Below are 144,179 nucleotides of genomic sequence, written 5' to 3'. Positions count from 1 at the left end.
AACAAAAATAAATAAACCCCATTACCTAGTTGGTAAAGGAATACAACCAAATAAATAATTCAATGCTACAGTATTCAGCTATGGGAATAAAGGTAGCGGTCAATGCACCTGGACAAATTCAATTAGTGAGGGACTAGAAACAAAAAAAGAGGTGATAATACTGGTGATACCTTTCTTTTCAGGTCTATATTAGAACACCAAACATTCAAAATTTCGAGTGTTCTAATATCGAACCCTATGAATCGAAAATTTAAAACATCGAACATACAGAACAGCAAATTTTTTCCTAGGGAAAAAATTTGCTGTTCCAAAACACATACACACAACACAAGCACACCAAACAAACAGCAATCCACACACATACACCTAAACTCTTACACCTAACCCTACACTAAACTATACATGCACCACTAACTATCCACTTACCTTAACCCAAACCCTAACCCTAAGGTCCGACACTATCACACAGTCACCTCACCCGCACACTAACCCTAACTCACCTACCCCACACTAACCCTCACGTCCACACAATCGCACACTTACCTGACGCGCGCCTTAACCCTAACTCACCTAACCTGCCCTAACCCTCACATCCACACAATCGCACACTTACCTGAACCTGACCAGTAACTTTCCACCACAGCACTGAAAATACCGAAGCAACAGAAACGGACAACCAAATTCTTTCCCTAGGAAAAAATTTGGTTTTCTGTTTCTTCGATATTTTCAGCATTTGCTGAAAATGGGCTGATATTAGAACACTCTAAATTTTGAACGTTCGGTGTTCTAATATAGACCCTTCTTTCCTCCTTGTGTTGTCAGCCTACCAATCCATTATTTGAACATGTGCCATCATTTCATGGATCAGGAAACAGCAGCTCTTCTTCTTCTCCTTTTGGCTTTTCCTGGTTGGGGGTTGCCACAGCGGAACAATGGTGTGCAGAATGATTGGCAGTGGAGTTTTATGGTGTGGAGTTATTAGCCTGGTGCCCAACCTTCCAGAGAAGGCACACAAACACTCACACCTAGGGCCAATTTAGAGTGTCCAATCCACCTACAGCATGCTTTTGAGATGTGGGAGGAAAATGGATCACCCAGAGGAAACCCACTTGACTGCAGGGAAGACATGCAGAATCCACACATTAGGCACCCCAGACAAGAATTGAACTGGCGAACCTCTTGCTGTGAGATGGCAACACTAACTGCTGCACCAGAGTGGCAGCTAATGAAGGGAAAGTTGTTGAATTGGCAAAAGAATTGCAGATGCCTGCAATACCCAAAATGAGCATTGCTGCAGCTGTATACATAGAGGCTGATACCACCATGTAATTTCTTCAGTAACACTGATTATGTTAGATTCACACAACTAACAGCTGATGTACATTTAAATGCAGTCTACTGACATCACTGCATCATTTATTTATGCAAGCATTGATATATTTATTTATGCAGTTTTTGCTTGGCAAGTGGATTGACTCACATATGTAATTAATTATTCACCAACAGTCTGGAATAGAGTATATACCAGGTACAAGAGACCATTTAACATAATAAGCAAAACAGGATCCAATATGAAAATGCCAGGAACTGCATTGGTAACATGCAAGCATAGTTTCAAGCAGCAAGAGTTGTAACTACCACATAGAGGTAATTTGAGCAAACACTAGGTGGATGCATTTTACCGGGTGGCCTTTCCGTCAGTTTAATTTTTTGGTAAAATGGGCCCAGTGAAACGGCCTTTGATAATGCTTTTATTTAATTAACTCTGCAGATACTAGTTTTTTACTCAAGTATGTTTTTGAGGTCATTATCAGAATAATGTATATAAGTATCAAGTATAGCAAAAGAACATAAAAAGCTGTGTATCCTATAGTTTTCATCCTTCTTTCAAAACAAAATTCTGATTGCATTGTCCTCAAATAGAAAATATGGCTTCAGTGCAGAATGCAGTGTGTCAGAAGTCTTCTCAATTATGTTATTTTGTTTTGAAAAATGTACATGTTAAGCTGTTTTCTTTCCTATGAAATAGATGCATGGGTATAGTGAAAAGTGATTATAAAGGACTAATCTTACCAATTAATTTTTACCAGAATATTAGCTGAAAATAATATACATCACCATCAGTTGCAATATTATAATAATAAGTAATCACCTGACATGTAAAGGAAAAAAGCGCTCAACCCATTGTTGCATTAAGTATCCCAGATATCAATATTAATGTGGTCTGGCCTATTAATATGCAATAATGCTGTAGGTACTGAAGGCTGGATTGCATAGTAAGTCTGCTTTAGTTGTTTATATGACGATAAGTAATAAACATTTAAAAAAATGTCATGTGCAGTGTTTGCAATTATAAACAAAAATAAAAATTCCCTTTTAACAGCTGCAATGTACAGGTACTGAAGACTGCACTGCAAGCTGACACACAGAAGCATGTCTGATACGCTAATTCATTCTTTTTTTAGAATAGTTATATCAAGAAAGTTGTTAGTTAGGTCCCTGTTATATGAAAGGGTTGGAGGTTGGTATAATGGTTAAGGTGTTTAACCTGCAGACACAAGGTACAGGGTTTGATTTTTCACCTTTGAAAGGGAAATTGGCTAGGCTTAAAATGCCACTCCAGGCCTGCTAGCCTTGTTCTTACCTATGAACCTATGTTGCAGAAATATACACACAGTGGATGGGGTGATGACTTTGTCAGTAATCGTGCTGTTATTCATGTCCAGCTTTTCAAACTCATCCTTACTATCTGTTCAGCCCTCGGTTTCTATTTCTGCTTTTTAATGTACACTTAGATGGCAGAGATGATTAAACATCACAAGTTAACCCTTTCATGGCTTAGCAGTTAAAGGCACTATAAACAGGAAGTCACCTTTTGATTAAAGTTATAGACTATGGTTTATTATTTTAATTAAAAGCAGTGGCTTCAAACAGGATATGAATATCAGATTATTATATTTTGGTGTCTCATGGGTATATTTTGTACTGGAAAAAGAAAGGTTGCTCAGAGCTGCCATTCAATTAGAACATTAGTAACTATAGTTATATTACAGTTATGCAGTTACTGCTGTTGAATGATACTGATTATTCAAAGTAATCGGAAATATTTTTATGTGAACTAAAACTGTACATAGTAATACAGGAACTACAGCTATGTATAACTGATTTATTGATAAGTGGGTTGACACAGAGATGCTACAAGGTCTACACCTTGTTATGGTGGTAGGAATGTAAATAAGATGGATTGGAGAAAGTTGCTGCTTATTTAGTCAGTGTCTTTATGGTACTCTGTATTCCCTCAGCCTTCACCTTCTTTTGGCATCAGTTTTACAAACTACAACAAGTAAAAGACGGTGATGTTTCTCAGAGGTTAGAAATGTTAAGTGAAGCTTATTCCAAAATTTAGCAGGACTGATAAATACTTTGCTTTCATTAATAAGCCTGTGATGTGACAGAAAGTAAAGTCTAAAGTATAAAGTGAGTGGGGTAATTATTTAAAGGAGTAGATCAGTGCAGCACTTTGATTTTATGACCTCTAGTAACAGACTGTGCCAATAAGCAGCTAAGGCTGGTTATCAGAGTGGACGGAATACTTGGTAGTGTAATTACATTTTAGAATTTAAGTCTATTGACTCATTATTGATCACTGCTTGCAGTATCAGAGCACTACCATATTGGAAATAGTGTAGTACTGTGATCTGTAATTTAACTTTCTCTTATATGTTGCAACCTTGAAGTGAGTTATTTAAATGTTGGGGAATGAATTAAAGATCCCAACAAAGACTCTGTATTAGACTATCCCCCACAAAAAAGAGCATAGTTCTTATTTTGAATGTGTTTTAATTTCTTTTGTCAACCTTGTGGGCCAACAGGGAATCAAAGAATACTGATAAATCTTGGAAGACTCAGAGGTAATGAAGCAGATAAGATTATGGGAGTAAGGGGATATTAATAGAAGCATTTGACCACCAGCCCAGATTCCTATTTTATAATTTCTAAATGTTTCAAACCTTCTCAGCTGAGTAGAAGGCATATGTATGATTGGGATAAGCCAGGATTTAGAAGCAGTAATAAATGCTAAGGTCAAGGAATTGAATCCAGATCTCAGAAAGGGGAATTATGTTATAAATACCTTTTGTTTTGATTTGATTTTATTCTAAACTATGGAAGTGTTTTTATATTTCTCTGAGGATGAACATGAAGAAGGATGTCTGGAATTTACTTGAACATCCTCATGCCTCATAGTAAAATAGGTCACAAGTAAACAGATAAACCTTGGGGATCCTAAAAGTGGAATATTTGTTGGCAGTAAAGGTTCTTAAGTGTCATTCTTTGTTCACAGGAGAGGGACTCTACAAGGCAATATAGAATGCAGAGAAATATGAGTGAGAGATGGTCATGACCATGTATGTGGAGCTAAGTGACAGAGTACAGAGAATGTTTGGTAGGATTGAGATGAGCTAAGTTAGGGTAAGATAACAGAGACAGAACTATAAGGAGAAGTGTGGAGACAGTTCTAGAAAGCAGTAATCACTTCAGGAACAACATAACTAACAACAAGTGTAAAATAATAGGTGTTTCTTTACAAAACGCAGACACACACACACACACACACACACACACACACACACACACACACACACACACACACACACACAAACACACTACAGCTGACAAAGTACCCACTCAGCTGAAACTATAAGATCACTCACCTCTTCTCTCCAAAAGCCCTCTTATCTGTTGCCAAAATGTTTTAAAACCTAAACTAGAATATGGTCTCCCTTTTCTTGTCCTGCAGTCAGTAAAGATTATCCATGGAGAACAAATGATCAAAAACAAAATTTGTGGATTCATCCTACTTGCAGACCCCTTACTTTGTTATATATATACACACATATAAAACACTAATTAGCTCTCAGTAACTAACATGGCTTTCTTACTTGTAGGCACATGGGTTTTCAAGGTTGTAAAACAAGGCTACTGCACTCACTAAAAAGGAAGCTTTCTATTTTCCTATTCAAGAAAATTACATTAGAAGTATACAAGACAGCTTTTCCCTTCTCTCTTTTCCTAGCTTGTCCTCAATTCAAATTGAGTGAGACCCCCTGAGCAGCCTGTCCTGTGGCAACCCTCTAATCCCCTCACCCCCACAGTAGTCCCCTCCCCAGCTATTCCAGTGTTCCATTAGTTGAGTATTTCTCCCCAGTTACCATAAATACTGTTCAGTGTGCATACTGCTTTCTTATTTACCTCTACAATGATTACAGATATTGAAATAAAATAGCACAAACTCTGAAGCCAATTGCTAAACAAATAATACAGTCTCACAATGAACATAAACTTAGCATGAGCAATAAACTTCTCTGCCCTTGAAACACACATCCATTGAAATGGCATTAAAACCCACCTTCAAAGAAAATGCATCTGGCCAGTGGAAGATTAAGTTTGCCTTTGGGCTGTTTTCAAACCATAAGCTTCTTGCACACATTTTTTGGGCCATGCATACAGGTATGTGTTCTTTGATTCACCTTCCTGATTGTATTAAATTATATTTCTTGTATAATACAGCATCACTTATTGGAATGTGTTTTACGTGTGTAGTTTTGAACATTCTTTCAGTAAGCAATGAAACAAAAAGTATGAACCAATTATGACAAAACTACCAATTTCAGAAAATTTCAACCATAAAAGGCCATTCAGACATCTGTCATTACACTCCCTCAATATCAGTCAGTGAGCACAATTTCTGCAGAAGTAAAAGCCATCAGAATAATTCCACCTTAAAGAGAACTGTTACTAATGAATAAGTTGCTACTGGCAAACAACTTTACATTTCAGTGTTTCATCTACAAATTCAGTGTCTGCTGCCCTTGAAGAATTTAATCACCTATGTTACATAAAAAATGGTAAGCTGGTAATATTGCAATACGGAATGGCTGACAAACTGAAACATTCATAGTTACTAGGCATCTCATACAAAGGAGGGCACACTCAGGAGTGCAGAACCCTTATCCCCCCTTACAATGCACCAAATAATCAGCAATCAAAAGGGCACTGCAATAGCAGCACTTCTTCTGCATGGTGTGGGAGTAGAATCAACATCCTTCTGTGCCAAAAGCAATTATGCTGCTAACACTGCTTTCAAATTCTACAGTGTGAACAGTGACTGCCATTTGCTAAACAAAACAGTTAGTTGCACATTGAAAACAGACTTAGTAAGAGTAACAGTAAACTTCTCTTCCCTTGAAACTCACAATTTCATGAAAATGCACTGAAACTCATAATCCCTTGAAAATGCACTGAAACTCATAATTCCCTGAAAATGTACTGGAACTCAAACTCACAATTTCGTCAGCAGTCTTGTAGTTGGTGTACAGGATTCAGGATCTTGTCTCCTGTAACTAAGTTACAGGGACAAGCCTGATCAAGTTAATTTGCTAACCTGCCTTCCCCCCAACTGGGGCATTACATACCATATCTCCATACCTCTCAACCTCTTAGCACATGAAATCTGTACAAAGCCTAAAATAATGGGGGGGACAAAGGCACAAAAATAGGGACAGATTTTAAATATTGCTCTTATAGACTTAGAAAGTTGCTAGAATAACAGGATTTGTGTTAGCATGCATTTTCTGGAGTCTAAAACCACAAATTGTATGAGGAATAGGCCAAAAGTATGAGGCAGAAATCTGGACAATTAAGGCCTATTCCTCATAAAATTTGTGGTTTTATGGCAATTTATGGAGGATAGAAGTCACTAAATAATGACATATATGAGTTTGACTTCATATCTTTCAGAAAATGCATGTTAACACAAATCCTGTTATTCTAGCAACTAAGTTAAAAAAGTGCAATATTTAAAATCTGTCCCTATTCTTGGGCCATTGTATGCCTATTATTTTAGGCTTTGACCACATTTCTTGCACTAAGAGGTTGAAAGATTTGCATAACTCTCAACTTGCCAGATTTCTGCCTCATATTGCTAGCCTATTCCTAATAAAATTTGTGGTTTCCTGGCAATTCACAGAGGATTGAGGTCACTAAATAATGACATATACATATATATATATATATGAGTTCCAGACTCCAGAAAATGCATGCTTTGTACAGTGAATTTCTTTCTATACAGATAAGGCTGAAGTTTCTGCAGTGAGGGCACTATGGCTAGACATTCCTTTTCTACGGTTGCATAGCATTCCTCCCTGGGTTGAAGCCTATGACTGAGATAAACCACTGAGATAAACTTAAATTACCTTTACACAAAACTGTCACAGTTGAAAGGTTTAAAAATATTTAATAATAAATAATAAAAACACAAGACAAATCTTTTCAATTCAACACAGTGCTAGTTAATAGTTCAGAAATCAGGAAAATGCTTAAAATAATACTGTAGAATAGTCTGACATAAATATAGAAAACAGACTTAATGTGACTAAATTCCTATCTAACTCTAAGAGCAATCACAGTTCTAAATAAACTTACATACAGAGCAAAGGCAGAGTACTAGTGAGTGATGCTCTTCAGACAAAATCCAAAATGCTCTCTCTTTCTGTCTCAGATCCCCTTAAATTCATAATGCATCACTGCTGACTCACTTTAGATTACATCATTCTTGACACTTCTCTGGTTTTCAGACTACCAGAATCTCTAAATTTACATTTCTTAGTTTTCTTAGCAAGCTTGCACCTGGCCAGGAAGCCATAACAATAAAATATATTAGATGTGAAAAATCTAGCAAGTAAATCTGGTCTCAAAACAATAGAAGGAGTTCCTCAGTCCAGATATTATGGCTCCAAGACTTGAGATCAAACAGTCATACAATGCCTGACTTATCAGCTTTCTTCCAGCAGAGTGCACTGTGGTTACATTTTTGAAGTTCAACATTTAATACAGTTTTCTTACATTTTGAGAGGACAAGCCTGTGGATTATATTCATATTTACAATGACATAGAATTATCTACAAAATTCTATCTAACTAGGCTGGCAGACTTCAAATATCTTCACACACACACACACACACACACACACACACACACACACACACACACACACACACACACACACACACACTTACATTCTCTCTTACCGGAACGGCTATTTTTAAATTCTGCACACAAGTGTGGAGTGACTTTACATCAGTGGTGGTGTGCATGCATACGAAGCATATATGACACAGATGCCCTCCGCAGACCGTCTCAAAAAACTCCAGCTTTACTCCGTTGTATATCGCCTACTCAGAGGTGATCTCTGCCTAACATACAAAGCTATGTCAAACCCAGAGCTGTTGGACATGCTCCACTTAAAGAAATCCCAATCCCTCCAAGCTACACGCTCTAGGGACCTAAACCTTGTCACTACAATAAACAGAACATGCCGGAGGGATAGATTCCTGTCCCAGAGACTTCCCATACTCTGGAATAAATTACCTATCTATATCAAACAAAGCTCCTCATTAGCACTGTTCAAGAAAAATCTTGATGATTGGATGGGAAATAAGAAATTCATCCCGGGGATTACGTCTGTGGCTCTGCTCGACAGTGGCACAGGAAAATAATTTTCTTGGGTGGCAAAAGCCAGGGTACCTTTTTGGCTAGGCTTGTATAGGCCCCAGGGCCGATAGCCTAGTACCTACCTATGAACCTATGAACCTATACATAGTCCTCTTTAAAGGAGAAGACATTATAAGAGCACCATCTCACTGTTCCATTTTGGCACCTGTTCTTCTGGCATTCAGCATAACTGCCAGATGCCCAGTCTGTCCCTGCAAACTGGGATTAGCAATTGCAACTAGCTGCCTCTGAAGAAATCTGGTTAAGTACAGTCCTCACCCCATGGTTGTAAGCATCCACCTGCACAACAAATTATTTGCTGTAATCTGGACTGGCTAACACAGGGAGTCCTCCTAAAGCTTCTTTAAGCTTCTGGAATGCCTGCTCACATGCTGGGATCCACACTACCTTATCTGGCCTGTTTTCCCTTGTCAGGTCAGTGAGGGGAGCAGCTATGGTACTATAACTGGAGACAAACTTTCTGTCGTACCCTGCTGTCCCTAAGAATGCCCTCACCTGCTTTTTGGTAACAGGTGGAGGCCATGCCTGAATGGCTTGCACTTTGGCAGTTCTGGACTGACCTTACCACTCCCCACTCTATGTCCCAGGTAGGAGACCTCTGCTTTACTCACCTGACATTTGCTCAGCTTAATGGTCAACCCTGTCCTCTGTAGTCTGCCCAGCACCTCCCTGACATGTTGAAGGTGCTCTTCCAGGAATGGCTGTAGATGGCAATATCATCTAGGTAAGCAAGGGCAAGCCCTTCTGCTCCTGCTAGGATATGATCTACCAGCCTCTGGAATGTCACTGGGGCATTTTTCATCACAAAGGGCATCTTTGTGAAGTCATACAAGCCAAAAGGAGTCACAAAGGCTGACCTCTCTGTAATGCTGGGAATCAAGGGCACCTGGCAGTAACCCTTCGTAAGATCAGTGGTGGTAAGATACTTAGCCCCACCCAGCTGCTCTAGGGCCTAATCTGTCCTAAGCATGGGGTAAGCATTTGACTCTGTGTGACTATTTAATTTCCTATAGTCCACACAGAATCTGGTGCTGCCATCCTTCTTTGGCACCATTACCACTGGGGAGGCCCAGGGATTGTTGGACACTTGAATTACCCCTAGTTCCAACATTTCCTGTATCTCCTCCCTCAGAGTATGTTTGACTCTCTCAGGCACCCTATAAGGGACCTGCCTAATAGGCCATTGGGATCCTGAATCCACCTGGTGCTGCATCAGGTGGGTGTACCCTGGTTTCCCGGTGAACATGTCCCCAAACTCCTGTAACGCTGCTCGGATTTCTCAAACCTGGGTAAGAGATAGCTGCTGGGACACTGCTACCCCTTCTACTGAGGTATCAGTCTGAGACTCACTGAGGAGATCAGTCACCAGATCTCCCTCAGACTCTTCCTGCAATCCACAGCAAATACTCAGCACAAGGGCCTCCCTATCACAGTAAGGTTTCATCATGTTAACATGGTACAATTTGTGCTCCTGCCTCCTGCCTAGCAGTTCTACCATGTAGTTAACATCACTTACCTTTCTTACCACCTAGAGTCCCTCCCAAGATGCTTGCAGCTTGTTGTGTCTGACAGGAATGAGAACCATTACCTGCTGCCCTACAGCATACTCTCTAGCTCAAGCATTCCTGTCATACCAGACCTTTTTATGCTGTTGAGCTTCTGCCAGGTTCTCCTGGCCCAAGCCCATGAGTTCCCTGAGCCTTGTTATGCGGTTTAGGACATATGCCACAACAGACTCCTTGTGAGATTCACACTCACCTTCCCACTCATCTCAAATTAAATCTACAGGTCCCCTCACCCTATGCCCATACAGCAACTCCAAGGGTGAAAAATCTGTGGATTCCTGGGGAAACTCTCTGTAAGCAAATAACAGATGGGGCAAATATTTGTCCCATTCCCTCTTAAGCTAGTCTGCAAATGCCAGTAGCATGGACTTGATTGTAAGGTTTGATCTCTCAACAAGATCATTAGTCTGGGAATGGTAGGTGGTGGTCTTCAGGTGCTTCACCCCATAGTACTTCCACAGATAAGTCAGCAGATGTGACATGAAATTGACACCTGTGTCAGTCAATATTTCTTTTGTGAAATCTACTCTGCTGAAAATCTCTAACAAAGCTTTTGTCGCCTTTTCTGCCCCAATGAAGGACAAAGCCACTGCCTTAGGGTATCTTGTAGCATAATCTCCTACCACTAGGATATACTTTTTCCCTGTGGACCTTGAAGTACTCAGAGGCCCCACAATATCCACAGCTACCCTCTGAAATGGCTCCTCAATCCCAGGCAAAGGCATCAAAGGAGCTCTCACCTTGTCTCCTGCCTTGTCTACCTTTTGGCACTGCTCAAAGGTTCTGCAGTACCCTGTTACATCTCTGGAAATTCCATGCCAATAGAAGTTCTGCATACTACTTCTCTTTGTACGTTTTATGCCCATATGACCTACAAAGAGAATATCATGGGCTATGGCTAGAAGTGCCAGATGGTAGGCTCTAGGCACTACCAACTGCTGTATCCTCTCACCTTCTAGGCCTCCCTCAGGGGTCCATGCTCTATACAGTAACCCTTTGTCTCAGTATACAGATTTCCCCTTCCCTGGAGAATCAGGTGCCTTACTAGCTACCTGCCTTAGGCTTTGTAATGTAGGGTCTGAGACCTGAGCCTGTCTCAACTCTCTCTTTGTAACCCTTTCCAGCTCTCTTCCACAAGAAGTCTGGCATCCTCTGACAGTGGTGCCTCACTGTCAGCCTGGGTACTACTACTCACCTCTACCTTTGCAGTCACTCTGTCCAAGGGGACATCGGTACCTACAAGCAGCTGCGGCTCACCTTCAATCTCACTGCTACAGGGTAGCTCCCTTCCTGAAGTAACCACCTCACCAGTCCTCGTTGCAAGTATGCAGTCTGTCTGGTTCTCCTCCAGGCTACCAGACCCACTTGCTTGTCTCCTAGCCTGACCGCGTGTAACTGCATTAACACATAGTACTGCATCATCAAAATCCTTCCCTATCAGGACATCTGCAGGATGATAGTTTGGTACCCCTGTTGTCTCAAGACAACCTACTATTTGCATTTTGTCCTTCCCACTTACTGGCTCCCTCACCTTTTTTCCCCACCTTGCCTCCATGGACATCTATATGACACATGGCCCCACTGGTTGCATTTAAAACATTTAACCCTAGGTCCTGGCTGTGTACCTGGACCAGTGGCTTCCCCTGCTACTGGCAGATTCTGTTGGGACAGTCTGGGTTGCCGACCATGGGTTCCTTTAGACCCAAGAGCAGTACTGGGGTCCCTTTCCTGTGCAGGGATGTCCTGCTTACTAAGTATAGGTCTCCCTTCTTCCCCAATTCATCTGAAGTAGCACATTGTCTATCAGCTAACCAGATCCTCATGTCCTCAGGCAAATCGCTAAGGGCTTGTTCCCTCACCAAAATGTCTGCCAGCCCCTCAAAAGTGCTGACCTGACATCCACTCACCCACCTATGAAAATAAGTGCTCAGTTCAGCAACATATTCACATACACTTTCATCTGCCTTGTGCCTATGCTCACAAAACTTTTTCATATAAGTTTCAGGTGTTAGCTTAAAAAATTCTAACAGAAAGTTCTTAACAGCAGTATAATTAAAACAGTCAATGTCATATAATTTTGAAACTACATTTACAGCTTTACCATGGAGTAAGGGGGTCAGGAACCGTACCCAGAGCCTTTGGTCAACATCATACAATTTACATACCCTTTCAAACATATGAATGAAATTATCAAAATTATCCCCCTCTGTAAACTGTGGAAGTAATTTACTGACCTTCTGTGCTTCTAGGGTCTGGTTACTCCCTTACCCATTACCTCCATGACTCTGGCAAAGAGTCAGCATCTCCTTTTTGTGCTGCCTCTGCCTGTCCTTTTCCTCAGCTTCCAGGCATAGCAGTTTCTCAATCTCCTCAGCCTGTAGACATCTCAGCCTCTCTGTTGCTTCTGTTTCCAAATGCCTGACCTCCAACTCAAGTATCTTTAGCTCCAGATGGATTTTTAAGTCCTCTGCAGAAAGGTTGAGCCGTCTATTCTCTGAGTGTTGTACACCTCCACGGCCAGTCTGATCATCCTCCTGATTGCTGCTTTCTGATGCAGCTGTGACCAAAACTGCAGCCATGTCTGCCTTAGTCAGGTTTCCATGCACCAGTAGCTTAGCCTGGTACATTTCAGCCAACTGGCTCCTTGTCAGCTTGCCATATTCCTCTACTGACATGCTTGATTGCTCTTCCTGACTAACTGGGAGGGTGGCCTAATGGTTAAGGTGTTTGCCTTACAAACACAAAGTGCAGGATTTGAATCTCACAAGGGATAGTTGGCTAGGCTTAAAATGGCTCAGAAGGGCAGTTAGCTTAGTACTAATCTATGAACCTATGAACAAAAGAAATAAAACAATTGTCATCTGAATATTCACTTTGTGGCTGATTTAATATATAAAAACACCTTCAGTGATCACTCTACACAAGCTACAGGAATTCACCATCAATACCACCACAAGACAATTAGTATTTGCCAAACAATTAATATGTGGTGTGGATATCCCACCACTGGCCAACCAATTAATATGTGATGTCTGTGCCCTGGCCCAGTAATCAAGGAGCCTCAATCCACACCACTAACACCAGTGATGGGTGTGCACATTGGGAGGGATAACAAACACACACACACCGTAAAGTACAATTTCCCTTATGAGCACACAGAGATCACATTTAGTCTGGGGCTGGTTTCTCCCTTTCTCTCCAGATCCTCAATAAGACTCCCCACTGGTACAGCTGTAGGGTCCAAATCTCAGCCTAGTGGTCAAGCTAAATCCTCCAGCACCCTCTCTGTCCAACCAGTGCTCCGTGTCCCTGCCCAAATAGTTGACACACACACACACACACACACACACACACACACACACACACACACACACACACACACACACACACACACACACACACTCTAAGATATGAGTTATATACAAACACACATACCCTCCTGGGGAAGGCTAGCTCAGGTTCTCCAGCTATGCCCCTTCCTGCCAGTCTATAAGGTAGTACTAGCTGCCACCAACCACTAACATCAGCTACCAATAAGGTCCTTACCAAAGGCTGTCTAATTAAACTGTGCAATATTATTATCCAAATAGTAAGTGGACGAACAGCAAGGCTTATATAGAGTGCCTTTGTACAGTATCACTAAATACATGCAATGTACTCTACAGCTTAAATTATCTCTACATGAAACAGCCACAGTTGAAAGGTTTAAACATATTTAATAATAAGTAATAAAAACACAAGACAAATCTTCTCAATTCAACACAGTGCTAGTCAAGAATTCAGCAATCACAGGAAAATGCTTAAAATAATACTGTAGAATAGTATGACATAAATATAGAAAACAGACTAAATGTGACTAAATTCCTATCTAACTCTAAGAGCAATCACAGTTCTAAATAAACTTACATATAGAGAAAAGGCAAAGTACTGTTGAGTGATGTGCTTCAGACAAAATCCAATATGCTCTCTCTTTCTCTCTGAGATCCCTTAAATTCATAATGCATCACAGCTGACTCACTTTAGATTACATCATTCTTGACACTTCTCTGGTTTCCAGGTTACCAGCGACTCTAAATTTACATTTCTTAGCTTTCTTAGTAAGCTTGTACCTGGCCAGGAAGCCATAACAATAAAATACATTATATATGTAAAATCTAGCAATTAACTCTGGTCTCAAAATAGTAGAAGGAATTCCTCAGTCTAGACATTATGTCTCCGAGACTTGAGATCAGTCATACAATGCTTGACTTATCAGCTTTCTTCCAGCAGAGTGCACTGTGGTTACATTTTTGAAGTTCAGCATTTAATACAGTTTTCTTACATTTTAAGAGGAAAAGCCTGTGGAATATATTCATATTTACAATGACATAGAATTATCTACAAAATTCTATCTAGCTAGGCTGGCAGCCTTCACATACACACACACACATACACACACACTTACATTCTCTCTTACTGGAATGGCTATTTTTAAATTCTGCACGCAAGTGGGGAATGACTTTACATCTGCGGTGGAGTGCATGCATATGAAGCATATATAGTCCTCTTTAAAGGAGAAGATGTTCTAAGAGCACTGTCTCACTGTTCCATTTTGGCACCTGCTCTTCGGGCATTCACCAGAACTGCCAGATGCACAGTCTACCCCTGGAAACTGGGACCAGCAATTGCAACTAGCAGCCTACTGAAGTACAAAAATGAAAAATCTAGTGAGAATTTCAAATAAAGCCCTTAAGGACCACCACCTTACTGAATTCTCTTATAATTGTCATCTGGATAATGGTTAATGCCTATCAGTTGTTTTCCTGCACTGCACTCCTCCACTCATCAATTTTGAAAAATTCAAAATATTTCTTATTTCCATTGACAAGTGTTGTATAGTACTGAATTTATTTTCCACATTTTACATTATACAATGGTTGTATAGGTTCATAGTTAAACTAGGCTAACTGCTCTGAAGGGGCATTTTAAGCCTAGCCAATAACCCGAGGTCAGAATCAAACCCTGTATATTGCGCCTATTAGGTGAAGACCTTATTATGTCAAACCCACCTCTGTTTACTCAAATTATTTATTTAAATATTTGACATTTGTTAACCGGGTATGTTCAACTGACCTAGGTAGAAAAGCTCCACACAGACAAAAAATAAATAAATAAAATAACAATTACAGGGCAAAAAAAGTGTTACATTCTATAGAGTAGGGTTTCAGACACTAGTGTGAGCTTAAGTACAGATGTAAATATGGCTAACAATAATGTATAACAACGAGGAGCAAAAATCCGTTCAATATTTAAGTTCTAAGATTATAGACAACCTACAATACATGAGTTCTTACATCCATAGGCAGTAAAGTAGTAGAAACAAAGCTTGAAGACTTAGATGAGTAGGCAGTGAAGTAAGAGATGTGGGAGGTCAGTTGAGAGTGGTAGGCAATAGTATAATACAGCCAGGAAGAAAAAATACAACAGAAGTAGATAGGGAGTTGAGAAGGAACATCTCCAAGTAAAATACTAATAAGCATGAAGTTGGAGGGAGGGGGGAGTAAGGGGGGAGTGGAAAGTTTAAGAGAAAAACAGGAAGGACCTGAGTCAGAGTGTTAGGTGGAATTTTGGCACAAGCAGATCCAAGAGTTTAGTAGTGTTTCTTTTAAGGCCTTTTTGAAGTTATGAGTCTTTGTTATAGATCTGATAGACAGAGGGAGTTTGTTCCAGGCTAGAGAAATGTAGCTGTATAGTTGTTGGTCGAGAGTTTTTTTTTTTGGTTTATAGATATCCAGGAGGTACTGGTCAGAGCTCCTGAGAGTGTGAGAGGGGCTGTATAATGAAATGAAGGATGATATGGCTGGACAGGAGAAAGGTTTATAAAGGATGGAGTGGATGGCGAGAAGTTGAGAAGATAGGAGTTGGTGCGGGAGTTCAAGCCAGGGAAGAGATTTGAAAGAGAGGCAGTGGTGAGACATGTAAGATTAGCTTGTAGTGATTCTAGTGATTTCACTTTAAGTGAGTTCAAGCTTAGACTTTAGAGTGGATATAGTAGATTGTATGTTGGTTAGGATAGGTGAGGCATAGAATAGACTGAGTAAAATGTAGATGTGGGCAAGGGAAAGTCTACAGCCCTGGGTGAGGAATTGGTTTGTTATGGTAGAGCAGACAGTTTCTGGTGAGTCTTTTTTATGCAGTTTAGGATGTGAATATCAAAGTTAAGTTGATCATGAATGATAGCTCCTATCAGCTTGGTATGAGGTTCTACATTAATAACAGTGTTGTCAAGTAAAGTTATGGTTAAAGTGGATTTATGCTGTGAAACAGATTTTGAGAAGAACAGGAGAAGTTTATTTTTTTGGGGGTGTTAAGAATTATTTGGTTGTCAGTTAACCAGGTTTCGACAGATGTGAAAGAGTTCTTTGTTAAAGTTTGAAGGTGAAGGACATTGTCAGAGATGGAGATAATGGTTGAATCATCAGCATATTGGATGAGAGAGGAGTGAGAGCAGGAAGTGTGCAATTTATTACTGAATATATTAAATAGCAGTGGTCCTACAATGGAGCCCTGGAGTGCACCTGTAAAGACAGGGAGGAAAGAGGAGGAGGAGGCAGTGTGATGTCTGTTAGTGAAGTAACTTGTGAACCATTGCACTGAAGAATAGGAGAGACTGAGATCAGAAAGTTGGGTAAGAAGTTTCTGGTGAGAAACGGTATCAAAGGCTTTTGCAAGGTCAAGAAATAGACAGGAAACACGTTTTTTTGTTGTCTCTGGATTGAGAGATAGTCTGTGAGAAGGAGCTTAGAGCAGTAATTGTGCCGTGGTTAGAGCAGAAGATTTGCTGGGTAGGAGTCAGGAGATTTTTCTGAAGAAGATAATCGAGGAACTGCTTATGTATAAATTTTTCAAGAAGTTTGGAAAGGGGGGATAGAATGGCTATAGGTCTGTAGTTAGAGAGGTCAATGGAGTATCCTCTTTTGTGAATATGTATAGAAAATAATTTTACTAGCTAGAGGGGACTTTAGATTCCTGAATAGATAAGTTGATCTACTGTAAACACTGTTACTGTAACTTATTTGCTTAAATACATTCTATTCAAACTTATGCTTTAAGAGCCTGGGTGGTGACTGAAAAGGGTCAATAGACTAATTCACCTGTCCAGTCAACAAATAGCAAATATAAAAATAGATAAACAAAAACAATTGAATGAAAAGGTGATGCAACAGAATCAATCAACCAATCAATAAATTTGTCAGTGTCCATAGTGCCACTGATTGCATTTGAGGTATAAGGCAAATTACACCACTTTCTGAAGCGAAAAGAAAGGAAAAAAGGGGAAAAACAAGCTTGTTCTTATAAATCTTTTTCTTTTAATATAGTAACTGTTATCTCCCAATCCTTTTATATCCTTGACTGTGATAATCACATTGAAACAAGGACTTCATTTAGTTATTTGGGATCTGGTTAGACTAATCACTAAACTTCCATGAGCACATATAAAAATTAAGAGGCAAGATCAGAAGTCTACTCTTCTAGGCCAACAACGTATCTGAGTGCCTCTCACAACAAACAAGGCCTGCTTTAGGGAAAGGCATCCTCCTTACTCAACCTGCATATGGTCTCTCCTTGTTTGTATATGCCTCTATGAAAGACACTGCCAGTTTCCAGACATCTCCAGTAAAATATGTTGATTCATACCTACCTAACTCACCATGCAATGAATGCCACTGCCTTACTCTTTCAAAGGTTAAGTAGCTCCCTGTACAGGCTAAGTCCAAGCTCCTTATTTTTTCCTTACTCTTTAAAATACTCAAACTTGACATCTCCTCCCTTCTTTCTTCCAAACTTTAGACTGCCACTCAAACCTATAACCTAAAAACCAAGCCAGGTGGTCCTTCAAGGGCGGCCTGTGCTATTGGACTGCCGGACTGCAGCCCCCCCCCAGCTGTAAAATAAAAAAAAATAAAAGATAATTAAAGAAAATAAAAGATAAAACAAAAAATTAAAATTTGCGGACTTTCGCACATGTGCACTAGTCCGGACTGCTGCTGAGACAGTCTGACGCATGTGCAGACTGTTTCAGCAACAGTCTGGACTGGGAAACATGGAAGAGCAGAGATCTCAGAAGTCTATGCAGTTGTAACTGCATAGACTGTCACTGGAAACAGATCGGACCCGGACTGCAACATCGGCAGGCTGGAGTCTCGTCAGGGGAAGAACATCTCGCGTGGTGGATGTGCTCCAACGGACGTAATGTGTGGGGAAGGGTTTGTAGTGCACTAACAGCTATCGGATTGCGGACAGCTATGGATTTATTTAATGGCACAAAGGGATGGGATCCACATCGCTCTAGGTAAGAGTGTGTGTGTGTATGGGTGTGTGTGTCTGTGTGAAAATGCCCCAGTTGCTATATACTGGTGGCTAGAACAAACTCATGGTGGTGTGGTAGGGAATATCTCAGGCTTGAACCCTGTACCTTGTATGCAGGTATTAAGGACCTGAATTCCCTACCCACCACCATTTGTAAAAAAAAAAAAAATGCAGATCTTTGCCTCATATTTCATCTGATCTGTTCCTCATAATATCTGTGGTTTCTAAATCTTGCAATGCTTGATATTTGATGGTGCAGTGGTAGCATTGTTGCCTCACAGCTGCAGGTTCTCAAGTTTGATTCTTGGCTGGGGTGCCTTCTGTGTGGGGTCTGCATCTTCTCCCTGTGTTTGTGTGGGTTTGCTTTTGTGTCCTCCCATGTTACAAAGACATGTATGCATTATTTCTTCCTGGGCCTCTGCTGAAAATAGTTTTTTTGTTCCAAGTCAGACTGTCCTGATTAACAAATGTTAAATAAAATTGACAGGCATTTGAATTTCAGACTTCAGGTTTCTGAATGTTTAATTCCTTACATATCTGATGGTGCAGTGGTAGCACTGTTGCCTCGCAGCTGTAGGTTTTCTGGTTTGATTCTTAGCTGGGGTGCCTTCTGTGTGGAGTCTGCATCTCATCCCTGTGTTTTGCTCTGGTGTCCTGCCATTTTACAAAGATATGTGTCTGCAGTATTTCTCTCTGGGCCTCTGCTGAAAATTGTTTTTGTTCCGTCAGAAGTACAATTGACAAGCATTTGAATTTTAGACTTCATATTCTTCAGAAAATGCATAGTAACACAACCTTTCATTCTAGCAATTTTCTAAGTTTATAAGATGAATATTTGAAATGTGTCCTTATTTTTGGGACTGTATTACCCCATTATTGGCTTTGTCTAGGTTTTATGTGCTAAGGTTGACAGCTATGGCAAGAACTGAATTCACTGAATATGTGTGAGGGCTGTATTCCCTCATTACTGGGTTTGTCCAGGTGTTTTGTGCTAAGAGATTGACAGCTATGGTGAGAACTGAATTCATTAAATGATAGCCATTTAAGTTTCAGTCTTCTGCTCTTTCACAAAGCAGCTGATTTGGCATAGTGGTATGTTGCTCTGACTGTTTTGCACAGGGACCTTAGCAGTAAAATGTATGGTGGTAACACAGCATTTTTCTTTCACAAAGCAGGTGATTTGGCATAGTGGTATGTTGCTCTGACTGTTTTGCACAGGGACATTGGTAGTAAAATGTATGGTGGTAACGCAGCATTTTTCTTTCACAAAGCAGCTGATTTGTCATAGTGGTATGTTGCTCTGACTCTTTTGCACAGGGACCTTGGCAGTAAAATGTATGGTGGTAACACAGCATTTTATTCTAGCAACTTTCCAAGATTATACAAGCAATGTTTAATGTGTCCCTGGTTTTTGGGCTTTTGACCCCCCCCTCCAAATAAATTTGGCTTTTTCCAGATTTCTTATTCTGCGAAGTTGAGATGCAGTTGAGTATTGAGTAGATTTTACAAGGAGCTGAGAGCTTCAGGGGAAGAGAAGTTTAGTGCTGCTTATGCTAAGTCAGCTTGCATTGTTAATAGCACAACAGGTTGTATACTTGCTTTTGATGCAGAAGGTTGTTGGTTCTACTCCCACAAGGGGTGAATGCTGCCATACTGAAAAAGTTTAGATACTAACTATGAGCCTGTTATCAGTTTGCCATCCATTTCCTATTGCAATATTACTAGCTTATCATTTTTAATGTAATATAGGCAATTTATTCCTCACGGGCATCAGACACTTTATTTTTCGATGAAACCATGAAATATAAAGGTGTTTGCTAGCAGCAATCTTTTCATTAGTTACAGATTTATTTAATGTGGAATTATTTAGATGACTTTTTAACTTCTTCAGAGATTATGCATATTTACTGATAGTGGTGGACTGTAGAATTGTGCATATTTACTGATAATGGTGGACTGTAGAATTGTGCATATTTACTGATAATGGTGGACTGTAGAAGTTTAAGTAGACTTTTATGATGGAAATGTTCTGAACTGGGCAGTTTTGTCATTATGGGTGCATGCATTTTGTTTCATTGTTTACTGGAAAGATGTTCTGAATTGGGCAGTTTTGTCATTATTGGTGCATGCGTTTTGTTTCATAGTTTACTGGAAAAATGTTCAAAACAATAGGAAGGTGTATCAAAGAGCACATGTATGTTTCATATGCAAGGGGTCTATGATTTGAAAACATCCCAGAATTAATCTTTATCTGCCACTGGTAAAATGTATTTTCTTTGAATGTGGGTTTCAATGCTGTTTCAATGAATGTGAGTTTCAAGGACAGAGAAGTTTTAATGCTAAGTTTGTTTAGCAGATGTCTTAGTGTTTGTGCTGTAAAATGAAAAATAAAACTTTCAAATGAAGTCCAAATCATCATAGAAGTAAATCAGTATGCACATTAGTGTTTATGGTAAATGGATTGAAATAGCCAAGTAATGGATCATTGGAATGGCTGCTGGGGGAGGCTCCATTCGACCATGATTTTGTGAGGGGGAAGGGCGGCAAACTTAAAGACAGCCCCAGCTGAGCTATACCTCCCAACTGTCCAGATTTTCAAAGAATGAATAGATTTTTACTTCTTATTTTTGGTTTGTTCCTCATAAAATTTGTGGTTTTCTGGCAAATCATTTAGGAATTAAGTCACTAAATAATGACACACTGAGTTTCAGACTTCATAACCTTCAGAAAAATGCATGCTAAAGTAAGACCTGTTGTTCTATCAACTGTCTCAGTTTATACAAGAGCAATTTTTAGTACTGTTTTTATGTTCCCCCAATATATTTGGCCTTGTCCAGATTTATTGCATTAACAAGTTGAGAGGTACATGCAAATAAATTGCTTTCTAGAATTAGGCATAGCCAAACCTCTCAACTGTCCCTGATTTTGGCTCAAAATGTTGCTCTTCCCCCTAATAATCCCTCCGCAAAATAGCAATTTTGGAAGAAAACATGGAGGGTTTGCAATTAAGAAATAACTGTAATAATCAGAGTTATAGATTACTTTTATTTCAGAAATGTATGTAGATTCTTTTATTTTGTCAGCTGCTCAAGTTAGCAGTACTAATATTAAAGTGTCCCTTCTTTGACAGGTTCTCAGCTGTATTGTGTGGCTATTTTATATTTTTACATCACATTTTTGGTCCATTTTTCATAAAATTGTGTTTTTTTTTGGCAAATTAGTGACAAATCATTAAAGACTGAAGTTAGAAAATAATGACAGACATTTGAGTTTCAGATTACATACCATTCAGAAAATTCATACTAATGCAAGACCTATTCTATTATCTTTCTAAGTTTATAAGAGCAATATTTAAAAAATGTCCTTATTTTTGGGTCTTTGTCCCACTTCTTTGTATGGCTTTGTCCAGATTTCTTGCTCTGAGGTTGAGAGGTATGACAAATGTGTCAGGGCCATCACAGTCAGCCAGAGACGTTTCAAATTGTGACATACTTGTTGCACACCACTCCCCCATGTAGTGACTGGATGTGTCGAAGCAAGGCAAGGAGTAGTTATGCAGTGTAAATGTGCAGAGTATCCCCCCCCATCCAAGGTAGACACAAGTACTAGAGTGGCTTTTCATCTGTCCTTGATTTTTGCAGAATGGTTTCTGTCATATTTTTTGTACTGTTGATTTATGCTTATTACTCAAAGTACATGTTGCTCTGTGTTTAAGTAGCAATACTTTAATGACCATCAGGTAAGCTTGGCTGAGATCGTAAGATGCAAGTAAGCTTTAATAAGCATGCTGTTAAAGAATTGCCAACATTGAAAGCCTTTCTGTTGTTGCCATAGAGAATACTTAACTAGATAATGTATAAGCCTTGGGTATTGAAATGCATATGACAGTATTTGTAATAAAGGACAGGATTACATTATTTTAAGAAGCTCATTACACTTGGAGACTTCCAGTCATCTCTGCAGGCTTTACCCATAAACTAAACAGAATGCCAGTCGTGTGGTCCATAACCTGTACAGTAATCCTTTTAAGCAATGTATCTTGAGCTTATTTCTTGTTTGCTTTTCATTGTTTACTTTGATCATGTTTTCCCCATGAAGCAAGTAGATAGTTGTCAGGCAGCAGGTCTTTTTTTGGATAAGAAACATTTTTACAAGTGGGGGCATCCGAGATTTCTACTTTCAGCATGTTACTTGGTACTTTAATAAAGCTGAATATAAATTATAATTAGAACTGCAGTGCAAGAAGTGGTTTGAGTTGAGTGCTGCTTGTTTTTCTTATACTTGATTTTGACTGGCATTCCATAAATGTATTTAAAAAGTAATTTATTTTTTCATGCCTCACAACCTTTTTGTTTCCATCTAGATATTAAGTAAGCTGTCATTCAGCCAATGCATTGAAGTATTTTTATTCTTCTACACTTCATTTTGTCTTGATTGGACTCTCATAATGATGGTTTGGCACCCAGGGCAGTGTATTTAGTTAATTTTTGTGGTTTTGAGCATAGCTCCTCCCCTTTCTAGTTGGCCACACCCTTCCCATTGACCCCACCCATTCAGCTGTCTCCTGCAGCCCCCCTTTGATTTGAAGTCACCAGCCACCACTGTGGTCCTTCCCTACAAACTCTTCTCCCAGACTGCACCCTACTAGCCATTCGTTCTTTGCACTGGCCCGAAAACTAAAAACTAAGGCAGTCACTTCCTCCTGTTTTAACTGATTATACAAACTACTCCCTCTTCAGATTCAAAAAATCCTTTCTAAAACAGCTTGAATGCAATTCTCCATCTTAAGGACAAGTCACCTAAACTGATATCTCCAACTGCATAGTACCTTTACTTCCACTATATCTGATCCACTTGATTAACTCACTCATCCTAAACTGTTATGTGGTGTACCACATCACTACTGCTCTAGACCCATTACACACCATTTGGTCCCTCTCTTTCATTTTACTGGTCTCTATTAGCATTTGTAACCTAACTACTACTAAGCTTGTCTCCACCACTTCTATTCTTCCTACTTTAGCTGTATTCTACCTTTTCTATTCCGCTTATGTAACTGTATATGCATTTGATTTGTTAGATCTTCTATGTATATATTGTTTGCCAGAGTTTCTTTGTGTACTCATTAAATGTCAATCAGTGTTAATTTCGTACTATACATTGTTTTGTTACATTATGAAATAACCCAGGCTGAACCTGTGATCGGTCATTATTTGATCAGTGTTCTACCCTCGTAAACAAATTTAAATAAATAAATAAATATGCAGATTCCATAAATTCCTTTGATACATGTAAAAGTTTCTCCCTCAACCCTGTTCTAACTCTACTCATCAAGACCTCACTTGCTATGTTCTAACTCTACTCATCAAGACCTAACTTGCTATGTTCTAACTCTACTCATCAAGACCTCACTTGCTATGCTAGCTGTGTTGCAATAAAAGAACAAACCCCTAACTACGATAGAGGTGATTTGAGTTCAGTTAGTAGCTGGGGTACCTGCTGGAGTTGGCAGGGGAAAGACCAAGCCTCCCTGCATTTCCATGGGGGGGGGTGAATCATGGGACAACAAGCAGATAGGGCAAGATCACTTGTTTTATATATATATATATATATATATATATATATATATATATATATATATATATATACACACACACACACACACACACATATATATATATATATATATATATATATATATATATATATATATATATATAGGTCCCCTACACATGGTCAAAATGCCACAAAGTCGAAACCCATATGGCCGAGACCATATGTTCGACTTTTGGAATCCCGACCATGTGTAAAGGACATCTCTGTGCAGTGCAGAATGGAAATATTTCCATTTCCACACTGCAGTGCGATCTCAGAGTTGGTATATTAAAGTTATGGGGATATGGGGGTGTGCAGGGGGCATAGCCCCCCTGCTAACAATAAGAAAGTGTGTTAATGTTGTGTATTATTTTTTTTTTACATGTTCAAAATTGCGGAAATCGAACATATGGTCTCAGCCATATGGGTTTCGGCTTTCTGCAATTTTGATCATGTATAGTAGACCCATATATGTATATATATATATATATATATATATATATATATATATATATATATATATACATACATATATATGCCTTCAGTCATATATTTATGCGTGTATCTGTATTTTAGGTATGTACGTTTCCATATATATGTCTATATGCAACACATGATTGATTCTATAGAGCTTTCACATGGTGGTGGTATGCTTGTATTGCATGATAACTTTGGAAGAGGAACAGTGACTTGTACAGCTCAGATGGTGTACTGGTATGGGATTCTGACTGTGGTGCACACGGTCCTGGGTTAAAGACTTGGGAGTGACAGTTTTATTTCCATTAATGTTAAATAACCAGACTGCATGATATGGTAGACAAAATGCCAGAATGTTCAATGGCTTGGTGGCTGAGTGCTTTGACTATGGTGTGGGGGGGTCCTGGGTTTGAGACTTAGGACTGATGTTTTTTCCATTGATTTAAATAACCAGATTGCATGATATGTTAGGTAAACACCATACTGCTTTGCATTTCACATGGCTTAGTGATTAAGTGCTTGGAGTATGGTGTATGGGGTCCTGGGTTTGAGACTTAGGACTGACATTTTTTCCCATTAATTTAAATGACCAGACTTCATGATATGGTAGATAAAACATCATGCTATTCTGTATCTCACATGGCTTAGTGGTTAGATTCTTTGACTATGATGTATGGGGCCCTTGAATTGGGGCTGACATTTTTTTCCATTAATTTAAATGACCAGACTGCATGATATGGAAGATAAAACATCATGCTATTTTATGTCTCACATCGCTTAGTGGTTAGGTGCTTTGACTATGGCATATGGGGTCCTAGAGTTGGGGCTGACATTTTTTTCCATTAATTTAAATGACCAGAGTGCATGATATGTTTCATAGTTTCATAGTTTCATAGTATAGTACTAGGCTATCTGCCCTGGGGCATTTGTAAGCCTAGCCATAGGGATGTGGCTTTTGCCACTCCATGAAATGGCACAAAAATGTACAGAATAAATCTAGAATACTGTGCCTTTGTTTAGTAGTGACACAATGAAGGTCCCCTTATATAATGGAATTAGTTTACTGTGCCCCTGTCTAGCAGTGACACAGATGTGACCCCTGGGGTAAACTTACGATCTCCCATCCACTCATCAAGATTTCTCTTGAAGAGAGTCAGTGAGGGGCTCTGCCTAATACGAACTGGGATCCTGTTCCAAAGCATGGGAAGCCTCTGGGTTATGAATCTATCCCTCCAGCATGTCCTATTCATACTTGTGCCGAGGTTTAAGTCTTTAGCTCTCGTGGTCCTGATGGCTTTGGATTTCTTGAGGTGGAGCATGTCCATCAGATCCTGATTGGACATGGCCTTGTACGTCAGGCAGAGATCACCTCTGAGCAGGCGGTATGCTACTGAATAGAGCTGAAGTTTCTTTAGTCTGGCAGAATAAGACATATGTTGGAGGCCCTTGATCCTTTTGGTGAGGTACTTTTGTGGTCTCTCCAGCTGTTGCAAGTGCCGGGTGAGGTACATACCAAATGGGGCATTGTACTCAATCATGGGTCTGATGAGGGAGGAATATAGGGGTACAATGACATCCTTGGATCTGGATGTGAAACCCTTCATGATGAGGTGTGCAAGGTAGAATGTTTTTCTAACCACTTTGGCAACGTGGGTGTCAAATGAGAGGTCACTGTCTACTTGGGTCCCTAGGTCTCTGATTACTTTTTCCGTACTCAGTGGGTTGCTGTCTATGTGATAATTTGTGGGTACTTTGTTTTTCCAAAGGGATGACTATACATTTTTTGGCATTTAGTTTAAGGCCGTGACTACGGCACCAGTTGTCCGTTTCAGTGAGGACTTTTTGTAGGATGTGTGTATCTGCTGGTGTATCGACTATGGCGCCTAGTTTGCAGTCATCTGTGAACTTTGTCAGCCACAGCCCTCCCATGTTTGCTTTAGCATCTGAGAAATAAATGCCGAACAAGAGGGGTCCCAGGACAGATCCCTGTGGGACACCACTTGTGACTGGCTTTGAGTCTGACATTGCTCCAGCGATTTTAACTTTATGGGTTCTGTCCTTTAGCCAGTTTGCAACCCATCTAGTGACATAAGGGTTTACTTTTAAGCTGTTTAGCTTATCTATGATGCCTGAGTGGGGTATTGTGTCGAAGGCCTTAACCAAGTCCAGGTATGCTGTATGGACTGCTTTGCCCTCATCAATGGCTCTAGTGACTGTTTTGAAAAAGTCAATCAGGTTTAAAAGGCAGGATCTGCCCTTTACAAAGCAGAACTGGGTGGGGTCAAGTGTCTGTAGGTCCCCTATGTCTCTGTTTATGAGTTCCATAATGATTCTTTCCATAGCTTTGCAGACCAGGCTAGTTAAGCTTATGGAGCGGTAGTTTCCAGGGTCTGTAGAGGCACCCCCCTTGTGGAGTGGGACCACTGTTGCTGTACGCCAGTGTTCAGGTACATATCCCGAAGTAAGACTAAGGTTAAATAGCATTTTTACGTGTGGGTTTAGCTCCTCTTGGAGTTCACGTAACACGCACCCCGGGATACCGTCAGGTCCCATTGATGCTGTGTTTTTTGCTTTGTTTAGGGAGGTTCTCACTTGGGCATCTGAGATGACAGGGAGATTACATTCAGCTGGGATAAGTATGTCTTCTTTTCGGGGTGAAGGAGGCGAGAAATTTGTACTGAACCTGTCAGCCAGAATGTTAGCAATATCTGTGGGTTCAGTGTATTTTTTGTTGTTGTGAACCAACTCTGAGCATATCTGAGGGTTTCTGCCCAGGTTTCTAACATAGCTGAAGAAGGCTTTCTGGTTATCTTTAGTGTCCTTAGCGATTTTTCTCTCAAAGTTTGCCTTGGATGTTTTTATGAGAGAACGTAGTTTTCTGCTAATGTTGATCAGAGATGTCTTCCCTTCATGGGATTTCGCTCTGGCGTGCAGTAGCTTCTTTCTTTTGTTATACAATTTGTTAATGGCTGAGGTCCACCAGACAGGACGCTTGCCTTTGGTGGAGAGGGACTTGGATTTGTTTGGGATTGCATGATCCATGCATTCTTGGAGATGTCCATAGAAAGCATTTGTGAAGGATTCGGCATTGTGGGATGTGGTATCCACTGGCACAGTGGGCTTAAAGGATACCATCTCAGTCTTAAGAAGAGTGAAGTCTGCTTTTGAGAAGTTTTCACTGTGGTCTTTTGTGCTGGGGGTGGAGGTGGGATATGTATATCCAGGGTGATTAGTTTGTGGTCAGATCTCACTAGTGAGGGGCATTTTGTCCCCATGTTTGTGATGATCAGGTCTAGTATATTATCTCCCCTAGTGGGAGAGGTGACTAGTTGTTCCAGTGCATTTGAATTTATGAATTCCAGGAACCTTTGGGCTAGGGTATTAGGGCTAGAATAATGTACCCAATCTATGTTTGGGTAGTTGAAGTCTCCCAGTATGATGGTATTTTGTGATACATTCATATTTTCCAATGTCTTCAGGAAGGCTGAGTGGGGTTCTTGAGATTAGGAGGGTGGTCTGTAACATGCTACCAGTTGTATAGCAGTTTTGCCTATGGTTAGTTGCACCTGTATGGTCTCTGATGCTTCATGTGTTGCTACTAACCTGGAGGTGTGGGTGTCCTTTATGAATATGGACACTCCCCTCCTTGTGGTTCGGCCTGGGTTTTGGGGCCAAAAAGCATGATACGAGGTATAGCCTGGTAGCGCTGGGGTGCTCTCAGGAGCCTTGAACCAGGTTTCAGTTACTGCAGAGACGTCGATGTTCTCCATGCTGAGGAGTGCATCAAGTGCCTGCATCTTGAGATTTAGACTTCTGGCGTTGAGCAGCATTACCCTTAGTTTTTTTCCATTTTGTTTTCTAAGGAGGTGGGTTTGTCTTTTGAGCCTTGCCTAAAAAAGGCACTATGGGGGTGGCAAGAGCCTTAGCCAATATCCGGAAGCCCAGTGGTGACAGGTGTAAGCCATCCCTTGTGAAGCAGCGTGGCTTGTCCAACATATCATCCCAGGCAGACAGACATTGGATCCCCTTAGAATGACACCAGTACTTGAGCCAATTGTTAAAGCTGATCATCTTGTCTTTGTATTGTGGTATTATTCTTGGTGAGGGCAAGATGCTGCTCAGGGTCAGGGTCATACCAGCCTGGGCTACATAATCGGAGAGCTCCTCTATGTCTCTTTTCATGTAGTCCAGGGAGGTACGTCTCAGGTCATTCACACCAGCATGGATAATGATGGAGTCATATTTGTACTTGCTTTGGAGTGACCTAAGTGCGTGTGTTATGTGGCGGATCCTAGCTCCCGATAGACAGCTCACAGTCACCATCTCCTTGTTCAGCCTGGTCAGTGGGACATCAGTGTGTCTGACTATGGAGTCACCTATTACTAGTGTATCAGGCAAGGTGTTTGGCCTTAAGGGCTGCGATTGGTCGACACACTGATTTATTGAAGTATGTGTTGCATGTGTTTTGTTTTGAGGTGGTGGATTTTTGGATGTCTGCTTTGGGAGCCTCTGTTGTTTTGGTAAGTTTTTTATTAGACCCTCCGAGTATGTCTTTGTGTTTTTATGTGTTTGGTTTGCAGTTGTGGTAGGTCTATGTGGGACTGGGATTGTTGTGTGTGTGGTTGCCATCTCCTCCTGTCTGGTCATGCCAGCCCTGAGTTGAGAGAGTTCAGCCTCCAGTTTGGCTATATAGTTGCATCTCTCACATGTATTTGTGTCTGTTGGGAGGAGGAGAGGGTTGTCTGTGTACATGAGACAATTGTAGCATTGTCTCAAGATGCCCAGATTGACCAGCTGAACTGGAGACGACGCCAGTAATCTACCACTCGACATGCTAGAACAGTATAAAGGAGTGGTGTACCTTTAAGGGAAGTGGGTATTCACAGGGGTGGTAAGTAGATGTAGTGCTTTACTTAGTACGAGAGTGCTTACTTAGTAGAGAAGTATTGAGAACAAGTGCTAGGCTTATAATACAGTGAGTAGTCTGGTTATACTAAGAGTAGAGCTTCCTTAAGGGAAAATTTGAAGAACAGACTTGGCGGAGCCAGAAAAAGTTTAACCTTGTTTAACCAGCGCTGCGCTATACGCATGACTGCGCAAAGCCGTGCAAGCGCGGATTTTAAACAGTGAACTACAAAAGAGCTAGAAATGGTCCCAAACAACCAATTACTACAGCTTCTTGTGCTGAGGTCACTTCCCCCAAGGACAGGTAGGCTGCTCAAGGCTCCCCACTCCCACTGGTGAGCAAAGAAACTTCCTTCTATCCAAGTAAGGTAATGGACAACACAGGAACTACACCACAGCCCAGAATACAGCAATGCCTGTAAATTGGTCTAAACTAGTCGAGGAAGGCGGGAAAACAAGGATTATTTTTTTGTTTTTTTTGTATTTTTGGTAGAAACACACAGAAAATGCAGAAACAGTGATAAATTAGTTACACAGGCTAGCACACTTTAGTGGGCAACCTCCACAGTTAAATTAAACAAACAAACAAGCAAACTTTTGATCAAATTCGACTAAAATGTAACTTTAAGTGCAGATTTTAAAATAATGCAGCAATCAGTTAAAAACAGTTCAGGCTAGTTCAAGGTAAGCTACAGAAGCTATTTCAAGTGAAAAAAAAGCAAAGATACTTAAATCCAGAAGGTAGTCGCTTTTCTGAGTTCTCTGCTGCTATGACCACTCTGTAAACCCACGTGGAGCTTGTCTGAGCAGTATAGCCAGAAAAAAACGCCCAGAGGCGGATTTTAAACAGTGAACTACAAAAGAGCTAGAAATGGTCCCAAACAACCAATTACTACAGCTTCTTGTGCTGAGGTCACTTCCCCCAAGGACAGGTAGGCTGCTCAAGGCTCCCCACTCCCACTGGTGAGCAAATAAACCTCCTTCTGTCCAAGTAAGGTAATGGACAACACAGGAACTACACCACAGCCCAGAATACAGCAATGCCTGTAAACTGGTCTAAACTATTCGAGGAAGGCGGGAAAACAAGGATTATTTTTTTGTTTTTTTGGTAGAAACACACAGAAAATGCAGAAACAGTGATAAATTAGTTACACAGGCTAGCACACTTTAGTGGGCAGCCTCCACAGTTAAATTAAACAAACAAACAAGCAAACTTTCGATCAAATTAGACTAAAATGTAACTTTAAGTGCAGATTTTAAAATAATGTAGCAATCAGTTAAAAAACAGTTCAGGCTAGTTCAAGGTAAGCTACAGAAGCTATTTCAAGTGAAAAAAAAGCAAAGATACTTAAATCCAGAAGGTAGTCACTTTTCTGAGTTCCCTGCTGCTATGACCACTCTGTAAACCCACGTGGAGCTTGTCTGAGCAGTATAGCCAGAAAAAAACGCCCAGAGGCGGATTTTAAACAGTGAACTACAAAAGAGCTAGAAATGGTCCCAAACAACCAATTACTACAGCTTCTTGTGCTGAGGTCACTTCCCCCAAGGACAGGTAGGCTGCTCAAGGCTCCCCACTCCTACTGGTGAGCAAAGAAACTTCCTTCTGTCCAAGTAAGGTAATGGACAACACAGGAACTACACCACAGCCCAGAATACAGCAATGCCTGTAAACTGGTCTAAACTATTCGAGGAAGGCGGGAAAACAAGGATTATTTTTTTTTTTGGTAGAAACACACAGAAAATGCAGAAACAGTGATAAATTAGTTACACAGGCTAGCACACTTTAGTGGGCAGCCTCCACAGTTAAATTAAACAAACAAACAAGCAAACTTTCGATCAAATTAGACTAAAATGTAACTTTAAGTGCAGATTTTAAAATAATGCAGCAATCAGTTAAAAAACAGTTCAGGCTAGTTCAAGGTAAGCTACAGAAGCTATTTCAAGTGAAAAAAAGCAAAGATACTTAAATCCAGAAGGTAGTCGCTTTTCTGAGTTCCCTGCTGCTAGGACCACTCTGTAAACCCACGTGGAGCTTGTCTGAGCAGTATAGCCAGAAAAAAATGCCCAGAGGCGGATTTTAAACAGTGAACTACAAAAGAGCTAGCTGTTAGGTAAAATATCATGCTATTCAACTTCTCAAATGGCTTAGTGGTTATGTTCTTTGACTATGGTTTCTAGGATCCTGGGTGCAAGGGCTGTTTATTTATTTTGCTACACTTTAAACTTTATTGCAGAGGGGGCTAAAATATATGTGTTTTAATTATTTTATTAGGGGTATGGACATTGATTTCTGCTCCTTTATCTGTGGGGGGCTGTGTGTATGTTGTGACATGACCGGGGCTTTGCATTAGCTTATACTTGCACACGATCTGTGTGAGCAGTTAATGATGGGGGAACAAATAAGGACAAACTTTAAATATTGCTGTTGGGTATGGGGAATGCGTGTTATGTGCTTACTTTATTTACATTTTGTGTTTTTTCTGTCCACGGACACTAGCAGTAGTATCTGAAGACACGCACTCTTTGCTGATGTACATTTCCATGCAGGAGGCGTGTGTATTGTGAGAGCCTTACTCTCAGACACACACCCCTGTGCTCATACACATACCCATGTATGTAGTAGGGCACAGCAGCGTGCCTTCATACATATGCATGGCACGCTGCCGAGCTGAACATACACGGTCGTTTCCATGCAGGAATAGCTATTCCTGCACGGAAAGGTTACTGAATCCGGGAGATTATTTTTCACACGTTGTTGAAATTTTCTGTTACACACCTGGTTATTCATTTTAATGGTTATTTTGCACATGCTTATGGATAGCTTGTTTATTCACTGGATTTCTATGAATATCTTGGAGTCTGTAATGTTCTGTGAACAGCATGTCTTTTAGTACGGGGTTTTGTGTAAATTTTTGAACAGACTGTTATATTCCTTCCAGAAATGTTTGTGTAATATGCTGAATTTTTGTCCTAGCAACATCTGAAAACACTGCACAATAAGGGAGAATCTCATTTGAAGAAGAAGAACCAAGAGTCACAGTGTTTTTTTTTTTTTTGATTGTACAGGAGAATCTTTTACAGCATTTTGAAAAATAAAAATCTCTTAAGATCTATGTCAAGCTCGGAGCTTGACCTGCTGGTTCGATTAGCTTAAAGCTATTTGGACACAAATATAAATTGGAATATGCTGATTTGCTAAAGTGCTATCAAATGTAAGTTTGGCATTTATTATTACATTCACTTCACCAGCCACCTCATTCTTATCTTTGAAGGCAGTCAGATGGCCAAACATAGGGAGATGCAATGATGTATGCATTTGATATATGATGTGCACTTTTCAAGGAATATCTTTACATGTAGCCCTCCCACATACATTACTGTGCCCCTGATGTACAGCACCTTATATTTCTTTGCTATCAGAAGCTATGTGATACATGACACTGTCCCACTGCCAAAGCGATGAAGGTTTTTAATTGTTGCTGGTTGTAAGCACTGTGCTGGCCTGAATTCATTCTTGCAAACTATTTACTTAATGCCTAGCATGTTATCCTTTTTGTAAATCTTCATAATCCCAAGTCTTTTCATTGCATTCAGAACACACAGTCTCAGGTAAGATGGATTATTTAGGCAGGTAGGTGTCAACTTTAGAGAGTGGATGTAGTTTACAGTTGCAGATTTGAATCTTAAGTTCTCTACCATGTGTTCAAGGATATAAAGGACTGTGTATGTAAACATACTTCTCAACTGTACAGATTTTCGCAGAATGTCCAGATTTTTGCCTCATATTTTTGATCTGTTTCTCATAAAATGGTGGTTTTCTAGTAAATCATTGAGGATTCATATCAGAATATAATGTCCAGATTTCTTGCTCTAAGAAGTTGAGAGGTATGGTAACATTGCAATATGTGTATAATGATTCTCTGAACTTCTGCAAAACAAAAGTTTATAGAACCTGATCTGAGCAAAGTATATCCCTGTTATTTGAGAACTACATCATTCATAGTTGCACTTTTGTTTTTGCAGGTGATGAGGACTTGACCTGCAATCATGCCCTGTCCATCAAGTGGATGCACAGGCTGGAGGAGCAGCAAAGGGAGAAAGGTATGTTGCTCATGATGTCTGTTTTTTGAATAAAATGTATCTGATCCTTGTTACAGGCCTGTATTTTTTGCATTACCATGTATATTGTGTATAATGCTTGAATACCCATCATGCATCAGTAAAGTAAGTGCAATAATCACACTATACTTATGCTTAGAAGTCTGATTGAAATGCAAATATGTTTAAATGTCATTTAGTAGCAAGCTAAGTTTTCTGAAGATAGATTTTGAAATGTAGGCCACAACCTAATTGATAGCCTAGTTTGTATAACTGCTGCACAGACTTTGACATTGATGTTCTGCATAAAAATATGTAGTGCTTGTAGTTTATAATGCATGTGTTGGTACACTTGTATATGTGTATGTAGTTCTTAGATGCGTACCTATTGTATGTAGCCTGCCTATTCACATACTGAATGGGTGTCTGTTTTATCAGTGTTTATGCTGTTGCTGGCAGACTGTGTGGCATGCCTTTTAATTCAAAATTTGTATTGTATTTCCTTAAAACACCTTGCATATTTTTATTACAACATACCTGTATCCTTTGTTAAGGGATACTTGTGCACATAGGAATTTCTTTGTACCATTTCAGAATCAGCAATATCTTCAGAATGTTGGCATTTTGCAAGGTAGTGATTGCTAATGAATGCAGGCCGGTCATGCATACAGTTGTAGATAGACAATACTTTTTGTATAACATATATTAGATTTTCATATGTCAAAGGCTGTGACTGCTCATGTTTGAACATCACTACTATTTGGTAGTGTTGTGTTCCTTATACTGATGTGGGATCAGCCAATGACCATGCTGCCTGGCTCAGGTGTTTGTCATATGGCTTTAATATTTTTCACTTTATTGTCATGTCACTTTGTCTTCATTTTAGCAATGTTAATTGGTGGCTGTTCATATAACTCAATACATGCACAAACTACAATTTACAGTCACACACAGACATAACTGCTCAGGGAATGCATGCAAGGGAAGAACACTGGAAAAGCTGATATCCTGTCAGACACTCAGCTGAACAGTTTACTGAGACAGACGTCATTATTTAACTGTGAAGGTCCCAATACCATATTATGCTGTCATTTACAAGATTTTTTTTTGTCAAATTTCAGTTATGGGAATTTTGCAGAAGGCAGTGTCAGGGCATGCTTCCATTCAGAAATCAGAATATATTACATGTGCTTGCTTTGTGCATGCTTGCCATGCTTAATGCTGGCCAATAAACAACTTTTCAGGTTATGTCATGATTTCCACTGGTAAGCTGTGTTGTTCATGCCATTATTACATGACCTTAATTAAGCTGCTCACATTGTGTGATGGATACAGTGTCCCTGACATGTTCTATTATTGGACATGTCTATAAGTATAGATAATGTGACATAGGGAAGGTGTTGTGTGCATAAGGAGCCATTCACAAGCATCAAATCTGTTGATTATAATTGTGCTACTTGCCAGTGTTTGCATGCTTTCATCTTGAGCTGTGTTTTAAATAAGACCTTCAGTGAATGCTAATACACCTTCAGTCTCATATTTTTCTATGCAGAACTCACACGTGGACAGGATGTTAATTAATGCATCTTAGACTTCAGAATTACACATCATTTTCATTTTAATGTCTTTTCAGGCTTGCTAGTAGTTGCTGAAGCACCTACCAAGAGGAGAAAACACTGAGAGAAGAAAAGGAGCCACTTTTGTGATTTTAAGTATTTTCTTCTGATTTTTTGTTATGTTTTACTGATTTGCTGCCTACTTTTTGGCATATTCCGGCTTGCTAAAGTTTATATCTGTAACAGTAACAGTACTTGGAACACATCTAGAGCCTGTTTACTGCATTTCCTGTGTTGCACTTAATTTAAAATCGTTTTTTCTCTAAAAACTGCATTTTACCTGATTTTGGCCTAGCACTCAAGTGAGGGGTCATTTATTGCACTGTTGTGATTATTTTGCTGCTTGTGTATCTCTGATACCTTTAAACTACAACAAAATGAAAAACAAAAAAAATCTTGCTTTTTTCCCACTTTCTGAAAGTTAAGAAAGTTCAGTTACAGATTTGCTGTTCTGAACTGTTTGGAGGTTTCTAGAAGGCCAGTGCTTGCTTGGGCTAAATGGAAGTCTCTGTGTTCACCAGTCGAAGTGGTAAACACTGAACAGCCTGCCTGTCCCTGGAGGAGTGGTTACTACCTAGAATCTGTAGTTTTATTGGCCATTTTGGGTCAATTCTAAACTCCTTGATCTCTCTCTCTCTTAAAACCAGGCTGCCTCATGGTTTTGGCATCTTTTCAGGCTTGCTAGTTGTTGCTGAAGCAGCTACCAAGAGGAGAAAACGCTGAGAGAAGAAAGGGAGCCACTTTTGTGATTTTAAGTATTTTCTTCTGATTTTTTGTTAAGTTTTACTGCTTTGCCACTTACTTTTTGGCATTTTCTGGCTTGCTAAAGTTTATATCTGTAATAGTAACAGTACTTGGAACACATCTAGAGCCTGTTTACTGCATTTCCTGTATTGCACTTAATTTAAAATAATTTTTTTTCTCTAAAAACTGCATTTTACCTGATTTTGGACTAGCACTCAAGTGTGGGGTCATTTCTTGCACTGTTGTGATTATTTTGCTGCTTGTGTATCTCTGCTACCTTTAAACTACAACAAAAAGAAAAAAAAATCTTGCTTTTTTCCCACTTTCTGAAAGTTAAGAAAGTTCAGTTACAGATTTGCTGTTCTGAACTGTTTGGAAGTTTCTAGAAGGCCAGTGCTTGCTTGGGCTAAAGGGAAGTCTCTGTGTTCACCAGTGGGAGTGGTAAACACTGAACAGCCTGCCTGTCCCTGGAGGAGTGGTTACAACCTAGAAGCTGTAGTTTTATTGGCCATTTTGGGTCAATTCTAAACTCCTTGATCTCTCTCTTAAAACCAGGCTGCCTCATGGTTTTGGCATCTTTTCAGGCTTGCTAGTTGTTGCTGAAGCAGCTACCAAGAGGAGAAAACGCTGAGAGAAGAATAGGAGCCACTTTTGTGATTTTAAGTATTTTCTTCTGATTTTTTGTTAAGTTTTACTGCTTTGCCGCCTACTTTTTGGCATTTTCCGGCTTGCTAAAGTTTATATCTGTAACAGTAACAGTACTTGGAACACATCTAGAGCCTGTTTACTGCATTTCCTGTGTTGCACTTAATTTAAAATCATTTTTTCTCTAAAAACTGCATTTTACCTGATTTTGGCCTAGCACTCAAGTGTGGGGTCATTTATTGCACTGTTGTGATTATTTTGCTGCTTGTGTATCTCTGCTACCTTTAAACTACAACAAAAAGAAAACAAAAAACAAAAAAAATCTTGCTTTTTTCCCACTTTCTGAAAGTTAAGAAAGTTCAATTACAGATTTGCTGTTCTGAACTGTTTGGAAGTTTCTAGAAGGCCAGTGCTTGCTTGGGCTAAAGGGAAGTCTCTGTGTTTACCAGTGGGAGTGGTAAACACTGAACAGCCTGCCTGTCCCCGGAGGAGTGGTTACTACCTAGAATCTGTAGTTTTAATGGCCATTTTGGGTCAATTCTAAACTCCTTGATCTCTCTCTCTTAAAACCAGGCTGCCTCGTGGTTTTGGCATCTTTTCAGGCTCGCTAGTTGTTGCTGAAGCACCTACCAAGAGGAAAAAATTCTGAGAGAAGAAAAGGAGCCACTTTTGTGATTTTAAGTATTTTCTTCTGATTTTTTGTTAAGTTTTACTGATGTGCCGCCTACTTTATGGCATTTTCTGGCTTGCTAAAGTTTATATCTGTAACAGTAACAGTACTTGGAACACATCTAGAGCCTGTTTACTGCATTTCCTGTGTTGCACTTAATTTAAAATCGTTTTTCCTCTAAAAACTGCATTTTACCTGATTTTGGCCTAGCACTCAAGTGTGGGGTCATTTATTGCACTGTTGTGATTATTTTGCTGCTTGTGTATCTCTGCTACCTTTAAACTACAACAAAAAGAAAAACAAAAAAATCTTGCTTTTTTCCCACTTTCTGAAAGTTAAGAAAGTTCAGTTACAGATTTGCTGTTCTGAACTGTTTGGAAGTTTCTAGAAGGCCAGTGTTTGCTTGGGCAAAAGGGAAGTCTCTGTGTTCACCAGTGGGAGTGGTAAACACTGAACAGCCTGCCTGGCCCTGGAGGAGTGGTTACAACCTAGAAGCTGTAGTTTTATTGGCCATTTTGGGTCAATTCTAAACTCCTTGATCTATCTCTCTTAAAACCAGGCTGCCTCGTGGTTTTGGCATCTTTTCAGGCTTGCTAGTTGTTGCTGAAGCAGCTACCAAGAGGAGAAAACGCTGAGAGAAGAAAAGGAGCCACTTTTGTGATTTTAAGTATTTTCTTCTGATTTTAGTTTTACTGCTTTGCCGCTTACTTTTTGGCATTTTCCGGCTTGCTAAAGTTTATATCTGTAACAGTAACAGTACTTGGAACACATCTAGAGCCTGTTTACTGCATTTCCTGTGTTGCACTTAATTTAAACTCATTTTTTTTTCTCTAAAAACTGCATTTTACCTGATTTTGGCCTAGCACTCAAGTGTGGGGTCATTTATTGCACTGTTGTGATTATTTTGCTGCTTGTGTATCTCTGCTACCTTTAAACTACAACAAAAAGAAAAAAAACACAAAAAAATCTTGCTTTTTTCCCACTTTCTGAAAGTTAAGAAAGTTCAGTTACATATTTGCTGTTCAGAACTGTTTGGAAGTTTCTAGAAGGCCAGTGCTTGATTGGGCTAAAAGGAAGTCTCTGTGTTCACCAGTGGGAGTGGTAACAGTGAACAGCCTGTCTGTCCCTGGAGGAGTGGTTACTACCTAGAAGCTGTAGTTTTATTGGCCATTTTGGGTCAATTCTAAACTCCTTGATCTCTCTCTCTCTTAAAACCAGGCTGCCTCGTGGTTTTGGCTTCTTTTCAGGCTTGCTAGTTTTTGCTGAAGCACCTACCAAGAGGAGAAAATGCTGAGAGAAGAAAAGGAGCCACTTTTGTGATTTTAAGTATTTTCTTCTGATTTTTTCTTATGATTTAGTGCTTTGCCGCCTACTTTTTGGCATTTTCCGGCTTGCTAAAATTTATATCTGTAACAGTAACAGTACTTGGAACACATCTAGAGCCTGTTTACTGCATTTCCTGTGTTGCACTTAATTTAAAATCGTTTTTCCTCTAAAAACTGCATTTTACCTGATTTTGGCCTAGCACTCAAGTGTGGGGTCATTTATTGCACTGTTGTGATTATTTTGCTGCTTGTGTATCTCTGCTACCTTTAAACTACAACAAAAAGAAAAACAAAAAAATCTTGCTTTTTTCCCACTTTCTGAAAGTTAAGAAAGTTCAGTTACAGATTTGCTGTTCTGAACTGTTTGGAAGTTTCTAGAAGGCCAGTGTTTGCTTGGGCAAAAGGGAAGTCTCTGTGTTCACCAGTGGGAGTGGTAAACACTGAACAGCCTGCCTGTCCCTGGAGGAGTGGTTACAACCTAGAAGCTGTAGTTTTATTGGCCATTTTGGGTCAATTCTAAACTCCTTGATCTATCTCTCTTAAAACCAGGCTGCCTTGTGGTTTTGGCATCTTTTCAGGCTTGCTAGTTGTTGCTGAAGCAGCTACCAAGAGGAGAAAACGCTGAGAGAAGAAAAGGAGCCACTTTTGTGATTTTAAGTATTTTCTTCTGATTTTTTAAGTTTTACTGCTTTGCCGCTTACTTTTTGGCATTTTCCGGCTTGCTAAAGTTTATATCTGTAACAGTAACAGTACTTGGAACACATCTAGAGCCTGTTTACTGCATTTCCTGTGTTGCACTTAATTTAAACTCATTTTTTTTCTTTAAAAACTGCATTTTACCTGATTTTGGCCTAGCACTCAAGTGTGGGGTCATTTATTGCACTGTTGTGATTATTTTGCTGCTTGTGTATCTCTGCTACCTTTAAACTACAACAAAAAGAAAAAAAACACAAAAAAATCTTGCTTTTTTCCCACTTTCTGAAAGTTAAGAAAGTTCAGTTACATATTTGCTGTTCAGAACTGTTTGGAAGTTTCTAGAAGGCCAGTGCTTGCTTGGGCTAAAAGGAAGTCTCTGTGTTCACCAGTGGGAGTGGTAACAGTGAACAGCCTGTCTGTCCCTGGAGGAGTGGTTACTACCTAGAAGCTGTAGTTTTATTGGCCATTTTGGGTCAATTCTAAACTCCTTGATCTCTCTCTCTTAAAACCAGGCTGCCTTGTGGTTTTGGCTTCTTTTCAGGCTTGCTAGTTGTTGCTGAAGCACCTACCAAGAGGAGAAAACGCTGAGAGAAGAAAAGGAGCCACTTTTGTGATTTTACGTATTTTCTTCTGATTTTTTGTTAAGTTTTACTGCTTTGCCGCCTACTTTTTGGCATTTTCTGGCTTGGTAAAGTTTATATCTGTAACAGTAACAGTACTTGGAACACATCTAGAGCCTGTTTACTGCATTTCCTGTGTTGCATTTAATTTAAAATCGTTTTTTCTCTAAAAACTGCATTTACCTGATTTTGGCCTAGCACTCAAGTGTGGGGACATTTATTGCACTGTTGTGATTATTTTGCTTCTTGTGTATCTCTGCTACCTTTAAACTACAACAAAAAGAAAAAAAAAAAAAAATCTTGCTTTTTTCCCACTTTCTGAAAGTTAAGAAAGTTCAGTCACAGATTTTCTGTTCTGAACTGTTTGGAAGTTTCTAGAAGGCCAGTGCTTGCTTGGGCTAAAGGGAAGTCTCTGTGTTCACCAGTGGGAGTGGTAAACACTGAACAGCCTGCCTGTCCCTGGAGGAGTGGTTACTACCTAGAAGCTGTAGTTTTATTGGCCATTTTGGGTCAATTCTAAACTCCTTGATCTCTCTCTCTTAAAACCAGGCTGCCACGTGGTTTTGGCATCTTTTTAGGCTTGCTAGTTGTTGCTGAAGCACCTACGAATCGGAGAAAATGCTGATTGAAGAAAAGGAGCCACTTTTGTGATTTTAAGTATTTTCTTCTGATTTTTTTGTTATGATTTAGTGCTTTGCCGCCTACTTTTTGGCATTTTCCGGCTTGCTAAAGTTTATATCTGTAACAGTAACAGTACTTGGAACACATCTAGAGCCTGTTTACTGCATTTCCTGTGTTGCACTTAATTTAAAATCGTTTTTTTCTCTAAAAACTGCATTTTACCTGATTTTGGCCTAGCACTCAAGTGTGGGGTAATTTATTGCACTGTTGTGATTATTTTGCTGCTTGTGTATCTGTGCTACCTTTAAACTACAACAAAAAGGAAAAAAAAAACAAAAAAATCTTGCTTTTTTCCCACTTTCTGAAAGTTAAGAAAGTTCAGTTACAGATTTGCTGTTCTGAACTGTTTGGAAGTTTCTGGAAGGCCAGTGCTTGCTTGGGCTAAAGGGAAGTCTCTGTGTTTACCAGTGGGAGTGGTAAACACTGAATAGCCTGCCTGTCCCTGGAGGAGTGGTTACTACCTAGAATCTGTGGTTTTATTGGCCATTTTGGGTCAATTCTAAACTCCTTGATCTCTCTCTCTCTCTTAAAACCAGGCTGCCTCATGATTTTGGCATCTTTTCAGGCTTGCTAGTTGTTGCTGAAGCACCTACCAATAGGAAAAAATGCTGAGAGAAGAAAAGGAGCCACTTTTGTGATTTTAAGTATTTTCTTCTGATTTTTTGTTTAGTTTTACTGCTTTGCCACCTACTTTTTGGCATTTTCCGGCTTGCTAAAGTTTATATCTGTAACAGTAACAGTACTTGGAACACATCTAGAGCCTGTTTACTGCATTTCCTGTGTTGCACTTAATTTAAAATCGTTTTTTCTCTAAAAACTGCATTTTACCTGATTTTGGCCTAGCACTCAAGTGTGGGGTCATTTATTGCACTGTTGTGATTATTGTGCTGCTTGTGTATCTCTGCTACCTTTAAACTACAACAAAAAGGAAAAAAAAAAACAAAAAATCTTGCTTTTTTCCCACTTTCTGAAAGTTAAGAAAGTTCAGTTACAGATTTGCTGTTCTGAACTGTTTGGAAGTTTCTAGAAGGCCAGTGCTTGCTTGGGCTAAAGGGAAGTCTCTGTGTTCACCAGTGGGAGTGGTAAACACTGAACAGCCTGCCTGTCCCTGGAGGAGTGGTTACTACCTAGAAGCTGTAGTTTTATTGGCTATTTTGGGTCAATTCTAAACTCCTCTATCTCTCTCTCTCTTAAAACTCTACAACTCTCTTTTTGTGCAGTTTTGCGCACTGAGCAGCGTCGGGCAGTGGCGCCTAAACAGCTTTAAACTATTCCAGGCTGCACAAAGTCTGCTCTTCACTTTTTCCCTTAGAACTGTTCAAACTCTCAAAGTAATCACTCTATTCTCTTTCTAAAGCCCTGCAGTTGCTCAGTTCTTATAAGGAAACACTAACTAAAGCACTACACCCTCCTTGACTTCTCATAAGTATTAGACTCCCGATTGGTCCTTCCTGATCAAGTGAAAAATCAGTTCCCTTCCCTAATCTGATCAGTAAAAGAAACCAGTTCCCTATACTAATCTGGTATGTCCAAGGGTCAGTTTCAAGGTTACTCTCCAGTCTAGGTGGTGAATCTGGGAATTTTTAGGCAATGTTACAATTGCCTTATGTACACAGACAACCCTCTCCTCCTTCCATCAAACTCTAATACATGTGAGAGATGCAGTTACACAGCCAAACTGGAGGCAGAGCTCTCTCAACCCAAGACTGGCACAGTCAGTCAGGAGGAAAAGGTAACCACCCACTCCACAAATCCAGTCTCACACAGACCTATTGCATCTGCATACCCAACACATAAACACACAAAAACATATTCGGAGGCTCTAAATAAAAATCGTCCTAAACAGCAAAGACCTCCTAAGCAGATATCCAAGCAACATCCACCCCTCAACAATACTCACAAATCACATATCTCACAAAATCAGTGTGCCTCACAGTCACAGCCCATAAGGCCAAACAACACACCAAATACACTTGTTATAGGGGACTCTATTGTCCGGCACACTGACGTCCCACTCACCAGACTAAACTAGGAGAAGGTCACTGTAAGCTGCCTGTCAAGTGCCAGGATCTGCCACATAATGCAAGCACTCAGGTCACTCCAAAGCAAGTACAAGTATGACTCCGTCATTGTCCATGCTGGTGTGAATGACCTGAGATGTACCTCCCTGGACTACATGACAAAAGAGACATAGAGGAGCTCTCTGACCATGTAGCCCAGGCTGGTATGTCCCTGACCTTGAGTAGCATCTTGCCCTCACCAAGAATTATGCCACAGTATAAAGACAAAATGATCAGTTTCAACAATTGGCTAAAGTATTGGTGTCATTCAAAGGGGATCCAGTGTCTGTCAGCCTGGGATGACATGTTCGACAAGCCACTTTGCTTCGCTAGGGGCGGCTTGCACCTGTCACCCTTAGGCTTTCATATACTGGCCAAGGCTTTTGCCAACCCCATAGTGCCTTTTTTAGGCAAGGCTCAAAGGACAAACCCACCACCATAGACAACCCAAAGATAAAAAAACTAAAGGTAATGCTACTCAATGCCAGAAGTCTAAACCTCGAGATGCACGCACTCGAGACTCTCCTCAGTATGGAGAAAATCGATGTCTGTGCAGTAACAGAAACCTGGTTGAAGGCTCCTGAGAGCACCCCAACACTACCAGGTTATAACTCATACCATGCGTTTCAGCCCCAAAACTTGGACTGAAGCACAAAAGGAGGGGGAGTATCTATATTCATCAAAGATACCTACACCTCCAGGTTAGTGGCACTGCACGAAGCATCGGAAACCATCCATGTGCAACTAACAGTGGGCAAAACTGCCTTTCAGTTTGTAGCCTGCTACAGAACACCCTCCCTATTACAGGAACCCCACTTGGCATTCCTGAGAACACTGGAGAATATGAAGGTCTCTCCAAACACTATGTTACTGGGTGACTTCAACTACCCAAACATTGACTGGGAAAACTACTCATGCCCAAACACCCTCACCCAATGGTTCCTTGAATTTATAAACTCTAATGCAATGGAACAACTGGTCACCACTCCCACAAGAGGGAACAACATATTGGACCTGGTCATCACCAACATGGGTACTCTATGTTCCACACCAGAGGTAAACCCCTCATTGGTAAGATCAGACTATAAAGAAATTTCCCTAGACATCCATATCCTGTCCCCACCCCCAGCCAAGGAAATCACTGTAAAGAATTTCTCCAAAGCCAACTTTGCACTTCTCAAGACTGAGGTGGAATCCTTCAAAGCCCCTGGGCCAGAGGATAATACAGCCCAATCCGCAGAATCCTTTACAAATGCATTCTATGAGCACCTGCAGGAATGCATGGATTGTGCTAGCCAAAATAAAACCAAGACTCACTCCTCCAAAAACAGGAGACCAGTCTGGTGGACCCCGGCCATAAATAAGCTATACAACAGGGGGAGGAAGCTACTACATGACAGAGCAAAATCCCAAAAAGGGAAGGCATCTCTGATCAGTATTAGCAAGAAACTTCGATCCCTCATAAAATCATCAAAGGGCAGTTTCGAAAGAAAAATTGCCCTAGACACTAAAGATAATCACAAGGCCTTCTTTAGTTATGTCAGAAACATGGGTGGAAACTCCCAGATATGCTCTGAATTGTTGCATAACGGTACAAAATATACCGAACCTACAGACATAGCCAACATCCTGGCAGACATATTCAGCGCAGACTTCTCCCCCCCTTCCCCCCCAAAGGAGCAAATGCCTATCCCAACTGAATGTAACCTCCCTGACATCACAGATGCACAGGTGAAAGCTGCCCTCTCCAAAGCAAAAAACACAGCATCTATGGGACTGGACGGTGTCCCAGGCTGTGTCTTACACGAGCTCCAAGAAGAACTGAACCCTCACATTAAGTCACTGTTCAAACTTAGCCTTACTACAGGATATGTACCCAAAGAATGGCGTACAGCTACAGTGATCCCACTCCACAAAGGTGGTACCACAACGGACCCTGGAAACTATCGCCCCATAAGCCTGACTAGTCTGGTCTGTAAAGCTATGGAGCGTATTATCATGGAACTCATAAACAAAGACATTGGGAGACTCCAGACACTGGACCTTACCCAATTCGGCTTTGTTAAGGGCAGATCTTGCCTCTTAAACCTAGTTGATTTCTTTGAAACAGTTACCAAAGTCATAGATGAGGGCAAGGTAGTCCACACAGCCTACCTGGACCTCGCAAAATCCTTTGACACAATACCCCACTCGGGCATCATAAATAAGCTTACCAGCTTAAATATCATCCCCTATATCACAAGAAGGGTTGCAAACTGGCTCAGAGATAGAACCCACATGGTCAGAATTGCAGGTGCCATGTCCGAATCCAAACCAGTTACAAGTGGCATCCCACAGGGCTCAGTTCTGGGACCTCTCTTGTTTGGTATATACTTCTCTGAGGTTCAGGCTAACACTGTTTTGGCTGACAAAGTTCGCAGATGACTGCAAACTGGGGACCATAATCGAATCTCCAGCTGACACAGGCATCCTCCAAAAGGGTCTCACAGAGACGGATGCTTGGTGCCAGAACCACGGCCTCAAGCTAAATGCTAAAAAGTGCATAGTCATTCCCTTTGGGAAAAACAAGGTGCGCACAAATTACCACATAGGTGGTAATCCATTAAGTATGGAAGAAGTAATTAGAGATTTGGGGACCAACGTAGATAGTAATCTCTCCTTTGATAATCACGTTGCCAAAGTGGTTAGAAAGACCTTCTATATAGCCCACCTTATCATGAAAGGGTTCACATCTAGATCATGTGAGGTCATTGTGCCCCTCTACTCATCACTCATCAGGCCCATAATTGAATACAATGCCCCTTTTGGGATGTACCTTACCCGACACCTGCAGCAACTGGAGAGACCCCAAAAGTACCTCACCAAGAGGATCATGGGCTACAAACAGATGTCCTATGCAGCTCGACTAAAGAAACTCCAGCTCTACTCAGTTGCTTACCGCCTACTCAGAGGCGATCTATGCCTGACGTACAAAGCCATGTCAAACCCAGAATTAATGGACATGCTCCACCTCAAAAAATCCAAGTCCCTTAGAGCTACACGCTCCAGGGACCTAAACCTCAGCGCAAAAATAAATAGAACATGCTGGAGGGACAGATTAATTTCCCAGAGGCTCCCCTCACTCTGGAATAGAATCCCAATTCATGTTAGACATAGCCCCTCGCTGACCCTCTTCAAGTGAAATTTGGACACGTGGATGGGAAATCGCAAATTCACCCCTGGGATCTCTCCTGTGTCCCTGCTAGACAGAGGCACAGTAAACTAATCTTAAAAGGATACCTTCTGTGACCTACTTTACAGAGGCACAGTAGGTTAATCTAATAGGGAGGCGGAAGCCAAAGACACTCTGGCTAGGCTTATAAATGCCCTAGGGCAGATAGCCTAGTATCTACCAATGAACCTATGAACTTATGATGTTCATTAGAATGACAGTCTGGTTTATGTAACCAGACAAACATTTGCTTTTCATTGTTATGTTTTTGATTACTCACATACATCACATATGATGATACAGTGGACTGTGGTCATAACGTATGTTAACATTTAATGAGGACTGCTTTTCTGCTTGGTCATTGTGTCACAGAGGGTATGTTATACAGACAGGTAGTGTCCAGTATGCATATGTAATTTTGGTCCTGTGTTGCGATTCATCTTGAAAGAGCATGGTGGCCATGGATGATTGACAATCAGACATTTGTGCCGTGTGCAGTCCAGACCACTGCTAGAGTCATCTGATAATGACAACCATAATGAGATGAGAATGATGATGAAGAAGATGGACCTGTACATGCCATCATTCGTGCTGCACCCCGGATGAGATGATGACAGGAACAGACAGATGATTACTGGGACCAGATCCGGGAGGTGGTGACTGATGTGTTTCAAACACAGATGAGGGACATGATGATGGAGAATTTTTTCCAGGATATTGCACGGTTTATGTGTGACTCAATTAGGGAGATAGCCTGAGAGGTCATTCGTGATGTTCATCCCCATTAAATATTGTCTGTGTGCTTCAATGCTGTAATACTACCATCATGTTGTTTGCCATATAATTGATTGGACTGTATATGTACTCTTTTGCATGCATACCATTTAGCTGCTGTGCTTATGTATTACACATGCAAACATAAAATACAAATATTGCAGCGTGATATTTAATTATGTTTCATCATGTGCATGACACACGTTTACACACTACACATTCCTTCCACATTCAGCTGTCTATGCATTGCAGCAGTTAACATGCAGCTACTACTGCAACAATTACCCTGTAAACATGTGCTTTAGTGACAGAAACTTGCAGACAAAATATGTTTTCCAGAGTCCAGCACTGCCACAGTGGTATGGTTAAGGTTTAAGGTTTGTGTATTGCCATATCATGTATGTGCAAAAGAAATACATGTCATTGTCCATGTGTTTTGGATGACAGTTCTCGTGTTTTCCCGCAGGCATTATGCCATGTTGTGTGCCATGTGTTGGCAATGCTGATGTCATGTTGGGTCATATAAATGTATGTCATACATATTTGCAGCCCCCCTTTCTGACTGTATAGAATGCCACTCCAACATTCATGTATGTACATTGGTAATAAGATTTTGTTCAGTAATAATACAGTATCTGTGTTTGGTCTATATTACATTGCCACATCCACTAGTTATTCAAAGAAGTTCACACCTTCCAGCAGTACTTTTACAGATGTATGTGAATGTCTCTGCACACAGTCTGATCCATAGTGAAACACCCTTATACCTTTGATATGTGAACATTCACTGACTTATTGTTGATGTGCTGTAATGATGTTCACAGGACTGTCCTCTGCTCAGTAATGAACAGGGTCCATGACATATACAACTGTGTTTGTTTATTCCTCATTGGCATGACAACATATTTGTATGTGATAGAAATTCTTAGTTTGCTACCTAGGCCTGTTGATGTTAAATGATTGCACATTACTGTGTATGTGTGATTTATACATGCCCTTTTTGTTGATGTTGGTGATGCAGTCTGCCCATGTGGTATCCATTTGCTTAACTGTATTTTGGTTTGGCTTCAACAGCACCCTATGAGGTGTACCCATGCATTTGTGATGTGAAACCTTACCTTGTTGTCCTGCTTTATTATTGACTTCCTTGATGTGAGCCAAGGCTGTCCTCTTCCCTTTCACCTTCATAGTTAATATGTTGCAGATATGTTTGCATTTGTTGCAGTTATTGTCCATTGTCATGTATTATGCTGTTGATATTGTCAGCATGTGTCAACTCTATGGCTACTAAACAGATGCAGGACATCTGCACACAACTCACTGCCTACTGCTTGCGATGCATCCTTGTTCTCCTTATACTTGTGGGTTAATCATTGTACATTGTGAAATTCATGTGCATAACCTTATATTTTTTCAAAGCTGTAGTGTTAGATTTGTATAAATATTCTTACATGCCATTGGTGTGTGTAAGTGTATTGACATTGCTTTCATGTATATTACATTTGCGTTGCCTTTGACATGGCATATGTGTGTCACATGTATGCATTTCATTACACAGGAATTTGGGTTCTGCACACTTATTTGTGTATTTAGCAGCCATTTTGCTGATTTGCTGCAGTACTGCTGTTTGGCACTGTGCTTGGTCATTTGCCTTTCACGTGCATAGTTGGAGGTTCAGTTCTGTCCTCTGCTAGAATTATTTAGCATTCCTAGATCTGCATTTGCTCATCAGTGATGTTGCTTGCTTTAGGCTTTACTACCGACAGACTACTTGGATATGTGTTTATTTATCCAATGTATACTGTGATCCTTATTTATTACCCTACAACACACATTTACCATTAGTTATACACATCCTGGCATGCCTGCTACAGAGTTTGCAACATGTTGTAATGTGATAGTGCATAGGTAGGTATGTTTTTTCTGCATTTCACCATGGCAGGTATGTATCCCCACCCTGTTTGACAACTTTGCATTGCCTGTGTTATGTATTGTGCTGTCTGTGTAACTTACATGCCCTTACTGTATTTTTTCCAACCTTTGTCTGTCATGTGTTGTGAAATTTGTTCTATGGGTATACCTGATGTGATCGTCTTCTCCTACTCTTTCCCTATGTTGACCTTTCCTTCTATTCTTAAAAAAAATAAAAATGAGGCCTATTTCCACCACCACAAAAAAAAGGCATTGCCCATGCTCATCTGACTTTGCCTCAGATGGAAACTGTGTGGCGAAGCAGACACTAAGACTCTATATGAGAGAGTGAGAGAGCATTTATATTGTATGAAAAAGAAAGAAATTAAGAATGCCCTTTTTAAACATACTTTAGAATGTAATAAATACAAAAAGTTTCTTTTTTCCATTTTAGAACAAGGATTGACAGATTTTAGGGGGAAACTTTAAGAATTACTTGGAACAAAGAGAGCCATTATGGCAACTAAAGTTGAATGCTGATAGGGCTCCTGGGCTTAATGATATGATAAACATAAAATGTTTTTATGGAACAGAAGGTTATATTTAAATAAATATTAGTTAAATAAGTTTTATATTATATATTTTTTACTGTTTAAAATGAATGTAATTTTATGTGTGCTCTTAACTGTTTAATTGTTTAATTGATGAGGGAAGTTTGTTGGTTAGGTGTCCCTATAAAAATGTGTGTTTCATTAATGAACAGTATTCTGAAGAAGTCTTAGGACAAAAGTGTTTAATAAAAGGTTTAATATGCAAATTTTGGTGTCTGCTTTGTCACATTGTTTCCAGTCCTTTTGCGGTTTTGTTTTTGGTTTGGTATTGGTCGGATTTTGTGTGTTTATACTGGCTAAAGTGTCTGCTACCGCCATAGTGGCTTTTTCAGGCAGAGTCCAGTTAATGGGCCTCACAACTTAACAAAAAAAAAAAAAATGAATTAAGCACAAGATCACATCAAGGTGAATATGATCAATGCCAGGGATCTCAATAACAAAATGTGAAACCATGAGGCCTTTGTGTATTTGTACTGCATCCCTGTGTGTGTAATCAAAAAAACATGGTTTAAAATGTTCAGAGGGCACACCCTCCATACCCGGGTTTTGTGCTTTATGTGCCTTTAGACCCAATGGTAACTGTGGTGGAGTCTCCATATTTGTGAGAAAACACATCCCTGCTAGGCAGATTCCTACATACCCACAAACAGAACTGAATGAGATACAAATCACACTAAATATGACAAATTATCAGCTTATAGCCTGTTATAGAACACCATCTACCTCCCCTGAAGATCACATCAAGTTCGTAAATATACTTGAAGAACTTCTCTCAAGTAAACATTCCATTATTCTGGGAGACTTTAGCTACCCCTCAGTACACTTTGAATGTAGGATATGCCTAACAGTTCCTAGATTTCATAAACAAAACTGACCTAGACCAGATAGTCAAAGAATCCACTAGAAGTCAAAATATCAAAGAATCCAGTAGAAGTCAAAATATCATAGACCTGGTTCTGACAAATATAGCATCTGTAAATATCATTCCCCTGATATCTCCCTCCATTTTTAAGTCAATCATAAACTAGTAACATTATTTATTTATTATTGCTTTTGATTATCTGAAAAATCCAACTAGACACAGGCTCCATTTTCAGTGGAGGCCTGTGGAGAAATGCTCCATTATAAACGTTTATGAAACATACCTTTACCTTTAAAATACCAAAACCAATTGATGCCAATGTAGTGGAATCTGGGTATTTCAAATGTACATATCTTGTCTCTATGATTAAGTATCCAGCATACAGTATACAATATAATTCAAGAAATTGATATGGGAAGTAGCTGCACATACCTTTTATATTCACAAAGATAAATGTATAAATTTGGCAGTCCTACCAGAGATAAAAATATAATTGGAAGTTTAAGAGCAAACTAAGTTGATGGTCTGCTAACATACATAAAATATACAACAAAAGAAAAAATAAACTCTTTAAAGATACAACAGAACAAATGACCCTTGAATCACAATTAATATTAAGGAATTGTCAAAAAATCTAAAAAAATACCATTAGGGAAACGTAAGCTGCCCAAGCACTTATGCTAGTATCAGAAGTTAAGGATAATTGCAGATCCTTATTTAGCTATGTCAAGAAACTTAAAAATAACATCTGGCATTGTTTAGAATGTATTCAAAATGACACTACCTACTCAGATTCAGCCCACATTTCCAATATACTAGCAAACAAATTCAGTACAAACTTCACCCTAGAGACAACTATCCAAAGCTCACTTATCCCTGAAGATGTTAGACTGCTCCCCCACTATCACTAAAGAACATATGCTGAACGTGCTTTCCAAAACTAAACATACATCCTCCATGGCACCTGATATACCAGAATGCTTAATAAATAATATTTAATAGGCATTGTCGAGCCACTCTTTAAATAATTTATTGTCAGCCTAGTCACTGACTTTGTCCCTGAGGTCTGGCACACAGCATTTGTGAAGCCAATTCATAAGGGTGGTCTCACCACTGACCTCGAATATTATAGGCCCGTCAGTTTGAAATGTCTCATCTACAAAGCTATGGGACATATCAAAACAAACTTGGTTAACTATGGTATTAAACATTTTATCAGACTATACTCCCAACACTTTGGATTTGTAAAGAGTAGATACTTGAAGCTGGTTAACATCTTTAAAGAGGTGAGTCTGTTTTTTGCCAAAGGACATACACAGTATATCTCAACCTGGCCAAAGCATTTGTTATCATTCCTCATGCTAGTATAATAAACAAGCTAAATGCACTTCAAACAGGTCTTATGTACTAAGACAGATTGTAAATTGACTAAAAGATTGAACCCGCACAGTGAAGGTAGCAAGGTCTTTCTAGAGAGTATGAAGATGACCACTGGTGCTTCACATGGCTCAGCACTGGGACCTCTTTTGTTTGGCATCTACTTTTCAGATCTCCCGATCATGATTAACAAAGTTTGCAGATGATTATAAACCTAGGATCATTCTCAAGAACCCCTCTATTGCCCAGTCCTTCCAGCATGAGTTTACACTTATTAATATCCAGTGTACAAATAATAGGTGCCTATCAAGTGCATAAAAATGCAATATTGTCAAATTCAGTAGATAACCCCATCCCTAGGCTTACAGCATAGACAACATTCCTCTTCAAAATAAGAATGTAGTTAGAGACCTTGGAATGTGAATTGATAATCCCTCTCCTTTGATAATCATTGTTGTTCAAGTGGTCAGGAAGTCCTTCTACTTGCACGGTTGATCATAACATGAATATTATCCAGACAGAAAGAAGTAATTGCCTCCTTATATTCTGCATTGATTATGGTACTTACAGAATGCAATGCATCCTTTGGGATGTAACTCACTAGACATCTCAAACTAATGGAAAGACCCCAGAGGTTCCTAACTAAAACAAAATCACTGGCTTATGAACCTTAAGTTACCAGAAACAACTGTAAGCAGTGTTCCTATACTTAGTGTCCTCTAGATTCCTGAGGGATGATATGTACCTTGCCTTCCTTGACATTAGGAATCTAGTAGTCCAGGATCTCTTGTATCTCCATAAATCAAACAATACCACTAAAATTAGGGCCAGAGATCTAAACCTACAATCAGCAAGTAAATAAACCTGGTGGTGAGATAGATTCATTATGCAATGCTTTCCCCACCTCTGGAATAGACTTTCATTGGAAACTAAGCAGTGCAATACATTACATTCTTTTAAATGGCAACTAGATGAACTGGATGGGTATTCAGAAAGTCACTCTATGCTTATCTGGCCTAGCCCACATTGAAGAAGGAGGTTAGGTTTCAGAGTGAACTTATTGCATACTTTTTTTTCAGCAGCAAAATGACAAACATTTCCTTCCAGGCCTTATGTAAGGTTACCTACAAATACAGTGAAATAAACTAGCCCCCAGAACTGACCCCTGTGGCAACCCATTCTTTCATCTGTGCAAACTCCTTTTATTATAGCACTTGGTTTCCTATTGTTCGGCCAGAGCAACAAATTAGGTAAATGGAGATTCAGGGATTCAAATACAGAATCACGCACAATGGAGTTTGTTAGTCTTAAAACCATGTAGTAACCTGCCAGGTCTTACTGAAGCTATTCATCTAGTATCTACTTCAAGTCTGTTTAATTTGCTCACTCACCTTTTAAAGTGGTATTGCATCAAAAGCTTTACTAAAGTTTAAGTAATTCTCATTTGCACACCCTATCTTATTTAATGTCCTTGTTACCCAATCAGACATACCCGTTAGATTTGTCTAGCACTGGCTTTCTGTTGAAGCCATGCTGCTTTGGGTCCTGCAATGCCCAGGCTTTCAAATATTCTAAAATTATTTTGTTTGGCAGTAATTCAATAATTTTAGATGTAACTGAATTGAAAATTGTCTTCTTCCATTCTTGTGAAACAGAATTACAACATCCCTCTTCCTGTTATCTTCAATAGTAATCTCCTCTCCTGGTTTATTTACTAGCTATTTCATGGTGCTATCAGTTCTAACATCAGTACTCTAAGAATTCTAAGGTAAGTCCTACCAGGCCTTATTGACGTGTACTTTTTTGGAACTTTTTGTGTCCCTATCCTCTGTGAAATCATCAAGTCCCTTTCTTGGATACTACTAACCAGTAGCAGTATCCCTTTCTTGGATACTGCTACTGGTTAGTTTTGATAATTGTCACTTCTCTTACTTTAAGGATGTTGCACTAAAGTATTTATTTATTAGTCTTGTTTGTCTTTTGCCATATTTTCCTGCCCGGCCGCCAAGCATCCTTTTAAGTCCATCATCACTTTCTTTGCTTTTCTTTGCATCCTTAGATATTGATAAAAGGTTTTATATCCATTCTTGAGTGAACTGGCTATCTTTACCTTTACTCTGGCCTTTTCTTTTCAGAGCAGCTTGTCTTTTCCCTTCTGATTTGATTAATATACTTTCCTGAATTCCTTTTGTGTTCCTTTATTCTTACTAAACATTACAATTTCCCCCATTAGTGAAGCCAGTTCAGCTACTGTTTGTGGTATTTTTCTAGTGCTGGCCTTTGGCTAGTAAGTTAATCTATGGATGCTGCATGCAGCAAGCATTTGTATGGGTCCACTAGCCGAAGAAATGTGGGCTTTAATGCTAATCTAATGTGAGGGTTGGTATTAAGGTTTATGAAGACAAATTTGATGGTTTGTCAAGATTTAAATTGCAACTAAAAAGTGGTGCTAATGTTTCAGCTCTGAACAGCAGTGTACTGGATCACCATCCAGCTTGGTTAGAAGAAAATACCATTAAAATACTATTAGCAAGTGGTCACATAACACTCACATAGTCGCAATGATAACAGAGGTCTGGATCTATGTCATGCTTCTAATTTGTCCTATCAGCCAGAACCAGATCTGAATTGTGGTATTAGTCAAAACTAGATGGCTGACATAAAAATATGAAAGTTGGTTCTTACGTTTGTTCTAAGGTAGAGTCACCTTTGAACTAATTAGATTAATTACGGGGTCCAAGGGCATGCACGCTGCATGGAGAGGGTTTTGCCCTCACATGTTAACTGACTGTTTTGTCCATCTTTTCTTGACCAATAATATATTTCTGCTGTGTAGTTTTCAGCTACACATCCAAGACCTGGATGCAAAATTTACGCAGAAGCCACAGCCTTCAACCAGTCATATGCAAAAAAATAGCAGTGTGATGAAGATAATCCAAAAAAATGATGTTCTTGTGGCCATCCAACTCTTTAAGCACATAAAAACTTGAGAGAGTTCTTCGTTCAGTTTTTATTACTCTGTTTTTCTTAACTAGCGATTAAAAGCTTGCTGAGTATTTCAGTGTTCTGAATACCTATGTTGTTAAGATAACTTGGAAGTGGAAGGTACAAAAGACTTGTGCTTTTGTAACATTAAGATGGGTCTGTTATTTCAAGCTTACTCTTGCAATTAACATAAAGTTAACTCAGTTAGGATGCATTATGTTAACCATTCCAGGCTGCAGATTGCTTAAAATGAACCTAAGATAGAGACTGAAGTTAGAAACACCCTGCCTACCCCTTCCCCCCAAAAAAACAAACAAGTATTGAGTATAGTTTGCAGCCATATATACTTTCAAAAAATTTAGAAAAAAATGAACCAACTTGAAAAACAGAGGAACAACTTTAAAATTATATCCATATTAACTAAACATGGTATTTCTCATGTGTGACGTTGCATCATCCAAAATTCCACACCAGCAAACCTTCTTAAAAACACAGAGATGTTATAGTTATTGTAGCAGCCCATTAAGAGTACAGCATGCTAATCTACTGACGATGTTTCTGTAAAGGTAAAAATTTCTCAGCAACAGTTCAGAGGATAGAAATTAAAATCATGCAGAGTCCATATCAGAAAGCATACCATGGCACAGTGGTTAAAGTACAACTTATCATGCCTCTTTTCAGGTAAACATGCAAGCATGTTACTGTAAATGGGCTTAAACCTGCAACTGTATTTCACACAGGCACACTCCCAGTACAGGCAACTTACCTTCCTGTACCCATTTACTTAATATAATCACTTGCCCTATTCCATGGCCTTGGAGGGGTCTACCTGAAAATGCAGAGTCCACAACGCTGACAATGAGAACACCGACACCAGAAGATCGACAATGGAGATGATCGAAAGTTGAGAATCCTGACGCTGAGAACACCGACATGTTAAGGTAAGTGTGCAATAGGGATGGACGTTAGGGTCAGGGTGTGGGTAAGGTAAGTGTGTGATAGTGATAGACGTTAGGGTAGGGTGCGGGTCAGGTAAGTGTGCGATAGTGATGGACTTTAGGTTTAGGGGCGGGTTAAGTGAGTTAGGGTTAGGGTGCGGGTAAGGTAAGTGTGCGATAGTGACAGACTTAAGGGTTAGGGGCAGATTAAGTGAGTTAGGGTTAGGGTGCGGGTAAGGTAAGTGTGTGATAGTGACGGACCTTAGGCTTAGGGTTTGGGTTAAGGTTTATGCATAGATAGTTGTGTATGTAAGGTTTAGTGTAGGTTTGTAAGGTTTTTGGTGTACTTGTGTTGTGTGTGTGTTTTTTGGGAAAGGTATTTGTTTTGTTGATTGTCAGGATTGTGGTTTGTCGGGCATGTGAAGTTTCGTGTTTTTGAACTTTCGGTTTCTTTCGGTTTTGTCGTGTCGGTTATTTCGTTGTCGGTGTTTTGGCGTGTCGGTGTTATCAGGTAGACCCGCCTTGGGATAGGTTATAATAATTGAAGACTGAATTCTATTCATTGAAAGGAGTTCAGTGAATGGTGAATCACTAGACAGCAACTCAGTGAAGTAAATGAATATCCATACAGTTAGAGCAACTTTCCATACACAATAAAGGAAATAAATACCTTGCACAGATAGTGTTGCAAATAGCACTTAGTACACAATCAAAAAAATAAATACCTGCACAATTAGTGTAACATTCAGTAATGCAGAAGGCCAAGAGTAATAATATACAGTTCGAGGCCTCTCTAGCAACAACGGTGTCTGAGAGTGTCTATCAGATAATGATGTACTACTACAATAAGTGAGAATTTTGACGATAGTGGATGGAACAGGTCAAGGGTGATGTGTGCATTATATTACAACATTAGTGTGTTCATTATGGAATAGCATATCTTGCACTATACTTAACTTTGGTTTAATTTCTCCAAGTCTTTTGGGTTTCTAATACCATGACAGGAATGGGCCCCATTCCTAAGGCAAAGTATGATTAAAGTTTATGAAATTAGTATTGTTTCAATCTTTGATGATAGCCAATAGCACTTTGCAGCAACTGCGATGTGCCAGAACTCAGTCATTCTGCAATTCATCCGGAGTTACACATATCAATAGCCTATCTAAATACGATTGTAAATTGATTTTTATGAGTCCCATTGCTCATAATACTATTGGAACTGGTTGGGTATCCTTCCCCCGCAATGACCTCGTTTCTGCTTGTAGAACCTGATATTTAATGACTTTGTGTCTCTCTGTACATTAGACACTGTAATCACTGTGTGTAGCAATTTAAATGATCAATGCTACTATACCAGAGTGAATATAATAATGAGGAAGTAGCCTGCATTCTGCAAAAGTGATATTGACTCCCCAAACTACATAATGTAGATGCAGAAATGTAAACAGTTTTCTGTGCCTGTACACATTATTTTTTTCTCAAAGCATTGATGTTTTGCTGTGTGTGGGGACTGTTTTTTTTTTCCAGTGGATTCCAAATTCTAACAACCATCCACTTGCAGGGGAAGGCAAAAAAATATCAGTAGTTATCAAAATGGTGTTTATCAGTTCCCGTCTACGCACGCTGTTTGCACTGTAATATACTCTGGGGGGTGAGTGTGAGCCAAAAATCTGCTGAACTGGGATAGCTAAGGTAGGAATAAGGAGCTATGATAGTTCTAAAGGTCAGAGTCAGATCTGCATGAGAAAGTATTTGGTTAAACATTTCAAGGTGGCAAAAGAGGCACCTAAACTAGGGATACACAGGATGCTTCCACAAAAGGCTTCTACTTCAGAATGTTGAACCTATTTTTTCATATGACTTGCATCCCAGACATAGTACATCACATAACTAGCATGGGACAGTCAGGTAAACTGAGGGTACAAAAATGCAGTAAGCTGAAAAAAAAATTCTGGCTACTTCTTATACAAATAACTATTATTTGTCAGCAGGGCTTTGCAGGTAACGCATTTTTAAATAAATAGTGTTTTTTAATTCTTTTATTTAGTTATTTGAATTTTTTAACTTGGGTAAAACACTGATTAACAGTAACCAATTTCAGTCTCAGCCTCGAAACAAACAGGACACAGAAATTATGCAAAACCATCACAGTACATCACTAGAAGGTAATTTAAGACTTAGCTGCAACTACTTGTCAAATAATAGTTGAAAGTTATCTTTCTATATTTTCCAGGGAAAATATGATAATATCATTCTAACATCCATATCACAAATGAAGTCCACAACAAATATACCTTCTATGTGCTAGGTTGGAAAGCACTGATGTCACCACTAGAAAGTCTTGTGTGACTCAAAATGGGACTGTGGACAGGGACAATTCCTACTACGCTAACAATCTTCTGGTTAAAAACTAAATTCAGATATGTATATACTATGAGCTGCCATCCTAGAAAAACAGCACATAATGGTAGACTAAAAATCATATCAAGTAAGAATGATTTAAAGGTGACTCTGGCTCTTTGAATGACAACCTGGTTAGAATAGACTGAACAGGTTCCAGCATCTGACTGTCACTACACTGAACAATTAAAGCAAATCTGTTGCCCCTGGATGGCATCATCCAGGGAACAGAGTCTTCAAACTTAATATCTTGCACTGCCAATGTATTGAACTGAGAACAGATTTTGAGATTTCATAGCAGTCTATGTTAATGAATCTCATTGCCTCTCTAAGAATAGCACCCAAACTCAATAACTCAGCTGGTCCACTGAGTCTGGATGAAGTTCTCTGACACAGCAGCTCTATCTGCATGTCAGACCCAGTATTGCAGTCAGGGAACCTGCCTGTATCAGATATGACATATAAGTAGAATTGTGCAACTATGAGGCCATTCAATGCAAGGATTCTGTCTGTATGGCAGACTGCTAAATGCAGACATGATAGCACTGCTGTCATGCCTGTGTTTGCCCTAGCCAGGATGAACATAAGGGGCCATTTGACCTCCAGAGAAATTCTTCTAGTCTTAACAAAAGAATTGTGTAGGTCATAGGTTCATAGGTAGGTACTTGGCTATTGGTCCTAGGGCCTATATAAGCCTAGCCAAAAAGGTACCCTGGCTTTCACCACCCAAAAAAATTATTTTCCTGTGCCCCTGTCAAGCAGAGCCACAGAAGTGATCCCGGGGTGAATTTCCTATTTCCCATCAAATCATCAAAATTTTTCTTGAAGAGTGCTAATGAAGAGCTTTGTTTGATATAGATAGGTAGTTTGTTCCAGAGTATGGGAAGTCTCCAGCATGAATCCCTCCAGCATGTTCTGTTTATTGTGATGACAAGGTTTAGGTCCCTAGAGCATGTAGCTCGGAGGGACTGGGATTTGAGCATGTCCAACAACTCTGGGTTTGACATAGCTTTGTATGTTAGGCAGAGATTGCCTCCGAGTAGGCGATATGCGAAGGAGTAAAGCTGGAGTTTTTTGAGACTGTCTGCGTAGGGCATCTATTTGAGGTTGGTAATCCTCTTTGTGAGGTATTTCTGTGGCCTTTCCAGTTGTTGTAGATGTCTTGTGAGGTACATACCAAAAGGGGCGTTGTACTCTATAATGCGTCTAATGAGTGACGAGTAGAGGGGAACAATAACCTCTTTTTTCCTGGATGAGAAACCTTTTGTGAAGAAGTGTGCCACGTAGAAGGATTTCCTGACTACTGTGGAGATGTGATTATCAAAGGAGAGACTACTGTCCACCTGTGTCCCAAGGTCTCTTATCATACTTTCAGTGTTAAGTAGACTACCGCCTATGTGGTTGTTCATGGGTACAGAGTTTTTACCAAAGGGCATGACAATGCACTTTTTGGCATTGAGTTTGAGGCCATGGCTTTGACTCCAGGCATCTGTCTCAGTGAGGCTCTTTTGTAGGATGTCTACATCATTAGGAGTTTCAATTATGGCTCCTAGTTTGCAGTCATCTGAGAACTTCGTTAGCCAAAGATGTTCTGTGTTAGCCTGTACTTCAGAGAAATAGATACCAAACAGGAGAGGACCCAGGACTGAACCCTGTGGTACTCCACTTGTCACGGGTCTGAAGTCGGATTTGGAGTCTGCTACTTTTACAGTGTGGGTTCTGTCAGTGAGCCAGTTGGCAACCCATCTTGTGACATAGGGATTTATACCTAGTTTAGTGAGTTTATCTATAATTCCTGAGTGGGGGATGGTGTCAAAGCCTTGGTGAGATCTAGATAGGCTGTGTGAGCCACCTTACCCTTGTCTACAGCTTTGGTGACTGCTATAAAGAAGTGTATCAGGTTTAGGAGACATGATCTGCCTTTTACAAACCTGAACTGGGCAGGGTCCAGAGTTTGGAGATTACTCATGTCTTTGTTTATAAGTTCCATGATGATACATTCCATGGCCTTGCAGTCAGGCTAATGGGGCGGTAGTTCCTGGGGTCCGTGGTGGCTCCCCCTTTGTGGAGTGGGATAACCGTTGTTGCATGCCACTCAGTGGACACAAAGCCTGCGGTGAGGCTATGATTGAATATGGTACTTAGGTGTGGTGCCAGTTCATTCTGTAGTTCGTGTAGAATGCAGCCTGGGATGTTGGCAGGTCCCATGGCTGCTGTGCTCTTGGCTTTGGAGAGTGTGTTTTTTTACCTGTGCAGCTATAATTACAGGAACTTTGCATTCTTCTGGTATAGAGATGGGCCCTTTAGAGGGTGTGTGTGTGGGGGGTAAAGATAGCACTGAACCTATCTGCAAGGATGTTGGCAATATCAGTTGGTTCTGTATATCCATAGAAGATTTTAGGGGATGGCTTGCCCTACATACAACAGTACATGCACACAGCTCAAGGCTGACTTCCAAAGCCATCAGTACAGTTTCAACTGTATGTGGAACTAGGTACTTGAAGGCACTTTGATTTTGCCCAAGTATTGCCTGCAGTTTCTAATTTGACGTACATGTGGAGTTTTCACCTCACCAAATAACCCCTTCAATTCCAAAGACTTCAACAATAATTCAGCTTTGAACACTGGCGAGCTTAGCCAATTTACAATTATTAATTATTTTTGTGGGGTGAACTAGATTCTCCTTTTAGAATCAGATGTAGCTCTCTGCTAGTTCCTATTTGCATATGCTGAATGCGGACTAGCAGAGCCTTATCATTTTGGCTCAGCTGTGGAATAACGCACTTCCTCTACATCCAAGTCCTTCTGGAATCTGGCCCTGTATCATGCACATCATTTGAAAGGACATTGACTATGGCATTTTATAGTTCACCACATTGGAAATAAATAACATCTTTAAACAAGAGAGAGGCAGATGAGGGTAAACAGTATATACTGCAACTCTTACTGGGAAGTTTATGAAAAACTGCATGCTAATTATATATAACTTAGGGTTGTGACCAATTAGCAAGCTTTCTGGATGGACTATAGGTGCTTAAACCAACTGCTAGATTCTGTACCTAACTCATTCAATCCAGGAGCTCTGGAAGTTTGTACTCTTACTTCCAAAGTTTGCATCCTGGGCTTTTTGACAAAGTCAAGTTATTTCCTTACATTTCATTCCAATGTTCATGTCTCTGGAGCCATAAGAGTTAATAATAAGTGTAAATGGTAAACTGATCAGCATATGTAGAGGTATACACATTTGTACATTGGAACAGGAAATAATTAATAGTATAGATAGAATATTTAAAAGAACAACCCTGACTAATACCAGGTAAATAACCTGACTGAATGTATGTATGGTTTTATCTATGTATGTACGTCATACCTCTCAACCTCTTAGTACAAGAAATTTGGAAAAAAAAAAAAAAATATGGGGGGGGGGGGGGGCAAAGGCCCAAAAATAGCGACAAATTTTAAATATTGCTCTTATAAATTTAAAAGTTGATAGAATAACAGAATTTGTGTTAGCATGCATTTTCTGAAGGTTATGAAGTCTGAAACTCAATTGTGTATCATTATTTAGTGACTAATTCTCAAGTGATTTGCCAGAAAACCACAAATTTTATGAGGAACATACCAAAAATATGAGGCAAAGATCTCGACATTTGAAAGGTATGATGTATGTCTGTAGTTAGGTATGTATTTATTTGCTTTTGAGTACTAGTATAGCCTGATAATAAAAAATGTCCCCTTGCTTCAGAGTCCTAGGAAAATAAACTTTATACAACAAAAACATAAAAAAAATTAAAGCTTGCATGGAAATGTTATCAAATGTAAACATTTGATGAGGAAAAAAGAACAAAGGAAGTTAATCTGTCTCAATTAATATGCATAGACTTACTAGTCAACATCAGTATTTGAAATATTTGTAGCCAGTATACCTCTAAAAATGTTAAAACCTTAACAAAGCCAAGTTGCCAGAAAACTGGACAGACAGATTACTGTAGAGTAACTTACACAGTTGTTAACACATTCAGGCCTAGAACAGGACTGACTACTTGTATAAACTCAAAATATTTTAGTTCTTTTTTCCTCATAAGAGTCATAGGTAACACACACAGTTTTTCTCACAACAAGAAAAATACAATGCAAAGAACATCTGAAAGTAAACACAGGATTTGCTTTTATCTCAGAGTTTCCTGACTACCCATTTTTTTCAACATTGCTACTTGTATTTTTGTTCAACAGTCATCCGAGATACTCCTAACATAAGTAAATAGTCTTATTGCTGTGATTGCAGTTGTTTAGTTCATCAAATTTGCATAAAGCCACATTCCTATACTGGAAAGCAGGCTTCTTCTTACCTGCTGTACTATGTATATGTTGAATTTATATTTCTTTTCCTTATTTTCTGACAAATAATGCATTTTATATTTGTATTTTGTTTGTGTAGTTAGTTATGTTTTTATGTAGTTAAAATTTTGCTGATGTTATGCTATACGTTTATGACAATTACAATACAGACTGCAATTTGTTGATAGCATACTTCATCTTTATTCCTTGTATGATTTATCTTAACCTGTAATATGTTTTTTCTGTAATTTATGCTGTAATTTCAGTGTTGTTCCTATGATCTTAGGTCATGATTGAAAAGGGTCAACTGACCAACCCACCTACCCAACCACTAGACAAAAATAAATAAATAAAAATAAACAGACACAACTCTCATGCGGCTGGATCAAGAACGGATGACAATGACTTGCCTTTCAGAAGTCTGGATCTGTGACATATCAAGATCCCTAAATACTCTTAAGCCAAACAAATATGGTTATGGTATGGTAATAATCCATGTGGATATGAAAAAGCTGCCATGTAGACCCTAATGAATAAACAGACAGACATGATAGAGCTCTCCATGCACATCACAAATGCAGGTTGGACCCTGCTTTTGACTGGAATCCTTCCTTCTCCTCAAATGATGTCACAAATCAGTCATCGTCTGTGTCAGGCCTGGTAGTACCAGCTCACCACCAAATGAGACCATCTTTAGGGACTTCTCCAAGGAAACCTACCTCAGCTTGTAGCAGACCTGTGCAAAATTCCCAACAACTCCTTGGAAATGGACCCAACTGAGAGGGTTGCCACATTCAACTCTGAATTTTACCAACACCTAAACAATTGCATAGATATCAGTACCCATTCACCCTAAGTAATGGTAAATTCAGGAATAAGTCTCTCTTTTGTAAAACAAAATAAGGAAATAATGAATAGTTGCAAGACATTCCCATCTCCTTACCTCAAGACTACATTAAAACATGCCAGCAAGGAACTTAAAAAATTATTAATGTAGAGCAGAGTATGGACTTACATTTGCTACAGATTCCAAAAGAAATTGCAAAACTTTTTTTAGTTATTTCAGAAAATGAAGGAATAATGTCTAATAATGCTTTGAGCTCACCCATAATATTATCACCTATTCTGAATCCAAAGGACATAGCAAATATATTAGCAGGCAAATTAAGTGCCAGTTTTACCCCTACTGCCCACATTGTTGTCCCTACTGTCCCTGAGAATTTAGTTTCCCCTGAAATCACTCTGGAACAAGTGTTAGAATCTCTGTCAAAGGCTAAAAAGTAATGTTTCTATGAGCCCACATAACATACCAGGCCGTATTCTCATCACTGCCAAGAATGCACTGCCTGAACCTCATCTTAAACTGTTCAACCTCATCCTATCTACAGGGTTTGTTTCTGATGCTTAGAGAACAGACACTGTAGCCACCTTATACAAGGGTGGTCCTTTTGCAGACCTGGACATTTATGGACCCATCAGCCTCACTAGTCTTATATACAAAGCTATGTATCATCTCATAACAGGCCTCACTTATGCAGACATGGCAACCTAACTGACCTAGATCCCAATCAGTTTTGTTTTTGGGAAGGCAGGTCCTGTCTGTTGAATCTAGTAAGCTTCTTTGAAAAGGCTACAGGAACTGTGAAGAGTGGTCATTCTGTGCACAATGCTTATTTTGACCTGGCCAAGTGTATTGACACTATCCCTCTTGCCATTATTATTGAAAAATTACACAAGCTTAACGTAAATCTCTGTGTTGTTCACCGCATTGCAAATTAGCTATCCAATACATACCAAGTTGTGAAAGTTGCCGATTCCCTTTCTGAATGTAAAATTGTAACTAGTGAAGTGCCACAGGGATCGGTTCTAGGACCTCTACTGTTTGGCATTTATTTTGCAGATGTTCAAGCCAATGTACCAGAAGTGTGGTTTACCAAGTTTGCTGATGACTGCAAAAGGGACACTGTTATCTGATCATCTGTTAATGTAAAACAGCTTCACTAAGGGCTGAAATATGCACATACATTGTGTTTCAAAAATGGTCATAAAGCAAATTAAAAAAATGCAGCACAGTAGCATTTGTCAAAAAGGTGCACTCACCTCATGTGTTATAAATGGTACTCCTCTTCAGACAGGTGGAGTCATAAGAGACCTAGGTACTTATGTGAATAACTGTGTCTCTCCTTCAATCATCATGTTTCCACCATAGTGAAGATATTTTTCTCTCTGGCCCAGGTGATTTCCTATGGAATATCATCAAGATCCAAAGATATTATGCTACCACTGTACTCTACCCTTATCAGACCCATCATTGAATTTAATGCTCAATCGGAAAGTCCGCAAAGCTTTCTAACCAAGAAAATTAAAGGTCTTAACTCTTTCAACTACCCCTATAGATTAACATGACTCTCCTTATACTCAGTACCCTACAGATTGCTGCAAGGTGATCCATGTCTTGCTTTTCAAGCCATGAAAGAGCCAGTCACAGATGACCTGCTATTTCTTTGTAAAACCAGTGGCTCTACAAACACCCATATTAAAGACATAAATCTACACCAGCTAATAAACAAGCTTAGCCAGCTGAATATACTCCTAGCCTACAGAGTAAGTTACCACTGCAGGTCAAACAAAGTACTATTTTGACTACCTTTAAAGGCTGGTCTTGATTGCTAGGCACACATTTATGTAAGGGTTATCATGTATAGCCCTGCTCATTCTGAGAGATGAGCACTAAGTGCTTGAAAAAGGTCTGCAGAAACAGGTATATGGCTAGGCATCTTATGATCCCAGTGATCAGTTGCCTAGTATTTCCTGTGTTCCAATGTTCCTAAGTACAGGGAGATATGAATGGCTTCAAATATTGGCTGCATAGTTAGTGTCATTCTGGAGGGATTCAGTATGTGTCAGCATGAGAGGAGATACTAGACAGTCACCCTTGTGTTGCCACGGATGGCTTGCACCTCTTATTCTTGGGCTTCTGCATACTATCTAATACATTTGCTGCCCCCACAGTGCCATTTTAGGCAGAGTCCATCTAATGGATCTCCCCACCTAACAAAAACAAATCAATGACCAGACCATGTCAAGGCCAGGAGTCTTAATAACAAATTGCCTGATCTTGAGGCCCTGCTGCATTTGGAGCACATAAATATGTGTGTTATTACAGAAATGTGCTTTAAAATACAAAACACAGTCCTTCCCATTCCAAGGTTTTGCACCTATCACTCCTTTTGGCCGAGTAGTAACTGTGGTAGAGTATCTGTATTTGTTAGGGACCACATCACCTCTAGGCAGATCTCAGACTCTGAACTGACTGAACTCCAAATCACACTAAACAGGACTTAACTAACAGATCCTAGCATGTTATAGGAGTGCCACTATGCTCCCTGAAAACTGTGTTAATACACAGGATAAACTCCAATCAACAGAAATTCAATTACCTCAGAAGACTACCTATCCAGTCATAAAATGGGATACATATATCTCACCTGTAGGTTACACCATAAAATTTTTTGATTTCATAAGCAAAATTTCCTTGGATCAAATTATGAAGGAATCCTGTAGTGGATATAGTAATTGTGACCTGGTTCTTTGCAGCTTGGTATTGATATCAACCCTGCCCCTGGTATTCCCTTCTCCAGTTAAATCCAGTCACAAACGGGTAACATTTTCCTTCATAAATGCCTAAAGATGCAAACAGAGGCTTGACATGCACAAACCTTCTACAATTCTATGATGATGTCTCATAATTCAGGTTGAAGTGTATTACCCAAGATCCTGACATAGTAAGAAGTTACACAAACAAGCTGTATGTATACCTTGATAAATGCATTGGTCTAGCAGTCCCTACCAAATCCAAACAAAATGAGAAGTTTAAATGTAAACTGATCTGTTGGGCCATTCAAGAAAAAAAATCTTCTTAAACTGTATAAAAAAATACATCTCAAATCAATATCAACATAAGAGAGCTATTTAAGAAACTAAAAAATACCTTCAGGAATATGAAGGCATCCCATGAACTTAGGCTAGCATCAGAAGCTAAAGTCAATTACAAATCATTACATTAAGAAACTAAAAGAACAGCACCCAATGTTCCTCAGAACTTATCTAAAATTATACTACCTACACAGATCTAGTAAAAATCGCCAGCATACTAGTAAACACATTCAGTACAAATTTCCCCCCTGAAACAACTATACAATGACATATCTCACAGAATGACAAATTCCACATAATAACCATAGAATTCTTGCTAAAGGACAGTACATCATCCATGGGGTCTGATAATATACCTACTTGCCTGATAAACAATACAAACATGTTCTAGTGGACCCACTCAGGTATTCAGCCTGAGCTTTGCCATTGGTTTTATCCCTAAAGGATGGCACTCAGCTGCTGTTATGCCACTTCCCAAAGGTGGATCCACTAATGACCCTGGAAACTGTAAGTGAGACTTGTGTCCTTTGTAAAGATATGGAGCAAATCATAAGTGACCTAATTAATAATTATATCAAAAATCTTATACGTTTTGTTCCCAAGCAGTTCATCTTTATTCTTCTTATACCACAGGCTAACTTAATAAACAAGGTGAATGAGCTCCAAACTGAGCCCTACATAGTGAGGTGGATAGCAAACTGGCTGACGGATAGAGCCCATGTAGTGTGGGTGGCAAGTGAATCTTCAGTTAATACGAAGGTGGCCAGTGGTGTTTCTCAGGGTTCTGTGCTGGGACACCTACTATTTGGCATCTACTTTACAGATCTCAAAATTACAAATGGGGATCCCTGGCTAACCAAGTCTGTGGGTGACTGCAAACATGGTGTCATCCTCTTGTCCCCCTCTGATATACAGGTGCTCCAAATGGAAGTCACACCTGTTAGCAGTTGGTATTCAAAATGGGTTAAAACTAAATGATAAAATTTACAATATTGTTATGTTTGGTAAATAATTCTTTCATTCAGTGTATAATATAGAAACCATCCCTTTTCAAAAGGAAAGCTTGTTGAGAGACCTTGGAACATGGATATATAATTGCCTTCTCTTTGATCATAATGCTGCAACAGTGGTTAAGAAGTGTTTTTACTGGGCACAGTTGACTGTACAGGGGATTTCATCTAGACCCAAGAAATTTTTACTCCATATTGATTAGACCTGTGAACAAATGCAATGCCCCTTTTGGGATCTATCTTACTAAGTTTATCAGTCAGCTGGAAGGACACCAGGAGTTCCTAACTAAAAGAATCAAAAGCTTAAAAAGTAAGAGATGCCAGAACTCCTTAATGGGTGATCTACAGTTTTCTTTTTGCTCAATTAGGGATCTGTTAGGCAGAGATATATTATATCTCTACAATAAAACAGGCCTACTAACTCTATAAACAGGGATATAAACCTGCATCATAAAATAAAAACATGGAGAGGCGATTTGTCAAGCAATACTTACCCCTTCTGTGAATCAAATTTCTTATCCAAATTAAGCATTATAATACACTATCACCCTTTAATCTGTATCCACAACCCCCTTGTATGACTGGCCAGTTGCTCTTTGAAAAGGGAGGTAAGGTCTAAAGTGGGTACTGTCAACATTTCAGTGGCCATAGGGATCAACTGCTTTATATTTTCTATGATTCTATGATTCTTTGAAATAAATCTGTGGCCCAAGATCTGAGAGGGCATGGTCAGATGATAAAAAACAATTTCAAATTCTCTGAAGTACTAGTGCTCCATCAGACTGACACCTCAGGGAGTGTGATATTATGAGGGAAACTGACTGGTTAGATCAGATTTCAGAACTTTGTAAATAATAGTTGGAAGAAGAAAAACAGAGTGTTCCTTTATGGGCAGCTAGTTAGCTCTAGACAGAGAATGATGTAGTGATGTTCATATCTGGAAAAAGCAAAATAAATTTTCAGGTCCTACTGGAGAGTGGAAAGAAGGGCATGCAGGGTTTTATTGGAAGAATTAGTTGAGAGAGGAGGCCATGTGATTAAGGAGGTTATTTATTTATTTATTCCCATTTGTTTAAAAGGAAAGTCTGACCAGGTCATAAATAACCTCTTTCAGCAGAGGTCTGGGAAGAAAAAGTCCATTATTCTTAAAGTGATTTGTCACACTTAGAAAATGGAAATAATCTGCCTTAGTTATATGAATAATCTCCTTACCATATATCATATCAAATATTACAATATTTGATGCAAATAGTGTGCAGTTTTTGCAATTAATTGAAACATTTGTTGCAGGTGACAACTCCTGACATGACATCATGAAAAACTGTACCCACAAATGCACTCACTCGAGGCACTCCTTAAAATGGAGAACATAGACATCTGTGCTGTGACAGAGACCTGGTTCAAGGCTCCAGAGAGCACCCCTGCATTACCAGGCTATAATTCATACCACACCTTTTGGCCACCTAACCTGGACCGAAACACTAAAGGCGGAGGTGTGTCCACATTCATTAAGGATAGCCACACCTCCAGGCTAGTTGCTCAGCATAATGCATCTGAGATTATCCAAGTGCAACTAACTCTGGACAAGACCGCAATCCAAATTGTAGCTTGCTACAGATCCCCAACCATGCCCCAGGATTCCCACTTGTCATTTCTTGATACACTGGAAAATATTAGGGTACAACCCAACAGCCTAATAATGGGCAATTTCAACTACCCCACCAGTAACTGGGAAAACTACTCATGTACCAACTCCTTTGCTCAACGTTTTCTGGAATTCATAAATTCCAATGCCTTGGATCAAATTATCCACACCCCCACCAGTGGCAGCAATATCCTAGACCTGGTCATTACCAATATGGGCGACCGGTGTTCCACACCAGAGGTTAATTCTCTTCGGTCAGATCCGACCACAAGCTAATCACACTAAACATCCACATCCCACCACCCACCCCCATTAGGGAAACCACCATAAAAGATTTCCCCAAAGCCAACTTCACACTTCTTAAGACAAAAGTGGCAAACTTCACGACACCCATGCAGACGGACAATAGAGGTGCGACTGTTGAATCTTACATGAATGCACTTTATAAGCACTTACATTAGTGCATGGATCGTGCTATCCCTAATAGTACCAAGATTCTATCCTCCAAAAAAAGGAAGCCAATCTGGTGGTCCCCTGCAATAAACAAACTCTAGAACAGAAGAAAGAAACTGTGGCAAAAAAGAGTAAAATCCCATGATTGGAGGAACTCTCTGGTCAGCCTCAGTAAGAAGCTAAGATCCCTCAAAAAATCATCCAAAGCTAGTTACAAAAACAAAATCACCACTGATTCTAAAGACAACCACAAAGCATTGTAAAGCTATGTCAAGAATCTCAATGGCAACACTCAGATCTGCTCTGAGTTACAGCACAATGGCACTAAATATACAGAACCAACTGATATTGCCAACATCCTGGCAGATAGGTTCAGTGCTAACTTTACCCCCCTCTCACCCCCTAAAGGGCCCATCTCTATACCGGAAGAATGCGAAGTTCCTGTAATCACGGCTGCACAGGTAATAACTACACTCTCCAAAGCCAAGAACACAGCATCCATGGGACCTGACAACATCCCAGGCTGTGTTCTACATGAACTACAGAACAAACTGGCACCCCATCTAAGTATCATGTTCAATCATAGCCCCACCGCAGGCTTTGTACCCACTGAATGGCGCACAGTGATGGTCATCCCACTCCACAAAGGGGGAGCCACCACAGACCCCAGGAACTACCGCCTCATTAGCCTGATGAGCCTGGTCTGCAAGACCATGGAATGTATCATCATGGAACTTAAAAACAAAGACATTGGTAATCTCCAAACTCTGGACCCCACCCAGTTCGGGTTTGTAAAAGGCAGATCATGTCTTCTAAACCTGATAGACTTCTTTGAAGCAGTCACCAAAGCCATAGATGAGGGTAAGGTGTTTCACATAGCCTATCTAGATCTCACCAAGGCTTTGACACCATCCCTCACTCAGGAATTATAGATAAACTCACTAAACTAGGTATAAATCCCTATGTCACAAGATGGGTTGCCAACTGGCTCACTGACAGAACCCACACTGTGAAAGTAGCAGACTCCAAATCCGACTTCAGATGAGTGACAAGTGGAGTACCACAGGGTTCAGTCCTGGGTCCTCTCCTGTTTGGTATCTACTTCTCTGAAGTACAGGCTAACACAGAAGGTCTTTGGCTAATGAAGTTCGCTGATGACTGCAAACTAGGAGCCATAATCAAAACTCCTAATGATGTGGACATCCTACAAAAGAGCCTCACTGAGACAGATGTCTGGTGTCAAAGCCATGGCCTCAAGCTCAGTGCCAAAAAGTGCATTGTCATCCCCTTTGGTAAAAACTCTGTACCCATGAACTACCACATAGATGGTCATCTACTTAACACCGAAAGTATGATAAGAGACCTTGAGACACATGTGGACAGAAGTCTCTCCTTTGATAATCACATCGCCACAGTAGTCAGGAAATCCTTCTATGTGGCACACCTCATCACAAAAGGTTTCTCATCCAGGAAAAAAGAGGTCATTGCTCCCCTCTAATCATCACTCATTAGACCCATTATAGAGTACACCGACCCTTTTGGTATGTACCTCACAAGACATCTACAACAACTGGAAAGGCCGAGGAAATACCTCACAAAGAGGATTACTAGCCTCAAACAGATACCCTAAGCAGACCTTCTCAAAACTTCCAGCTTTACTCCATTGCATATCGCCTACTCAGAGGTGATCTCTGCCTAACATACAAAGCTATGTCAAATCCAGAGCTGCTGGACACGCTCCACTTAAAGAAATCCCAATCCCTCCGAGCTACACGATCTAGGGACCTAAACCTTGTCACCGCAATAAACAGAACATGCTGGAGGGATAGATTCCTGTCCCAGACACTTCCCATAGTCTGGAACAAGCTATCTATCTATATCAAAAAAAGCTCCTCATTAGCACTCTTCAAGAAAAATCTTGATGATCGGATAGGAAATAGGAAATTTACCATGGAGGCCACTTCTGTGGCTCTGCTCGGCAGGGGTACAGGAAAATAATTTTCTTGGGTGGCAAAAGCCAGGGTACCTTTTTGGCTAGGCTTATATAGGTCTTAGAGCCAATAGCCTAGTACCTACCTATGAACCTATGCACCTATGAACAATGCCTCACTACCTACATTAGTGTATAAGCTACTATGTTTCCATGCTGTAGTAGTCAAAAGAAGCTGTGAACCAACCACCAGGAACAATCGGCTGTAAATTCTTGACACTCAGAAAGCTGGAACAAAAGTATTCACCAAATGAGACATCCAAAGTTAGTCCATGTACTTCACTAGAACGTATTACTCCTTCCTTAACAAAAAGACGCTACTCTGTCATAAAACGAGCAATCTTTTATTGTGAACAAACAAGAATAAGCGCTTTCACGCGGTTAAAACCACGCTTCATCAGATTCCATTAATACAATGCATTGGTTTAAACTTTTATATCATCAAAGGCGGGAAAAAGCACTAATTAGTGTGCCAATTAACAGATAAATCACATCAATAAACATGTCGCTAAGCAACAGTTGTAAGCATTACATCTTTAAAATCATCAGCGTAAAAAACTTAAGTATACGTGAATATACATTTCATCATAGACTCACATATATAAGTCAAATGCAGAGTTTAAAAATATCACAGATTATTATTCCAAACATATATTTATAAACCATGATATTCATCCAAATAGGAAAACGGGAGACATGAACTTTATATTGAAGCAGAAAGCTGTCCTCATAGATATTTTAAATAAGTCAACACCTTATAGTCGGCCAATCTAAGCAATTGCATACAAACCATTCACTCTATTATACCTATTATAGTTTCGCCCTCCAACATAGCCCAACTACTCAAAAAGCGAAGTCGTCTGGCCGATTCTAGCTAGTCAATCACGATCCCGATCACCCTCATATGAAGGTACTACAAAGCAATCCATCATATGCATTCCAAGCTAAGAAGTATAGCCACACTAAGTCATCAAATTCAGCATAACCAAATGTGAATGATACACTTACCAAAGCGATCACTTTCACTCTACAACACCAATACATGCCACAACATTTTTTTCTCCCAAAAAAAAAAAAAAAAAAAAACGGAACTATATGTCAGGCTAAAAAAGCGCCATCAATGCCTAAACGTACAAACCCTAAACAAAGTAGTTCAAGAAATATTGTGACGGCAAACAGCCGGAACTATCCTCATAAGGAAGGGCGTCTATACAAACTATACGTAGGCACGTAGATGTATAATAAAAACTGTAAACCATATTATTTATAAAACTCCCAGTTAGTTTACTATTAGACTTCATTATATTTAACAAAACATGCCTGACATGAACACGAACCAGAGGTAGAAAATAAAAATCAGGTCCGAAAGCTGAACTCTGATCTGTTTAAGATCAAGCCAAGCAGTCAACTTCAGCGATGCCAATCACTGGTCAATATATAGCAGAGACAGCAATAATACTAATATATTAAATCAAGTAAAAATCACATATCAATAGTATTAGATGCAATACTTCCAGGTAAACATTATGTATGAACAAGACCCTCAAGTGTGAATATATGTTAGATATATATAATATATAGTATATGCAATAAATGAAAAAAATATAGAATAGAATAAAATGAAATAAAATATAAAATAAAATAGACACTAATATATAGTCCAGAAATACTAATATAGTCAAATCTTATTTATGAAACTGGGCTGACATGAAAGCCCATCCTTTCAGATTTACCTAAATTTCATTTCATAACTAACACATAACCTTATAAACAAACATTATTGATGCATATAAAGGAATTTCTATATACCTATATAGGTATAACACAAGTATAAACAATATATATGCAAAAATAAATAAAATACATAAAATATTATGACCTAACATGTGAAACTACAAATAAGAAATAAAAATATATATGTATATACAAAAATATAAATATATTCACTCAATAAACATCCTGAGTACGCTATCATTATACTAAGGTCACTCTAGAAATTATTAAGTGCCTATTAATCAGTGTTCATTGAAAAATCGATCAAAAGACGATCAAAAAACTGATACATGTCTATTCATTAGATTTCCATTTAGAGGTTCTTAAACCCACATATTATCAGTCATATGGATCGAAGACACTGAATATTGCTTATAGCTAAACCCGACTGAAATACTAGACTCAATTATATACCCTAGTTTATAAATTTCAGGGTAAACAAACCTGGAATAGGTCTTATATAAAAAAGGCAATAATGTGTTTAACATATTTCAATCGCATCTGAGTGAACAAAATAGCTGTGAATCTCACTAAGGAGCTATTTGGAAAATTATACTAACATGAGAATATGAATCAAGACGGCAAAAAATATATAAATGTATATAATACAGCCCAGAACATATGGGTAAAACCTAATCTATGCTTAAACTGAAAACTAGTATGCATATATATATATATATAATATTTACTACAAGGAACTAAGAATTAATATTGAAAACCATTAACGTGATAGTAATACTGGTTTCAAAGATATGAAACTATTGATACCTGGTGCTAGATGGGCTCCTAATTTCAGAATCCAGTGTAATTCAGTAGTAGCCAAGTTATTTTCTTTATTACCTTCTCTATAACTTTCATTCACTATCTGTAGGACCCTGAATGTAAATGAGTGCGATGGATACTCAATAACGTGCTTTGCTAATGCATTCGTCTCCACCTTCTTTTTGATGTCATATAGATGATTATAGATACGTTCATGTAGTTTCCTTTTAGTTAAACCTACATAGAACGATGCACATTTAATACAAGTGGCAAGATATATGACATTTCTAGAATTGCAATTAGCAAAGAAATGTGGTGTGAAGGTATATTCCATTGTTGGATGCTTAAAGGCCTGTTCTTTTGTAATATATTTACATCTGTTGCATCCATAGCAAGGAAACGTACCTTGCTTATGTGAGGTGGCCAAAGTTCCTCTCTGCCCATCCATTGTAACGTGTGTATCTGCACAAAGGATCCGTTTAAGATTCTTACTATTCTTGTAAAGGAACACTGGATTCTCCCCTATGAGCCTATTGGTTGTAGGATCTATGATCAATATGTGCCAATTATCTCGAATAACCTGCTGTATTCTGTTAATATCACTAGTATAGGTGATGACATATTTGATGAAGTTCTTATGTGTAGGATTTAATTTTCTAAAATTCCTGGTCACTTGAACTGCTGATGGAGAATGCTGGGGTTCCTTATGTAATATGTCTCCCAGAATTTCATGCTTGATATGTCTTACCATTGCAGGATCATAGCCTCTGTTTATAAATAAATTTTCTAATAACAAGGCCTCTCTCACAGTATCAACATCCCTGCTGCATAGTCTCATAACTCTTAAGAACTGGCTTTTAATTATTCCATAGAACACGTGTCTAGGGTGCATGCTGTCAAAGGTGAGTAATGAGTTGCGCCACAATGGTTTCCTATATAGAGATGAAATAATACTCCCTTCAGTGGTGAAACTGAGCGTCACATCTAGAAAGTTGATCATATCGCCTACTCAGAGGTGATCTCTGCCTAACATACAAAGCTATGTCAAATCCAGAGCTGCTGGACACGCTCCACTTAAAGAAATCCCAATCCCTCCGAGCTACACGATCTAGGGACCTAAACCTTGTCACCGCAATAAACAGAACATGCTGGAGGGATAGATTCCTGTCCCAGACACTTCCCATAGTCTGGAACAAGCTATCTATCTATATCAAAAAAAGCTCCTCATTAGCACTCTTCAAGAAAAATCTTGATGATCGGATAGGAAATAGGAAATTTACCATGGAGGCCACTTCTGTGGCTCTGCTCGGCAGGGGTACAGGAAAATAATTTTCTTGGGTGGCAAAAGCCAGGGTACCTTTTTGGCTAGGCTTATATAGGTCTTAGAGCCAATAGCCTAGTACCTACCTATGAACCTATGCACCTATGAACAATGCCTCACTACCCACATTAGTGTATAAGCTACTATGTTTCCATGCTGTGTGCAGCAACAAGATAATCTTACATCCTAGTAAGAAAATTTGTCAGCTAATTCTCACAGGTGGAACACTTATCCCTGAAAATTAACAGATTTGCTGCTCTATCAGTGAAACCATGATGCAAATAAGTGTCTGTCCCCTAAAGAAGCATGGTAGTTTGTGGTTACCTAGAATGCTTTGCTTTTGCATATGTATTATGACTAATGCTTGACTTAACCTCATTTTGTGCAAAGGTCGTAAGGCAAAAAATGAGTCAGCGGAGAATGTAAAACATCAAAAACATGTCATCATCTTTATTTTGTTTTCATACCACTTGCAGCTTTAACACCAGGAGTATGTCCAGAAATTAAATTAACTTTAAGACACTGATGTATGAGAAGTATAACAACACACTTTAAACAACTAAGTTAAATTACATACATTTACTTAGAATGCATTTTACAAAAGAAGTAGAAAAAAGTAATAGACTATTCAGTTTGTAAAAATCATAGCAATAAAAAAGAGATAAACAGAATAAATTAAACTGTTTCTGTTAGAAGTAGTTGGATCTATGTAAAAGAAAATGTGGACCAAACTGGTTTAAAATATGCTCTTGGTGGATCAAATAAAAGATTAGTTAGAGAAACAGTTTACTGGAAATTGTGTTTTTATGCTTATAAAGATAAGATCCTAAAAGTATTTGTGTTTAGTCAAGCAGGGTAAAGAAACATTTTAAGAAACAAAGAAGTGTTGCGGTTAGTGAGAGTATCATCCTGGTGCTTAAGTGAAAAGATATCAGCTTGATGAGAGTAGTTAGAGAAGATAATGACAGGTAACCTGAAGATGGAAGAGCCGTAACCTGGGTCTAGTGAATGATAACAGGTGCAGCTAAATGATATGAGTAATGAACAGATAAGAGATAAAAGTGGGATGAAGATATTGAATGGTAACAAATAAGAGATGTGACATAGATAAGGAAGAAGTAGAACAGAGTTATGTAGGATGTTAGAGATACTATACAAAGTAGTAGTAGTAAAGAGGTATGTTTATGGAAGAAGGATATAGATAACCAGGATAAGGGAAGAGGGTTGCGTATGAATGTAGTGTAACAGAACCAAGAGAAATATCTTAGCTGGGATGATTAGCTGGAACAGTATTTTGTTAGAGTAGTCTTAGTTTAATTAAAGGGGTAGGTGCAGAAAGGTGTATTTGGATATTACTTCAACCAGGAAAGGTAATACAAGAGCAGAGCCAGGAGTTAAGCAGATAGTCTTTCAGTTTGACTTGAAATGTTTAGGGGAGGGTATAAGATGTTTAGCAGTGGGATTGAATTCCACAATTTTGAAACATAAGTAAAATAAATATCAGATAGCCCCAAAAGAGTTAAGTGATTTTGTGATAAGGTTTTTTTTTTGTCTGTAGAATGAAGTCTTTCAGGAGAGTACCATTGTAGGAGAAGGTTAAGTGAGGGGCATTTATTGGGAAAGAATGAGGTGAATGCATTGCAAAAAGATGGAGATTAAGAGCTCCATGGCATTGCTGTCATTGTGGAGAGGTAATATATAAGATTGTTTCCATACTGAGGTGATTGTGGGTTCAGATATCGAGTGATTGATTAGTACAGGGATAAGATATGAGAGACGCTTAACTTAGTTATGCAGCATTAAACACTCATAAGACCATTGAAAAGTCCCAATATATTTATATTATCAATAAATAATAAATTTGTGAATACAGTATATTATATAAAATCCACATAAAATAAGTGATGGATATGTTATAATAAAACAAATCTAGACGACAGAAATTTATTTAAAAATATATAAAGATTACTGGTCTATTAAAGAAATCAGAACTTTGCTGCATGTATTTTTAAAACAGATATAATAAAAATGGTATATAACTATTTAAGTTTTCATAGTATTATGAATTGGTTGAATTGTAACAATCTCTTTCTTTTCTACTCCTTGAATAATGTTTTTTTAGACCTGTGATCTCTTTAAACAACAGCAGATCTGCGGTAATGGTGCTGCGGTAGCATTGTCGCCTCACAGCAAGACGTCCCGTTCGATTCTCAGCTAGAGCGTCTTCTGTGTCGAGGCATGCGTGAATGGGTGTGCCTTCATTGAAGGTTGTGCGTCAGGGCTGGTAACGTGGCACGTAAAAATCCAATACCAAAAACATTAGCGTTCCACTGTGGCGACCCATGACCGGGATAAGCCGGAAGACACAACAAGATCTCTTTAAACAACTATGGCCTTTAAAAAATGGTGGTCTTTATTTATTCATTAATTTACTAGTGCCAATTTGATAGCCAATTAATTTTGGTAATTCTATATAAAAGGATGTATTTTTTTAATTTACTTCTGATTAAGTCTATATAATGAGAGTGGATAAAAGCACTTAACATGCTCTTTGTATTGGTATTGCTGTTTCTGGGTGCTGTTTTCTCCATCCCTTACCACTTTTCTTTTTTTTTTAAATAAACAATTGCTGCTAAAATTCTCTAAAACAAAAACAACACCTCAGTTCTATCTTCAAGGCTCTAAAAATCCTCAATGATCTTAACAACGCTATTGAAAATATCACTTCATTCAAATACCTACGGATTTGGTTTGAACTCTTCCTAAATTTCCAACTCCACCTGGACTGCACACACACAAAAAATGAACTCTTTCCTATTTTGGGCAAATAGAATCTTCCCTTTTCTATCTAGACCCTATAGAAATGCCATGCTAAAGATATCTTATTGGCTCAGCTAACATACTATCTCCTGCTAATTCCTACAGCTTCTAAAAGACCTTGTATCCAACATTCAATTACCATTTACAGATTCATTACCCACTCCCCAAGGAACAAACTGCAAAACCTTTAAAAATACTAACTGGTTACCTTTGACTTTCTACTTGCCTCTGGTAGAAGTGTTGAAGAATGTCCTGTATTGCTGCCAAAGTTCAAGTACAATGATATCCAAGGTCCATAAACGTAAAAAGCAAGTTTATTGAAAAACACAAAATAAACAACGTCGACCTAGGTTTCGTTCGTCTCAACGAACTTCTTCAGAACAACTGAATGTGATATAAAACTCTTTAAATATCTTCCAAAACAACAATAAATGGTACCAATTATCCAATTAATTGCCCATTAACAGGTTCTGAACTGTTTCTTAAAGGAAACCTTGAAATGTTAAACAACAAATAATATAAATTAAAATAAAAATTATATATACAAAATAAAAAAAAAAAAAAAACAAAAAAAAAAAAATAAAAACAAAATAAAATAAAATAAAATAACATGTACGTTACTCACACATTATACATACATATACACTTTCACAATTTGTACAAGTACACAGGCAACTGCTAGACACACCACTTGTATATGTTTTTGCTGCCTTTAATTCATGGAAATATATAATTTATTTTAATTTTTATTTTAATTTATATTATTTGTTGTTTAACATTTCAAGGTTTCCTTTAAGAAACAGTTCAGAACCTGTTAATGGGCAATTAATTGGATAATTGGTACCATTTATTGTTGTTTTGGAAGATATTTAAAGAGTTTTATATCACATTCAGTTGTTCTGAAGAAGTTCGTTGAGACGAACGAAACCTAGGTCGACGTTGTTTATTTTGTGTTTTTCAATAAACCTGTTTTTTACGTTTATGGACCTTGGATATCATTGTACTTGAACTTTGGCAGCAATACTGGACATTCTTCAACACTTCTACCTCGGCTGTTGTGCCTTCTATCTCTTTTTTCATTTGAAGGTATTGGTTCCTGGTTTTTAGTGTTTCTACTTGCCTCTCAACTATTTAAGAATATCATAATTTCACCTTTCCTCCACTAGCTTCCAGAATATTCAGAAATGCACTAACATACAACCTTAGACATTTTAAACTGCCCAGAATAGGCCTCACTGCAAGACCATGCTTGCTCAGTCCTTGGGAATCTCTGCCTTCTTTTCCTAAACATCAATTCTCTTTGCCCATTTTTTATTCTCAAATAAAAGCACACTTCAGAACTCTAGGAAAATGCAACTGCTATCTCTCTGGTCATATAAATTAACCTCTTCAGTTCCGTCTTCCATCTAAATACCTTGCTCTCACTCTATTTTTGATTGTGATTCTTTCAGCATGCCAACTCTAATTTCTACTCTTTATATAATGCATGTATACATTCTGTTTTTTTTCACTTACTCTACATATAATGTCATTTATCTATTGCCTTTATTACCTCAAGCCAACTAAGATATTCAGTTAGTTTTTAATGGATGTATGAATTGCATTTTGTCATTTATGCTGTCATGTAATTATTGTGTTTTCCCTGGGCTGAGGCTAAAATGGTTCCAATGGGATCAGTGCACTATCCCAGTTAACAAATTCTAAATAAATAGAAATAAATAAACCCATATGACACTAAGTCCAAAAATACAGATTCCTACTTAAATCCAAATGGCTGCTGGAAATAACAACTTGAATATGATATTTAACTGAGCTTGTTACTGTTCTATCTTTCTCACTTCTTTGGCTACTCTCCAACACCTGAAGCTTCTACTAACTGCATTTTCAGCTTCCATTATCACTTGGGTAGTGGGGACTCATTGGGAGAATGGGTCAGCTGTGCATTTGCATTTAGTGTCGGTATCATTTCACATTCCATCTGCTTGGGAGGTGGAAACTGTCCTTGCCCTTATAATTGTTCCTTGGCCAGTTGAGGACCAGAGAAGCCAAGTATTACCTGGTTTGTTGCGAGCTTTAACATATAAGGGTGCTGTTTCTTTACTGCAGAAAGGGCAAAGCTGCCTCCTTTGCCTTCTCACCAGTTATAAAGAATTAACAGCTAAAATGTCAGTAACTCTGTAGTGCAACAGGTTAGCTGCTCATGCTGCTTTGATATTTCCTTTCTGTCAAAAAGATTAAAAAAATAGTATTGTACTCTGAGTCTGTCTACTAAATGCAGGATTCAGGGCTAAAAGACCTATGTAATCTTTTGATCTGGATTTGCTTCAGGTCTTTTTCCAGCAATTTGGGGATCCAACATTTTAGAAATTGAACATTCTCTTGCCATCAGTCTCTAGTAGATAAAACATTCTGTGTGATCTTTTATGTTTCCTAGCTGTCTTTTATGTTTCCTAGCTGTCTGATTTCTGTAAGAGTGTCTGTGACTGCTTCATTCTTTTCTTCATCCCTGTAGTCTGACATCATTACAAATTCCGGGGTGCATTATTTATTTATTTATTTTTTTATGGATGGCATAAAAACCCTGGAGAAAATCAAATTGTAGTTTTAGTGTATTTCTGAATGGTTTGAACAGAATCATTATTTGTTTGTTTATTTTTTTATTTATATATTTCATTTTTATTTAAAAGAGTGTTGATCGGGATAGAGTACTGATCAGCAGTGACCAAATTCACTCTTAGCCCAAGCATACAAAGAAAAATCATAATTATATTTATTAAGAGACAAAATATACATCTGTAAAATGCCATTACTAGCTAAAAAAATGTAAACAGTATATATAATTATAATATACATTATTTACATAATATACATTATTTACAAAAATCTTGATTACAGAAATCAAGACAAATTTTGTGTAGAATATGAGGTCTCTTGTTTTTGTCTAAATGGGAATAGTCAGTTGAGCTAGAATGAAGGATGTCAGACTGAAGTTGTGAATATTTGGAAGGAGAAGTTAAATTAAGCAAAAGATTATGTGAGTGGCTAGTGAAGGCTGATGCAATAAAACCTGCTTTATGAAGGACAGTAAGAGTGTAACTTGTAAGTGAAAGAGGGTGGCGTAGCTCAGGTTAGGTGATAAGGCTGAATGAAAGGCAATTTCATTTGGCCAATGAAGAGGTGAGCCTTGAGTCCTAAGTTTTGGTTAAGATTATGTGTCTTTTTATTTGTGAGGGAATACTTTCCCAGAGGTTAGGAACTATTGTAGAGAAGAAGTGATCTAGTGATCTGTACAATGGAGTTTAGTTTTGGGCTTTGCAGAACTTGGGGTGAGATGGCCTAATTAACTAGGAGATGAAATAGCTGGGATCCTAGGAGAAGAGCAACCCTTTGTTAAACAGGGAGGTGTTTTGCTTTTTTAATTTTTTTACAGTGGTTTTCCTTTTTTGGGGGACTGGGTAATACATCAACAAATTTTATTGGTTATTGTTTCAATGTGTGTGGAGTTTGTTTTTGATACTGTGGCTATGGGGGAGACTGTATTTAAGTTGGAAGTGCAGAATGTCTTTGTTCTGGAGGCTTTTGCAAGAAAAAGGGAGAACTTATTGGCCCAAAATAGGTAAGAGCTAATCTTCCTTGTGTAGTTGAGGTGGAAGAAGAAGATATTTAAAAGAGTTTGCATTTACTATGGGGGTGTTGCTGTAGTCATAGATATGCAGAGAGTTTTATGTTTTTAAGGTTATGTTTGAAGCCACAAATCATATTTTTGGTTTTGTTGACATTCAGAAGAAAGCTTTTGTTGGAGACCTAGTGGATTTGAGCTAGGAGATATGTTTGTAGGTCTGTCTGGAGGTGCAGTACTGAGTTGTTTGTACAAAATAGCACAACCACATCTGTATGGAGAAGGAGAGGTGATGAAGTAGTCTTGGGGAAGTTTAATTATAAAGATGGAAAGTAGTAAAAGAAGTCTGGAACCTTGTGATTCTCATCTTTGAAGGCTGACTGGGAAATTGGTATATGAATTTTGATGGAGAAGTGGTTATTGATGAGATAGTATTGAAGCTAAGTTAGGGAATTGGGGCTTATGTCTGTTTTTAGTAGATGGTGGAGGAGGACATTGTGAATAACAATGTTGAAGATTTTTATAAGACTGATAAAGATGGTGCTAGTGAGCTGGATGGGTTCATAGGGCTGTGAGTGTGTCATGATCAGAACAGATCCTGTATTGTATGTAGGAATTCAGGCTGTAGGTAGTGATGTATTGAGTGACTTGAAAATAGATCATTTTTTCAAGCAGTTTGCCTAGAATAGGAAGTATAGACTGGTCTTTATTGAGAAGTATTAGTGAGGTTAGATTGTTTGTGATTGGGTTGATATTGGCTATTTTCCATATATTTGGCATGATATTTTGTGTTTGGCAGTTACTGAACATGTTTTGCAAGGAAGTTATGAAGTAGCCCTGCAGTGGTATATAAACCAGGATAGAGGCTTTTCTGACTGTTGGGTTGTCCATTTCTTACTTTTTTATTTGCAGAAGATTAGCTCTTGTCAAAATGGAATTCTCTAAAAACATTAAACATTTTAGCTTATTTTGGTTGGGTAGCGTTCGAAAGACGTGTGCGTAAATGGGCATGCCTTCGTTGAACTTTGGACATCGAGCTGACATCTCAGTGTTTCATAAAAGAAAACATCTACTGCCAATCATTTAGCGGACCAGAGTTCTGCTGTGGCGACTCCTTACCGGTTAAAAGCCGAAAGACAAACAACAACATTTTAGTTTATTTTCTGCATTGTTCTATTTTTTTCTAGTTTTTGTTTGCTGTTTTTCTTGCTCATATTTTGTTGTAATACAGTTAAATTATGCATGCAGAATCTATGCTCACAATATAATAATTCTCTTATACTGCAGTACTATCGCTGTCACGCTTTTGCCACCTTTATATCTGCATGTGCAGTGAAAGCGCACCTGAAAAGGAATTAATGCCAGAATTCTGTAGTTATGCAGTCCCTAGACAATTAATAGGTTTATGCATATGCAAAAATCAGTGTCATTCAGATGAACATTTTTTCCATATTCACTCACTGGTGTGTCTAACGTATAGTTCAAGATGAAAGTAGAATAGGCTTTTTTTTTTTGCTTACAACAGTTCATTTTTCAGTATATACATTTGCCAGGCAAGGGTGTGAAAATGCAGAGGTGAACAGAACTACCGATTTCTTCACTTTTTTCCTTATGTACAATAACTCCTGCAGATCTGTTTGAGGAGTAATTTTCAGTTGAGTATTATATGAGATCAAACACATCCTTACTGTTGTTTAGCTTTTCAGTTTATTATTTATTTATTATTGCCAATGCAATCTTTATATTTTCAGCTGCTTTATAAAACTGGGATCACATTTGGTTGGTAAGGTTCTACAATGCTGCAGTACATGCAATCAACAGAGCTAGTCCCTGTTATTTGGTGTGTAAAGCTTTTGGTATTAATGATATCAAGGGATGCTCTTGAGTTATAACCAGCTTTAGCAACTGCTGTTTCAGTAGTTCTTCTGTATATGGAATTACTGTAAATGAAATAGCCTGGCTGCTGTCTGCATTTGGTGAAAAATAGCATACTGATTGCTGAGCTTGTACAGTCTAGCTAGTACACTATGTATTCTGCATTGTCAAAAAGCGAGGTGCATTATGTTCTTTGTAAGGCATTTCCAGTTTATCACTATTCATCACGTTTCCCCAGGATTTCCATTCTGTTTCCTTCTGCTAGTCTCAGGTGTATTGGTAGCTTTACTGCATGTTCTGTTTAGGCTGCCAGCCTTGTTGTGTTTCCTTTACAATCAAGCATGTGCCCCCTTCTTTGGGGTAACAGTGAATGTAAATCAGCTGTAGGCTCCTATTCAGGAAGTATGATACCTGCAGACATTTGAAAACCTCTCTGTACAGGATGTTATAGTTCTAATGTAGTTCCCTTAACAGCCATTAATCTGCTACCATGAAAAAGATATGTTGCCAACTCCCATTCACTGAAGCCTGCATTTGAAAATGCAGTCATTTCACAAATTAATAATGTGTGCATGTGAAAATTTGTTTGCTAGGATGGTAGCAAGTTATCTGCTCAACTTGCTTGTGTCCAAGGATCAAATAATGATCTCAACTCCAGAAAATCTAGTTGTATAAGAGAGGAATAAGGTGTGCCATACACATTCACTTTTCTTGCACAGAATGGGGGAACTAGGTACTAAGACAATGCCTCCAGTAATTATTTTTGGGAGGGCTACAGTCAGATGATATGAACAGCAAAGACCAAGGCAGGCCACCTTGTAGGGCTGTGCAGGAATGCAAATCCCTGCTATGCACTCTGCCCACTGTTTTTTATGACTACCCATATGGTGGATGAAAATCAAACTCTCAAGCTTCAGTTGCCTGAGGTCCAACCTATTGGTGATTGGAGCTCCTCTACACGAAAACACTGCCTGTGAGTTTGCCAGCAGTGACACCCCTTTCAGGGAAATTCCCACTTCTTCAAGTTGGTGTGTTAATTTATTTTTTGACTGAGTAAGTGAACTGGACGTTCTTAGCTTCTTTTCAGCCATGACTTGTACCAATGGATAAAAAAAAGCCTAGGCAGGTTTGTATAACCAATCAACCAATATGCTTCTGGGAGGTAGGAAGAAACCAAATAACCTGGGACCCCCCCCTCCCACACACACACACACGGGAAGAAGATGTAAACCTTCTCACAGACATTGGCCAGAGGTCCGGACTGAATCCTGGACTCTAGAGACAAAGTGGGCTAGTGAGTATTTGTTCATACAATTGAATTCATTATGGATTTTTTTAAAATAGAGACTGCTAATTCTTTTGTATCATATTTAAAATTACTGTGTGAAAACATTCCATGAATGCAACCATAGAAATCCAGTTCTAGGAGAAAAGTGCTCAATGAAACATAAAATAATCAAAGTTGTTTGGTTGACTCTCCTTTTAACAATTTGTGTGTTTGCTTTTTTTGTTTAGTACTTTGTCTACATAGATTATCAATACTTTGGGTTGTGTGTGTGTGTGTGTGTGTGTGTGTGTGTGTGTGTGTGTGTGTGTGTGTGTGTGGTACGTCAAAATATCACATACTCAGCTGGTTGAGACTAAGCAATTCTAATCAACATATTGAGTCCTGACCAGCTGAAATGGTAAATTATGCTTAAATAAAATGCTTATGTAAGCCACCCCTACACCCCCAGCTACACATAATCTGTAAATATACTAACCCTGTGATTGCAAAACAATTTAGATAAAAGAAAACTTCCTTACTGGACTGTTTATTGACCTTTATAAGGGACCAGAAGTATAAAACATACAATATTTTTGCAGGGGATTTTTAAATCTGCTAAATATAGGAACACTGGGATCACACTACAGTGGGAAAAGGGCAAATTCTCTAGCCTCACATAATAGCAACCCCACTACTAGAAATGTGCAGGTTTCAGTTAATACTGATCCAGTAAAACAGGATATTGGATTTACAACTTGTGCATGCATGCAACCTTCATATTTAAATGCTTGCAGTCTTGAAATGTGAACGCTCAGAACAGGGAATACACTTTTTTTGCTTGCTTTTCAGCCTGCCAACTGCTTTCCATGTGAGATTTCATTAAAGTGGGATCTATGAATTTGCCTTCTGCAATGTCGGAGTTGGTTATATATAATTAGCAGGGGGTGTCAGGGTGCATCCTGCATGGGGGGTGCGGTTGAGCTTGTCCAGCTGCAAAAAATATTTTTTTTATTTTGTTTTTTTCTTTTTGATCATTTTTGATTCACTCTAAAATGATTGTTTTTTTGTCAGCTTTTTGAAGTGTTTGATGTTTCAAGAGACAAAGATATTTTATACACATACACATATCTATCTAGCTATCTATATGGCTTAGTAGCATTTGGTCCAAAGTCATTGCAGTGATAACCGCATACCATAACATCATTTAATGGCAGACGTGGAAGTAATGTAGCATATGCATCTTTAGCTGAGGTAGTGTTCGCAAATGGCACACTGTAATAAGTGTTGTAGCTGTCCCTGTAGGTGTAATGACACAAACACACAGTCATAACTATTACAGCATTTTAGCTGAAATTAGTTTGAAACCCTGTCCTGATAAAATGCATAAGAGTATTGTCATGGCATATTCATATTGATCTACACTACCTGATCACTTAAGACGTAACTGGGAAAGGACTACTACTATAATTTTTCCACATGTGGGAATGCCATCCCACATTTAATGTATGTGGTGAAGCAATAGTTGGAAACTGCATCATGATCCATGTTTGTTCACAAAAGAATAGTTACAATGCTCTTTCTACACTCTCAAATGATATCTTATTAAAAGACAACATATCCTGTGTCAAGCTTTAAGGTCTCCCAATAATCTGAAGTCTCCAAAAGTGAAAACAAACACAAAAACTGAATAAAAAATGAAGTAGTGAGCTAGTATCCCAGACACACTCCAACAGTATTCCCAAAATGATCGAAGGAAGCAGTGGAACAATAAAATCCTTTTATTAAGTGATAAAAACACCGATAAAATAACTGGTAAGCTCTTTCGTTTAATAAAGTATTAAACTTCATCAGACATCATGTTCTTTACATCACTTCCTTATGTACTCAAGCAGTTCAAATTCATTGGATGAAAAAAGTGCAAATCAATCAATCAATGAACCCACCACCATAGCCTGCATAAAAGGTACCACATATACAATAAAACCCAAAGAATTGTATATGTGTATATGTGTGTGCTTTCCAATGGAAAACGCTTAATTAAAATAAAATACTAAATGAGCATAACTAAAAACTTTGTATAAAATATACTGACTATAAAATACTAAACTTTTTTTCTCTCCAATGCTTTTAAACTTAGGACTGGAGTAATGCAGCGAAGCTCATTTATCCCCGGCCAACTGTCAGCCTGCAAACAGATTTGCCATCTTAGTTCCTTAGATACTAAAAGTAGTCCCCATGTTTTTTTGTCATTAATTTCAGCTTGGCCAATGATTAAAAATCGAAACCGATGCTCTAAGTTGTCACAAACATGTTTTGCTAAGGCATTATTTAAGTTGTGTTTTCTTATAGCGTAGCCATGTTCATAAATCCGTTGACTACATTTACTCTCTGTTTTACCTATGTAAAAGGCTGGGCATGAGTCACACGATGCTAAGTAAGTCACTGCTTTTGTAGTGCAGTTATGTTTTCCTTTTATATGGTACGTAGAATTTCGTACCATAAAATTGTTTGTTACTTGTATTTTATGGCTCCATGCACATGCCCCGCACTTAAACATACCATGCGTACCATGACTATTTATGAACTGTTTCTCCTTAAATATGTCTTTGAAATTCATTCCCTTTCTGTAGGTAATAACAGGTCTTTCACCTATTTGTTTTCTAATGTTACAGTCATCTGTTAATATAGGCCAGTTCTTTTCAAGTATGGACCTTAACTTTCTATAGTCTTCAGTAAATATAATAGTTAAAGATCTTAGAAAATCAAAGACTTGTTCAGTGCCACCCTTTTGCGTGTCTATAGTTATACCAGGATCTACCATGGAGTAAACAACCTCTTCTACTATTGCATCTTTAGAGTGACATTCATCTTCCAGAATGGGCTGAAAATGTCCATTCATTTTTTTCCTTGTGGCGTCCTGAAACAAGACATTGATAATCTGAAGTCTTATAGTTAATGTTAATGTAATAAATGGACTTCTACAACTGATATATATGTCATACCTAATGCATCTACAAACACAAAGTGAATTAAGAACAAGTAAATGTGTTCATCTATAGCAACGGGATGTGTCCACATTTTTGTAAAAGTAACATGATATGAATGCATGACATGTCAAACATCCAAGTTTACATAAGCTGTCAATTAATCTCAATTTGCTGCAACAGCAGTGATGGCACTCAAATATAAACATAACATACTGAGCAAGATATGAGCTCATGACATTTGTGCAAATGGAAAACATATAGTAAATTTTATTAATAATGTCTGTGTAACACTAAAAAACATGTACATCAATATACTATCATAATCTACAAATCCAATCTTAAGGAGGTAAGAGCAGGACATGACTACTTGTTAAAAAATTGCACTATTGTTATCTAATTAAACAAGTATGCATTACTTTGAATGTTTGCGTATCATGAGGAATTGTGTAGGTGTAAGCAAACATTGCAAAATGATAACTACAGCAGATCAGTTCACTATACACAACTTATTCATGTAATTGTATGTTACTACAAATACAAACATGAGATACTCAAGTGATGTGAACAATGAGTGGGCAATGTATAAGTCATTGGGTGTCTAGTATGATGTCATAGTCTACTAAAACGTCAATAAATGTTACTGCCCTTTATACATGCTCTGGCTTTTTGCATTATAACTTATAATACAATTCATATACCAATTTATAATGTTTCTCAAAATTATCATATGCAAGTATGACAAAAAAATCCTACACTCTGATGTGCCATGTCAGAGTGTTGAATACTGCAACTTCAAATTATATACAATGTCTGTGTAACGTATGCAAGCATAATATAACATGCCAAGCACTGGATGTCAATTTAGGTATCTCCATCCATAAAAGATGCATTAGTGACTGAAAGGTGACAGATGAAGTACATGCAAACAAGTCTTCTCTTATTATAGCAACTAGTATAATAAAACAATACTACAGTTTTGTGAAATCACAAAAGGGAAAGAATATGTTGAACATCAATGAATTTCTCCATTACAAAGAAAGGGAGACATCTAGTATGAGATGCTGCTGCTATAAGAACAAGAGTACCTCTCCTTGCAAGGGGAGAGCTATTACTGTTGTTATAATTTCTGGTGAATGGTTAGCAAAGTTTGCTGGGCATTCAGATATGCCAGAATATGGTTTAGCTGAGAAGAACTCTGTGATGACTTACGTCCAGGATAGGGTAGTCACATCAAGGGATGTTTTAAGTGATTGTCTTTAGGAAATATACTCTGATCTGGTAGTGCAGATGCTGTCTAAGACAAGCTTATCGCATATCATTCAGTGAGTAAGATGTAAAAGGAAAGACAGAAACTTATCAGATATTCCCAGAGAGATAAAAGATATCGTTGAACCCTGGGATTCAATAATGCTTACACTAAGTGTACGTGACTTGTCTACCATTCTGAGTAAACAGACAGCACAAGCTTAACTCATGCCTTATTCCTTCCATATTTAGTTTTCCCACTGATTTTCTTGTAGCCTTAAATATCAAAGGTGATTCATAAAAGTTACCACAAAGTGTAGACCACATGTGCACTTAGTAAATATTCTGAGTGACTAGAAAGCACAAAAAATATGGTAGGGATGTTCTTGAATACAGATAGTGTACATTTAGTGTAAGCATTAATGAATCTAGTGACATCTCCAGAATGTAGAATTATTGCACATGAAAATGCATCCATTCACAACCCCTTTTCCCATTTTTTTTGCCCATGAGGTTGGGGTGGCACATCAACAGTGACAATCATCTAGAGTCAATGTTCACAAACCCGGGTGACTAGCCCTGTTGTGGATATTCTTCCATACCACACACACTCTCATGCACACTCACACCTATGGCCACTTTAGAGTGTGCAATCCACCTGCTGCATGTTTTTGGTATGTGGGAGGAAACCGGAGTACCCAGAGGAAACCCACATGAATGCAGGAAGGACATACAGACTCTACACAGAAGGCACTCTAGCCACGAATCGAACTGGAGAACCTTTTGGTGTGAGGTGACAATGCTATCTCCTGCACCACTGTGCCATCCCTATTCCACATGAAAATCAGTGATGAAAAATCAAATATCCATATTCTCATACTATCCATATTCAAAAACATATACAAGTTGAGTAGCTCAGAAATATGAATAGTTGATGCCATATATGGGATATACAGCAGTACAATGGATCATTTATATTCTGTGTATGTCTGTACAGAGATCAATGGATGTTACAGGAGATACCCATTTATAGTCGCCTTAATGACCTAACAGTGTTTGAAAGCATGTGAGGTAATGTAGGGAGGTATTCTGGACATATTTGCCATATATGTGCATTTGTAGCTAAACCCAGTCACACAATTTGTGTGTTTGAACCTGCTGCAATCAAGACTTTGCTCCACAGCTTTAGCAACTCCAATCTATTATGATGTATTTTTCATCTTTCTTAAAATGTATTGTAGATGGTTCAAAACTTTGATTTAGGTATATTGTACAACAATGATTTGCAGTTTAAATGTTTTGGGAAGTAGCTACTAACATTAGTTTTTTGCTTGATGTAGACATTTCAACTGCATTAACCAATAATATGTTCTTGGTAAGAAAAGAAAGTTAGTACTAAATTCTTACCAGCTCCCAGACTTCTTACCATCTTCTGACCATCATTCTGGTCTGTGTATGTTGTCCATTCCACAGGTCTCCCAAGAGCCCAAAACCATGTTAAAGATTGGCATAAAAGGTTGAAGTGTTTATTGTCATGGAGGAAAGTGGATCTGAGTGATTTGATGCAGTGTATTGTCAGAGGACAGGCAAAGCTTGATCCAATCCATGTAAGATTATCAGCATGAGATCCTTGCACTCCATTGATAAAAATGACTTTTGGTAAGGAGCATCGTTTGAGGCATGTCATGTATAATAGAAACATGTACAGTGTTCTTGAGGTCTTAAGTGTACATCTGTGCAATTACATACATAGTAGTACACCTTAAACATATTGCATTGTGATGTAGTTTTGTCATCCAAAATGATTAAGCAGCATGTGTGCATACTGATGTGAATACTATAAACCAAATAACGCATGTGTTGTGTTGGTCAACTATGATGTTAACCACTTACATCTACTTTCTGTAGCTATTCACAGACAAAAAATGTGTCATCACTAAAAGGGTATCATTAACCTACATGTGTAACATGCATTTCCAATACATCTACACACTCACATTCTACCGTATCTGTGATGTGTTTTAAGTTGTTGACATAATACATGATTAGCATACGTCTGATATAAAAAATAATTAACTTTCCTTGCAAAGTATAGATTGTGTATATACATATGTTTAAAGTATCAATACCAATTGGCATATGTCAGCATACATCTTACATGATGAACATCTAAAGGTCTGTCTAATCCATTACAGGTGGAAATCATTTCTGATGCACCTCTAAGCACACATCATTACCTTTGCCACATTGCTGTATTACCAGTGATGCCCACCCAATGGTCTTCAGAACATAAACAACCCATGGAGATATTGTTTGCAACTCTATGTTGTACTGTATTTCACATTTCTATCTCCTGACAGACTAAGGTTTGGTTCTTAAAGATTGGCTTACTCTATGTATGCCTGTTAAAGGCATGATGTTTATAATGACATCATCACTGTACTACTTCAGAAGCCAGAAAAAGTGTTCTTCAACAAGAACTTCTAATATTTACATTTATTTTTTATTCACAATTACAAAGAGACAGCGGTAGTATTAAAATAGTTGTCTGTTTCACTGTAAGACCTGTTCTTCCTAATTGCTGCTCTCCTGGTGCAGAATACAGATTCCATTTGTGTCAGTGATATAGGTTCATAGGTAGATACTAGGCTATCAGCCCAAGGGCCTAAGTGAGCCTAGCCAACAAGGTTCCCTGGCTTATGCCACCCAAGAAAGTTAATTTCCTGTGCCCCTGTCGAGCAGAGCCACAGAAGTGATCCCTGGGGTGTATTTCCTATTTCCCATCCACTCATCAAGATTTTTCTTGAAGAGTGCTAATGAGTGACATTGCTTGACATAGATGGGTAGCTTGTTCCAGAGTATAGGAAGTCTCTGGGACAGGAATCTATCCCTCCAGCATGTCCTGTTTATTGTGGTGACAAGGTTTAGGTCCCTAGAGCATGTAGCTCGGAGGGATTGGGATTTCTTTAGGTGTAGTATGTCCAACAGCTCTGGATTTAACACAGCTTTATATGTTAGGCAAAGATCTCCTCGGAATAGGTGATATGCTACAGAGTAAAGCTGGAGTTTTTTTAAGACAGTCAGTGTAGGGCATCTGTATGAGGCCAGCAATCCTCTTTGTGAGGTACTTCTGTGGCCTTTCCAGCCGCTGCAGATGTCTTGTGAAGTACATTCCAAAAGGGGCGTTGTACTCTATAATGGGTCTAATGAGTGCCGAGTAGAGGGAAACAATGACCTCTTTTTTCCTGGATGAGAACCCTTTTGTGATGAGGTGTGCCACATAGAAGGATTTCCTGACTACAGTAGTGATGTGATTATCAAAGGAGAGACTACTGTCCACCTGAGTCCCAAGGTCTTTTATCACACATTCAGTGTTAAGAAGAATGCTGTTTATTTGGTAGTTCATGGGTACAGAGTTTTACCAAAGGGGCTGACAATGCACTTTTTGGCACTGAGCTTGAGGCCATGCCTCTGACACCAGGTATCTGTCTCAGTGAGGCCCTTCTGTAGGATGTCCACATAATTTGGGGACTCGACTATGGCTCCTAGTTTGCAGTCATCTGCGAACTTCGTTAGCCAAAGGCCCTCTTTGTTAGCCTGTACTTCAGAGAAGTAGATACCAAACAGGAGAGGTCCCAGGACTGAACCCTGTGGTACTCCACTTGTCACTGGTTTGAAGTCAGATTTGGAGTCTGCAACTTTTACAGTGTGGGTTCTGTCAGTGAGCAAGTTGGCAACCCATCTTGTGATGCAGGGATTTATACTAGTTTAGTGAGTTTAGCTATAATTCCAGAATAGGGGATGGTGTTGAAATCCTTAGCGAGGTCAAGATAGGCTGTGTGAAACATACACTTGTCTTCGACTTTGGTGACTGCCTCAAAGAAGTCGATTAGGTTCAGAAGGCATGATCTGCCTTTCACAAACACAAACTGGGTGGGGTCCAGAGTTTGGAGGTTACCGATGCCTTTGTTTATGAGTTACATGATGATACATTCCATGGGATAGTTCCCGGGTTCAGTGGTGGCTCCCCCATTGTGGAGTGGGATAACTGTTGCTACTTCAACATTCTACAGTCTAACAATGTTAACAATGATTTACATCTGCAGTTAATCCTATCTGCGATCACTTATGGTATGCAGTTATTTCGATGGTAGCACCTTCAGCCAAATTATATTATATATTAAATATGTTCAAAAGAACCAAATGTCAACATCCTTTATGCTGACAATGCAAACATCAGCACATAAATCCACATGTGCTGAGAATATTTGTTGGCCCATGCAAAGCAAGAAAAAAATATGGGGGTCCTGCATTGGTCTGAATGCAGGTTTGTCAATAGCTGTTTATTTCACAGCATTTTGTTGATCTAGGTAGATGGTCAACATGTGTGTGAGCTCAACAAGCCCTGGGTAGGGGAATATTCCCTTTCCCTGAGACTGGGAGATCTCAGAGTTAGTATGTATAACTAGCAGAGATATTGGGAGTGCAGAGGGTTGGGAGGGTGGCCTAATGGTTAAGGTGTTTGCTTTACAAACACAAGGTGCAGGGTTTGAGTTTCACAAGGGATAATTGGCTAAGCTTAAAATGGCTCGCAAGGGCAGTTAGCTTAGTACTAAGCTATGAACCTATGAACCAGAGGTACTTGCTCCCTGCACAAAATTGCATTTGTTTTTTGGCATGTGTCAAGGTTCTTTTTCGGAGATGCATGGTAACGTGCTAACATTTGGTTTGACCTTTACCAGTCAATGTTTCTGAGGCTGACATATGGGCTACACGACTAAAGTGAGTAGATCAATATATACATATGTATAAATCAGACATATATATCTATATCTATAGATATAGATATATATTTATGCCTCTATCTATATCCATATCTCTATATATCTCTCTCTCTATACATATATATATATATATATATATTTATATATATATATATATATCTAGAATATGTGGAAGGAGGTGAATGATGCACACAGTACCTAGTACTGTAGGTGTAGGACGGTGAAGGATATGAGCTATCTGATGACTGGTGAAGCCACTTATGTAATTCATTCACTGAATATAATGTATATGATCTGTCTTATGTTCATCTATTTCATGTATTTCTTCTCCTGTATTTTTTATCTGCTACTTTGAAGTCTTGAATCAAGAACTGTATTGGTACAGAGGGTTGACGATGTGAACTATAATTCATGTGGTGCAGCATTTGATTCCTTCTACCCTTTTGTCTGATCTTGAGCAAGTCACTTAACCAGGCATTGTTCCTGGGTTTGCCCTGAAAAAGGCATTGTGTGCCAGTGGTCCTACCTGGTTTACAGGTAGGTATTCTTATTATTTTGGGAGTACAGAAGAATATTAACACACTTTATGAATGCACCTCATCATATAAGGATACCAGGCCATTTCATTTACTGTTTTTGAATTTGATGTTTTCACTCCTTTTTGCATGTTTTAATAGTTAGGGGAATTTGTGAAAATTTAATGTGTTTTGTTCCATTTTTATTATTGCCTTCTTTATTTTTGATGGTGTGAGATATTGTATTGTGCGAGACACTATGCATTTATTAAGCTCCTCTCCTGTTGCTTGAAATGAAATTCTTCAAGCTTCATTTGCCTACAGAAAAAACATCACAAGACAAAAACAATGACTGCTTTTTCCCCATAGGGAATTATTGCCATTGCGATTTCTAAGTAGGCATCAGCAGTGATTCACTTCTTTGGGAGAATCCTCTCTTCTTTGAGTTGGTGCAAACATGGAGTTGGTGTGTGTGTGTGTGTGTGTGTGTGTGTGTGTGTGTGTGTGTGTGTGTGTGTGTGTATTTGTGTGTATTTGTGTGTATTTATGTAGGGGGCTTGCCCTTCATATCAGGGCATGCAGAGGTTCTTAACCCCCCCCCCCGTATAAAATGCTTAAAGTAAAAATTGTCATACTTCTCTGTTTCCACCACTACTTTTCTTTTTTGTGGAAGTTGGCACTTCATAGCAGAACCATATTATTATTATTATTATCATCATTATCATTGTGATGCCCGTGTACCGGCCCAGTAATCAAGTAGCCTCAATCCTCACCACTAACAGCAGTGAGGGGTGTCCACATTGGAGGATAACAAGTACACACACAGTAAAGTACAATTTCCCTTAAAAGCACACAGAGATCACAGTCAGTCTGGGGCTGGTTTCTCCCTTTCTCTCCAGACCCGCAATAAGACTCCCCACTGGCAAAGCTATACAGTTCTGATCTCAGCCGAGTGGTCAAGCCAAAACCTCCAGCACCCTCTCTGTCCAACCAGTGCTTCATATCCCTGCCCAAGTAGCTGCCACACACACACTTTGAGAGTTGAGTTATACACAAACACATAGACACTCCTAGGGAAGGCTGGCACAGGTTCTCCAGCTATGCCCCTTTTGCCCAGATTATACGGTAGCACCAACTGCCACCAACCACTACTATTAGTTACTATAAAGGCCCTTACCAAAAGATGTCCAATTCTACTGTGCAATGTTATTATTATCTAATTGGTAAGTGTGACTGAGACTTGAAGGCTATTTTAGGAGTGGCTTACACAGTATCATCAAATACATGCAAGTACCTTAAGAGCTTATATATCTCTACACAAATCAGCCACAGTTAAGAGGTTTAAATATATTTAATAATAAATAATAAAAACACAAGACAATACTTATTAACTCAACACAATGACATTAGAGAATTCAGAAATCACAATAAATACTTTAAAGCAACATTGTATGATAGTCTCAGATAAATATAGAAAAAAATAGACTAATCTTGTTTCTGTCTGTCTCTAAGAGAAATACTAAGATCTAAGATCCTACTTACAGAGAAAGGCACAGTGCTGGTGAGTTGTTGTCAGATTCACAACAAAATATAAAATGCTATCTCTCTCTATGAGATATAGTCTTAAACTGATAATACACATTACTGCTAAGTAATTTCAGATTACATCATTTTTGTCACCTCTGCTGAAGTTTCTCAGACTCAGAAAACTCAAAATTTTAACATTTTGTTTTGATCTCCACCTGCCAAAAAGCCATAGCAATAAAAGACACTTTACATGTGAAACCTAGTAATATCTATGTCTTAAGACAATAGAAAGAATTTCCTGGCCCAGACATCCTGTCTCCAAGCTTGAGATCACACACAGTCATAAAATACTTTACTTATCAGCTTTCTTCCAGCAGGGTGCACTGTGGTTACATTTTTGAAGCTTAGCACATAACACAGTTTTCTTACATTTGTGAAACCAGCCTGTAGAGCATATTAATATTTACAATGACATAGAACTATTTACAATTCTATCTGGCTGGGCTGGCAGCCCCTCAGTTTTACACAATCATTATTATTGTTTCCTTTTCAAATGAGTTCTTGCAGGATAGTAAGGGGAGTTTATGTCAGTCATTTTTGATTTTCATTTTATTAAGAGAAGTTATGTTTCTCATTATTCTCTTCTTTATGCCTTTTGCTGATGTGGGTGGGTTTAGATAATAGGTTGTATGCAGGGTTTGATGTTTAGTGTTTATATTTTGTTCCAGGAGAGGCATTCTCTAAGTTTTTATTTTAGGACTGGGTGTTTACTTTTCTGTTTAGGTATTTGCACACCTATGTCAGAGGTTTGGACAGCTCCAGTAAAGATTACAGTTTATAAAACTTGGTGCTTGGCATTTTAGTCAGCAGGTTGTTTTTTATTTCTTTTAGATTAATGTACTTTTATTTTTACTGTAAGGAGTATTTATGTATATTTTATTGTAGTCTTCTTAGCCCTGGCATTAGCTTTTGTATTTTGTGGCCAAGAAATGTTATTGTGTTTATTATGGAAAATGTTTTAAAATGCAATTGGTTTTGTTAAGAATTTTTTTCCCTGAAGGCTCCTGGCTTGATTTTAGTGCAGTTTCAGTGAATAGGTCTTTCCCTGGGTGGATGGGAATATTTCACATTTTTCTGTATTTCAGTTAGCTTAAATTTTAATATCCTTTTATAAGCAGTTCATTTTCTGTAGTGAGGGGTTGGAATTTCTTTCAGATTTTCTGCTATTGCTGCAGGCAGTTTGTACAATTTGCAGCAGTGTATAATTTAGCACCTTTTAAGTTTTATATATGTCTGAAACTTTGTGGTAGTTTTGCAGTGCTGCTGGTACTACTCTATACAGGTTTGTGTTAGTCTGATGGTATATTATTGATTTTGTAAATTGTTTTCATGATGAGTGACTATAATGATTGTTAATAGCTAATGGATATATTTTCTCTACACATATAAGTGGGTATCATTAATATGGTTGCTTGTTACTTTCACCAAAAATGTTTTGTGGTGGTATTATTTTTTAGAATAGGTTTTGTCAAGTGGTGGTGGGGCAGATTCTGTAAAGTTTGTGGAATCTGGTGCATTATAGCAATATCAGCAGCAAGGTTGTGGATAACAATGTAATATTTACATGTGCCACAGAGATCTCCAAATATCTCAGTGCACAAAAGTGTATCTCATTAGTAAATGTGCACTGAACATTACCTACAAGTAATGAAAATTTGCTTTCAAAATGTGATGTACATTAACAGAGTTACAAAAAGAATCTCACAATTTAAGTATCCTGACAGTATTAAATACATATGTATAACAGAATTTCTCCAGTAAGCTTAAGGAATACCATGGACTATCATCCTAAGTCCGTTATTATAAAAATATGCTAGGTATCACTTACAGATTCTGACAATATACTTACAATTTCTAATAAAAAATTAATAAAGGCAAAGGACAATCATGCACATCACCATAACTAACATTAGCTAACAATGCGTGTGGGACTTGCATGGGAAATACAAGTAGCTCACACAGACAAGGAAAGTGGAAGATAGAAAAGAAGATATAGGGTATGGGTGGAGAAGAGGGACACACAAGAGGGATGCTGGAATATGAAAATCAATGGGAAAACCAGAGGGGCATAGACAGTTTTTTTTCTGGTGGGAATTGTCTTAATTTTTTTTTATTTTTTAAGAATAGAAGGAAAGGTAAAGATAGAGAAAGAGGAGGAGAAGGCCATTACAGCAGATATACCCATGCAATAAATATCACAACACATGACAGAGAAAGGTTGAAAAAAACAGTAAGGATAGGTAATATACACATAGGTTCATAGGTTCATACTAGGCTATCTGCCCTGGGGCAATTATAAGCCTAGCCTGATTCTGTATGGCTTACGCCACCCCTTGATTTGAGTATACTGTGCCCTTTTTAAGGTTTAGTTTACTGTGCCTCTGTCTAATAGTGACACAGGAGTAATCCCTGGGACAAACCTACGATCCCCCATCCACCTATCGAGATTCTTCTTGAAGAGATTCAGTGAGGTGCTCTGCCTCACATGAACTGGAATTCTACTCCAGAGTGAAGGGAGCCTCTGGGTTATGAACCTGTCCCTCCAAGTTCTATTTATTTCTGTGCTGAGGTTCAAGTCCCTCAAGCATGTGGCTCTAAGGGATTTAGATTTACTGAGATGGAGCATGACCATTAATTCTGGATTTGACATAGCTTTGTATGTCAGGCATAGATCGCCTTGAAGTAGGCGGTATGCAACTGAGTAGAGCTGCAGTTTTTTTAACCGAGCAGCATATGGCATCTGTTTGAGACCCTTGATCGTCTTGGTGAGATACTTTTGGGGTCTCTCTAATTGCTGCAGGTGTCGGGTAAGGTACATCCCAAAAGGGGCATTGTATTCTATGATGGGCCTGATGAGGGATGAATAAAGGGGCACGATTACCTCTCTTGATCTAGATGTGAAACCCTTCATGATGAGGTGGGCTATGTAGAAGGTCTTTCTAACCACTTTGGCAATGTGGTTTTCAAAGGAGAGATTGCTATCAACTTGAGTCCCCAGGTTCCTAATAACTTTCTCTGTACTTAATGGGTTTCCGCCTATGTGGTAATTTGTGGGCACATTGTTTTTGCCAAAGGGTATGACTATACATTTTTTGGCATTTAGCTTTAAACCATGGCGCTGGCACCAGTTATCTGTCTCTGTGAGACCTTTTTGAAGGATGTTTGTGTCAGCTGGAGAGTCGATTATGGCGCCCAGTTTGCAGTCGTCTGCAAACTTGGTGAGCCATAGTCCTCCCACATTTGCGTGTACCTCGGAAAAGTATATACCGAACAAGAGTGGTCCCAGGACAGAACCCTGTGGGATGCCACTTGTGACCGGTTTCGAGTCTGACATGGCTCCAGCAACTCTCACTCTGTGGGTTCTGTCTTTGAGCCAGTTTGCGACCCATGTTGTGACATAGGGGTTTATATTTAAGCTGGATAGCTTATCTATGATGCCCGAGTGGGGTATTCTGTCAAATACTTTTGCAAGGTCCAGATAGGCTGTGTGGACTACCTTCCCTTCATCTATGGCTTTGCTGACTGTTTCAAAGAAGTCAACCAGGTTCAAAAGGCAGGATCTGCCCTTGACAAAGCTGAACTGGGTAGGATCTAGTGTCTGTAGGTCCTCAATGTCTTTGTTTATGAGCTCCATTATGATCCTCTCCATAGCCTTGCAGACTAAGCTAGTCAGGCTTATGGGGCGATAGTTTCCAGGGTCCGTAGAGGCTCCACCTTTGTGGAGTGGGACCACTGTTGCTGTACGCCATTCTGTGGGCACATATCCTGTAGTGAAGCTGAGATTGTATAGCTGTTTTATTTGAGGATTAGTTCCTCTTGGAGTTCATGTAGGATGCAATCTGGGACGCCATCTGGTCCCATGGAAACAGTGTTTTTGCTTTGGAGAGGGCAGCCTTCACCTGAGCATCAGAGATGTTTGGGAGGCAGCCCTCTGCCGGGATAGATACTTTCTCTTTTGGGGGGGAGGGGGTGGAGAAGTTTGTGCTGAACCTGTCTGCCAGGATATTGGCGATGTCTGTGGGTTCAGTGTATTTTTTGTCGTTTAGAATCAACTCAGAACACAGACAGCACACTGCACAACATGGGCAGTGGAAAGCTGTCAGACAAGTTGGGGATGCATACTAGCCAGGCTGAAATGTAGAAAAACAAATCTACCTATGCACTATTTCATTACAACATTTGCAAGCTATGAGGCAGTTATACTTGGATATGTATGACCAATGGCTGATGTGTGTTGTAGGGTAATAAATAAGGACCAGAGTACACACTGAATAAATAAATGCATATCCAAGTAGCTGTCAGCTGTGCAAGTGTAAGCCAAGCATCATCACAGATGTGCAAATGTAGGTCTAAGAAGGCAAAATAAATCCAGCAGAGGACAGAACCAAAACTTCAACCATGCATGGGAAAGGCAAACAACCAAGCACAGTGCCAAACAAAAGCACTGCAGCAAAATGGCTGCTAAATACAGAGTAGAGTAAACCCTCCTACATTATTTTCCGACTGTTGACTTCTCTTTACATAATATAATTTCACTCTCATCTACAAGAAAGACAAACTTCTTTAACTTGCTGATACATTTTCCAAATCACCCAGAAACACCACTAAACAGCACGAGAATGAAAACCTTGATTTTGAAGTCGTGGAAGTGAGAAAATTTTCTTCCACACATCTTGATGAGCTGAGAGATCACACAGCCACAGATCCAATTTTACAGAGGTTCAACTACTTTATCAATCAAGGATGGCCATCAAAACAATCTAGTTTACCTCAAGAAGTGCAACCTTATTTTCCATACAGAGATTAGATTTTTGTCTGACAATTGTATCATTATGAAGGGTCCAAAAGTTATTGTTCCAAAGTCCTTGCAGCAAGAGTACATTGCTATCTTGCATCGTGGTCACCCAGGAACTAACTCTACCAAAAGAAGGGCGAGAGGGCTAGTATTTTGGCCTCTATGTCACTAGACATTGAGACAGCACTTTCATCTTGTTTTGTGTGTAATAGTACAAAGCCACATCAACAGAGTGAACCACTTCAGCTAAGCCATATTCCTGAACTACCTTGGTTGACAGTAGCCACTGATATTTTTGAGTGGAATGGTCAATATTATTTGGTGTTAGTAGACTCTTATTCATATTGGCTCAAGACTGACCTACTTCCTAACCTAGCATCCAGTACTGCCATTACTAAGATGAAGCTTCATTTTGCAGTCCATGGTAGTCCACACAAAGTTATTTCTGACAATGGCACACAGTTTACAAGCCAACAGTTCAAAAGATTTGCCAAAGAGTGGGACTTTACTCACGTCACTAGTAGCCCTGAGTACCAGCAGTCAAATGGTTTGACAGAACGTGTAGTTCAAAGTGCAAAACAGTTACTAGAGAAGTCAAAACAAGATCATAGTGATATTTTCCTGAATCTCTTGAATCTCAGAAATATTCCTCATGATAAACATCTTGGTTCACCTGCCCAGAGACTTCTGTCAAGACAAACCAGTACCACATTACCAATCAGTAGTCAATTGTTGGTTCCATGTTTTAAGAACTACAGGTCAGTGAAAATCAATTGGTTGAAGAAGCGCTTAACCCAGAAGTCCTTCTACAATAAAACCAGCAAAGTGCTCAGTCCATTACTAGAAGAAGTGGTAAGGATGCAAATGTCCAAAGGTTATGGTTGGATTGGAGTTGTGAAGAGTATTTGCCCAGAGCCAAGATCATACATTATGAAATCAGAAGGAGTAGAGGTTAGGCAGAATTGGAAGCATTTGATACCAGTGTCCGAACCTATACCACAGCACATAGCCTGTGAGAAAGACTCTTTATCTCAGAGTGAGTTGTCCGGTGTTCCAATTCCAGAGGAAGTTCCAGAGAATATTCCTGTTCCTGTGATGAATCCAAAAGTTCCTGATATGAGTTGCTCACCAAAGACTGTCCCTGTTGCTAAATTCAGTCCAGATTGTTATATTACTAGATCTGGTTGCATCTCCAGACCATGTGATAGATAATGGCAACTTGGACATGAATATTGTGTTTGTTTCTAATGTCTATAGTATTGCATGTCTAACTCTAATGTTGTTTTACCAATGGCAATCTTTTTAAGAGGGAGGATGTAGATCAATGTATGTGTAAGCAATGCTCCTCTTTAACTATTGCAGCCTTCACAATGGTTAGGTCAGAGGCTGTGTTTCTCTTAGCAGTGGCCTGTTTCCCATCTATTAAGATAGGATATAACCTGTTGTGGTAATTTGGTACCCTTGTTTTCTCCAGACAACTTACTGCTGGGATTCTGTCATTCCCACTTACTGGCTCCCCCCACCTTTTGTTCCCCACCTTGCCTCCATGGACATCTATATGCTACATGGCCTCACTGATTACATTTAAACATTTAACCCTTGATCCTGGCCATGTACCTGAACTAGTGGCTTTCCCCTGCTACTGGTGGACTCTGTTGTTGGGTATAAGCTGCCCATGGCCCCATGTGCAGCACTGGGTATCCCTTTACTGTGCAGTGATGCCCTGCTTGCTAGGTGTAGGTCATTTGTGGTATTTCATTCTCTATCTGCTAACCAGATTCTCATGTCCTCAAAGTCCTAAGGGCTTGTTCCCCTCATCAAAAGGTCTGCCAGCCCTTCAAAAGTGGTGACCTGACACCCACTCACCCACCTATGAAAATAAGTGCTTAACCCAGCAATATATTCACACACACTTTCATCTGCCTTGTGTGTATGCTTAAGAAACTTTTACAATAAGCTTCAGGTGTTAACTTAAAACACTCAAACAATTCCTAACAGTATTATAATTTAAGCAATCAGTATCTGATTTAGAAATAGCAGTTACAGCTTTACTATGGAGTAAGGGGTTCAGGAACTGTACCCAGAGCCCTTGGTCAACATTATACTGTTTACATACCCTTTCAAACATATGAATAAAACTATCAAAATTATCACCCTTTGTAAATTGTGGAAGAAATTTACTGATCTTTATTGTTTCTTGGCTTTGGTTACTCCCTTCCCCATTACCTCCATGTCCCTGGTGAAGAGTCAGCATCTCTGTTTCTTGTTGCCTCTACCTCTCATTTTCTTCAGCTTTCAGACATCTCAGTCTCTCTGCTGATTCTGTTTCCAACCATTTGGCCTCCAGTTCAAGTCTCTTTAACTCCAGACAGATTTTTACATCCTCTGTTGAAAGGTTGAACTGTCCATTTTCTGAGAGTTGTACATCCCCAAGGCCAGTCTGGTTGCCCTCCTGTTTGTTGGTTTGTGATGCAGCTGTGAGAAAGGCTGCAATCATTTCTGCTTTAGTCAGGATGGCATGCACCAGTCCTTTGGCCTGGCACATCTCAGCCAACTGGCTCCCTGTCAGCTTGCCATACTCCTCTGCTGACATCCTTGCCTGCTCTCCCTGACTAACTAAGCTAACAAATAAATAAATAAAACTATTGTGATATGAAACTGAATATTCACTGTGTGGCTGCTTGAGAGTGCAAACACCTTCTTTAGTGACCACTGTTTGCAGGCTACAGGACTTCACTATCCAAAGTAATGAATCCTAATATGTGATGTGGTGATCCCACCACTGCCAGGCAATAAATGTGACACCCCACACCACTGGACTGGTAATCAAGGAGTCTCAATTCTCACCACTGGCAACAGTGGTGATGTAGACTGGGAGGATGAGAGGTACACACAGTATTTCTAGATGCAGCTCTCTGCATCAAGTACAATTTCTCTTAAGAGCACAGAGACCACAGTCAGTCTGGGGCTGGTTTCTCCCTCTTTCTCCAGATCCCCAATAAGACTCTCCACTGGCACAGCTATAGATTTGAGATCTCAGCTGAGTGGCCAAGCCAAAACCTCCAGCAACCTCCCCCCCCCCCCCCACACACACACACACTTTGAGGTTTGATTTACACACACACTCACAACCCCCCCCCCCCCACACACACACACACACATACACACACTCACACATACACACCTGGGAAAGAATGGCACAGGTTTACTTGCTATTCCCCTTTTTGCCCAGACTATAAGGTAGTTATCACTGCCACCAGCCAACTCTTACCAGCTACTCTAAGGCCCTTAACAAAGGGTGCCCAATCTTACTGTATAACATTAATATTAATACAAATGTTAGTTTGACCAAGAGCAAGGCTATTAGGAGTGGTCCACAGTGTCACCAAATAAATATGCAGGTACTCTCAAAACTTAAATATCTCTACAAAGATCAGCCACAGTGAAAGGTTTACATATATTTAATAATAAATAATAAAAGAACAAAAAATACTCAGTATATATTCACAGTGACATCAGAGTTGAAAACCACAGGAAATATTTAAAACAATATTGTAGGAAAGTCTTAGATAAATAAAGAAAACCATCTAAACTATGCCTCACTATATTCCTGACTGAATCTAAGAGAATTACTATACCCTAGTTAACTTAATTAAGAGCAAGGCTGATATTGTGAATGGATCTTCTAGCTGTTGTCAGGTCAAAGACAGACTATAGAATGCTGTGCCTCTCTCTAAGAGACGTCTTAAATTACTATCTCAAATATTACTGCTGGGATAGCTTGCAGAATGACATAATTTCTTGTCATCTGACTCTATCCCAGGTTAAACCCCACTGCTGGCAGCTGGCAGTATTTAGCATCTACCTTTGAAAATACATATACCTCAGATGTTTGGCAGATGCTAGAAGTCATAAAACAATTACATCCCTTCACATTTCAATACTCATAATTATTTCACTTTAAAGACAATACAGAAAACTTATTTTAATTACAACTATTTTTTGAAGTTTTTCTGGAATGAAGTTAACCACCTGTGTTCCAGTTTCCACTGTTAAAATATATACATTTAAACAGTTACAATAGTGCATGTACATTTCTGTTCTCTTCCATCATGTCACATTGTGGGATACATCTTTAAGCTCAGTATTTTGCAAAAACCTTTTTGGAAGCACGTCTGTACAAACAAGTTTGATATACACATGACATACAGTTCTAATACAGTTGTCACACAAGCAACTTATATGGATCATGTTGATATTCACAAATGGCATATAATTATTTACAAAATTCTAGATAGCTCTGCTAGCAGTATCTCCCTTTGTCACAAGGATTGTGACAGTTACTGTAGGGATCCACTGGTTGTCTTCACACCTGGGTGATCCTCTGATGAAGCTCTTCTGCATCCCTCTTTTTCAGGTCATTGTAGTGCTGGTGAACGTGTACTCCAGTCTGGTAAATCCCCACACTTTATTGATGCTCCTTTGGAATCCAATTCCAAATGTTGATCATTGTGAAGTTTTTTGGCTCATCCCATTCTTCACTCCAGTATAGATGGTCAACCTCTGTGTGGTGTCCTCCTCAGTCTAATTTGGCCCCGGACATGTTGCAGCCTCCTGGAAGTAGCAGTCTTGATACTCCAATGGAAAATGTAATTAAATGGAAAAATGCTCATTCACAGGTAGCAATGGTCTGATCTGTAAATGTATCAAAATAAATATTTAGAAGTAGAGCTTATGTCATGTTATCAGCTCATTGGAAGATGAAGGCCACGTGCTTGTATTTTCATTTTGCATTTACAGCAGCATAATTGAATTGAGCACACAGATCCACACAGGGTCATGACAATGAATGTAGGTGCAATGACTTGTACTCACACAAAAGCAGTACAGACAGCATAGTGTAACCAACATGTGTAATTCTGTCTGAATTAATGTTCTCAGGTCTATCTACTTCTGCACAACATGAGGAAATGGAAGGTGAGTGTCTTTATATAGTGTTACTGTGACCATTACCTGTTATTGCCTCATGCCATGGTACTGCTTTTTACTGTCATAATGATATTTCCCTAACATTGTACACTACAGGTGCATCAGTGGGGATGCAAGCCATTCAGGTGGAAGTACAGACAGACCAGGTATGTTATCACAACAGGAGCCACAATGAAGATTCCAACTATGTGCAACCACAAAATAGAATGGACAGATTGATATGCCAAAGCACTTTTTATTAAAACAAAAACAAGACTTCTCTAGCGCCTTGGCTCAATAACCTATACAGAGTATAACGTTTCACACAAACACACTAACTTAAATACAAAAACTATCCAATTAAATTATCAAACTATTAAAATTAATTAGTATAAAAAGTACAAAAGCACACCTTCCAGGGCAAATGTAGTACTGCTTAAGTAGTAAAAACAAATGAATAAAATGAGCAGCAAAGCAGTACTCGAACCATGCAGTCCATGAGATAAATCCACCATAAAATAAAATATCTGTTTTATTTCGAAACTGGTAAGCGCTTTCACATAGGAGCTTCTTCAGACCATCAAACAAACAAATGCTGGTCCAGCACATTTAAATAATATAAATGCACCAATCAGTTTATACCAACCATTTCATTGCTAAACTACATTTAAAGAAACATCACGAAACTCACATGACAGCTTCTAGACTAAAAGCATATAAGTCATAATATAAAATGTGACATAAAAACACATACATATCTCTATGTCTATGCTCAGGGCAGATGCTATTTAACACTTAATCTCCTGGACTTCAACGTAGGCTTAATAGAAGCCCTTTCGTTCAAGCATCTACATGCATTGGAGGAAGGGTTCAACCATGAGATAAATGCATTGAGGAACAGGTTATTAGATAGAAGTTATGGCTCTACTGAGGTGGACAGGAATTTAGATGGGGTTGGACAACTAAGGCAAGATGTAGCTAGACTGTATTATTCTTAACATCCAGAGGCAATTGATTGCACTAGGGATGTTTCATACTTTGATACCATCAAAGTTCTGATGTATTACACCACAGATAGTAACCCAATTATGGATATAATTAGGAAGAATTGGCATGTTCTAACCACAGATTCTGAAGTTAAGTAAGTGGTAGGGGATAATCCCAGTTTTTTGTTTAAAATAAACACGATTTGAAGAGGTTACTATGCCATCCAAAGGATAAGAGTGGAGCTGATGCATGCATTAAGGGCACCCATCCCTGTAGTAGCTGTAATTTTTGTGAGTATTTGGATACCACAGGATCTTTTATACATCCTGACTCAAGTTCAAACTTTTCACTTTGAAATCAATGCAAATTGTAAAACATCTCATGTGGTCTATCTGGCCAAGTGTGTGACCTCTGGGTCATTTTATGTCAGGAAGACTGACAGGCCCTTTAAAGACAGAATAAGGGAACATGTTTATCACATTAGAATTAAAACAACTACTAATGCTCTATCAAAGCATATTATAGCAGAAGGGGAAGAGCATACGTTTAAGTTCCTAGTGATGAATTTGGTTAAACCAATGGTGCGGGAAGGCGATATACAGAACCTAACCGAAAGTAAAGAAGTTAGGTGGATTTTGAGGCTTAGGGCAGATAGGGGTAGAGGCTTGAATGAAAGGGCATCTATTAAGCCCATGTTGAAGTCCAGGAGATTAAGTGTTAAATAGCATCTGCCTGAGCATACACATAGAGATATGTATGTGTTTTCTATGTCACATTTTATATTACGACATATGTTTTTAGTCTAGAAGCTGTCATGGACGGCCGCAGTGGTGCAGCAGTTAGTGTTGTCGCCTCACAGCAAGAGGCTCTCTGGTTCAATCTTCATCTGGGGTGTCTTCTGTGTGGAGTCTGCATGTCCTCTCTGTGGTTGTGTGGGGTTCCTCCGGGTGCTCTGGTTTCTTCCCACATCCCCAAAGACATGCTGCAAGTGGATTGGACATGCTAAAATTGACCCTAGACATGAGTGCATGCATGTGTGTGCCTTCCTTGGAAGTTTGGGTGCCTGGCTGGCAATTCAACACCATAAAACTCCACTGCCAATCATGAGCAGACAAGATGATCTGCTGTGGCAACCCCTAACCAGGAAAAGCCGAAAGAAAGTGAGAGAGTCTAGAAGCTGTCATGTGGGTTATGTGATGTTTCTTTAAATGTATTTTAGCAATGAAATTATTGGTATAAACTAATTGGTGTATTTATATTATTTAAATGTGCTGGACCAGCATTTGTCTGTTTGATGGTCTGAAGAAGCTCCTACGTGAAAGCGCTTACCAGTTTCGAAATAAAACAGATATTTTATGTTATGGTGTATTTATTTCATGGACTGCATGGTTCGAGTACTGCTTTGCTGTTGATTTTGTTAATTAAAATTAATTAATTAAATTTAATTATTTTCAATTAAATCAGACATCTCCATTGCATTCATTATTCAAACCCTTATGGGACAAAGCATCAAATTTTAAAATAAACATTGAATTTTTTTTAAGAAGCCTACTTTTAATATCAAAAACATCATAAGATTCATAATTAAATTGTTCTAATATTGTAGCCTGTAAGCCCAGTACCTTCCCATTGTGATAATCCCTAAAGTGTATAGCTATAGGGCTTTCTATTTTACATTTTCAATATCTCTGACATGCTCCTATACCCTTACAGCAAAAAGACCTTTTGATTTCCCCTATATAAAATTTACCACATGGACAGCTTAAAGCATACCCCCCATCACAACTAAAGCTCCCTTAAACTACAAATTCTTTCCATTAAGTTTTAAAAAGCTGTTTATCACACAAACATAACAAAAGCACCTACAGAAGTGTCTGTGCCCTTGTGTGCTATTTCATAATTCAAATTTGTGGTTGGCATACAAAATTTACCATGAACTAAAATGTCATAAATGTTCCTACCACATTTATATGACATTTGTGGTTGATTTTCTAATATAGAACTTAAATATTTATGTTTTGTTAAAATGCCCCAAAAGTATTCAACTAATCAGTTCTTCTGAAAATAATGTAAACCTTGTGTCAAAAAATATAGACTCCTGCCATATTTTATTCCATTGCTTACCCAACCTCTTTCATTCCTGTAATGAACATGTTCCTTATAGCTTCCATCCACTTTCTGTCAGCATTTCCATAATAAATCCCTATCATACTCTCTTGTCCATAAAATATGAGTAACTTTATATAATTCCTGCCTATATTCTCTTTCATCACTGCATAACCTTCTTAATCTTAAGAACTCTCCATAAGGTTTTCTATGTACTCTTGTTTTGACGTTTTCATTTATAATTCCCTCCATGCAATATCTAGACAAACAACTTTAGTGCCTATTTGTAAATCATGAAAACGTAAATTAAATCAATTGTTGTTTAAAGCTTTTATAAAATGATTTACGTGCTTCCTACTTCCTTTACAAATAAAAACTAAATTATCTATAAATCTAAAATATTTAATCACATAGTCTCAAAATATTATTGTCATACACATAAAATTGTTCAATAAACCCATAAATAAATTTGCATACATGGGGGCAAAAGCTGCCCCATGGCTGTACCTTGTAATTGCTTATACAATGCACCATTGAACTCAAAAAATATTATTTAAACAAAAATGAACCAGTTCAATAATAAAATGCACTTTAGGGTTGTCTCCTAAAAAATAAAATAAAGCTTCAAAACCAAACGTGTAATTTATGCTTGTATATAAACTAGTCACATCTAACACTATAAAATACATATCCTCTACCTAGATCAAATATTTTATCTTATTCATAAAATCAAAATCATCTTGAACATAAGAAGGTAATTTAACTGCTTCTCCTAACAAATATTCTTATAAAAAACAAGACAAATTATCAGTAAAATATTCACAAGCTGAAACAATAGGGAGACCTGGTGGGTCCTTCAAGTCCCCTAAGGGTTTGAATAATGAATGCAATTGAAGATGTCTGATTTAATTGAAAATAATTAAATGAATTAATTTTAATTGTTTAATAATTTAATTGGATAGCGTTTGTATTTAAGTGAGTGTGATTGTGTGAAATTTTGTACTCTGTAAAGGTTACCAAGCGAAGGCGCTAGAGAAGTCTTGTTTTTTGTTTTAATAAAAAGTGTTTTGGCATATCAGTCTGTCCATCCTATTTTGTGGTTACACATGTTATCACAACAGGTTCATGGTTTGCAGCAATGTGAAACAGACCTATGATGCATGACATTAATGTCACAGTTTTTCTACACAGGGACATCTGGTCAACAGGTGCAACATCTGTCGCATGAGTATCTGTAGCCCCTGTTACTTTGTCATATATGTCGTGCTGTCATTATTCTTTTGCCTGCATAAAAGATTGTGATGTCTTTCTCTTTAGCTTCCCACTACAAGATCCATAGTGCAACACACAAACTTGCAACAGCATGAATCTGTCAGTGGTATATTACCTGTCGTTCAAATTGTCATTGCTGTTACTCCTGTTGTTGTCCTCCATTAATACTGTGTCCCTCTAACCAATCCTAGGACAGACTGCATCATCATCAAATGCACAAACAGGTGTTATTTCTATGTAATACCTACTGTATGCTTTAAGGTTGTTCAAAAGGTTCAGGCTGGAAATGCTGTGATTAATGTTGCTGACTTTGCTTCCCTACAATAGTTGAAGTTCATTCCTCTTCTACCGCACTGTCTTTCCATGAGGAGTTGTCAGGTATGTGTTATGTTTGTATTCATCACATCTGTTATGTATGTTTGATATGTAATCTAATTGTCAACTCCCTGTTATGTAGAGTCCATGACACATACACAGACAAGACCTAATGGTCAGTCAATATTATCTGTAGCAGTGCAGAGAGAGAGTTATGTGCCATTTGTCTTTAATGATATCCAACATGTGATGTAAGCACTTTGGCCTGATCTGTGTCATCTGTCTCTTCTTTAAGCACATCAACTATCTGTATCCTCCATTAGCCCATCCAGTTATCACAATGTGAGATCTGATGGGTCTCAGTATGGTATCATGGCCACTGGCATACAGTACAGTGACATGGTGATACAGTCCCGCCAAGATGGTGGCAGTAAAGTGGATGCAGCTATAGCCTCAGATGTAGAGGGAAAATTGTCCATTCATTCTGATAATGAGGGGACATCGGATGGTGAAAAAGATGAGGCCTGTGAACAACAGACCCAAGTTGAAAATGCTGCTGATGCTGACAGTTACTCACAATGCATTGATACTGGCCATCACAGTAGACATAGACATGCAGCTGGTCTGCATGGAGTTGTGTCAGAGGGTCTCCACCTACTCCTACAGGCAAATGAATGTTTCCAACAGCACCATGGATCTAACATCCATGCACTTGCCTGTGCCACAGACTGTGTTGCACGCCAGATGATTATGCTGTATAAAAGACAGCAGTGCAGACATGGTGAGATAATGGCGCCATTAGCTGCTCAGAATGAAAGTATAGGTTGTGGCACGGTCAGTAGAGCTTCTACCATACTACAGCAGTGCTGTAATACAAGCAGGGTTCTGCGTGCCCTGTCTGTGCTTAGTGAATTGCCACATGGGAGAGGCAGGCCCCCTCTCAGCAGAACCAACCTTACCCATCAAGCATCAATGTGTATGCTCCAATGTGCACACACTTTCACTGCTGGCCTATCTGCTGTAGACATGGCAGCCATGACTAGACAGCCAAGTCGCAGTAATGCTCCTTCACCTGCACATGCTGTAGTCACTCCATCAGTCTTCTCTGTGTAGCAATCTGGGCCAAGTGTTTCAGTACATGGCAGAGGCAGACCAGACCAAGGTGTCAGCCGTTAGAGTGGGCGCCCTAGATTGTGTTAGAGTAACAATGCACAATTTTTTTTTTATTTTTATTTTACATTTGTTAACCGGGCTAGTCCAGCTGGATATATTTCCATTTTCAGTAGAGGTCCGGGGAGAAAAGCTCCAGCAAAATAGAAAATAAAAAATGTTGTTACATGGTAAATGAAAGGATTTAAAAAAGTACAACAAGTAATAATAACATACTGAAGATATTTACACTTGAAAAAGTGACAATAAAAAATGTAGCACAGTAAGATTCATAAGGAATTTTTCACATCAAAGTAGAAAGATTTCAGCAATGTGTTGATTAGAGTTCAAACAGTAACAGCCTTGCTTGCATGAATTAGCTTTAAAATGTTAGTAAGTTTATTTGGAAGAGGAAGTATCAGTAGTGAAAGTGGGTGGTTAGCCGGGGTTGCTACAAGGGCGTAACCAGTGCGTTTTGAGGTGTTTTTTGAGTTTTTGTTTAAAGAGAGGCAAGGAAGAGATTAGAGTTAGTTCACTGTGTAGCTGGTTCCAGTTTTTTCCCACTGTGTTAGTAAACAGAGAGTCACCAGCCATGTTGTTAGACTTGGTTATGCTAGCGAGGAGTTTGCTAGAAGAACGTAAGGAATTAAGATTTTTATAGGGGATTAAGAGATTAGAGAGTATAGGGGTGGTGTTGGGTTGGTAAAATATCTTGTGGGCAATGGTGAGTTGGGAGATTATCAGGTGATTTTGGAATTCAAGCCAGTCTAGCTTCCAAAGATTCAGACAGTGGTGGGTTCTAAAGGGATTGCCAGTGGCAAATCTGGCAATGTTATTATCGGAAGTTGCTAGTTTGTTAAGATTATTTTTCTTTAGGTTAGTAGATATAGGTGAGGCATACAGAAGAATTGAGATTAGATGGGAGTGAGCAATCTTGGTTCTGGCTGTTGGGGTTAGAAAAGGTTTGACTCTATATAAGGAGCTTATTTTTCTGTTGACAGTTTTAATGGTGTTAGTTATATGGTAATCAAATGTAAGGTTATTGTCAATGGTAATTCCTAACAGTTTAGTGGTAGAGTCAGGGAATATAATAGTTCCATTATTGGAAGTGACTGAGAAATCTATGGAGGTGGACTTAGTAGTGGGAGTAAAAACAAGGAGCTTTTTTTTTGGCATTAAGATGGAGGCAGCGTTTTGTAAACCATGTTTCTACAATGTTAAAAACATTTTGAGTAAGAGAATGTCATTCTGATGGGGAGTATACTGAGCATACTAGCGTAGAATCATCTGCATATTGAATGCAGGTGGCTTGAGGAATTGCTACATGGAGGTAATTGATAAATAATGAGAAAAGAAGTAGTCCAAGAATAGAGCCCTGAGGGACTCCGAGGGTGACTGGCAGAAAGGATGAAATTTGATTTTCCCAGAGAACTGCCTGTTGCCTGTTGCTAAGGTAGGATCCAAACCATTTAACAGCCTGAGAGTCAAAGGAAATGGATTCAAGAATATTGATTAGAAGGGTGTGGTTTACCATGTCGACAGCTTTTGAGAGGTCAATAAAGAGTGCAGATGAGAGGATGTTTTTATTGCGGTTTCTATTAATGGTATCTGTAAAGGATAAAAGGGCAGTTGTGGTACTGTGTGATGGCCTAAAGCCATGTTGGCAGTTTGCTATTATGTTATGTTGAAAAAAATGATGTAAAAGTTGTTGGTAAATGCATTTTTCCATAATTTTTGCTAAGGGTGATAAGAGAGCTATTGGCCGATAGTTAGAGTAGTCATTTGAGGTCCCATCTTTGTGCAGGGGGATAATATGGGAGATTTTCCAAATGTCTGGAATGGTTCCCTCCTTAGTTGTCCTATTTATAAGGATGGCTATAGTCTTCTCTGTGTATCAGTCTGGGCCAAATCAATCACAACAGGAATCATCAACTCATGGCACAACTGATACAGGTATGCATACAGACTCAGTTTGTTGTATCAGTGTATGGCACACAATAAGGGAAACACTTTGCCCAGATTGCTACTCAGAGAAGACTATATCCATCCTTATAAATAGGACAATTGATCCAGTCTGTCTGGTAGTGCCAGTCTTACCCCATGACAATGACGATTGCTGTGTAGAACACTGACAGTGTCATCTGTGTTCATTGATAAGTCTGAGACGATATGAGTTCAACAGTTTTACTAAACATAGCTGACTCCATTTATTACATTACTTTATCCATACTTTGCAGTCATACAGTTGGTGTGTAATATTAACAGTTCGGCATGATGTCCTTCATTGTTTATCTGTTTGCAGCTTTTTATAGTGTAGAGAGTGAAAAATGTTGCACTGATGTGTGTCCCTTATTGTGTGCCATACATTGATGCAACAAACTGAGTCTGTATGCATACCTGTATCACTTGTGCCATGAGTTGATGATCCCTGTTGTGATTGATTTGTATATGTTCATAATGTTATATGTTATGATTATGTTGGAATGTCTGATGCTCAGTATGTATATCTAGTGGGTAATTGCCATTAGATGCAATCCATGCTGCTGTGGTGGGGCAACACCTGAACATCAGTGTTTAATCTGTGTACTTATGTGTGTATGGTTTGTCATGACTCAAGGTTGTGGTCAGACGCTGCTGTTTTGTCTGGACCCGCAATTGTGGTCAAACTCTACATTGTCTATGCCTGTGTTTTTCTGCCCCTATGTCCTCCTGCTCCTCCTCCGACACCTGTGGGATGTCATCTTTAGACATCTAGTTAGCATGTTATACAGCATGACGCACACTATTATCATCTGTGCTGCCTTCTCAGATGTGCATTGCAATGCAACCCTGGATGTGTACAGACATCTGAACCTAGCTTTCAGTACACTGAACATGCACTCTATGGTATTTCTGATTGATGCATACACTCTGTTGTGAGGACTCCTCTGAGGGACTGGATGGTTCATGGCATGGGGTCATTAGCCATGGCTCAAGTGGATAACTACAGTCACCCGTTGTGGGGAGAAAACACACATGTAGTCAACATGGATATTGTTGGGAGGGATATCCTTAGATTACATCCTAGCTGTGTTCCTGTACTCACCCATTAGTAGTTCCTTAGGTATTTCACCTAGCTGAAATGTAGCCCTCAGTACAATTTCCCTCCATACGGCAGTATCATGGACACTTCCAGGATTTATTGCCATGAGGTTTGTTATGCTGCCATCTGGTGCACACACAAACTGGCAGTTCAGGAATGACCAACCATTTCTGTTTATATATCATTCTGCTTCAGGATGTACTGGTGTCTTGATAGGGATGTGTGAGCAATCTAGTGCACTGAGTACATGAAGGAAGTTTGCAGTGCTGTAGAACAGGTGCATTACAGTTCTCCACTCCATAGAGGTGGATGGAAAGTGGATGTAGCCAGGAATTTTGCCAGGATATGACTGGAAGCTGTCTGTGACACTCTCACAACACCCCCATGTGTCTCTGGAATATCCCAGATGCAAGTATAAACAGGCTGAGACATACTTTGGTTTCATGGAGGATGGGGTTTTCTTGCAGGGTATGCACAAGCATGTGTGGGGCACACATGTTGAAGACAGCTTTCATAAGCTGTCTGTCTAGCTGGTATCTGTCACTTATTTGCTGGTGTAGCAACTGGTTTAGTTGCAGCCTTCCTCTAACTCTAGCTGGCTGCCTTCAAGGGTGCATAGCCACATTCTCATTTATGGCTTGTACCACTGCAGCCTACTGCAGTTCATTAACTGCAGGTTACATTTTTTTTCGTTTTGATATTCTTAGAGAAACCAGCAGAATCTGTAGTAGTACCTTCCATTACCTAGTCAGCGTATGATAATTACAGATTATGTGCATGCCTGTCTGATTACAAAACACATTACACACTCCCAATGCAACTTAAACATGACAAATTGCAATGTGGTGCTGAAAGTCTTTTTACAAAAGGTTTGGCACTGAGGTTAATTGTGTGTGTGTGTGTGTGTGTGTGTGTGTGTGTGTGTGTGTGTGTGTGTGTGTGTGTGTGTGTGTGTTTGTTTATATGCATGTTTGGATAGGGTTACAGTAAGGGCTGGGTAAGATGACAGTTTTTGCATTTTGCATGTGTTATGTTATATGTGCAAAGTGTATGTTTGTGCCTGTCTTGTGTAGTGGTGGTAGAAGGGGTTTTAAAAAAAACCCAAAAAGCAATAAATCAGTATAAAATATCACCAAACACCAGCATCACAAACTACCAGCCATGTGTTTTTTTTACCCTTTCCCTACCAGTACTACTACTCAGGCAAATTATGTCTGCAAGATATGTTTTTTTTTTTGGAAATAGAATACGTTTCCTTTTTTAGTCAAGTTTTAGAAGTTAGTGAAATTTCTTTTCAGTGAAAGGTAAGTTCAATAGATTTATTTGATTAAATGTTTTCAGGTAAAGTGTCCGTGCAATATTTTATTATATACCCGTGTGCGTGTGTGTGTGTGTGTGTGTGTGTGTGTGTGTGTGTGTGTGTGTGTGTGTGTGTGTGTGTGTGTGTGTGTGTGTATATATATATATATATATATATCTCAAACATATGCAACACATAAAAAATGTGCAAAACACACACACAAACACACACACATACACACACACACACACACACACACACACGCACACACGCACACACACACACACACACACACACACACACACACACACACACACACACACACACACACACACACACACACACACACACACACACCCTGTCTTGGCCAGTTATCTCTGCATTATTTCTTGTTGCATTCAATTCTACCAACATTTATGATAGCAACTATTTTCAAATCTTGATTTGCCTTTGACAAATTTACTCATACCTTTTAAGTACCACCCACTCTGTTACAATAGTCTTTTTAATTATTATTTTGAGGCAGCAGCTCTGCTCATGGCCCCCTAACACACACATGCAGATATAACCAATGTGGTCATCTAGTTTTCCCATTTCCTTACTTACTTACTGGATTATGGCCAATACTTTTAGCAGATCAAAATACCGCAACAGATGTTGCCACAAATATCATCTATTTCAGTCAGCTCCAAGGAACAAAAGAATGAAGACTCAACTACAAAGCAGATGAACTGGTTCTGAGGAATGGCTCAGGGACCTATAAGAGTTGGCTAGGGAGGGATAGTATGGAGCATCTGATGCTGACTTGCCCATCAGGGGTTAGGGTGAGAGGGTGGCTGTGACTCTCCTTTTGGATGACTTCTAGCTGGAGCACTGTGCACTACATCACATCTATGAAGCATGAGCTAAAGGATCACATGCTGCCATTATGCAGAGCACAAATGCAAGATTCAGCATGAGGAGGCTCACTCCTAACAGTAGCAGCATACAGCACAGCTAACAGAGTTGCTGGGGGGATTGCCTCCCTGTATGTGTCATCGAGGGAAGAATGAATGGGCTGATTGGGCTTCCAGGGGGAAGAATGACTGGACCTGAGGGCGATTGTCTCATTTGGGAAGGTTTGTCTCTTTTCCTCATGGCATGAATGGGCTATTGAGTACAGGCTGGGGAGCCAACAGGCGACATCCTTCAGGGAGAAGCACAAAATAAAAATGGCTATATCATATCATAATAACGAATGCCTCTCAGACCAGATTATCTGTACTGAATTGAGACAGATAGTGAAACCTGCCATAAATACCTTTTCCTTTAGTCATTATTTGGCATAATACTACTGTGGGTTATCTAGTTCATCCCTTCCAGGCACCTAATAAGCCTATTTGTTCCGAGGGGAGAGCCCTGTGGTATGTTCATTCATCAGAGTGAGAGCAGGTTTACTGTCTTCTATGTGGTAGTGATCAGATGTTTTTATGAATACACCATACTGTCCACACGTATGGCCATATAATCTATGAGAATTTGGACAATAGGCTTATGGTGCTAATTTTCCATGCTTCCATGTGTGACACAACTATTTTTCTGGCCCTCTTATAGGTCATACCCCCATATGGTCGTGGTTTATACCAGCAGTTCTATCATGGAAAGTGTGCCTGGGCACATGCTTCCATCCCTTCCACAAATAAGAGGCAAACAACCTCCATCTCATCATTCCTCTCCTATGCCTGTGTGATGACTGTGCACTGGCCCAGCAATCAAGGAGCCTCAGTCCTCACCACAAACACCAGTGAGGGGTGTCCACATAGGGAAGGATAACAAATACACACACAGTAAAGTACAATTTCCCTTAAGAGCACACATATATCACAGTCAGTCTGGGACTGGTTTCTCCCTTTCTCTCCAGATCTCCTATAAGACTCCCCACTGGCACAGCTATAGGGTCCAGATCTCAGCTTAGTGGGTAAGCTAAAACCTTCAGCACCCTCTCTGTCCAACCAGTGCTTCGTGTCCCCACCCAAGTAGCTGACACACACACACACTTTGAGATGAGAGTTATATACAAACACACAGACACTCCTGGGGAAGACTGGCACAGGTTCTCAAGCTGTGCCCCTTTATCTAGACTATAAGGTAGAAATAACTGCCACCACCCACTAATATTTATCAGCTACTAAAAAGGCCCTTAATAAAGGGTGTCCAATTCTACTGTGCAATATTATTATCCAAATGGTAAGTGCAACTGAACAGTCAAGGATTATTTGGAGTGACTTGGACAGTAGCACTATATACAAGCAATGTACTCTAGAGCTTAAATTATCTCTGCACAAAACAGCCACAGTTGAAAGGTTTAAAATATTTAATAATAAATAATAAAAACACAAGACAATACTTCTTTCTGCACACAGGTTTTAAAATATTTAATAATAAATAATATAAACTCAAGACAATACTTCTTACTACACAGTGCTAGTCAAGAGTTAAGACACAGGAAAATGTATAAAAGAATACAGTAGAATAGTTCTGACATCAATACAGAAAACAACCGTCTAATCTTCCTATTTCCTAGCTATTTCTAAAAGAGACACTGAAGTCTAAGATCCTACTTACATACAGAGCACAGGCAGATACTGGTGAGTTGGATGTTCTCAAGACAAATGCAACATGCTCTCTGATTCTCTCTTTTTAAATTGATAACAGAGTGCTGCTTCACATTACATCATTCTTAACAATTTTCTGTTTTCCCAGGGTGACAGAAACTCAGAGGTTAATAGCCCTTTTGATTTTGTAGCTGGTCAGAAAGTCAGAGCAATAAAAAAAATATATACATCTAAATTCTAGCCTGGCCTCAGCTTCTTTTTAAAACAAAACAAAAAAAAGTCACACAATCATCAATTAACATAACAAAACCCATTAATACATTAAAAAAACTTACTTCTAAATATAATGTCATGCCCTAATATTTGATACTACTGATGAAAATAAAACTAACACCCAGTATGAGCCCAAAATTCCTTCCATTACACATTCAAAGAACTTACTTTTAAAATAGACATTATTGATACATGATTGCTCATATCTGGTGCATTTTCTGTATTTGTTTTAAGTTGTCAAAACAATTCATGTGACACAGGATATTCATTTCAGGCCCCTCATTTCAAGCACTGCAAATAAAGAAATTATGCCCAGGAAATTTATTAGGGTAGTTAAACACTGCAATATGACTGATTTTTCTTAGTGGCATGCATGTTTATATATCCTTTCACAAAAATATGTTCCAGTTTTACCACTGTAAAACACTGGGCATTTTTGACAGAAAGGAATGTAAACCATAACTTTTGAGCCACAGTTATAATATCCATTACAAGTCGCTAACCCAAAAGATACATTACATATATCATATTCTTTGTCTTTAATAAAAACGTGTTGATTCCATCTTTGACATTTATAAATATTCTTACATACTCTATTGTTCATGAGAAAAAGATTTGGTCTATGTTCAGTCATCGAATAAGAAATCCATTGAACCTCTGTTCATCAAAAGTAAAACATTGAACGCTCACTTTCTGCAAATGTTCAATCATCGAATATTTTACCCAGGAAAGTGAAACAGTCGACCAACATGCATGCCAAAACACACACTGCACTATATCAACCACCCACACACTTTTATATACCAACTCTGAGACTGCATTACAGTGGGGAAAAGGGCAAACTTCCTAATGCTGGCCAACCAACTCTGTTCCCTGGGTAAAATTTTCGATGATTGCACGTTCACTGAGGTGAAAGATGTTTTAAGTTTGATGAACAGAGGTTCGATCAATTTCTCATTCGATGACTGAACACAAACCCAAAAAGACTGATGTTCTAAGAAATTCTTAAAGCTTTTCCTCCTTTTAGAAATGAGCTTGAGATTGACACCCAAAGTTCTACAGTACTCCCACCACTATATGTAATGATGTTCTAATTTTTATAAATGACATCCTTGATGTTTCTCGAATCAAAACTATGCATCATAATCATTGCCCTGGTAACAGTTTTATCTGCCTTCAAACACTGACCCTGATGCATATCTATCTTACCCAGTAAAGGGCAAAGCACATTTCCTCCTTTTATTGGCTGCATCCATAATAATATATTCTAGAAATACTTAGAGTATCCTCTGTTTAATAATATGTGCTTTAATTTCTCAAATTTGAATCCAAAAGTTATTGGGGCAAACGCTATTCTTGCCAAATGAACCCTTTGGCCCTTCATCAGGATCTTCTGGTATAAAGGTTAACAGCTTTCAAAATGTTTTGAATTAACTACACAGTTTTTTCCCAATGAGGCTGTAATATAGGGAAATATTGCTGACCCAGATATCTGGAATATTTGTATATAAGTTTGTGTCATTTGTGAATATTGATATGATTTATACAGAACTGTATGTTATTTATTGAGCTAAAGTCTAACAACCACAGCATGCCCTGCTGACTTGGAACAGAAATGCATATTAACTATATACCTGTACAAATGTATGTTTTAACAGTAGAAACTAGAACATAAAAGGGTTAACTTGCAAAACTTCAAGAAAATAAGTTGAAATTAAATTGCTTTATGGCTGTGCTATAAGAGTTCTCTCTCAGTTTTAGTGTAGCAGACACAATGTCTAGAGCTGGAAGTGTTTGTATTGTCTTGAAAGAGAAGTAATTACTAGGTTTAAAATGTAAAAGTGTTTTATTGTTTTATGACTTCCAAGATTTGCAAACATCTGAGAGATATGTATTTTTCACACAGTGATGTTAAATTCTGTTAGTTTCTGTTTTTGCCTGGGAACTGAAGTCATGTGACAAAAAGTGATGTCATCCAAGTTAATCCAGCAATATTTAATAACAAATTTAAGAACTATCTCAGAGAGAGAGACTGTGCATTTTGTATGTTGTCTTTGACTTGGAAGCATCCACTCATCATCACTACATCTGCACTTGCCTTGCTCTGTAAGTAAGATTTAGGGCATAGCATCTGTTTCAGGTATAGATAGGAATATAGTAAGGATTAGTTTAGATGTTTTCTGTATTTATTTGAAACTGTCCTGCAATTTTGTTTTAAAATATTTCCTGTGATTTTGAACTCTGTAGTTACTATGTTGATATACTGAGAATTGTCTTGTTCTTTTATTATTTATTATTAAATGTATTTAAACCTATCTTTGTGGTGATATTTGTGAGACATACTTAAGCTCTGGGAGTACTTGCATACATATTTGGGGACACTGTACAGGCCACTCCTAAATAGCATTCCTTGGTCAGACTACCATTTGGATTAATAGTAACATTGCACAGTTGGATTGGACACCTTTTGTTAAGGGCCTTAAAAGTAGCTGATAAGAGTGGTTGGTGGCAGTGGAAACTACCTTATAGTCTGGGCAGAAGGGAGCATAGCTAGTAAACCTGTGCCAGCCTTTCCCATGAGTGTGTGTGTGTGTGTGTGTGTGTGTGTGTGTGTGTGTGTGTGTGTGTGTGTGTGTGTGTGTGTGTGTGTGTGTGTGTGTGTGTGTGTGTGTGTGTGTGTGTGTGTGTTTGTATCTAAATCAAATCTCAAAGCATGTGTGTATCAGATACTTGGGCAGGGAAACAAAGCATTAGTTGGACAGAGAGGGTTCTGGAGGTTTTGGCTTGACCACTCAGCTGAGATCTCAACTCTATATCTGTGCCAGTGGAGAGTCTTATTGGGGATCTAGAGAAGGAAGGAGAAACCAGCCACAGATTATCTGTGACCTCTGTGTGCTCTTAAGGGAAATTGCACTTTACTGTGTCTGTACTTATCCTCCCACTGTGTATGTCCCCCACTGTTGCTAATGGTGAGGATTGAGGCTTGTATAACTGGGTAAATGCTGGGGCATCACAGAGGCTATCACTGTATTTGCAAAAACTGATGCACATGCAGTGCTCATGGCCACTTCTGTAATTTGATGGAAATATGTACCTTCAAAGTAAGTATAATTATCGGTTAAAATAATTTCCATTTAAATTAGTTAACATACTAATATCAGAACCAGTTATAACACTACAATCAGTTAAAAATGTATGAAACCACTCAAGCCCCTCATCATGTGGAATCACAGTAAACAAATATTTGACATCAGTTGTAACAAATAACATATTATCCATATAATGGTCCTTCATCAGTTCCTTCACCTAAAACATCCTAAGAATCCTTGAGTAAATAAGGAAGATATTGACACACTTTCTTAACTTTGCAGTCAGTTTAGTTCACTAATGAATGTGTCTTAGACCCATGAGCATCCATTATGGGTCTAAGTGGGTGGTCAGCTAAATTCTTATGAAATTTTCATCATCATTGTCATCATCATCATCATCAACCCCTATTTTTCTCATTTCTACATGGGGTTGGGGTGTCATGTCAAGTGCTACTATCTCTCTCTCTCTCTCTCTCTATTCAGTGCCGTTCTTCTGCATTCTTCATCACTCATGCCTGACTGTGCTTCTCTTACATAGGCTTATAGCTGTTTACTAGGGTAACAACCACAAGGGCCTTTTTAAACCTGGCCATACATCCCAAATCTCTGACAAGTTCTGATATCCTTAGTAAGTGTAAGCAGGGGTTTGGGAGATTAACCATTTACAGGTTATCTGTATCCATTAGAGACATAGATGCCAGACCAGGGATGAATTTCTGGTTTCTCATCCAGCTGTCCAAGTTGTACTTCAATTAGGTTAGGGAGGAACTCTGCTTCACATAGATGGGGAGCCTGTTCCATAGATGTGGTAGTCTCCGGGATACATACCTATCTCTCCAGAAGGACCTATTTATATCACAAGCAATTTTAAGTCTTTAGTATGGGAAATTCTGATGCTGTTTGTTTTGTGAATATGCAGGAGGTCCATCAGAGTGGGGTCTGAATATGCCCTATATGCCAGCCATAGATCTCCCCTCAAAAGCCTGTAGGAGACAGGGATAGGGCTTTGAGATGATCTGCATAGGACATTTCATGTACACCCTCTATTCTTTTAGTGAGGAACCTCTGTGGACATTCCAATTCTTGGCTATGCCTGGTTAGGTACATACCAAAGGGGCATTGTACTCATTGATAGCTCTGATGAATGCTGAATACAGTGGAACAATGACTTCCTTGGACTTAGATGCCATGCCTTTGTTTATAAATTTTGCGGTATAGAATGATTTCCTCACAACTGTTGACATATGATGGTCAAAGGCTAGATTACTATCTATGTGTGTCCCTAAGTCCCTGATTTCTATCCTGTCTTCCTCCTCCTGAGTAGTTGACTCTGGATCCCAATCCAAGTGGCTTTGAGCACTGCCTTTTCACCTTCTCTTCTGGATACATAGGATTTTCATCCTCCTAACCATCATGTCATCCAGTTCCTCACTGTATGCTGTCAGTGAACCGCCATGTTTCACAGGTTAATTGGTTTATGTCCAGCTTTCACTCAATAGAGCTATCTCAGGTAACCCAAGCTTGGCAAATGGAAACTGGCCGGCCTGTAGATTTTTAACCCAGTGATGCTGGGCTTTATGGCAAACACACAGTGGTCAATAGGGGCAGATGCACCCTTCCCACTGTTAGCATGAGTCTCTGGTGTAGGTCGGAGCAGTCTGGGTCCTCAATCCATGACCATTTGGTGACATTAGTCAATGTGACCAAGTCACCTACAGACATATTTTACACTGTTGAGTAGGTAGCCCTGCCAAGTCATGTAGTCTGTGATCCATGTTCTCCTATCATGAGGAAAATGCGCACTACAGTAGCTATCCAAAGTGGTTGGTTTATATAACTCTTCCCCCTATAGGGTACCATGTAGAGTCTGTGTTGCTGCCCCCCACTGCCATTCTTTTGGTGAGTTTGGGATGGAAACACTCAACATGTTTTTCTGAGGTGGGAGGAACCCCACAGAGACACAGGGAAAACATTCAAACTCCAAACAGGCACTGGACAGAGGTCAGGATTGAACCTTGCAACTTGTGCATGTGAGGCAAAGACCTTAACCATTATGGCAACTTGACTCACTTTATGAATTTTTGGAATGTCAAAAATAGTAGGTGTGAGGAGCTTAACTACCTTCAAATAATTATAAATGACAACATCAATCTATCCCTGAGTAAACATATCATACAAAAATTGATCAGTTTTCCTATACCCTATACCCTATGTTGGTTTCATTAATAGTCACTTTGGTGTAAGTCTCTAAACCATAACCTGAACATCTTGCTGATATAATCCATTTGGTTCTTAGCCACCAAACATCCATCCCTATCAGTCTTTATGACGTTGATGTTTTTATCACCACAAATATTATTCAACAATTCCCATTCATAATTGTTCAGGTTCTGCTAAGTGCATTTATTATAAATAATGAAAATCATTCTAATGTAATACTCACATAACTTTTCAAATAAGTGAATAATGGAATATCATGGTGGATTAAAAATACTGTGCCTGTGTAACCCACGGGGTGATACACAAGGTTGCCATTACAGCTGGAAAACCATAAAGCCAGATTAAACTCCTTGTTAAAGAGTTATAAATCCACCAAGGTTTTTGGGACTCTTGAGCTCTTCAGAAGGAACGAATGTATGTCCATGTTTAAATAAGGTGGCATATGCAGGTGTGACGAAAAAACTACTGTAGTTAAACATTTTAAAGTCCCCCTTCAGAATAAAAAATTATCTCAACAGTACTCAACTCATGTTCATCCAAGTTGTTCCTCATTCCCTCCTCCTCTTGTGTGTACCCATGATGGTTGCCAATTCCAGTACTGAAAACCCCTGTTGAATGAAATCTGAGGCCAATTCCTTATGCATTCCAACCTCTGGAGGGGCATCCTCCTGACTATATTCTGAACAATCTTGTACAATATGAATCATTTCCAGGCATCACATTCTCATAACTTTGCACATATGGATTACAATTTTGTGAGTAAAGTTGGAATAGTGCACAAGATAAGCCTGACTGTCATATATTAATTCTTGTCCCTTTCCAACTTTTTTTCCTTTTTGTTCTTAATATCCATACAAAGTGAATCAATTTTAACAAAATGTTTTTAAATTTCATTTCATATGTACCAAGCATCACCCAATGAAGTAATATCAGTCACAAACCTGCCCATTTCAAACTTGTTACATTTCATAAGCATTCATTTGTTCACACCCATGTCTATCAAATAAGCAAAGTAATTCCTTATGCAGCTCAGACCTACTAGTCAAACTGGTTGAAAATTTCCAATAACAGAGACCTTTAAGAACTCTCCCCTGCTTAATACATTCTTTAAAATACATATTTTCAAGCTGGAGTTTACAATACTTCAATACGTTTTTATCAAACATATCCATGGCCGAATTCCAGCTGCTTCTTGAACAAATCATGAATAGATATTCCACATCACCTGTTAATCATAACCAGGTGGACCAGTTGACACACATATCCATCTGTAATCACTGTAACCATTGTGATAAACAGGGAGCATTGTCCTGGTGTGATGCTATCACTCCTTTGTGTAAAATACATATTCTGTGAAACTTCTGATAGACTCACAGACACCACAGCATTTTTGCTTAAGGAGCTGGGCAACAATTGTGATAATTGGCCAGTGTGTTGGGTAAGATTCCCCATTAAGGATGTAAGGTTGGCGGGTAGTAAGACCTGAATGTTCACTACTGGAGCTGAAGCTGACATCAGAGCACACACATAAAACCAGTAATGAAAAAAAAAATGGCATCAAGGTCAAAGACAATCCACAAACGACACAGCAGGGTGAACTCAGACCACTACAGTCCCCTCAGTAACTGAGATTTCGTCAGAACAACCAAACATTACAAGAACTTCCATTAAAAAAAGTCATGTAATCACCAATTGATATAAAAAAGCCACATTATTAAATTAAAAACAAATAACTTACTGCTAAATATAATGTCTTGCCCTAATATTACACTACAGATGAAAATAAAATATGTCCCAGATTACAGATTAAAATAATTTAATTTTAAAATACACACACTTGATACCTTCTCATTAAGAACCTGTGCATTCTCTGCATTTGTTTTAAGGTGCCAAAATAATTTGTGACTCACATTTATTGCGTATTTTTTTTATTTATTTGATGTCTACATTATAGATTTTCTATAATCTTTCCTTTTTTTCTAATTTTTTTTTTTGTTTTTAAGAAATAACTAATGAATGTGAACTGCTTATTAATTAATGGGTTTGATTGGCTGTTAGCTAACTGACAGAGGGTGGAATGTATATTTTTTCTTTTCCCCTTTTTGTAATTTTTGTTTTGACACAATTGTTGAATGTAAACTACTGGAGAATTAATGGCTTTGAATGGCTTTTAGTTAACTATATTGACTGGATTGTATAAGAATCTATGTTGAACTTCTCTGGCAATCTCTTAGTAGGCTGGTCAACTGAGGACACAAAGATCCAGCTGCTACTAAAATTTGAAAAAAAATTGCTTACTTGAATGTTTGGACATAAGAAAGCATTTATTTATACAAGGACAAGGAGAGCTGTAGGAGTATCATTGCCATTGAGTTCTTTGTTTAACCAGGATAGAAAACAAGAAACAAGGCAGTACATAGTGTATGTTAGATTTCTTCAAGGTGTGTGCTATGGTACTACTCATGAAGTTAGCAATCTATTACTTCAAGGTGTATGCTGTGGTACTACACATGAAGTTCATAAACTATTACTTCAAGGCATGTGCTATGGTACTACACATGAAGTTAGCAATCTATTATTTCAAGGCGTGTGGTATGGTACTACACATGAAGTTAGTAAACTATTCAGATAGCCATGGATGGGGTCAGGGGTCACAGTGTACTAGCACAATTACTGCACTGAATACACAAAAAGGCATACTAGATCATTTTAAGTAGTGTACACTCAGATGAAAGGGAGGTTAATCATGGGACACAAATATATGTGACAGGATGATATACAGAAAGGTGTAGAAACAATGAAAAGGGACTTGGCAAGACTGATGGAATGGTTTAAAACTCAATATTTAAATCTTAATGGAGAATAACACATCCTAGAAACAGTAATTTAATAAAGATGTACCCAGTCTTATGGGAAGCAGCAGGAAGACTGGAATTGCAAATCTGGAAGATATTCATATCAGATGATGTGAAGGTAACTATGCAGTGTGACAAAGCAGCAAAAAACGTAGGTGGGGTACTAGCATGCATGTGTAGATGCTTCACCAGCAGAAAACAAGATGTTATTATCCATTTATGTAGATAGCTGGTAGAAGGCCATGTACAATACTGAATGCAGTTCTGAAGACTTCATTTTTGTGAAGACGTGGAGAAATCAGAGCCGTTACAGAGTATGGCAACTAAACTTGTGCATAGCCCTTACTACAAGCCATGCACAATACCGAATAAATGATGCAGACAGAGACTTGACAACTATGTAAGTAGCTCCATGGCATCTGCCATGTCCCCAGTGGTACACTCTCTGAAAAACACACAACTATGCAAGAGCAAGAAGATGCTGTTTGAAGGAACAAGGTGGAATAATTATGGGTGATGCAAGGAAGTATGTTTTCAGAAAAAGGGTGCTGTATGATAGAAACAGCCTTCCTGAAGAGGTGGAGGCATCAGAAGCAATAACAGAATTTAAGAATCCATGAGACAGGTCCAAGACAATTCTTGTGCTAGGTGGAAGGAAAAATAGATGATCTCCTGCATAACCAGTATTTACAACTTGTCATGGAGGCTGCAAAGAAATACGAACACACTAACTGAGCCAAATCATCCTTATCTGATTGCCAGAAATCTAAATTTCTATATGATGATTTCTCTTATTCTGTTGCACATCAGTAAAATGATTAAATATTTTGGATGTACGGGTGGCAGGAACTTGTTTTTTTTTAATTTGAAACTGTCCACATAATTAGGGCAGACAGTTTTAGAGCAGCATAACTCTTTGCAACACTAAATCACTTTAGTTCTTTGAAAACTAATAAACTGGAAAGGTACCCTGAAATGTGACTTTATTTCATACCATAAGGCACCCAAATATTAGGTATCTGCCAATAAATGGAAGTTTTAAAAAATCTAGAAACACTTTTAATGGGTTATGCTCTCATGCTTTGTGATGAAAGTTAATTTTCTGTGTGGACTAAGGTAGATAAGGTACTACCTTCCTCTTGTGAAGGAATTGTGTTAACATTGTAGGATCTGCCCCATAATATAAGAAAAGATGGCAGGATGTCTCTATAATGTCATTTGGTAATAACCTAGCCCTACTGGGCTGCTATTTGATACTAGCATACTTTGCACTAGCCAAAGCAGGATTTTTTTTTGTTTTGCTCCAATTCCTTTTGACTACAGAAACTGCAATCTGGATGCCTTGATTAATTTATTCATTCACCCAAAGGCAACAGTTGTATGGCTCATTTGTTCCTCTCTGGGGAAAAGCTTCCAGGTGTGGTGTCTTCATCCCTAGGGATCAGGGCTTTCTGTATGAGCCCACCCTTCCCGTTGTGCATGTCTGGGCCTTAGAAAGAATACATTAGCCATGTCCATAAATTGATAAAAGACTGACATGTTGATTTGTGGAGTATCTCAAATTGAGTAGAGAGGTGGTATATGCCTGAGTCCACAAAGAACTAAGACATGCAGTATTATAGGAGTTTATTATAATTTTGCATTGACTGTATAACGAAAGCTCTCCTTGGAACCCAGATAGCTGTGCTCGATGGGGTACATAGTAAGGACAGCAAGCACACAGAGGTACAAGCAGCATATACCTACACTCCCCACTACCAATCTCAATACCATCAAATTCATATAGTAATGACCATTCCCCATACATGTGGCATTGTCACCACACAGCATTAATAGCTATACTTTTTTCCCACATGGTTGTAACTTTACCAGCATGCACATAAATGAAAGTAGCCCTCCTCGCTTTTGTACAAAACTGTTTCTGACACACACATGCATACAGTAACTTCCCTATGTAGTACTTTCCCCCAATAAAATGTACTTAGTCGCCACAATCATCTTGTCCCTAACAATGGTGCTTCAACAGCCCCATCCATCTCTCACATAGTGCATAGCATCCCTTCTCTAGCACACAATGATGCAGTGTACACTCTTCACTATCCCTATCCTTCTCCATATACATGTGCATGCAGACTTTAGATATTTTGCACTACTCCTTGCAGCTTGGTCCTTGTGAAGCAGATCATACTATTCCCCCATGACACTTCAGCATAGCCCCATCACATTTACCCATTTACCCTCCAGTCACCATATACTATTCCTCTTTTCACTCAATATGTTAAACATCCTCTACCTTCCAAATACTACAACTCCCATCACACCCTTTGCATAATCAGCATAACAACTCCTCTACAGTGCAACCTCCACCATAAAAATAAAAAAAACCTGTAGTCCTTTCACCTTATTCACTTTACAAAGTAGTTCATGTTATAAAGCGTTATACAGTTCTCCTCTTCTATGACAAACTGTGACATGCATCTTTGTATAATATTCCACACCCCACCCCTTGAAGTTCATTCCCCATCATTCATTTTTGCATAGCAGCCCACCACCCCATTGCTAAATCCACACAAAGTGTGTATGTGTGTGTGTGTGTGTGTGTGTGTGTGTGTGTGTGTGTGTGTGTGTGTGTGTGTGTGTGTGTGTGTGTGTGTGTGTGTGTGTGTGTGTGTGTGTGCGTGCGCCTGTCTGTCTGTGTGTGTATGGCAAACCAAGAGAATGGTTAAAAAATGATTATTGGAGCATCTGGGGGATGCTAGAAACCGTAATTTGATAGCCCTGTGGCCCAGCATTTCCATTCAGTGCTTGCATGCTCAGATAGTAGTTTTTTCTTTAGTGTTTTAGCTAAACCTCACATTAACCTGGGAAGTGATTTTGCACATAAATTACTACAAATGGAAAGCAAATTTATTATTAATTTTAGGACTTTGCAACCAAATGGCATGAATCTAGAGATGAAGCTTAATATATAATATATAATGTTTTGTGAACTTTGTATTGTATTGCATTGTAGTTTGTTAATAATTTTTAAAAGATGCTTTGATATAAAATATTTCTTGCTCAAGTTTTATTTGAATGGAGCAAGTGTTTTGTGGTGTATTTTGATGTATGGGAATTGATTTGAGCACCTTCAATTAAGTAATTATGATGTGTGAATAGATTTGTATATAAAGCACTGCGTTGTGGTGTTTGATTTATTCCTTGAAGACAATTTGGCCGAGGTACCAGAAGCACCAGTAAAGTTTATATTATTACAGTCATCATTGCCTTGGCTCTTTGTTTTTTCATTTTTTTTCTGTGGTTTTATCGGACTATTTGGTGGTTCAGTGTCTTTGGAAAGAGCCTCAGCAGTTCCAGGTGTGTTCCATACACAACCTGACCAGGATAGATTTACGTTAGTGGATTTATGGAAAGAGAGAGATGAAAAGCTTGCCTTGTGTGATCCCTGGTCTTTGGGTAATGAGAACAGTTATTCAGCTAAATATGAACAGTTAGAGCATTTGCTGGTCAATGAAGTTACACTTTTTTATGATGTCAGAATGTTAGAAAAATATGTCAGTCTAAATATTACTTCCAGAGATTTGAGAGTTAACCGGTTACCTGCTTTTGATTATCGGAGGACAAGCTTGATTTATTTAATGAATGGAAAAATGTGTCTCTGCAGTGTACATTGGGGTGGGTTAAGGTGTTCATCAAGAGAAATTTAAGGTCACACGGTAAAGTGCAGAGAAATGTAATACAGTTACAAGAGTCTCCCATAAAAGAGACATCTGAGACTATGCTTTTTAACAAAATGAGAGATATAAAAGCATGAGTGAGCAAGGTGGAGACTGAGGTTATAGAAAGAAAAAGGATGGACATTAATGATTATAAGTGCAACCTTATCTTCTCTTGGCAACATAAACTGAGGAAGGGAAGATGTAATATGGGTCCAGCTGATGGAAAATCATGAGCGTCGTGAGATTCCTCAGTTTTGTCTATGGAGACTGTTTCCAGTAGCAAGAAAAGTATTCTGTTTGAAAATTTAAATGCAGGTGTTATTCAACAAGCGGGGTATGTACCAGTGGAACAGCATTCAAGTCCACATCACACCAAAAGACGAGAGTGGAAAAATCAAGGCAAGGGGAGGAAGAATTAAGCTCCAACATACGGAGCATGGACGGTGTTGGATATTCTGGATTTTCTGTTTATTGAATGTAATTACAAATTCTGAAAGTAGTTTGAATATTGTCAGTTTGTCTAACTTGGTTATTAGTGAGGATTCTAGAAGCTTGTTGCTTAAGGGGATGAAATTTGTCCACACAAAAATTCCTAATTTAGCAGACCTTCTTTTAGAGGTCAAGCGTTTTTGTGAGAAACTGCATTTAAAAGGGTTTTTTGTTTTTCAACAAGAAAATAAGCTGTAGAGAATTTGGAAATGAATGATTCACTTATGGATTTATCTGTGCATGAGAATGACTTGTGTGACATTTATTCATATGATGGTATTAAGGAAGATTTTAATGCTTCACATGAATGTTTTGTCACAGGTTATGGAAAATTATTTGTACCACATGTTCCAAATGTTAGTACTTTTGTTCTCCCCAGGACCTCTATGTCGTAAACAGTTTTGAAAGAATATCATGTAAGCAAGTTGAATTAGAGTATTTGAAGTTGGTTAAGCAGAGTAAACAGTATAACTTAAAGCAGAAATTAATGGTTAGTGTTGAGCAAACTTTGTGGAGTCAGCAAGGATTCTATATTCACCCAAGCTGATAAGGGTGGTAATTGGGTCATTATGACCATGGTTGGTTATAATGAAATGGTGGGGGAATTATTACGAATGGTAATAATTATCAAAGACTGTCTGGCAATCCATTTTCAGAATATAATTCTGCTTTGCCAGAACTGTTAGAGAGGGGGGAATGTTTAGGATTTTTTTCATCCTCAGATGTCAGGAAGCTGCACATCAAATGCCTCAGGGATGCTAGATTTTTTGCCATACCTAAGATCCACAAAAAATTATTGAACCCTCCAGGTAGGCCAGTTGTATCAGATATTAATGCCTATTTACTAACTGTGGGTATCTGTTTAGACAGCCACTTGAAGACATATTTGTCCAGGGTTCCTTCTCATATTAAAAATACAAATGGTTGGGGGTTTGAAATGGCAAGGGGATTTTTATTGGGTGTTTGTCAATGTTAAGGCCTTATATGCAAGCATCAATAAAAAAATGGGGCTTGAAAGCAGTGGAAAAAATGTTGGGGGAAGGTTCCAGCATGGCTTTTTTGGTCCAGCTTCTGGAGTTTTCTCTCACACACAATTATTTCATGTTTGAGAAGCTACTTTATTTGCAAAAAGAGGGTACTGCGATGAAGGCTTCTTATGCCCCTTCATATGCCATTATTTTCATGGCTTATTTTGAAAATGTATTCATTTATTCTACTGAATTCTTTTCTCAACATGTAATTATTTATAAGTGTTATATAGATGATTTAATTTTTGTATGTAAGGGTGATATGAGGGAATTTGATGGATTCATGGATGAACTGGACAAGAATTCCTGTGGCTTAGAATTTACATATAGAGTGCATAGAGACATGATACAGTTTCTTGACATTGAGTTGTTTGTTGGTAGAGGCAATCAGGTACAATTTAGAGTGTATACTAAAAATACAGCTGTGGTCAACTTTCTTTATGTTAGTAGCATGCATCCCCCACATCTATTAAACACATTAGCTTAGGGGGAATTAAAATGTATTTTAGTAATACTTCAGAAGAGCCACAGTTAGATAATAAGTTTTGTAAAGTCAGGAATAAATTATTGAGTAGGTGATATTCTGTGGATGTTATAAGAAAAACTTTGGTGAAGGTGAGGGGGGATGGGGAAGCATTTGACATGTATAACAGAGATATAGTAGACTTCCAGAGACTGGGCCCAACCTGGTTTGGTTTTGTCAAGGGCAGAACATGCCTACTCAAACTGGTGGACTTCTTTGAGAAGGTCAGCAAAGCAATGGATAAGGGCAAAATAGTTTGCACTGCCTACCTTGATCTGGCCAAGGCATTTGACACAATACCCCACTCGGGCATTGTTGAGAAACTCAAGAGGTTAGGTACAAACCCGTATGTTACCTGGTGGATAGCTAACTGGGTCACAGACAGGAACCAGGAAGTTAGAGTTGGGGAGTCCACCTCTACAAAGAGGCCAGTCACAAATGGAGTCCCTCAGGGATCAGTCCTTGGATCGCTCCTTTTTGGCATTTACTTCTCAGAAGTCAAGGCCAGTGTCAGTGGACTCTGGCTGACTAAATTTGCAGATGACTGCAAATTAGGAGCTGTCATTGAATCTCAAACAGACACAAATGTTCTCCAAGAGGGGCTGACACAGTAAAACAACTGGTGTCAGAGCTATGGACTAAAACTAAATGCCAAGAAATGCATAATAGTATCCTTTGGGAAGTCATCCATCCCTGGTAACTATCACATTGACAACACACCCCTTAGAGTTGACCCAGTAGTTAGGGACTTAAGGACACATATAGATATCAATCTAGCCTTTGACCAACATGTGTCTACAGTAGTGTTGAGGAAATCCTTCTATTTTGCGCAACTTATAATCAAAGGTATGGCATCCAAGTCCAAGGAAGTCATTGTTCCCCTTTATTTGGCATTCATCAGACCTATCATTGAGTACAATGCCCTCTTTGGTATGCACCTAATCAGGCATATCCAACTATTGGAACGTCCACAGAGGTTCTTCACTAAAAGAATACTTGGCATAAGTAAAATGTCCTATGCAGACTGCCTCAAGGCCCTATCCCTGTATTCTGTATCCTACAGGCTTTTGAGGGGAGATATATGCCTGGCATACAGACCCCACACTGATGGATCTCCTGCATATCCACAGAAGACATCACCAGAATTACCCATTCTAAAGAATTAAACCTTGCCTGTGATATAAATAGGACCTGATGGAGAGATAGGTATGTATCCCAGAGACTACCACATCTATGGAGCAGGTTCCCCATCCATGTGAAGCAGAGTTCCTCCCTAACCCAATTCAAGATCAACTTGGATAATTGGTTGGGAAACTGGAAATTCATCCCTGGTTTAGCACTTATGTCTCTAATGGACACAAATATCCTGAAAATGGTTCATCTCCCAGGCCCATGCTTACACTTATCAAGGGTATCAAAACTTGTCAGAGATGTGGGATTCATGGCTAGGCTTAAAAAGTCCCTTGTGGTCGTTAGCCTAGTAAACACCTATGAACCTATGAACAAGACTGTTGCTTGGGGCTGCAGTGAGGAATGATGGGGGAAAATTGAAGTTGGGAGAGGTGAGTTTAGAGATAGTGAGAATAACATTTATTTTGTTAGTAGGTTTTCTCCCTTTTCAGGCATATTGAGTAATTTGGTCAGTAGTTTATGGCTCATTATTAGTCCAGATGAGACATTGGGTAATTTTCTTTCCCTGAAAGAGCAATTTTCTCATATTGAAGATGTGACACCCATGCACTGGCCCAGCAATCAAGGAGCCTCAATCCTCACCACTAACACCAATGAGGGGTTTCCATATAGGGAAAGGATAATAAATACACACACAGTTAAAGTACAATTTCCCTTAAGAGCTCACAGAGATCACAGTCAGTCTGGGGCTGGTTTCTCCCTTTCTCTCCAGGTCCCCAATAAGACTCCCCACTGGCACAGCTAAAGGGTCCAGATCTCAGTCTAGTGGGCAAGCTAAAACCTCCAGCACCCTTTCTGTCCAACCAGTGTTTCGTGTCCCTGTCCAAGTAGCTGACACACACACACTTCGAGATAAGAGTTTATACAACCACACAGACACTCCTGGGGAAGGCTGGCACAGGTTCTCCAGTGGTGCCCCTTTTACCCAGACTATACAGTAGAAATCACTGCCACCAACCAGCTAATATTTATCAGCTACTCAAAGGCTCTTATGAAGGGTGTCCAATTATTACTGTGCAATATTATTATCCAACTGGTACATGCAACCAGTCAAGACTTATTTGGAGTGACTTGGTACAGTATCACTATATACATGCAATGTACTCTTAGAGCTTAAATTATCTCTACACAAAACAGCCACAGTTGAAAGGTTTAAAAATATTTAATAATAAATAATAAAAACACAAGACAATACTTCTTACTACATAGTGCTAGTTAAGAGTTCAGAGATCACAGAGAAATACTTAAAATAATATTGTAGAAAAGTTCTGACATCATAGAAAAAAAACTAGTCTAATCTTCCTATTTCCTAGCTATATCTAAGAGAAAACACAGTTCTAAAATAAACTTACATACAGAGCAAGACAGTGCTGGTGATGTTGGATGTTCTCAAGACAAATGCTCTAATGCTCTCATTCTTTCTTTCCTTAAATTGATAACACAGTACCACAGATTCATTTCAGATTACATCATTTTTTTCTGGTTCCCAGGCTAACAGAACTCTGAGGTTAACAGCCCCTTTGATCTTGCAGTGGTCAGGAACCAGAGCAATAAAAGAAATTATACATGCAAATTCTAGCCATTAACTCTGGCGTCAAAACAATAGGCAGAATTCCTTCATCCAGACATATTGTGTCAGAATTTTTATATCAAAGACAGTCATAAAATGCTTGACTTAACTTTCTTACAGCAGAGTGCGCTGTTGTTACATTTTTGCAGTTCAATATCCAATGCAGTCTTTTCACATTTAAGAGAACAAGCCTGTGGCTTATTTATAAATGACAGAATTATCTACAAAATTCTATCTGGCTAGGCTGGCAGCCTTCACCTGTCACAGAAAAAGTTTGAATTTTAAAGAAATTTTAAATCTTAAGAAATTTCAGGTGGAGGGTATTCATTTGTGTTCCTTCCTCTGTGGGAGATGTAAAGCATGTGGTAGAATGAAAAACCTCAGTGGCAGTAAGATTAATGGGAGAAATTTTAACGCTACTGACCATTTTGATTGTCTTTCTTGTGGAGTGGTATATATCATAGGGTGCGAGTACATACCCACAAGATGGTATGTAGGGCAAACAAAGAAAATGGTTAAAAAAAGAATATTAGAGCATCTTGGGGATGTTAGAAACTGTAATTTGATAGCCCTGTGGCCCAGCATTTCCATTCAGTGCTTGCATGCTCAGATAGTAGTTTTTTCTTTAGTGTTTTAGCCAAACCTCATATTAACCTGGGAAGTGATTTTGCACATAAGTTACAACAAATGGAAAGCAGATTTATTATTAATTTTTAGCACTTTGCAACCAAATGGCATGAATCTAGAGATGAATCTTAATATACAATATATAATTTTTGTGAATTTTGTATTGTATTGCATTGTAGTTTGTTCATCTTTTAAAGATGCTTTGATACAAAATATTTCTTGCTCTTAGGTTTTATTTGGATGGGGCAAGTGTTTTAGGGTGTATTTTGATGTATGGGAATTGATATGAGTACCTTCAATTAAGTAATTATGATGTGTGAATAGATTTGTATATAAAGGACTGCATTGTGGTGTTTGATTTATTCCTTGAAGACAATTTGACTGAGATACCAGAAGCACCAGTAAAGTTTACATTATTACAGTCATAATTGCCTTGGCTCTTTGTTTTTTCATTTTTTTCTGTGGTTTTGTCAGACTATTTGGTGGTTTAAGGGTCTTGCATGACCCAGTCAAATTTTCCCAGTAACCAAATGCAAATCAGTCAGTCAGTCAATCAATCAATCAATAAATAAATTAATTTTGGAGCAGTATCACTGCCCTGCTCAGTCCCAGCCAAAAAGACAATCCATGCCCTGACCCGAGCTCTCCTGATCAAATATTGGCCTCCACATTTAACTCCTTCTTCATAGATTCTATAGCCAAGCTTACCACATCTTTCCATGACAATGCATCACCTCCATCCACTCCTCTCACTCATAACGTATATCCTTCTTCTACCAGCACCAGCTATCTCCCGCCCTTCACCCTCAAAACCATTCCTGTCAACACCATAAAGAAACTCCTCCTAAATTAAAACCATGTTCTAATGCCCCAGACAACTTACCATCTAATTTACTCAAGCTGGCTGCCAATGGTATAGCACTCCCTATCTGTATTCTAATCAATCACTCCATGCAAGAATCCTATGTACCCCTCCTTTGGAAAAAAGCCTTCATCATTCCCTTACACAAAGGGGGCAACAACACAGATATTTCCAATTTCCGCCCCATAGCCATTCTCTTCCCTTTCTCCAAAATTCTCGAGAAATGTATTCACTTACAGCTATTACATTACCTCTTAGAAAACCATTTGCTGACTCTAACGCATGGATTCAGACCCAGTCATAGTACCACCACAACCCTTTTGTCTTTCCTTGATAACATCAACCACTCTCGCAAATCTGGAAACATTGTATCAACCCTTTTCCTAGACCTATCGAAGGCTTTCGATACCATTTCCCATAGCCTATTTCTGTCCAAACTCTCTACTTAACCTTTCCTCCTCTTCCATAAATTGCTTCTCCAGTTACCTCTCAAATAGGCAGCAGGCTGTTAGGTGGAATAACTGTACCTCCTCCTACCTTCACACTCTGACAGGCATTCCCCAAGGCTCTATCCTGGGACCTCTATTATTTAACATCTTCATCAATGATTTTCATCACTGTATTCCAAACAACAAACTAGTCCAATATGCAAATGACTCTACTATCATCTGCTCTGCTGACTCTCTCCCCAAACTCATGCACATTACACAAGTTGCCTTTAGCAGCACTGAGACATGGATGCTTAACAACCACCTAGCTCTCAGTGCATCCAAAACCAAAATTATGATTTTTTCCCCATCTAAAAACACCAAAATAGACAAAAACTCCTTCACTATAGTAAGCCAAAACATGACTCTTATTGAAATTGTTCCCTACACTAAACTTCTGGGTACCCTTATCGATGAAGAGCTAAAGTTCGACATTCACCTCCAAAGCAACATCAAGAAAACTCACCAGAAGCGTAGAATGCTTTATCATCATAACCACTTCCTTACTTCTTAATGTAAGCTTACCCTCTCTACTACCTACCCCCTTCTCTCCCTCATGTATGGGGCCCCTCTCTTCACCAATCTACATGCCTCCCTTAAGACTAAATTGGCATTGTATTACAATAAAATCTCCAACTTTGCCACCAGCTCCAAATCCTCCTCTCACCATTGCATCACTGTACACTCCCTAAATTGACTAGAACTCTCCAACTGTCTCCTTTACTTTCAGCTCTCTACTGCTCATAAGCTTATTTTAAGTCATCTCAATGCCCCTTCCTCTCCTTCATCCTTAGCAGGCATCTCCCTAACTGATCCCTTAGGTCCAATATCCAGAATCTACTTGGTGTGCACAAACCCTTACATACATCTGTGCAACGTCTACTGTCTTTTCCTCTAGCACGCACATGGAACTCACTTCCTCACCATATCCGAACTACCCAGAACCTCCCCTCTTTTAAAACTTTGCTCCACTCCTATCTCTCCTCAACTTGGAAATGCTCCTACTCTCACCCCTCCTAACCTCCTCCTAGCAATCCCTTTCCCACAACCTCTTCACCCATAACTCTACCAAGTCTACCTATGTTCCTTTTCCTCCTCACTTCTTTCTCACCATTAATTCCCTTTTATGCCTTGCAGATTGTACACATTAGCATACCACCCATAACAGAATACTCCATCATCTCTGATTGTTCTTAACCTATTACTTTGTGTACTATAACATCCTTTGTTGCTACTATCACTTTATCATTTGACTTTTGTTATATATTTTTTGTATTATTTCTGTATTAATTCAAGTAGATTTTTGTTTTAAATGTATGTACATGGAGCTTTTCTCCCTGGGCCTCCATTGAAAAAGGGCTCATCTTGGTCCAATGGGCTATCCCGGTTAACACACTGCAAATAAAAATAAATAAATAAATCAATAAATAAATACATAAATAATCCCAAACAGTCATCGCCACAACTCTATGATTCAACATCACAGCATGGTTAGTGGACTGCTACAAACACACGCACACACACACACACACACACACACACACACACACACACACACACACACACACACACACACACACACACACATTCTTCAATGTTTTAAACTCAGGAACCCCACTCGGCCTTCCTGAGAACACTGGAAAATATGAAGGTCTCTCCAAACACCATTATATTGGGCGACTTCAACTACCCAAACATAGACTGTGAGCATTACTCTAGCTCCAACACCCCAGCCCAAAGGTTCCTAGAATTTATAAACTCAAATGCTATGGAACAACTAGTTACCACTCCCACAAGAGGGGAAAACATACTGGACCTGATTATCACCAACATGGGGACTCTATGCTCCAGACCAGAAGTGTATCCCTCACTGGTAAGATCAGATCATAAACTAATCTCACTGGATATTCACATCTGGACCCCACCCCCTGCCCAGAAAACCACAGTGAAAAACTTCTCTAAAGCAAATTTCACACTCCTCAAAACCGAGGTGGAATCTGTCAAAGCCCCTGGGCCTGTGGAAAATACGGCCCAGACTGCAGAATCCTTTATAAACGCATTCTATGAACACCTTCAGGAATTCATGGATCATGCAATCCCAAATAAAACCAAGCCCCAATCCTCCAAAGGCAGATGTCCTGTCTGGTGGACCCCAGCTATAAACAAACTATACAATAGAAGGAGGAAACTACTACATGATAGAGCAAAATCCCAAAAAGGGAAAGCATCTCTGATCAGTATTAGCAAAAAACTATGGGCACTCATAAAATTGTCTAAGGCCAGCCTAGAGAGAAAAATTGCACAGGACACTAAGGATAATCACAAGGCTTTCTTTAGTTATGTTAAGAACCTGGGTGGGAATTCCCAGATATGCTCAGAATTAGTCCAAAATGACAAAAAATACACCGAACCCACAGACATTGCCAACATCCTAGCTGACAGGTTCAGTGCAAACTTCTCCCCCACTCCCCACCAAAAGGGCAAATATCTATCCCAGCAGACTGCTGCCCTCCTGACATCTCAGATGCTCAGGTAAGAGCTGCCCTCTCCAAAGCAAAAAACACAGCATCAATGGGACCAGACGGTGTCCCGGGCTACGTCCTACATGAACTCCAAGAAGAGCTAAACCCAAACATAAAACTACTGTTCAGTCTCAGCCTTACTAAAGGATATGTACCCAAAGAGTGGCATACAGCAACAGTGGTCCCTCTCCACAAAGGTGGTGCCTCAATGGATCCTGGAAACTATCACCCCATAAGCCTGACTAGCTTGGTCTGCAAAGCTATGGAAAGGATCATCATGGACCTCATAAATAAAGATATTGGGGACCTACAGACACTGGATCCTACCCGGTTTGGCTTTGTTAAGGGCAGATCCTGCCTCTTAAACCTGGTCAATTTCTTTGAAACAGTCACTAAGGCCATTGATGAGGGGAAGGTGGTCCACACAGCCTACCTGGACCTCGCAAAAGCCTTCGATACAATACCCCACTCGGGCATTATAGATAAGCTCATCAGCTTAAATATAAACCCCTATGTCACTAGATGGGTTGCAAACTGGCTCAAGGACAGAACCCACATGGTTAGAATTGCTGGAGCCATGTCAGACTCCAAACCAGTTACAAGTGGCATCCCACAAGGCTCAGTCCTGGGACTTCTCTTGTTCGGTATATATTTCTCGGAGGTGCAGGCCAACACGGAAGGACTGTGGCTGACCAAGTTCGCAGATGACTGCAAACTGAGCACCATAATCGACTCTCCAGCCGACACAAGCATCCTCCAAAAGGGCCTCATAGAAACAGACAACTGGTGCCAGAGCCATGGCCTCAAGCTAAATGCCAAAAAGTGTATAGTCATCCCCTTTGACAAAAACAAAGTGCCCACAAATTACCACACAGGTGGTAAATCATTAAGTACGGAAGAAGTAATTAGGGACCTGGGGACCCAAGTTGATAGCAATCTCTCATTTGACAACCACGTGGCCAAAGTGGTTAGAAAAACATTTTATATAGCCCACCTAATCATGAAGGGATTCACATCTAGATCAGGGGAGGTCATCGTGCCTCTTTACTCATCCCTCATCAGGCCCATAATTGAGTACAATGTCCCTTTTGGGATGTACCTTACCAGATAACTGCAGCAACTGGAAAGACCCCAAAAGTACCTCACCAAGAGGATCTAAGGGCTCAAACAGATGCCATATGCTGCCCGGTTAAAGAAACTCCATCTCTACTCAGTGGCATACCGCCTGCTCAGAGGTGATCTGTGCCTGACGTATAAAGCCATGTCCAACCCGGAATTAATGGACATGCTGCAATCAGAAAATCCAAATCCCCTCGAACTACGCGCTCGAGAGACTTGAACCTCAACACTGAAATAAATAGGACATGCTGGAGGGACAGATTCATAACCCAGAGGCTCCCTTCACTCTGGAATAAAATCCCAGTCCAGGCTAGGCAGAGTCCCTCATTGACTCTCTTCAAGAGGAATCTTGATGAGTGGATAGCAGATCGTAGGTTTACCCCGGGTATCACTTCTGTGTCACTGTTAGACAGAGGCACAGTATACTAACCTTGAAAAAGGGCATAGCAAAATTAATTTAAAATGGGTGGCGAAAGCCAAACACACTCTGGCTAGGCTTATAAATGCCCTAGGGCAGATAGCCTAGTATGAACCTATGAACCTATGAACCTATATTCAGGATGCTGGAATTTCTTAATGCCAATTTCACATTCAGGCTGCAGTCATGTACTGTAGAATAAGGCACTGTGAATTACATATGAACATAGATGTATTAGTATTATTACAACATTTAACTTGCACATTAATAAAACTCGGATTACTGCCTCCAACATGCTTGCTTATAGGGTGTCACGACATGTACACATACCCCGGACGTACATATAAAGAAGTTACTATCATTTGGAAATGCAATAAATAATACATCACTGTATAAAGTTTGTATAAAATACTACTTGCATTTCAGATATTCAAAGAGGATAAAAGTACTTCGAAAAAATGGTCTCAGAATCATATCAATTTAATCTTGAACATTAACTCAGTTAAGTGATTAAATACTTAGAAGGCACATATGATCTATTGAAATAATTCCATTACTTTGTTTAACAAATGCCTAACCATCAACAGATTTTTCATTAATTGATTTATTGTTGCATTATTTGCACTGATTGCTTTTTTAGACATTAGATGAAAGTAGCATTTGTGTTTCAGATTTTAGAAGTCAGAGTTTAATGTTTTACTATCATGTCGGTCTTTCTTTTCTGTCATAGTGCAGATTTAATACTGCCCCCTTTCTCAGTGAGTGTTAACTAACTTTAAATCCGAGCAAATTAGATTTATGGTAGGTGTTCTATGTGACTTTTTATATTATCTTTTAAATGTTACTGTTATGATGCAAGTATTATAGGATTAGTCAGTCTGCATTTTATGTGACTTACTTAGGAAGGACACAATATATTTACTATATATATATATTCACGAATCCTCATACAACTAACATTACAATTCACAAGCACTTTCAGTTTATTTCTTTCTCTGTCACTACTCACATACGCAAACACAACACTTTACATACTCACATAGGCATAGACATATACACATTTTACCATAATTTTCAAAAATTCATCTCTTTCTCTCTTTCTGTGTCACACACACACACACACACACACACACACACACACACACACACACACACACACACACACACACACACACACACACACACACACACACACACACTGGTGCATGTGCTATTACATGAGAAAATTTTAATTTGCCATACTTTGTCTTTTAAGTCAATACCATGGTGTACTTCTTTAATAAAATAGTTATATTTATGCGAAAATGAAGCAAGAAAAAGTTAAGTGGCCAAAATTCATGCTCCCCCATGCAAAAATATAGAAGCAGGAAATGTGAAATGCCCATACCATATGCTGCTAGCAAGCATTCAAATTATAGAGTAGGAATCAAGGCACACAATTTCACTGCCACACATAGGGTACTTAAGCCTCATAAACAATGTATTTAAAGGCTATTTTGTTGCTTGACACTTGCCGTCAAATAACAGTCTTCACCACCAATGACAATGTAATAGATGGTTCTTATGTATAATAAATATACTGTACAAAGAGTGGGACATTATATTACAGTAGTATAAATACATTTGAAAATGTTTTCCTTTAAAGTGACAACTTAAGTGCCCTCTTCTCCATCTCTGAGGGACAAACATATTTACAGGGGAGGGCTTAGCAGAAGAATTAGCATAATAATTAACATACATAAATTAAAAGGCTTTGAAGTTGGCAGAAATTCAAGATGAAGTGCTTGTGCAAAACAACCGATTTCTTCAACAGCAGACAGACCAATGTTCAGTTTAATTGTCAAATAATGAATAATAACAGTAAAATAATTATCCATCTGAATGTGTGCTTCTCTAGTAATTGCTTTGCTTCAGTACAAAATTATCACAAAAGAATGGTAGCGTCTTGATGTATTATTTTCCTTTGCAAGTTTTGAATTACTGATAATTGTAATTTGCTAACTGGATCTTATATATATATATGTATATATATATATATATATATATATATATATATATATATATATATATATATATATCTGTTTCTGCTCTGCATCCATTTTAGTTAGCTGAATGGGTTCATATTATGATAAGGGACCTCCGCATTGGCTTTCAAAGTACTATTGAGTTTCTTTGCATGCCACCACCAGTAACAATACATTACAGGTAGTCAGATATTCTTAGAAGATACTGGGTGAGGAGAGATAGAGGGTCATAGTGTCACATGACCTGAGTGGATTGGAAAGATCAAAACTGAAGTTATGTATCACCACCATAAAGTGAAATTCCTAGGATATCAATGCGCTCCATATCTTTGAGCCATGTGCAGGGGAGTCAAGATGCCACTGCTGATCTTTAGTTAGACCCTGTACTCTGGGTATCCTGCTTAGGGCCCAGTTGACTATTCCAGGTAAATACACAACAGTAAAAATTCAGCAGACTGGCGGGGTGAGAAGATTAAACATTATATGGCTGTACTCACCACCATCACCTGTTACACAGTGCTTTAAGCTGGACAGTATCAATGGAGGTGTCACCATCTGTTTTAGACCTGGTTTGACAAGGGCATGGTTTTGACATAATTCAGATTCCCTTTAGGACTAGTAACACATTTGAATACAGGATTGGAGAGGAAAAAATTTAAATACCACCTCATTTACCATGTATTAAATCATCAGACATAGTTTCAGTAATAGGTCATAGACTCCTCGATGACTTAATATCAGATCATTAGAACTCTTTAGTTCTTGATGACTTATTATTTTGGTCAGTGACAAGAATGGTGACCTTACCACTGAATTCTTCCAAATTATGGGATCCTTTGGATTTCTTCAGATTGTTTCCACTGCTACCAATATTAATTGGCTTCCTCTGGACTTGATCTTTCAGCAGGGTGTGGTAACTTCAGATTTGGAAGAAGAACCGGTCTTGTGACTGGTCCACCACTGCACTGATTTTAGAGTATT

This window comes from Protopterus annectens, chromosome 1.part1 (genome assembly GCF_019279795.1).
Source record: "Protopterus annectens isolate FY-2018-M chromosome 1.part1, PAN1.0, whole genome shotgun sequence".
Lineage (NCBI taxonomy): Eukaryota > Metazoa > Chordata > Ceratodontiformes > Protopteridae > Protopterus > Protopterus annectens.
Note: the sequence above shows the minus strand (reverse complement) of the source record.